General features: G+C 46.0%; 1 protein-coding gene across 1 annotated transcript; it reads left to right on the forward strand.

Annotated features, from left to right (window-relative positions):
- The first annotated feature begins 23,431 nt into the window (after positions 1-23,431).
- Positions 23,432-114,667, forward strand: GDF2 (growth differentiation factor 2). The gene is made up of 2 exons (XM_069242280.1): positions 23,432-23,756; positions 113,649-114,667. Exons 1-2 carry the CDS (start codon positions 23,432-23,434, stop codon positions 114,593-114,595), a joined length of 1,272 nt encoding a protein of 423 aa, XP_069098381.1. The 3' UTR covers positions 114,596-114,667.
- Positions 114,668-144,179: the final 29,512 nt, after the last annotated feature.

Raw genomic sequence — 144,179 nt, forward strand, 5'->3', positions numbered from 1 at the left:
CTGCCGAGATGGAGAGCAGCAGCATGCTGCTGGACGTGGGGCACACTGAGCTAAGGAATAAAAAGCACCTAAATGGCACAAAAGGATAATTAGAAAACAAAGGATACAGACTTAGTGGTGCAGAGGACAATTGGGGCGGGCTGAGAAGGGTAAGAATACAAACAGTGAGGGATCACAAATTGTCTGTTACTAAGTGACAGAAGCGAAGAAAGCCAAAACCATTAGCTGCATTAGCATCATCTTTTCTTTTAATGTATTGTTTTCAAGTATAACAAACTGTGGTTCATCCAGAGCACAACGTACATGTAGTACGAAATGTAACGATATGGATATCAAATGGACAAGTTAACATACCATGCAATATAAATAATTGTGATTGACTTACATTTCTGCGCAACAGTAACCATATTTTTTTATTTAAATGACGTATTGCAATAAATGGTCTTCGTGAACCAATCAAAGAAAAAGGTTCAATTATAATGTACAATCATATGTTAATGTTAAAAATCAAGGAAAAGAGTCTAGCCCAGGTCATGGCATTTTCCCATCCGCTTTTGGTTTTATCTGGGGTAAGATAGTACCCAATTCTGTCAACTCCAAAGGTTTCCTGTAATGAAAATGTAGGATGCGGATCGTGTCATCTTCAGCCTATGCCGACTTGTAGGGTTCTGATCTCCGTTTGTAGATTTCAGGTGCACGAATGGATTTCCAGTTAATGGCTATAGCTCACTTAGCTATCATAAATGTCAAATCAAGAAATTTACATGTCATTTTATTGCGTTTGGGTAGTGCATATGGCCCAAGAGGAAAACCACTGGGTCCAGAAGCAGTCGATAACCTATCCAGGTTGAAAGTGCATCTGTGATGTTAACCCAGTAAGTTGCAATTGCTGTGCATGACCATACCATGTGGGTGTATGTGGCATCGGGGCGTGGGCACCAGGGCCATATATTGGGTATTGCGGGGAATATTTTATGCAACCTGGCAGGGATTGCTACTTGCGATGTATGTAACTGAATTGTAGGAATTTCAAGCCGGAAGCCCTAGAGGCCATCCCCCTACACTTAAGTGAATTTGCCCATTCCCTACAACAGCACATCTTAATGCGCCGTACATCGGGGAACACCGTTTCGGCTCACCAATGGTTCCACGTTGGAAACAAACAAAAAAAAGTGGCATTTCATACCCAAAGTATAAACACGTCCTGGATCAAAGGCTTTGCCCAACTCCCAGCTTCCTCCTTACCAGCCACAACAGACCTTCTACGAAGGTCAGTTATATAAGCAGCACTCTGAAGGCGATTTCCAGGGCAACAGCGGAAGTGATGCAAGAGGCATCCAAAGCAATGGAACCTTCGATTCTAAACAGTGACCTTGCTTGCATTCCCCAGACAACGTAACACCTGCTCAGGGATGCCTGGGGTTATTCCTTCTACAGTGGGAGCAAATAACTTTCGGCAAGTGGATACTCTGTTGTCACCCATAGTTAATATCTGGACTTTCATACCATACCACCCAATAGTCCACCTAATAGGAACACCAAAGGCTCCTGCAAGAAGTCAATGCATTGCTTCTAAAGGGAGCAATCAAACCTGTCCCAGCACACCAGCAGGGTCTTCTTTTGCGGCCGACAGACGGAAAGAAGCGCAAGGCTGCACCTGCCCTGAAAAACAGCCAACACACACCCAGCACCTGTCAGTACAGTGAGTTAAACAATCCCAGGACCGCATCTGTGGAGGCCGCGGGATTTCACGGCAACATGTCTTACCTTGCTTCTTCCTCCTTCGCTACTTCCAGAACTCCATGAGCCACCTTGTCCTGTCGCGAAGAGAGTGACCATGATTTCGCGCTGTTTGTTTTTAAAGCGCATCGCTTACGTACGGTTTCACTCTCCCCGCGTTATGCAGGAAGTGACGTGGCTAAAAAGTGCACGCATTGAAATGAGGACAGCGCGGTGGGGGAAGGAAAGGTGCGCGCGCACCGGCACGCGCACCTTACAGGGAACATTGCTTTTATATAAACTTTGATACCAAGACCACCGGAATCAGATGAGTACTTTTTTAGATATGGAATATTACAATTTTTAAAAGTTGACACAGTGCAATTTTTGGTTGAGGTACTGATATCCTATGGGGGAAAAACATGTACTGCATTTGGATACTTCACAGTGGCTTACGGGACTGTTCTCCAGGATTTAAGATGAGTATGGGGCAGGGTCCAAAGACACACCAACAGGCCACCTCAGGAGGCTGTGGTGCGTCCGGGTGCATAGGTGTGTTACGGTGTTGGGTGTCCCATTCACTTCAATTGGGAAGAGTTTAGTCACAAAGTTGCTGCAGAGATGTACTGAAAGGTCCAGGGGAACCCACAGGGGGGCTCGACCATTGAGGTCCTTGGGCATGTGGGGACACCATTGGTCCTCTTCTCTTCGGGTTGTGATGCTAGGGTACAGTGGTGTCTCTTAGCATCTGGTCCGGTGCTGGAGTTACTTGCGGTTGCAGGGGGTTTGCAGAAACTGTAGGCATGGACTGGGGGTCCAGTCCGTCTAAGACAACAAGTAGGCTCAGGTCTCATGATGCGGGCTCTTCTCCTCGGTCCAGGGCAGACGGGTGCAGAGGTATCCTGAGGCGTTGGGTTTCTGTCTCCTAGTCAGTTGCAGTTTCGTGGGTCTGCAGAAACAGACCCCCTGAAAGTCCACAATGGGTGACTTCAGGGTGCGGTAAGACTCCGGAGGGCTGGGGCCCACTCTCATACTATTGGACCACTTCAGCTTGGGCTAGATGGCCTAGATGCAGTGGTGCTGTCTTGCTTTGGGTTCTAGTTGTCCTGGACCTCACAGTTCTTTCTTGGGTGCCTGTGGATGCAGGGTAGCAGCTCCTCTACTCCAAGGGAGTTCTTCCTGGCGATTGGTGAAGTACTGGCAGCTCTCCCAGGTTCTTGGAGGCTGTAGTGGCAGGACTGGTCAGTTGCTCCTTGAGGGTCAGGTGCAGTAGGCAGGCTGGCGCCAAGTCAGTTGTGCTCCTCGGTTCTCGGGTTCAGCAGGCTTCTTGTCTACTCCTTCTTTTATGTCCAGTGAAGATCTGAGGTCCTGGTAACATGGGTCCCCTAAAATACTCAAGTTAGGGGGTGATAAGGGGAGTCAAGGGTAGTAGTAGTAGTCAATGGGCTACTTAACCTTGCGGTCACTACACCCCCTAGATGACCAGTTCATGTGGGCATCGCCCTATCCAGAGTTCCTAAATTCTGCCACATACAAAATGGCAGAATTTTATAAGTTGCATCCACTTCAGGCTGGACACCAAGGAGTCTTCCTTGTCTGGAAATGTGACACGCCTCCTGCACAGCTAGTTTTCCTGTCTGTCCATGTGGAAAAAACAGGCAAAAAGTGTGTGTGTGGGGGGGGGAGGGTAGTGCATCCGTAACCCAGTTTCCTACATTTAATTTCTGTTTATTATTAGTCAGTACAACTGTAATATTTCCTACAGTACTCTTGCATATATTCCAGACTAGTTTGGCTTCAAATTGAACATTGTATGATATTAATACTAACTAATGGTATAGGATTATTATGCCCATTTGCATAAACAACACTAATGTAAAGCACAAAGCTTTGGACTACATTATCTTATATATCTTATATTCAGCATATGTAATCCATACAAGACACACTAATTTTCTAATTCATGGAGTGCAATATTATTAGTAACATCCTAAAATGATTTTCGAAACCAATTGAATCATCAAATCCACCTTCTGTACTGTAGAATAGGAATTCAGTTACTGATTTTGGAAGTTTGTTTAGAAACGTTACACATTAATAACTAAACAAAGGAGATTGTGGAAATATAATACTAGTTTTTAATAGGTCGGTCTTCACAGTCTACTAAATATGCACACTTATTCAAATAGTTAAATCGACTTTTGCTAGATATCATGGTTACACTGAACTTAAAATGATTCATTTAAGATGAAGATATGATTAACTGCACATTTAGCTAACAGAACTGTCAGATTAAAGCTTAGTGTACAGTATGGATTATAAACTTAAAAACATTACTTTTCTGACATTTGATGACATCAGTAATAAGGTCATGGCTAACAATAGATTGAGTGGACATATTACTACATCGTAAGGCTGGTTCAAGAATTAAATTCTAGCAAGTTTCAATACCATTTTAACTTATAATTGTTGTCATGGTGTTCATTTTCTGTAAAGGACAATTATTTATTTTAAAATATGCATATTGATGGTGATAAGCCTGATCATTTCTGAGTGACAATTGTTGATCAGAAGAAACACTAATACTTATTTGTTCTTTTTGTTTTTGTAAAACTATATTGTAATTAAGTGTTTTTTTCTTGGACATTATATTCAAACAGGAATTTGTAGTTTTTCCCCAGAGGAAGCAAATATGATTTGAAGTCACAAACCACATTTTGACATTTGGTTGTGTTTAGTATTCACTGTAATTTGATGTCTTAATATATTTTGAAAGTTAAAGGAAATGTTCTATGGTATTCAACAGCATTTGATTTGTATTGTTCCTCAACTTAATGAAAATGTTTATGATATTCCTCTGTAAACTGAAACATTTCAATTAGCACAGTAATGCAGTTTGAAGATCTAAATTTTGAAGCAATTAATATAGAATGCAAATTCAGTATTAGCGTTAAATCACTTTGCTTTCCAGCTAATAGTTCTACAGAACTTACTGAGAATAAATGCATTGTGTGAATAAAGGCTTTGCATATCTATTCCATGTTTAATCTGAATGTCAATTCCCATTTAAAAGTGAACTTTAAAAATTGCAGCAACCCATTTGAAGGGTGTAAACACATTGTGTGAGACTCACTGATGGCCATTTCCTCTCATAAATGATGGTATTTGAGCACCCTAGACTCACATAAATACCGAAATACCTTTGAGTGGGTGCCGAAAAAGAGAAGGAAGCCAGTATCTTCTTAAACTCCTTATTTTACGGTTGCAAACGGAATATTCTTCACCTTTTGGACTGGGCGTTGTGGTAAACAAGGAGAAGTACTATTTTAGAAAGAAAGAAATGCTTTGTTTGCACAATGTAGATGTTTAAATCATGCAGAGGTTGCCAAAGGGTAGATGAGGCCACGCCAAATTGTAGTTCTATGGATGTTAGTGGATATTCAGAGGGGCATATTTATACTCCGTTTGCGTCGTTTTTTTCGACGCAAATTCGGCGCAAAACTAACGCCATATTTATACTTTGGCGTTAGACTCGTCTAGCGCCAAAGTATGAGGAATGAGCGTCATTTTTTTGCGTGAACGCCTTCCTTGCGTTAATGAGATGCAAGGTAGGCGTTCCCGTCTAAAAAAATGACTGCGACGCAAATGCGTCGTATTTATACTCCCGGGCAAAAATCACGCCCGGGAGTGGGCGGGGCAAAAAACCCCGCATTTGCGCCTCTTTTTAACGCCTTGGTCAGGGCAGGCGTTAAGGGACCTGTGGGCTCAAAATGAGCCCACAGCTGCCCTCCCATGCCCCCAGGGACCCCCCCTGCCACCCTTGCCCACCCCAGGAGGACACCCAAGGATGGAGGGACCCATCCCAGGGACATTCAGGTAAGTTCAGGTAAGTATAATTTTTATTTTTTTTTAATATTTTTTTTTGGCATAGGGGGGCCTGATTTGTGCCCCCCTACATGCCACAATGCCCAATGACCATGCCCAGGGGACATAAGTCCCCTGGGCATGGCCATTGGGCAAGGGGGCATGACTCCTGTCTTTACTAAGACAGGAGTCATGTAAATGGCGTCTGGGTGTCGTTAAAAATGGCGCAAATCGGGTGGAGGCGATTTATTTGCCTTAACCTGACTTGCCCCATTTTAAGATGCCCTAACGCCATTTTTCCCTACGCCGGCGCTGCCTGGTGTACGTGGTTTTTTTCCACGCACACCAGGCAGCGCCGGTCTGCTAGCGCCGGCTAACGCCATTCAATAAATACGGCGCCCGCATGGCGCTTCAGAATGGCGTTAGCCGGCGCTAATCTTTTTGGCGCAAAACTGCGATAGCGCAGTTTTGCGTCAAAAAGTATAAATATGGCCCAGAATATCTGTGAATGCGCTGTTTATGTGGTGTAGGTTACATGGTGAGGATTTCATGGGCTGTGAAGGAGGCCAGAATTGACTAGGTGCTAGTTCATGCTGCTGAGAATCTTTTCAATAAAACCAACTTCCCCCTCACTTCAATGTCTCTGCCTCTCTGTTCTAAAACAGAGTGATAAGGATGGGATTGATGTGAAGAGTGTTCTCTCTTTCCAGTGTAAATCACCTCGCAGCTCTAAGCTATAATCTGGTGGTATCAGTAGCGCTTCTAGTCAGGATCCATCTGAAAGTCTCGCACAATCTATTCAGCCTTCTACTCCTTTGGCTCAGATCTTTGAACGCTCGTCCCTGAAACTACTGTGATATGCATATTTACAAAAAAACATAGCAGAATTCTACTGAGTTCTGCACCCAATAATTCACATCCAAGCAAGGTCAGTTCAGCCTTCTATCCTTGTGAGGACAGTGTACTGAGCATGGGCGTAGGAAGTGTGGGGGATGCAGGGGTCGTATCCCCCCCAGATTTTGGAGGGTGGGGCACACAGGGGACGAAGGTGGGGGGGACAAGGGTACAAAATAATTTCCCCTTTTACATCTATTATTCAGAGGGCCATTAGCGCACAAAAGCACTACTTATAATAGCCCTGTAGGGACCATCCTCCAATCTGATGGTAACAGAATGAAGGTGAGTCCGGAGGCCCCCTGTGCCCTCTGCCCTTTTATTTGCCCTGTTCACAGCTGTGGGCATTAAGGGTGCTCATAAGAACAAAGGGCACAAGGAGGAGAAGAGTTTTGGATGATTACTGTCTGCATCACCTGCTGACACCTTGAAGAGGAGCGCTGCAGGACGCCTCCAAGAGGAGCTGCAAGACAATGAGGAAGATCTAAAGAGGAAACAGTGTCAGAGTCTCTGTGAGTCACAATATTTCTATTTGCCTAAGATCACACCAGTTGGTGAAACAGTGAAGTCGAGAAGTCGAGATTGAGCCCAGATTTTACCTTTTCACACAACAATTTAGCTATTAGATGGGTATATTTGTCTAACATTTATGTTTAATGTTTTGTTATCTAGGTAATGAAGGGCTTGATTACAGCTTGGCTAACAGGGAGAAGCCATATTTCATTTTGGGCTGTTATGCCTAGCGTTATTATTTATGTTGTTGTTATCGTTACATACTTAAGAATATTGAAGTACATTATCTTTTCTCTATCTTTTCTTCACTCTACTCTGAAACAATCTACCCTATGCCACTGCACCCTACACCACTTTTCTCCACTCTGTGCTACTCAATCTTTGCTGTACCACTCCACTCTACACCACTCTACTCTGCAGCAGTCTAAACTACGCCACTGCAATCTATGGTATTCTACTCTAACCATTGTACACTACACCCCTGCACTCTGCCAGTGCACTCTTCACCACTTTACTCAAAACCATTGCACTCTATGCCATTGCACTCTATGCCAATCTACTCTGCACCACAGCACTCTATTCCACTGCTTTCAATGCCACTCTAGGCGACTGCACTCTATGCCACTCTACAATACACCACTGTACTCTGCGACCCTATAATCTGCAACATTACACTCTGCCACTGAACTCCACGCCACTCTACTCTGCACCACTGCATTCAATGCCACTGTACTCTGTCCCAATGCACTCTTTTCTGCACCACAGCACTCTAATCTACTCTACTCTACACCACTCCACTGTAGGTACTTCACTCTACTTTGAAATCATCTCCTCTATGCCACTGCAATCTACGCAATTCCACTCTTTGCTATGCCAGTCTAATCTACCCTGCACCACTCCAATGTACCCTGCGCCACTCCAATCTGCTCTGCACTGGTCTATGCTACTGCACTCTACATCACTATGCTCCACTCTGCAACAATCTACTCTTCACCACTATACTGTACTCTGCAGCAATCTACTCTATGCCACGGCACTCTATGCAACTCTATTCTACTCTGCACCACTGTACTCTAAGCCACTCTTCTCTACTCTGCATTACTCTATATCACTGCACTCTACACCAATGCATTCTATGCCACTCTACTCTACACCACTGCCCTTTATGACACTCTGCTCTGCAACACTGCACTCTGCCACTGAACTATACTTCTCTCTACTCTGCACCACGGCACTCTACTCTGCACCGCTCAACTATATGCCACTCTACTGCACTCTACACCAATGTACTATATGCCACTACACTCTATGCCACTCTACTCTGCATCACTGCACTCTACACCAGTCTACTCTACCTTGCACCACTCCACTCTACCATGCACTGCATCACTCTATGACACATCACTCTGAACCACTGCAATCTATGCTGTGCCACTCCACTCTGCTCCCTTCTACTCTTCACCACTCTACGCTACTGCACTGTACGCTAAACCAGTGCAGTCTTCGTCAATGCACTCTACACCACTTTACTCAAAACCAACGCACTCTATACCACCACACTCTACACCAATCTACTTTGCACCACTGTACTCTATGCCACTTCACTCTAGACCACCCAACTCCACGCTATGACACTTCACTCTGACATTACACTCCATGATACTAGTCTCTGACACTCTATTCCAATAAACTCTAAAACTTTCTCCACTCTGTAACTCCCTACACAACTCCCTATACGCCACTCCATTTAACTTTCCTCCACTCTATGCCACTCCACACCACTCTATGCCACTTCAATCTAAGATACTCTACTCAACGCCACTGCACAACCCTCTATGCCACTCCATTATACAACAATGTACTATGCTCAACAGCACTCTACCCAACTTTCTCTATGCAAGTTCACGTTACTTTACTTCACTCTACTCCAGTTCACTCATATTTATGCCTTTCCACTCTATGACACTCTGCCACTCCACTCTATGACACTCTATTACACTGTGACACTACTCCACTCTACTACTACTTTATGGCACTGGCGCTTGATTAGAGATTCAGATCTCCATTGATTGCCATGTCACTCATATGAGACGTGAGTCAGATTTATCTTGGCCGTTTTGGTTACAAGCACTCTGTAACCCTTTTAACTCAAGCTTAACGAAGGCTTAGGATGATCCTGATACTTGTCTAGGGGATTGAAATATCGCAGGCCAAAGTACCTTGACTTAAATTTGTGATATTGTACATAAGTTGGCATAAGCATAGTTACTATGAGCTAATGACTTCTTGATTCACTATTTGAGTCATTCATGTAAAAGTGGGTGTATAAAAGCTTGTAAATCATTATTGTGGATGCTTACCTTGTAGGAAAATAGTCTCTTTCTAGCTTGGTTACCCCCACATTTGGCCTGTTTGCTAGTGTGTTTGAGTGTGTCTACTGGGATCCTGCTAATCAGGACCCCAACAGTTATGCTCTCTCACTTAAATTATGGTTGTTGCATACTGGTAACTCAGTATTTCGCCCAAGATTGGCATACTGGTGCTCCCTTATAAGTCCCCATTATATGGTACTTGGGTACCCAGAGCATTGGGGTTCCAGGAGATCCCTATGAGCTGCAGCATTTCTTTTGCCATAGGGTGCCCATGCAAAGGCTTCTGCAGGACTGCTATTGCAGCCTGCGTGAAAAGGTGCATGCACCCTTTCACTGCCAGTTCAACTGCACCAGGTCACTTATAAGTCACCCCTATAGCAGGCCCTCCAGCCCTGACGGCAGGGTGCAGAGTACCTGTGTGTGAGGGCACCCCTGCACTAGCAGAGGTGCCCCCACGACCTCCAGAACCATTTTCCCAGACTTCAGGAGTGCCGGGATGCCATTTTACACGTGTACTTGAAATAGGTCACTCCCTATTCCCAGCTACATAATGGTAACTCCGAACATAGGTATGTTTGGTATCAAACATGTTGGAATCATACCCCCAAGGCTTTTGCAAGCATTGGTTATATGATTTCATGCACTCTGGTGGCTCCTTAGAGGACCCACACTATTGCCATTCCAGCCGTCTGAGGTTTTCCAGACAGCCCCAGCTGCTGCCACCTCTCAGACAGGTTTCTGCCCTCCTGTTGCTTGAGAAGCTCAAGCCCAGAAAGGTAGAACAAAGGATTTCCCTTGGGGGAGACGTGTTACACCCTCTCCCTTTGGAAATAGGTTTGGAAGGGGTAGCTTCCTTCCCCAGGCCACTGGAAATGCTTTGAAGGGCACATTTGGTGCCCTCCTTACATAATCCAGTCTACACCAGTTCAGGTACCCCCAGTCCCTGCTCTGGCATGAAACTGGACAAAGGAAAGGGGAGTAACCACTCCCCTGTCCATCACCACCCCAGGTGTGGTGCTCAGAGCTCTTCCAGAGGGTCCCTGGGTTTTGCCATCTTGGATTCCAAGTTGGCAGCGAACTCTGGGAGCATCTGAGTGGCCAGTGCCAGCAGGTGGTGTCAGATCCGTCCCCTGATAGGTGCTTACCTGTTTAGCTGGCCAATCCCCCTTTCAGGGCTATTTAGGGTCTCTCCTTTGGAAGGATCTTCAAATTCAGATTGCAAGACTCCAGCAGGAATCCTCTGCATCCTTTACTTCACTTCTCACCCAAGAAACTTCATTTGGACCCTCCAGGAACTAAACTGCAACAACGAAGCAAAGACGACTTCTGCAACATTGTAACTTCAGCTCCTGCCAGCAACTGCAGATGTTTCCCGGTCGTGCATCCTCAGAGGACAGCCTGTCTTCAGCCTGCACCAGAAGAATGAACGAATCTCCCTTGGAGTGAAGGAGTCACTCCCCTGCTTGAGCAGGCACCTCTCTGCAATGATGACCACTGCATGGGTCCCCTCTCCTGACGAGTTGCATGGATCCTGCATCACGGGTGGTAGACTGAAGTGGTCCCGATGGTCCTGACGTCCTACTGTCCAACTTTGGTAGAGGTAAGAGCTTGCCTTCTCACGCCAGACAGTACCCCGTGCACCACGTGTTTTTCAGTTGCCAAGGCGTGTGGCATCCTTCTATGAAATTCTTTGTGCACAGTGTAGCTCCGGCCCCCAGCACTCCTTCCTGAGATGCACAGCTTCCTGAGTGGTTCTCTGGCGGCGTGGGATCCTTTATTTTTGTGCTGCGTGGGCCTCCTTTTGCAACTCCTTTGTCCCCGTGCTGGGGGACTCCTGTGTGTGCTTGCTGGTATTCTGTGGGCTCTCTGAGTTGTTGAGAGCCCCCTCTGACTCCTCCTCTTGGGTAGAGTCCACCAGGTCCCTCCTGGTCCTGGGCAGTGCCATTTTCCACTAACCATGAGCTTTGCCTGTGCCAAGGCTTGTTGGTGGAATCCAGTGATGCAAACCAGACTGCAATCATCCATCCGGTGTGGGATATCATCTGCACCAACCCGCATCCATCTTCTTGGATGCAGTACTGACTGTTGTTCTTCACCAGTGGTTCTTCTTTTGCACCTTGATTCGGGTTAGCGGGGGCTCCTGTCCTCCCTGGACTCTTCTGTGCTTCTTGGACTTAGTCCCATTCTTCCACAGGTCTTTAGGTCCAGGAATCCACCCTTTGTGTCTTAAAGTATCTTCTGGTTCTTGCATTATCTTCTTTCTCGTGTTCTTGTGTGTTCTGGGAAAGTTACTGTGATTTACTCCTGCTTTTCTGGGCTCTGAGGTGGGTTCTATTACTAACCTTTGGTATTTTCTAATACTTCCGGCGCCCCTCTACACACCACACTTGCCTAGGTGGGAAACCGACATTCCCATTCCACTTTCTTAGTACATAGTTTGTGTTTCCCCTAGGCCCATTTCTAACCATTGTGATTTTCACTAATTGCACTGTTTTCTGTTTTTATTGCTATTGCTGCATACTAGTGTATATAATTGTTGTACTACTTACCTCCTAAGGGAGTATAGTCTCTATGGTATTTTTGGCATTTGTGTCACTAAAATAAAGTACCTTTATGTTTGTAACACTGAGTATTTTCTTTCAGGTGTGTGAGAACTGTGTGACTACAGTGGTATTGCATGAGCTTTGCATGTCTCCTAGGTAAGCCTTGGCTACAGCCACCCCTAGAGAGCCTGGCGTCTAGGCACTGCCTACATTTCACTAATAAGGGATAATTGGTTGTGGTATAAGGTGTAAGTACCATAGGTACCCACTACAAACCAGGCCAGCCTCCTCCAAACCACTGTACTATATAGGTTACTTTTTTAATTTTTCTTGTAATTGGTGACATTGGGTCATCCAGATAACTTGTGTAATGCCCGAATACCAGTCTTTCTCGATTTCCCCTGTTGATGTTTTCCCACTACATTTGATCTTTTATATTTTGATTGAATAAATGCATAAAACATTCCATTTGCATACTACTTTAATATCATTGTTTATGGGAGTGGTGTTGCATTTTTTTCCATGGACCCCTGTTCCTTCAAAGTTAAGTTTACTGCTCCATTCTAGGACACTCTACTTACTCCATGATACTATGCCACACCAGTCGATGACACATCATTCTCCTTTATGCCATTAACTTTGAGCCATGCTGAATAGTAGTCTCACTAGTGTACAGCATGGCTAAAACACATTGGCAAAGGCAATAGAACTTACATAGGTGAGACCTATTGGCTTTGCCACTGCTTGTTTATAAGGTATGAACTTTAAGGTGACTTGCAATATCCTTATGTACACAGGGGGGTATTTTACCCCATATAATACATGGTCACACCGCCAACATTCCCACAAACCACTTAAAACCTTAGTGCATAGGTTCTGTCATTCCAAGCTATTAAAGTAGAGCAGAAGAAAGAAAAGCAACATTCAATTTTTTGCTGTAAACAGCTTTATTAATGATGCTCCTTGTCCTGATCTGCCTTTTACCTTGGCTGCTAGCTCTGGCAGAAGGCATTGTAATGTCAGAACTCGACTGTAATAACCCTATCATAGTCATTTTCTGATGTCTTTTCTTTATAATCAGTGAATGTCTTTTCTTTACACGCTGTGACTTGGTGCATCACAAACAGCCGTTTCTAAAGAAATTAGTGACTGCAGTTTATGCAGAGATTAGAGAATCCATGTTTATATAGACTGTAACTCCAAGAGTTTCTTCAGTTGAAATGCTTCTAGTTATGACTGATGTGGAGCTGAGCTTCCCAAGATCACACACAGGAGTAGAAGTGTTATTAGAACTATGGTTTCCGAGCACAGTTTACAACTATTGTACCTAATTGCTTTTGATCTCTCCAGTGCGGTTCCGATTGGCATGAGGCGAAGGGCATGATGGGTGTGGGGCGCAAAGGGTATGTTCTTCCTTTTTACCCTCCTACCTTGATTTGCTTGGTGCATGAAGATGCAAGGTTAATCAACATGTTATTTTCACATTTGAGCTAATTACTTTGTGAATATAAATAAAAATAAAAGATACTTTCAGACTGTGTAAACATGCCTTCCTTTCTCCCTATTTCACTTCCAATATATATAATTGTGTATATGTATCGGAGCCTGCAGTTCGTAAACAACGAGCGATTTGTATAGGGTTAATTGAAAGACCCCAAGGCTGTCCCTGTCCCCCCCAGAAATCTATTGTCTACTACGCCCCTGGTACTGAGTGCCATCACCGGATTTCTGTGAGACAGCAGAACTGTGGTATATAAAAAAAGCATTAGCATGATGTTGCAATAGACTTTAATTTTCTGTTTTGGTCTTTTCCTTTGTATCAGCACACAAATTCAAAGAACATTTAAAACGTTAGTGTACACTCAGCTGCTGGTTATTAACGTTTAGTTAGGATTCATTCTGGTGCTGCTAGATATCTGATGTCCTGAAATCATAAAGTGAGGATGCATTGATTCCAGCATTTCCCACACTTTACACATTTTCAAGAGCTAGAAAAATCTAAGTAAGTGTTGTAAAGCCACAAGTTACAAATTGTATTATAAATGATAGCTACTACAAGCTAGAGAGTAGGTATCACATGCAAAATTACATGAACAAATTATTTCACAAAAACTCAGGCTTTATCCAGTATTGTGAATGGGGAAGATTCATATGTCTCTGGAGTTCTTAGTGGGCAAGCTAAAATGTTCCTCTTTTTCTCAGACTGGTGCCTTGCCACTGGTATATTGACGTACTCTGGTAGTCTCAGGCCAACATTAACTATATGTCATCTCATCAAGGTCTTTCCTCGATGAGTACCATACTCTACTAGGATTTTCCTGATGAAGGCTCTGTCCACATTTGAGTGTGAGTGTGTTGAACATAGCATAAACTGTTGTAGAAATTCACCTCAGTTGGCCCAGGCCTTTCTCTGTAAAAGATGGCAGCAGACCACAACCTCAAGCCCTGTTTCTAGGGACCAAGAGCCCTGATTCAGAAAGCTTTTGCAGTGAGTAGGGATGACTTACTCTTGAAGCTAGCGCTCCTGTCTTACTACTGAAACTCAAAAGTAATCCAGCAGTGAGAATAATACTATGTCACATCATTATCTTTGGGGCTTGAACCAAGAATCTTAAGAAGAGCATTACTGCTAGTGTAGTTGTGTTTTTTCACGATAGCATTCTGGAAATAGTAGATTGTTAGAAATTGGGTTTTTGGTTGGCAGTCAGGTTACCCCCTGTCTAAGCAGGAACCCTCACTCTAGTCAGGGTAAGTCACACACAATCCAAATTATTCTGTGCCCACCCTCTGGTAGCTTGGCACTGAGCAGTCAGGCTTAACTTAGAAGGCAATGTGTAAAGTATTTGTGCAATAAATCATACAATAACACAATATAGCACCACAAAAATACACCACGCAGTGTTTAAAAAATATATATAATATTTATCTGGATATTTGCAGGTCAAAACGATAAAAGATGCAATATGAAATTGAAGAGATATCACTGAAAAGTGATATAAAGTGTCTTAATTCTTTAAAAAGCAAACAAAGTCTCTTTCAAGCACAAAGTACCTGGTTTAGAGTGGAAAATCTCCGCAGAGGGCCGCAGAGAAAGAGATGTGTGGAAAAATGGTGTGTGCGTCGGTTTCGCCCCTTCACACACGGACTTGCGTCGTTATTTTTTACTCAGGGAAGAAATGCATCGTTTTCCGGGACTCGGACCATCTCTTTCTGTAGGTCACAGGATTACCAGATGTCCCAGGGTCTGTGCGTGGAATCCTAGGCTTGTTATCTGGCTGCGCGTCGTTCCGGTGGACTGTGCGTGGAATTTTGTTCCTCACGGCAGGCGTCAGTCGATTTCCTCTCTGGAAGTCGGGTGGCTTTGTCCAGGCGGGCTGTGCGTGGAAGTTCCGGTCGTACCGCAGGCGTCGCATCGAGCGGCGTCTTTCCGGATCGGCGTGCGGTGAATTTTTCACCGCGGAGCAAGTTGTGCGTAGAATTTTTCGCCGCACAAGGAGTCCAATTGAAAGAAAGAAGTCTTTTTGGTCCTGAGACTTCAGGGAACAGGAGCCAAGCTCTATCCAAGCCCTTGGAGAGCACTTTTGCAGCAAGACAAGAGTTCAGCAAGGCAGCAGGCCAACAGCAAGGCAGCAGTCCTTTGTAGAAAGCAGTCAGGTGAGTCCTTTGAGCAGCCAGGCCATTCTTCTTGGCAGGATTCAGGTTCTGGTTCAGGTTTCTTCTCCAGCAAGTGTCTGATGTGGTAGGGCAGAGGCCCTGTTTTATACCCAAATGTGCCTTTGAAGTGGGGGAGACTTCAAAGAGCGGCTCAGAAGTGCACCAGGTCCCCTTTCAGCTCAATCCTGTCTGCCAGAGTCCCAGTAGGGGGTGTGGCAGTCCTTTGTGTCAGAGCAGGCCCTCCACCCTCCCAGCCCAGGAAGACCCATTAAAAGTGCAGATGTATGCAAGTGAGGCTGAGTACCCTGTGTTTGGGGTGTGTCTGAGTGAATGCACAAGGAGCTGTCAACCAAACCCAGCCAGACATGGGTTGTAAGGCACAGAAAGATTTAAGTGCAAAGAAATGCTCACTTTCTAAAAGTGGCATTTCTAGAATAGTAATATTAAATCCAACTTCACCAGTCAGCAGGATTTTGTACTACCATTCTGACCATACTAAATATGACCTTCCTGCTCCTTTCTGATCAGCAGCTACCACTTCAATAATGAATGAGGGCAGCCCCAATGTTAGCCTATGAAGGGAGCAGGCCTCACAGTAGTGTAAAAACGAATTTAGGAGTTTTACACTACCAGGACATGTAAACTACACAGGTACATGTCCTGCCTTTTACCCACACAGCACCCTGCTCTAGGGGTTACCTAGGGCACACATTAGAGGTGACTTATGTGTAGAAAAAGGGGAGTTTTAGGCTTGGCAAGTACTTTTAAATGCCAAGTCGAAGTGGCAGTGAAACTGCACACACGGGCCTTGCAATGGCAGGCCTGGGACAAGGTAAAAGGGGCTACTTGAGTGGGTGGCACAACCAGTGATGCAGGCCCACTAGTAGCATTTAATCTACAGGCCCTAGGCACATACAGTGCACATTACTAGGGACTTATAAGTAGATTAAATAGTCCAATTGGGTATGATCCAAAGTTACCATGTTTAAAGGGAGAGAGCATATGCACTTTAGCACTGGTTAGCAGTGGTAAAGTGCGCAGAGTCTAAAAGCCAGCAAAAACAGAGTCCAAAAAGTGGAGGGAGGCAGGCAAAAAGTTAGGGGTGACCACCCCAAGGCATGTCAGGTCTAACATAGATATTATTACAACTAGAACTCTAAGTGAAACTGTTTTAACAAAAGCAAAACTCTAAATGATTTCTGAGGGATTCTGCTATTATCAGTGACAGATCTTTTCAGTGATGCAAGTGTTTAATGAAGCCGAGCTCTGGGTAAGCTGAAATTGGGAGGCATCAACAGTAATGCTGTTGGGGATTTTGTGCATTATGAAAAGCAGATCTCTGAGTGACTCTGTATTATTAAAAAAAGAAGCTCTAAATAGGGTTGTGTTTATCAAGAATAGAGCTGTCTATGGATCTGCACATTTAAATGAACGGAATACACGATGAATGAGCAGTCTTTTTTAGATAATAAGCTCTAAGTGTAGATCGAAGTTATGAGCAGAGCAGTGAGAGTTCTTCAGCATTAAAACCCCTATGAGAGCTGCTCATTATTAAAACACCTGCTCAAGATTATAGAAAAACTGAATAATAGCATATAATACACTCACTGTACAGTCTGACAGTTTATCTTATCCAAAATAGGTAGAAAACAGGCAGAATCTTCTCAAAATAACCCAAACTTAAGAGATATTGTAGATCATATTTGGATGAAGAGATTTATTTTGCCAATGTTTTCATAAAGTTGTATTTTTCAGTTGTATTTACGCCACTCCACTCTACCCTGCACCACTCCACATCACTGCACTATACTTTGCACTGCTCCATTCTACACCACTCTACACTACTCTGAATCACTGAACTCTACTCTGCTCTGTACCACTCCACTCTACAACCTGCACTCTACACCACTTCCTTCCAGGCCTTTCTACTCTAGTTTGCTCCACTCTACTTTATGCCAGTGCACTCTATGCCACTCTACTGTACTCCGCACAACTTCACTCTTCACCACTGCATTCTACACCATTGAAATCTAGGTCACTCTACTCTACTTTACTCTGCACCTTTCAACTCTATGCTACAACATTCTAAGCCACTCTACTCTGCGACACTGCATTCTATGCCACTACATTCTATGCCAATACACTCTATGCCAATGCACTGTACTCCGTACCACTGTCCTCTGTACCAGTCCACAACTGTATGCCACCCTAATCTACTCTGCACCACTGCACTCTAAGCCACTATGATGCTGCATTGGACACTGGTGCATTGGATGCTGCTGCCTTCTATGCAGCTGCACCCTAAGCTACTGCACTTGATTCCTCTGCACTCTATGTCATTCTACCGTGCACCTCTACAGTCTATGATGATGCACGCTACACCAGACCATTCTACTCTATGCCACACCACTCCACTGTACACCGCTCTACACAACTCTTCTTTACACCACTACACAACATGGCAATCAATGACACTCAACACTACTCAATGCCTCGACTTGCAAAGGCAAGAACTATTGGCTTTTCTAATGCTTGTTTAAAAATATTGTGAAGGCTATATCCCACACCATTGAAGAGAAAGGGTTGGTTCATTCTCTATAGTCATTCCAAAACATAAGCATTTTTCAAAGTTCTTATCATTTGCTAGAGTTAGGCCCATATTTATACTTTTTGACACACAACTGCGCCAACGCAGTTGTGCGTCAAAAATTTTACCGACGGCTAACGCCATTCCAATGCGCCATGCGGGCGCCTTATTTATGGAATGATGTTAGCCGGCGCTGCGGACTGGTGTGCGTCAAAAAAAAATGACTCACACCAGGCAGCGCCGGCATATGGGAAAATGGGGGTTGTACGTCAAAAAATGGGGCAAGTCAGGTCTGAGGCAAAATTCAGGCCTCAAACCGGATTTGCGCCATTTTTTTTTTACGCCCAACCTCCATTGACATGTCTCCTGTCATAGCAAAGACAGGAGCCATGCCCCCTTGCCTAATGGCCATGCCCAGGGGAGTTTTGTCCCCTGGGCATGGCTATTGGGCATAGTGGCATGTAGGGGGGCCCAAATCTGGCCCCCCTATGACACTTAAAAAAAACGAAAAAAAATACTTACCCCAACTTACCTCAACTTCCCTGGGATGGGTCCCTCCATCCTTGGGTGTCCTCCTCCTGGGGTGGGCAAGGGTGGCAGGGGGTGTCCCTGGGGCATGGGAGGGCACCTCTGGGCTCCTTCCGAGCCCACAGGTCCCTTAACGCCTGCCCTGACCCAGGCGTTAAAAAAGGGCGCCCATCAGGCTGTGCGCCGTTTTTTAAGGCCTGCCCCCTCCTGTGCGTCAAAATGACGTCAGAGTATAAATAAGGGGCACAGGCCTTAAAGTCATTTTTTGGAAGGGAATGCCTACCTTGCATATAATTAACGCAAGGCTGGTTCCTCCTTCCAAAAAATGACGCACATGGTGGAATTTTGACGCCCGCGGGGTCGGACGTCAAAGTATAAATATGGGGCAAGGTTTGCGCCGATTGTGCGTCAAAAACTTTGACGCACATTCGGCGCAAACAGAGTATAAATATGCCCCTTAGTGTCAATTGACAAGACTGCCAAATTGGTTCAGCCCCACCGAGTTTCATTTTCCTTTCCAGACAGCTAGGTCCGGATTAATATGGTAAACTTAAATTTTGACTTTCATGAATGATACACAACTTTACATCGTAAAATTGATTTTTATTTTTAATGACGTAGACTTTGCTAATTATTTTTTTGCAACTTTTAATTTGCAAGTTTCATGTGATCAAAAGTAATTGAGTGACCAGTTTTAGTAAAAGCTCAGGCCCTCATTATGATTTTGGCGGTCTTGGGTGCATGTCTGTGGTGTGTGCATATATGTGTGCAAATGTGGGTGGCTGAGTGAGTGTATGTGTGTGCAAACATGGGTGTGTGAGTGCGTGTTTGTTAGCGAGTGAGTGGGGGTGCATGTGTGCAAGTGTGCGGATGAGGGGATGGGGTGTGAATGATTGTGGATTGGGGTGTGTATGTAAGTGATTGTAATGTGGATGGAGTGGGGGCGAGTGAGTGTCTGGATGGGGAGGTGGGTGGGTGTTTGTAAGTGCGTGAGCGCTGTGTATGTGTTTGTATAAGTGGACGGGAAGATCAGGTGAGTGTATGTAAGCAGTGCAGGAGGGAGGGGGTGTGAATGTTTGTGGATGGCGGTGCGTTTGTGTGAGTGGGGGTGTGTGTAAGTCAGTGTGAGAGCGGTGTTTTTTTTTTAATGATGTGTACGGTTGTGGAGGTACTTTGAAGTGTGTGGACAGGTGGGGGGTGCATGGAGGTGTGGGGACATGTGTGCATGTGTGTGCCGGAGCGTTGCCGGGTGCGTTTCCGCCAGGATTTTCGTGGCAGGGTGACTGCCACGGAAAGACTGTCAGTCTGCAGCCTTGTAATCCAGCAGGCAGGCTGAGGCCTGCCGCCGAGCTGGCTGTGTTCACCGTCGGCTGCCTTGCTGCGACCGCACCAGCGGGCCAGGCAGCGTTGTGGAGGTTTGGCTTCTGCCAAACTCCACAACTTGTAATGTGGCGGTCTTTACTGCTGGGTCCACGGCGGTAAGACTGCCACAGCGAGGCTGGCAGCCTGATGACCACCAGCCTCGTAATGACGGCCTCAGTGCTATGTGGGACAGAAGGACCTTTTATCAAAATATTTGTTATACAGCGATTTAAGCCCTTAAATAGAATGAAAACAAATCAGGGATCCATATTGATTACTTAGGGGGTCATTCCGACCCCGGCGGTCGCCGCCCGCCGGGCGGAGACCGCCAAAAGACCGTACCGCGGTCAAATGACCGCGGCGGTCATTTTGACTTTCCCGCTGGGCAGGCGGGCGACCGCCTAAAGGCCGCCCTCCCGCCCAGCGGGAAAGCCCCAGCAACGATGAAGCCGGCTCCGAATGGAGCCGGCGGAGTTGCTGGTGTGCGACGGGTGCAGTGGCACCCGTCGCGATTTTCAGTGTCTGCTTTGCAGACACTGAAAATCTTAATGGGGCCCTGTTAGGGGGCCCCTGCAGTGCCCATGCCAGTGGCATGGGCACTGCAGGGGGCCCCAGGGGCCCACGACACCCGTTCCCGCCAGCCTCTTCCTGGCGGTGTAAACCGCCAGGAACAGGCTGGCGGGAAGGGGGTCGGAATCCCCATGGCGGCGCTGCTTGCAGCGCCGCCGTGGAGGATTCCCTGGGGCAGGGGAAAACCGGCGGGAAACCGCCGGTTTCCCTTTTCTGACCGCGGCTTTACCGCCGCGGTCAGAATTGCCCCTGAAGCACCGCCAGCCTGTTGCCGGTGCTTCCTCCGTCCCCGGCCCTGGCGGTCCATGACCGCCAGGGTCGGAATGACCCCCTTAGTGTCCAATCATAGTGTTCCGCCTACTTCTAGATTACATTCAATGCTCACTCAATGTCCAGGCAAATCTCTTCCTCTTGAATGGTAAAATGATAACTCCACTCAGCATAATTGTTCAGTGATGTTGTGGTCTAATACTGCTTAATTCCAATGCTGTTCTACCTCCATGTGTTTTGTATCTTCTAATGGCAATAAAAATGCATCACATGTAGAGAGACCATGTGGTGAATTGGTCCTTGATACCCTTTTTATGCAAAATATGTGTCGTGAAGAAGTCTGGCGACCACGGACATTAGCAAACATTCAAGCCCTCATGTGAATGTGACTTTCCATTGTCATCTCAATTACATTAGAAGGCACCACTGCTAGAAACAGAACATCAGCATGGACTAACCAATCAACCGGAAATGCAGCGTGTCAATCAGTATACCCGTTAGTTCTCAAGCATGTGTGAAATTATGCCTTAACCTCAAAAATAGCTGTGAAAGTGCAGTAAAGATACTACTCAGCATCCTGTATTTAGTGAATTGGACAGCATGTAGCGTTGATGCCAGCTAGTGACTGGACGCTTTTAAAAGACAACATTGATACTGTTGTTCTAACTGCAACCTACTGAGTTGTGTCAGACTTTAAACCAACGAACAGAGAGGAATTAAAAATGGTTTATGACCGTGAAATGGTTTTGCAGAAAAAATGTCACTTCAGCTTGTATGGATCATTTCGCCCATTCCCCTGATGGATTCTGTAAAACAAGAGGAAACTTTTTCTGGGTTGCCTAGTCATAATGATTCGTATTTTTTCTGTATCTTGCATGTGAAATAACCTTTTCAGGTTATGCATATTTTTGTGAGATTAGTATTTTTCACATCGGAGTTTCTTGAGAAGCATGGTTTCCTGCTGTGCACCTTTTCCTCTATATGTCTGAAAGACACCCAGTGTAGATCTATTGCAATGGGTGCAATTGAGAAAAATAATCCTAAATTATGGGTAAGCCATAGAGAGCATTGCTTTAACCCAAAGTGAACTAAAAAGAACTCGTAGTGTGGAGATTCAGCATACCAAATCACAGATTTGATTTGACCTACCGTCTAAGGGTCTGATAAGAAGAGGGCATGTCAATTCTGGTGCCTGTGCACTTCGCTGTAGGTGCATAGATCAGAATCCCAAGTACTGTGGTAAACACCACATCCACCAATTTTCCTCTGATAGATATGTGCAATACATTCTGATATCGGTGGAATAAGGTGCAGAAAGAAGCAACTCTTTTAATAGTTTGCACTTTTTATGAGGAACATTTGGAATAGGTGATATTTACCACACCCAGTAAATGCCACACCCCCATTCGTGGTATTTACTAGATGCAGTAAACAACTCACAGTTTACTAGGCCATTTCGAGTCATTTTACAACAAAACATTATTGCATTATGGGGTATATAATGGTTAAAGAATGTTTGTTGTATAAAAACAAAGTGTGTTTCAGAGCGAACCATTAACATCCAGAAAAGTTCAGTAATTTCCCGAAGTAAATAAGACCCCTAAACATAGGAAATTTCAATTTAATGCTGAGGCCAAACGTCATATCTTTTCTCTATGTTCACATGTATTGTAATAGTTTATTATTGGTGAGTTGTTTAGGACCATTGGAAAACTTTGAACGGATCTGCTTCTGTGGTAAGAAGATTTCATTTGAGTTATATTTTCCTGAATGGATTTCGCCAGGTTCGACTCGCTGACGCAGAGGCTGAAGCAACAGACTACATAAAAGGGTAGAAATCGGGGCTAGCCTTCTAAGGCCCAAATTACAACTATTTGTAGAGCTCCAGCAGACACAGACCAGACATTTCACAGTGTGTTCTACAAATAACAATTCTCAACTGATAAAGGCGGCGGAAGGGACCTCTGCCTTGTGGCTCAGGAAAGGCCGCGGCTCGTGAGGTGATTTGACCGCTTGGATTTTCTGCACGAAAGGCCCGCCCCCTCGCTCGAGGCCTCAGAGTCACTCAAGAAGAAAGTCCATCGGTGTTGTCCTATTGTTCATTAATTTGCTTCTGCAAGTCTGTGGGAAAAAGGGGGAGCCGGGAGACTTTTGATCTCTGAAGCCTTCTAGATCCCACCCATTCCTCGCTGGTGTTGGCGAGGAAACGATAAAGTCACAATTAAGTGCTGACCCCGATTTGAGATGCTAGCATACAGTGTACTCCACACCCGCCATGTGCGAGCTGCGAGTGTTTATAGAATCTTCATTAAGAGAGAGTCTCGCAAGATAACCGACTAAGATGCAAGGCAGCCATGACAGTGATAAGAGGGATCGCACAACAGAGGGGGCTGACAGCTGAGAGAGACCTCGCGGAAGGCAGAGTCCAGGAAGAACTCATGGACGAAGCAGGTCTGGGACGGCCTTTCTCCGCGCCTTTGCTGTTATTACCTTGGACTCCCTGATTTTCTTGCGCATTCACCCTACGGAATCTCGGCCTGCTTTGAAGGACAAAAATGAACACTTTGGGCCTGTTGGCTGCCTTGTCTATTCTTAATATCACCCCAGGTTCTGGGAGAGGCAATCCTGTAGGGGGCCTGAGCAGGACAGAGTCACCTGAGACACCCTCAAATCCAAAAGGTGACCAGGAGATAGATCTCAGCACATTTTTGAAGAACATGAAGGAGGATTTTCTGAAGAGTCTGAATTTGTCTAATGTCCCCTCTCATGAGCGCATTAAACTGGAACCGCCACAATTCATGATTGACCTTTATAACCGCTATGCCATGGACAAGTCCTCCATGCCATCATCCAACATTGTGCGGAGTTTTAACATGGAAGGTAAGTAACTTGTCCAATGGTAGACACAACCTGTAAGGTGGTAAAAAATGTCATATCATTTATGTCTGTGTTAGAGGCCTTTAAAAGATTACACTCTAGCAAGAGCACTTATATATTGCTTTAGGGTCACATGAGAACCCTCTTAGAGAAGACATTTGAACGTATGTCAAAGAAAATAAATATCTTATAGGTACCACTTTAAAAATTGCACACATGTATGTGGTCAGTAATAGACCACATCAACAGAGTGTATATGTACATTTGGTTAGTATGAGAACTCTAACAATATTTATGTACAGGGTCAGCGAGAGATACCACTTACAGACTATGTATGTCTATACTGTTGTTGAGACACTCCTTTCAGTGATTATGCACATTTTTATGGAAAGGGAAAGACCTCTCTTACAGACTGCACATGTGGGAACTCGCCACACTGTGTAGATGTACATGGTCAGTAAAAGGCACACCAATTCTCAGTATATATGCTGTATGGCTTGTGGAGCCATTCTCGTCCGATTATGTGTGTCACTTGAAATTTAAAAGTTGTTTGAAAGTGGGGCAGTTTGGGTGGATTGGAGGGGTTAGTTAGATGGACTTGTATTTTACATTTTTTTGGCATCTCTTTTGAATTATTTCAATTGAAATCATAGGCAAGGGGAGCACACTGTTCTGGAAAGTGCGAATTGCAGATAAGCAGTGTGTAGGAGTGAACATTGTGTAGGGGTGAACATAGTGTAAATTACACTCTAATATGACATTCTGTAAAAAAACAATGTGTATAGGAGATTATAAGAAAAAAGGAAAGCAAAGTATATAGCAAGTATTTGTTTAGGAGAGCGAGCTGTTACACTGTTTTTAGGTTACCTGGACACAACGAATTGAATAGCCTCTTTGTGCAACCACAAACACATTATGCAGAAGATTACACTTAGAAAAGACATAATTGTGCAGAACAGTACACTTTGTAGGAGAGCATGAAGTGTAAAACTACACTTTGTAAAACGTGTGTAGAACGTTACAGTAGACAGACTAGTACACTGCATAGGTGAGTAGGTTACAGTGAAGAGTGAGTTGTCTACAAGTGGATAATGTGTGGGAGAGCACCTTGCACAGAAGACCAACTTATATAGGGGTGTGGCTTCTGCAAGCAAGCACTTTGTGTAGAACATCACTGAGTAGACAAAACATTCATGTAGGAGAGCATGGCGTCTGAATCAGCACGGTGTGTCAAAGAGTATGCTGTGAATAAGAATATGTATAGCAGAGAACATTATGTAGACGCCTGGGAGCAAATGGTGTAGAAGAGTACTGTGTATTGAAGAGCAGACTTTGATAGTAGAAGAAAATGTGCTGGAAAGCACATTGTGTAATAGAGCACATAGTGTAGGACTCTATGTTTTGTAAGATAGCAGAGTGCATAGAACACTGTGTAGAAGAGAATACTGTGAAGTAGTACACATTATGCTGGGAAACAGCACGGTTAAACATTTAGAAGCAGAGGAAATTGCTTAAAAAGCACGATTTGGAGAGAAAATCTTTGAGAAGAATAGCTCTCTGTATAGAGGACGGCGTTGTGTTGAAGAGCACACTGTGGCATTATTGGGTGTTCTCTGATCTGTCTACCAAAGGACCAGTCATTGTCAGGTGTGAACCACAGGCGTTCACATTTGTTAGATAACCATAAGACCGTAACCAGTTCATAGTGCTTTAGGATAATTCACACCAAGCAATGCTAAAGAGCTTATCAACAGTGATCAGTGGAAACTGTGAAAAGTGCATATATTGTACTGTTGCCTGCTGGAATTTGGATGGAGATGCTGCAGTCTTGTTCGTTGCTCAGCAGTTCTGTTAGCATCTGCCTATTAGTCAAACACATGTATTAGCAAAACAATATTTAGTTGTTTCCAAAACAGCGGACGGATTTCTTAAAATCCAGATTCATTGCTGAGTTACTGTAGGATATGTATCACAATGTTTTCTGCAACTTTAGTGCAACTGGGGACTGGCCAGAATCAAGCTTCTTTGTAAGGGTGCATTTTATCTCAAATTTCTACTTTATGAGCAAATCAAAATTAACTAGGCATTAAACTGGGTTTCCCAATGGGGGCAACCACTATCGAAGATGTGCATCATGCCTACTTTCCTGAACATTTGAAACGCACACATTTGAAATGCATAACATTTCCTCCTACTCGACATCACCACCTTCAGCTCCTTCTACCAAAAAGTCATCTGTATTATCCTCTCAACTTGCATAGTTTCACTTGCATCATATTTAATTGTTTTCTTTCCTATAGCTCCATTCACTTCCAGCTTCCTGAGATAAGCGTCTTGAGCGACCAGCACCTGCCGCTGTTCCACCACTATTGTCAATGAGCTTCAGTCTGTATGTGGAACTACTCAGATTTCTGCTACTAAACCAACATTCACTCATATACCAAGGGCACACAACTGTATCTGAAAGTTTTGAATACCCATCATCAATACCCCACTACATTTTCTGCACATGGTTAATAAGTGCATACTTGAAACTACCCAACCAAGACATAATTTTCCTCATCACCAATCAGATCAAACAAGCTAAAATTCAGAAATGGCTCTTCCAATAGTACTTACTCCACAACTAACAACCAAAAACTCACTTTCCTTCCCCAGTAATTGAAACATCCTCCTTAAATCCCATATTTACAAGAAAACATAAATTGAATGGCATTATGGGGGTCATTCTGACCCTGGCGGTAAAATCCGCCAGGGCCAACGACTGCGGTAGCACCGCCAACAGGCTGGCGGTGCTCCCTTGGGCATTCTGACCGCGGCGGTACAGCCGCGGTCAGAAACGGAAAACCGGCGGTGTACCGCCGGTTTTCCGCTGCCCTGGGGAATCCTCCATGGCGGCGCAGCTTGCTGCGCCGCCATGGGGATTCCGACCCCCATACCGCCATCCTGTTCCTGGCGGTTTTGGCCGCCAGGAACAGGATGGCGGTATGGGGTGTCGTGGGGCCCCTGGGGGCCAATGGCATGGGCACTGCAGGGGCCCCCGTAACAGGGCCCCACCATGATTTTCAGTGTCTGCCATGCAGACACTGAAAATTGCGATGGGTGCAACTGCACCCGTCGCACCCCTTCCACTCCGCCGGCTCCATTCGGAGCCGGCATCCTTATGGAAGGGTGTTTCCCGCTGGGCTGGCGGGTGGCCTTCTGGCGGTCGCCCGCCAGCCCAGCGGGAAACCCAGAATACCCGCGGCGGTCTTTTGACCGCGCAGCGGTATTCTTCTGGCGGTTCCAGCCAGGCCGGCGGCTTCCGCCGCCGGCCAGGGTTGGAATGACCCCCTATATCTCGGTGGAATGAACATTTAAGTCTTACCTCACTGGAGCAGACTTCAGGACGACTGTTCAACCAAGAGTCCTCTCTGACCTCTCAGTATTGTGGTAATTATAACCCTGTTGGGTCATATTTGAGTCTGCTCTGACCTCGCTACAGAATGCCATCCATGCCTAAACCTATCTTATTGGGAACCAATTAAAACATTTTCTTTTTAATTTGCTTTTATTTAGTTCAATCATAATCAGACAGCTGCCTTTTATAGTATATACTTATTGCATTTGTTTTTACAGGTTGTATCAACAGGTCCTCACATTTCCATTTTCTTCATGACATGCAATCAACAGCAGCAAATTTCAAACTTGTTCAACTAACCAGTCTCTCCTTTCATGTCTCCAAGTCATCTTCTCAACCCATGAGCCCGAGGGTGATACTTCCTAGGTGATACACATGGATAATATTAATTTGTAGATCAACCTTCATTCCCACTCCGACCCAGTACCAAAAAAACAATACACCATGTTATTTACTAATTGTGAAGTTTGCCTCTGCAGTGGGTATAAAGTTATATTTTATGTTCAAGGGGGCCTAGCATCAGGTGCATCGGTTAATGTTGGAACCATGTTTGCATAAACAATCTAGGGCCTGATTTAGAGTTTGGTGGAGAGATTTACTCTGTCACAAATGTGACGGATATCCTGTCCACCACTTACAAGTCCATTATAGTACATGGAACTTTCTATACTGCAGATGGGATACCCATCACGTTTGTGACAGAGTAACCCCTCTGGCAAACTCTGAATCTTCGACCAATCTCTCTTTTAGTCCCTCCTTTTCGAGTACATTTCATTTGAGGTAGTCCATTCTACCACATCCTTAAGCTATCTTTCAATCGATGGTGGACTGCTGTTCATTCATTCAACAGCTATCCTTCGTTGAGCATAAACAAAGCCTAGTAATATGAATTTCCTATTCAACCTTTTTTTGTCTTTTGGGGGACAACGCCCAACAAGCACTGGTTCATTCTGAGGGAAGTGCTTCTACCAGTAGCCACGCTTAATCTATATGTGACTTCCAACCAGAGGTTGCCTCTTCTCCCAGACATCTAGAAAATGTGGACGTGTGTTTGGGATACATTTTATGTAGTTTTATTCTGGGTCAAATATGTCATGTTGACATAGTTATACTGTATAAATTTGAAACTGGCATTAGTCGAAGATGTTTTAACTCTAAGATGTTTTTTACCTCGTTATGTATTTGTAAGTGGTTCATCCAGTGTATCTTGCCACCTCTCCTGCACATTTAACTGCCCCATGGGTTTATCCGAATGCAAAACTCAATATAAACAATCATTTTCCTACACAAAAAATTAAACCATATTTATCAAGCCCTGAAAGAGCTGCATGGCTTGCTGCAACAAGCATGTGCCATAGTTAAAACACAATGGGGCATATTTATACTCTGTTTGCACCAGAATTGCGTCGTTTCTTTTGACGCAATTCCGACGCAAAACGAACTCCATATTTATACTTGGCGTTAGACGCATCTAGCGCCAAAGTCCATGGAGTTTGCGTAATTTTTTAGCGTGGACACCTACTTTGCGTTAATGAGATGCAAGGTAGGCGTTCCCGTGTAAAAAACTGACTCCGAGGCATGTGCGCCGTATTTACACTCCCGGGCAAAATTCACGCCCGGGAGTGGGCGGGTCAAAATAAATTACGTACGGCCGCCTTTGCGCCGTTTTTTTGCGCCTGGTCAGGGCAGGCGTTAAGGGACCTGTGGGCTCGGAAGGAGCCCAGAGGTGCCCTCCCATGCCCCCAGGGACCCCCCTGTCACCCTTGCCCACCCCAGGAGGACACCTAAGGATGGAGGGACCCATCCCAGGGACATTAAGGTAAGTTCAGGTAAGTGTTTTTTTTTTAAAAAATTGTGGCATAGGGGGGCCTGATTTGTGCCCCCCTACATGCCACTATGCCCAATGACCATGCCCAGGGGACAGAAGTCCCCTGGGCATGGCCATTGGGCAAGGGGGCATGACTCCTGTCTTTGCTAAGACAGGAGTCATTTCTATGGGGGTTGGGAGTCGAAAAAAATGGCACAAATCGGGTTGAGGTGAAAAATTTGCCTCAGCCTGACTTGCCCCATTTTTTGGCACCCAAGCTCCATATCCCCCTACGCCGGCGCTGCCTGGTGTACGTTGTTTTTTTTCACGCACACCAGGCAGCGGCTAACGCCGGCTAACGTCATTGAATAAATACAGCGCCCGCATGGCGCTTCAGAATGGCGTTAGCCGGCGCTAATTTCTTTGACGCAAAACTGCGTTAGCGCAGTTTTGCGTCAAAAAGTATAAATATGGCCCAATGTATCACATGTAACGTAGGGCTAGGTTAAGTTTTAAGTTCACCCAGAAATTCGAGCAAAGTCTTGAAGCTTCACTCTCTCTCTATAAGGTGGGAAACTCTTCCTGTCTTACCCAAACTATGCTTATAACATAATTTGAAATCACACAGGATCCGATTCCATTTTATTGTAACTCCAATCCTTAAATAGAGCAGATTTTCCAGCTGCAGAGAATTGGTCACAGTTGATGTCAGGAGAAGGTGTTTTAAGTTATCATCTAGGGCTGTACACAATCCTGTATGTTAGCTGGGAAACACAGGTAACCAGCAATGCGTGAACCATTTCGTGCCACAGATTGGATGTGCGGAGGTCCTGAGCTGTGGTGACCTTGAGAAGCAATAAGAAATGTACCTCATTGACATACAAGGGCTCTTACCCCTTTTTTTAAATCTTTGCCAGCTTTGGAGTCTGTGGAGATCCCAAAATAAAAAAAACCGATATAAAGTTATAAAATACTCAGGTTTGCAAATTTGTTCACCCTTAATTCACAGCATAAACAAACATTGCTTTGCTCTAACTCGTAGAGGGGCTAAGAACCTCTGCAGAGCATGCAACAAAGGTGTCCTGGACCTCCCCAAGCTAGAATTGAAGAAATGCAAAGAAAAAACCCACAGGCCTGTTTTGTCCAGCCTCGGACCCATAATAATTAACACTTTTGAATACATCAAGTCTGAATCTTTTTCCCAACAATTCTTTGAGGCTGCCTAAATCGAAAGTGAGTCACCCATCATCTGCAAGCATACATTTCGTACAATAAATGTTATTGTTATTCTAAAATGTTGTATGGTGCTGTTCACTGTCTAGGTTTGCCTAATAATAATGATAATAATAACGATAATAACGATAATAATAACAATAGCAACAATAATAATAGTAATAATAATAATAATAATTTATTTTTGTTATTATTATTATTATTACTGCTATTGTCACTGTCACTATTATTATGATTATTATTATTATGCCCATTATTATTATTAGTAATAATAATGTTAATAATAATAATAACAATAATGATAATAATAGTCATATACAGGTGAATGTCCTCATAAATGGCGCTGAATTTCAAATAATTCATTTGTTCGGCTGAGATCCAGGGTAGACGTTCAGTTGCAGCTTCGTGCTATTATACTTGTTGAGGGAGATACTATTTCTGGTGGCTTGAATTCCCACCTTCTGCAGCTTAAGGAGCTTCCAGTTATCTGACATACAGTGTTTATTATTACTTGTTTACAATTTTATATAGGATGCGCAAGATCCAATATAGTGTCTGAGTGGTTTACACTGGAAGAGTTACTTATTACTAGGTACGAGCTGTTTACAAAAGAACAGTTATGTAGATTACAAAGCAGAACAACAATTTGTTGCAGCAGTTTAAACAATGCCTCATTCATCAACATCATCTATGCTACAGCATGTAGATATGGGCAGTGCTTAATTTGTTCCAGGGTTTGCGGTGGCAGCACCTCCACTCATTATTTCAAGCCAGCGAGAGAATGGGGGCAGAAATGGGCGAAACAACGGCAACAATGGGGAAAAGAGGGCTGACAAGGAACATACAAGAATTGTAAAAACAGACACAAATTGTAGGGTGGTGCAAGAACGTGGAATGAGGTGGAATCAAGTCTAGGGAGCCTTGGTATTAAGGAACCCAAGCACTTGGCAGTGAAGTGCTAGGCTGCTAAGAAAAATGTTTGACCACTGCACTTATTATTTACTTTTACAAAATAACCACTGAAGGTCTGACTAGCTATAATCTGCTATCAGCCTGGGAACTGTGGCACCAGAACGTCTTACCCACAGTAAATTCTTAAAGAACTATTATGTCCTAAATTTAATGTACAAAAATATCACCTTTTTTGGTGTTAATAGAGAAAATCTAACTCAATGGGGAAGTATTTTTGTAAATGAGATACACAACACAATATGTTTGCCACACTATATTTTTGCTAACTATATTATGCCACAAAATGTCTGAGGGAATAGTTAGGTACAATATTACCATGAAGATGTTCCCCATTTATTACAGTGTGGGCCTAAAGAGTGAAAGTCATCTCAGATTCACAGTGTCCCCTTAATTTTCAACAGTGATTGCTGGTGCTGCAGTGGCCCCCAGTCTTTGTGCCTTGAGGAAGCTGTGATAATTTGGTGGGTGCCTCAGATGTACAGAAAGGTTGGCACCCATGATGATTTTCCAGCATCTATGTACAACCAAACATTAATTTCCTTTGTAAAGTAGAACTTGTGAAATCCATTCAGGTGTTGATTTAGAGGAGCAGGATGCTATGGTTCACAGTAACAGAAGCTGGAGAGAAGCATTGAAAGGTATGTGCTCAGAGGCTTGTTTATTCAGTGCATCAGGGCCTGTATTACTTGTAGGGTATTATACCAAAAATAATGTTATGGATACAAAACTAGAGAGAATTATGTGGTCCAGTGCATCAGTCTCCCTACATAAACCTATAACTGAAATAAGATGAACTGTTCCAAAATAATGCACTCCATTCCACCAATTAGGGTAGGAGGTCTTTTCAGTCATCACATGCATTAGTCTTACAGGAACAGTAGCCCTTATTCACAATTGGGTGACATGCTTCATCATCGGGCTTGCATTGCAATGCCTGATTAAGGTTTAAGGTGCCCAAGAAATCTGTTTTTAACACAACCTGGCACCCCTGCCAGGCTTAAAAACAAAAAAAGTGGGAAGTATAGAAAACAATGATCTGGTTCCCTACCAACAACCAAATGTCTACTGCTCTAATTAGAGATTTATATATTATGGAACTGTATTTAGATATTCCCTACACTACAGAACTGGTAGTCATGGTCAACATGTTTCTCCCGTAATACAGTCACATGAGTCAGGTGGCGATTCTTCAGGACCTGTTGTTGTGCCTAACCCTCACTAAGAGAGTAAAAAAACACTACTCCTATTGCCTATAAGAATTAACTGAAATCTTACATTGGAATCATAAACTTCTGAATGTGAAGACCAAATCAAACAACATAAAATGTTGCTTTTGACGCTGCCCCAGATTTATAAGAAGGTGTGATCTGTGGCAGTGATAAAAACTAACACCACCCTAGAGGTGGTGTTAGCATGACACAATGAGGAGGAATAATTGTATTTCTTATTTTTGCTTTTTCCATGTGTTCTGCATTCTGCAGCACACATAGAAAGAACAAAAGGCCATGAATTAATGTTTATGCATAATGCAGAACACATATAAGTGCCAAAACGCCATTGGAGATTGTTCATGTGCTCGAAGGGACACCTTCCTGCACATAAACAATAAATCCCCTCCATAAAGACAGCCTTGCACCACGGTGCAACGGTGCGTGCATTGGAGCTGGAAACTAAGTTTAATGCCGATGCGGGTGAAACACAGGGGCGCACCATATTTTAGTAAATACGGGGCATCCCTGCGTTTCTAAAGTGATGCAGCGCAGCGCTTCAAATTTTGGCGCAGCACCGCGCCGCAACACTTTTTAGTAAATCTGGCCCCATGTTTCTTACAAATGATATTTTTGTTATGTTGCCCTCTAAGGGCTGTTTTGATCATTACAGTCCAATGCCAAAAGCTTGTTTCTGATAAAGGTTTATATGATAATTTTATATGTTTTAAAAATCTCTCCTTATTACAGTTATGACCATGATTCAGACCAACTTAACATCCTCATTAAACTATGACTGTTTGAACACTCATAAGATGTTTATGTGACTCTTTATTTCTTCTCTGTAGCAGTCTTGTGTCTTTTGGGGGGATTTTGTTAGCCAGCCAGCAACTCTGCTGGGGTGGTGGTAAAAAGTGGTATTCTGTTGGAATTAGCATGGGAGATTTAAATTAGGATGCTAAATGGCAACATTTTCATTTTTTGCTGTCAATAGAAGAAGAAGGTAAATGGAAGTGCTTTAGTTATAGACAGGGACACTGGATTTATATGGCAGGAAAAGACAAAATAATGAGGCAGTGTTGACTAATTTATGTGGCAAGAAAAGTCCAGTTATGAATTTACAGTACCAATAGCTCTAACTCAAGCAAATGCAAGACCTATTGCACTGCAAATGCTTGTTCCAGTTGATAATAAAAAAGGAGTGGAGTGGAGTCATTCGTTATATTGCTGGGACCAACCAGGAACTTTTTTGTCTGTCTGACAAATGGCAATCACAGAAGACTTTAAGATGCCATAGAAAGATGCCATTGGAAGTTTCTCTATGGTATGATAGCGAAGAAGTGGATTTTATAAGGTTTGGTGTCTCCTAAAGATGGTTGTTTGGTCACTAGGGGCCTGATGCATACATTTTCCATTTACAAAAAGTGGTTGCAATTTGCACACTGACTTTTTGAGAACGGAAAGGAATTTCATGAATCAACCTATGTACTGATAGGTCTGTTATTAAAACTCCCAATCACAGTGAGTCGCAATGCACCTACCTGATTAAGCTGCATAAAGCAGGTCGCAAATTGCGGCCCACCAGGATTGGCTAGAGGCACAGGCATGATGGACTGTTGCTTTTAAATACAGAAATATTTTGCTTTTTTTTTTTAATGCAGTGGGAACATTTGAAAAAAAATGAAAAGTTAAATAAACCCTTTTTAAGAGTAGACAAGGGTCCAATGAATCATTGCCTACTCCTAAGCCTGTTTTTGTGAATATTCTAAAAGCGGACCCTTGGGGACCTATCTCCATTTCCCTACCATAAATTATGAATTGGTTGTCAAATACTAATTTATTGTTGCTGGGTTTCGGTCATGAAACTTTAATACATACCTTAAGGAATCAGTATTTGGAAAAGACGTGCTTAACCCGCCTCTTCAAAACAGCAAATCCTTAATGTTTACCATAAACTTTTCCTAATTATTTATTGTGTTTAGTACATTACAGAAGGCCTAGATTTCGAGTTTGTAACCTTCCCTTTTTCAAGCTTGTGCAAGTTGTTCATTTTACGTTGATTGTTTTCCTTGCTCTTGTCCATTGCATGTTTTCTGTGTGGCACAAATTTAAAAAGATGTACAGGTGGGAGGTGTTTCATGACACTTCCATCCAAGCCTTTCTGTTCTAGTTTCCTTATATGTATTCATTATATGTGCCTGATCATAGCTGATTCAAATTCACAATATTTATTTCCAGCTTTATAATACATTTACAACAAATACAAAGCAAACAATGGCACCTAAAAATAGGAAATAAACTGTAGTGTGAGTTGGATGACAAAGGGGGTCATTCGGACTTTGGCGGGCGGCGGAGGCCGCCCGCCAAAGTCCCGCCGGCAGAATACTGCTGCGCGGTCAAAAGACCGCCGCGGTAATTCTGAGTTTCCCGCTGGGATGGCGGGCGACCGCCAGAAGGCCGCCCGCCAGCCCAGCGGGAAACCCCCTTCCATGAGGATGCCGGCTCTGAATGGAGCCGGCGGAGTGGAAGGGGTGCGACGGGTGCAGTTGCACCCGTCGCGATTTTCAGTGTCTGCATGGCAGACACTGAAAATCTTTGTGGGGCCCTGTTACGGGGGCCCCTGCAGTGCCCATGCCATTGGCATGGGCACTGCAGGGGCCCCCAGGGGCCCCACGACACTCCATACCGCCAGGAACAGGATGGCGGTATGGGGCGCCGCCATGGAGGATTCCCCAGGGCAGCGGAAAACCGGCGGTACACCGCCGGCTTTCCGTTTCTGACCGCGGCTGTACCGCCGCGGTCAGAATGCCCAAGGGAGCACCGCCAGCCTGTTGGCGGTGCTCCCGCGGTCGTTGGCCCTGGCGGATTTTACCGCCAGGGTCAGAATGACCCCCAAAGTGTTTTGTTTATTTTTCTCACAATGATTTTAGGCCATCATGATTAAAAATGCATAAAATATTTTGCCATCCGATAGACACCGCACTCTTGCTTTACATTACTCAATAACATAATCCAAGTATTTTACTGTCTAGTGAAACAAATGCGCACAAGGCTCAATCAGTACAATAATTCAGTCTTTGCAAACCCTCACTGCATTAAACATTGGTTTTTAGTAATAAACTCTGGTGGCCTCATGCACAAACAATGAATTAGGTCGCAATTACACAATGAGTTTTACCTAATGCATTCTTATTTTGTGAAGACATATGTATTAATAAGTCACTTCACTAAGCACAGAATTGTAATGGGTTGCAATTCTACCTACCCCATAAATATTAATGAATTAGGTTCCAAATTGCCACCCACTACGACTGGCTACAATGACAGGCATGGTGGCCTGCTAGGGTGAGCAGACCACCATGTCTGTGATTACTTTAAAAAAAACAATAATTTTTGTGTCTGGTTGGCTAAAGACATCTCTGAGGCATTCAGACAGCTTCTCTGGGAATGCATTCCACCATTTGCATATCATTGGCTTTGTGGTTTGTAACTCACAATTTCTGGGTATTTGCTGGCTTTATTTGTTTTAGGCTGTCCAGTGTGAGTTTGTCCCTTCCAAGAAGCAAAGCCTTTTCACACCATCTCCTCTTGTACTCTTCCACAAGTGCTCCTTTCAATAAATCTGCTTGTAAATCGTATTCTATCTTGTCACATTTGCTGTGCATTCAGAGACTGAGGCCAAATGTCAGGCTCTTTCTTCCAAGGGATCTTGGTGTTTGCTTTTATTTCTCTGACTTCAAAGTGAGAATATTTATGTGAAAATCTAGCTGGATACTGGGGGATAGGAAAGGATTCTTTCTAACACACAATAACATTTAAATAAAATGTGCTAGTATTTCGAAATATATCAGAATTAAGCGTACTTTCTGTTAATTCTGAAGTGTTTTGCAGACAAATACTATAACATGATCAAAACAAATAATCCATGCCACCGCATTCTACTCCACTCTGCACCACTCCTCTCCACACCTCTGTACCCTACGCCACTTCACTATATGCCTCTCTACTCTACTCTGTACCACTCAACTCCATGCCAATGTGGTTTATACGGCTCTACTCTACACCACTGCACTCTTCACAACTCCACTCTATCCACTCCAATCTACTCTGCACAATTCCACGTTGTGCCACTCTACTCTATGCCATTACTCTCTACGTCACCCCACTCTATGCCACTGCACTCCGTCTTGCACTACTCCACTCTACCCAACTCCACTCTATTCTGAAACAATCTACTCCACTCCACTGCACCCTACGCCATTCTACTCCTCTCTCTGCCACTCCACACCACTCTACTCTAAACCATTGCACTCTATACCAATGCATTCTACATAACTGCACTCTATGTCACTGCACTCTACGCTCTGGCATTCTACACTGCATCACTCTATGCCACTCCACACCACTCACTCTACACCACTCTACACTTCTGCATTCTGTGACACTCTACTCTGCAATAGAGTACTGTTTGCCACAGAACTCAATGACTCTACTCTGCAGTACTGCGCTCTAGGCCAATGCACTCTATACCACTCTACTCTGCATTACTGCTCTCTACGCCACTGCACTCTGCATCACTTCTCAACTCTCTGCCACTCTAATCTGCACCCCTGCACTCTACGTTACTGTACTTTTCACCACTGAACTTTATGTCTGCGCTCTACTATGCTACACGCTAATCTATGCCACTGCATTCTGCAACACTGCACTGGACGCCAACAAATTCTATGCTGCTGCACTCTACGTCACAGCATTCTATGCCACTATAGTCTGCCAGTCCACTCTACTCTATGCCAACTCCACTTTATTCCACTCCATTACATGACTCTCTCACTCTACTACACTCTTTACCATTCTATTCTAAGTCACTTAATGCCACTCTCCTCTACAACACTGAGTTTTAGCCATGCTGAACAGCAACCACACTTTACAACATGGCTAAAAGCTATTGGCAAAGCCAATGGCCCTTGCAAAGACGAGCCAATGCTCTGTTTTTTAAGCCTCTTTTCCTATAAGGAAGTTAGGATGGGTTTAAAAAACAGAAATTTAAAATGTTTACAAACTTTTTAAAGATTACTCAGTGGTCGCTAGGATTACTGTCTAATTTAAAAAAAAAAAAATTCACCATTCACAAAGGGGATGTGGTCTCTCAAGAACCCCTTGCCATTTGGTAATGGGTTACCAGCTCCTTCGAAATTATGATAAACTATTATTTTTTTGCAATCTTATATCTGTTGTAAAACATTAATACATACCAAAAGAAATTGTTATTTAGAAGGAACACCCTCAAAACACCTCCTTCAAATAGCGATTCCTTAAGGTTTCCTAAAAGCATTGGCATATTTGCAAAACCTTTTCCGAATCATTAAATGGGTTTAATAAATGTTAAAACAGTGTTTTAGCAGTTGCAAACTCTCACATTCACTGAATCTGTGCCTGCTGTTTTCCCTAATATGATTGTTCCACTGGTTAAATGCACGTTCCGCTAGGAAACAAGTGTTTTCTCTGGACCGCCAAGATGGTATAAAGAACGGCTAGCATACTACTCTTTGGGTTAACCACAACCTTAGTGACATTTGTCATGCCTACCGAGTCAGTTTGTTGTGCTGCTAATCACTCAGTTATCATCAGGGGAGGCTCCCCTGCTAAGGCGGAGGATTGTCGCCCCCTGCCAGCAGCAGCAGCTGCAAACCCTTTAATACAAAATGATAATAAACTATGTTTATTATCATTTTGTATTAAAAGGGGTGGGGCCACAGACTGTGATGAGCATGAGGGGAATGCGCAGAGCACTCCCCTCAGAGCAGCTGCGTGGTTGGACGGCTGATCGGGCCGGCAAAACACGCATGCACAGTGTGCTTTCTCCAGCTCGGCACTGTGTTGCACGGCTGGAGATAGGCACAGGCTCCCAGTCAGCCTGCGAGCACTCTGGCTGGGTGCTTCCAGCCAATTCTTACGCAGCTCTGAGCAGCGTCAGGATTGCCCGCAGGGCAGTCTTGGAGTCTGTGCCTGCACTCGAGGGCAGAGGAGTGGCGCAGCAGAGCAGCGTGGCATTAAGGTAAGTTTAAAAATATATAATTTTATTTTACTTCTCCCCCCACTACGTGCAACTCCACCCCTTTTCCCTCCCACAAGCCGCCACTGGTTATCATACCATTTGTAATCAGTTGTCCTGTAGTCTGTTAAACAGAGGTCTTGCAACGTGGCATGTTGTACCGTCTCCTTTGGGTATGCTTTCATTATGGGTCATTGAGGTGAATGCTCAGCAGCAGTGGAATGATCAAGCAACAGGTCATGATGGGGCCATGCACTTGTATACCTACCATCAGGAAGCAGTGGTACTAGTGAAACAGTAAATAGAGCTAACCAGGAGTGCTAGTAACTGAGCCCCATGTGGAAGTTCTAGGTCATCAAGGGTGTTCAATGGTATTTGTGGTGGTTGGTGTGTGTGTGTGCGTGTGTGTGTGTGTGTGTGTGTGTGTATATATATATCAAGAGCAGAAAATCCTTACTATTTAGTCATAACAAACCAGATAGAGGATTTCATACTCTAGGCCGATGAACCGCATGAAACCTGCTTTAAAGAAAACGTCAATAGAATTACGCTGTAGACAATGTAAATTAAACATATAATGATCAATTAGTACGTAAATAACCACACCAGTTTATTAAGAAGTTAAAGATTTATTTCCCTATATTAACAATGCTAAAGTCACAAAAATCATTCTCAAACTCAAATGATACTTATCTAGAAACAACAATGGCTGATTTAGTTGGCGCATGAATCTAAGTTTAATCAATGCAAATAAACACATTATCTTAATGGTTATTACACAAAACAGTAGCAATAGAATCTGAGCAAGAGAAATTGTATACATTGAAATAACAAAGAAAGAATAATCAATAACCATTCAGGAATGTGAAAATAACACCTCTCTAACTACTAATTAGCATCAATATGTGAGGACTTCATGTAAAAGATTTTAGTAACATAAATTTCGAAATCATCTAGTTAGGGCACTATCAAAAATTGGAGCAGTGTTATGATCTCAGCAGTTGGCACCTGAAAAACAAAAAAAACAAATTACAATTCGCATTTCATACATTTACCCAATCACTAGGTTATTCAGCAACAATGTCTACTTCATCAGGGTGACAGCAACATCAGACATCAGGATCGAAACAGGAACAAAGTGAGGCATATGGTTTAGAATTTGGACTTTAAGATTACTAAACTATCAAAACATGTATTCAGTAATGAACAGACAAAGTAAACTTCAGAAAAATAATAAACACCAGCAATGTAAGTAGACTGACTGGCAAAGTACGTAATGTGAAAGTGACAGTTCATAAGAAAGTAGAATCACTGGAACTCAGGATAGATGTCAGATCATGAACTGAGAATGAATTACCATAATCAATGGTGACTGAACATTAAATTAAACTTGTTAAACACACTGATTGATCCAGAGAAATATGGTGAGAAAATTATGTCCAATCAGAACACTAACAAATATCAAAATTATATAAAATGTTAGCTCGAAGCCTGTTGTATCTGTAGAATCTTTGTTCTATTACTTCAACTACATTGACACCGGATAGTAATTACAAAATATGGAAACATTTCTCCTCATGCCATTCTCTCCTCGAGGAAAAGAACATAGGTTAGAAACATAACTACGATCAAAATATACTAATACAATTAATGAAGTCAATCAGGCCACAGAAATGCAGCTAGGAAACAGAACACACTAGAAACATTTTATACAGATAACAGTTCACAGTGACCTTGCATCTGCTTTAGCCCAACAGAGGCCACTAAATACCCAGTTAATTCTGACATTTATTTTAGCAAAAGAAACACACTATTTTGAAAAGACAGAATAATTTCATCAGCTTAAGTTAGCATGGAAAACAAAATATAGTTCCTACATTTGGTGGTGGCCATTAAGTTGAAAACAATTCTCGAGTTAGCATAAGAATGAATACACAATGATTTATATCATGATAATCAAATCTACCATCACGGTTCCCTGTTTAAACTTGGCACAATCAAATTAAATGTCATGATCTGCAGAAATTCCATCAATATTTTATATAATTCTGTAGAGTGTGATGAGGTAATGTGGACAGCTTTCCACATCTTTGAATATTGTACATATATCTTTTATATGAAATATTGAGACATTGCAGCACATCACAAAGCACACCCAATAAAGAAATATTTTGTTATTTGATATTACATAAAACGGCAGAAGTGTCACTGGATTTATTATAAGTTGAAGGGTAAAACGTGTCTTTTGCTTCCTTTTTTTGAAAATAGTTTCGTTTATTTTGGAAGCGCTTTGAGGAGACTTGTTTTAGGGCAATTAGATAAAATGAGTGGAACCCGCCAAAAACGTTTGGAAGCCACGGAAATGCAGCTAGGAAACTGAACACACTAGAAACATTTTATACAGATAACAGTTCACAGTGACCTTGCATCTGCTTTAGCCCAACAGAGGCCACTAAATACCCAGTTAATTCTGACATTTATTTTAGCAAAAGAAACACACTATTTTGAAAAGACAGAATCATTTCATCAGCTTAAGTTAGCATGGAAAACAAAATATAGGCCTTAGGTTGATGGTGGCCATTAAGTCGATCACAATTCTCGAGTTAGCATAAAAATTAATACATAATGATTAATAAATCGAAATACAAGTATGATTATACGTGTGAAAAATAAAACATAAAATTCATGCTCTTACAAACCCTCCTCTGATGACCATATATGTTATCACACGAAACTCCTAAATAAATGTATTTATTTCAAAATTCAGAATTTAGGGCCAGATGTAGAAAGATTCCAAATTGCGATTTGGAATGCAGAAAGGTGTCTCAGACACCTTCTGCAACTCGCTATGGGGTCGCAAAGACCCACCTCATCAATATTTATGAGGTGGGTCGCAATTTGCGACCCCATAGCGAGTCTAGGCACTCACGGGGATGGTGGCCTGCTGGAGACAGCAGACCACCATCTCCGTGACTGCTTTTAAATAAAGCAGTTTTATTTTTTCTCTTTGCAGCCAGTTTTCCTTAAAGGAAAACGAGCTGGAAATAGAAAAAAATACCGAAACCTTTTGTTTTCCATAGGACCACTGCCTGCTCTGAAAAAATAATTTTGTGAGCATTCACAAAGGGGAAGGGGTCCCGTGGGGACCCCTTCCCCTTTGCGAATGAGTTACCATCCACTTCAAGTGAATGGTAACTGCGAGTTGATTTGCGACCGCTTTCGCGGTCACAAATCAACTTAAATCGCGGTGCGAGTCGCAAATAGGAAGGGAACACCCCTTCCTATTTGCGAGTCGGAAACACATTTTGCGAGTCGCTTCCGACTCGCAAAATGTGTTTCTGCATCGCTTGAGGGCTTTTGCACCTCGCAAACGGCGTTTTTCGCCGTTTGCGAGGTGCAAAAGCCTACCTACATCTGGCCCTTAGTCTCATTCACATTATCAGAAAATGTCTTTCTTCTCAAATTTTCCCCATAAAGTTTTTCCATTTGAACATCTACCCTTCTCTGATTCTTTTCAAATCTTCTTCTTTTAATCATTTGAAACAATTTATATATTCCCCAAATTCCAATTAGATAAAACAGAGAAATTGAAATCCATTTCACAAATTTTAATATAATACCTTCTCCTAGGTTGTCAATCCAATTCCCCACTGAGGCAATTCCTTCGCCAGCCTTTCCCCAAATAGTAGTTTTAGTTAATTCTTTCAACTCAGTTTTATCTCTTGTTAAATTGTTAATTGAACCTCTAACTAACTTAGTAGTGTACGGTATGTATGAACAAGAGTGACGCGGACCAAGTAATTCACAAATTCCGCCCTCTTTTGCTAAGAGAATGTCTAACGCAAGGCGGTTCTTGTAGGAGGCTTGCCTGGTTTGTAGTGGGTACCTAAGGTACTTACACCTTATAACTGGACCAGTTATCCCTTATTAGTGAAATGTAGGCAGTGTCTAGGAGCTTAGGCTGTCTAGGGGTAGCTTAGCGGAGCAGCCAAGGCTGAATTAGGAGACATGCAAAGCTCTTGCAATACCACTATAGTCATACAGTACTTATACACAATAAAAGACAATACTCAGTGTTACCAAAAATAAAGGTATTTTATTTTAGTGACACAAGGCCAAATATATCTTAGAGGCAATACTCCTTCTGGAGGTAAGTATTATTCACAATATATACACTAGTAACCAAATCAGATAAGTAAACAGTCATAGAATAGTGCAAACAGTGAATAACACAATAGATTGCAATGGGCCTAAGGGCAACACAAACCATGTACTAAAATAGTGGAATGCAAAAGTTGGAAGTCTAGAAGTCATGGTAAAGGATTATGCAAGAATCAAGCAAGACTGCAAGAAGCCAGTGATGGATTCCTGGACCTGAAGACCTGTGGAGAGAGGAGACCAAGTCCAGAAGTTGATGAATAGTCCAGGAAGAATAAGAGCCCCTGCCCACCTGGAAGAAGGTGCAAAAGTGGATTCACCTGCTGGAAGAAAAGTACAGAAATGCACCAAAGAAGATAGCTGCGGGTTCCTGCTTGGTGCACGAGATTTCTCATGTTGAGTTGTTGGATGCAGGCTGTTTGCGTCACTGAATTCTGCCATAAAGCCTTGGTTCACGCAAGAAAGCATTTTGGGGGTTATTCTAACTTTGGAGGAGTGTTAATCCGTCCCAAAAGTGACGGTAAAGTGACGGATATACCACCAGCCGTATTACGAGTTCCATAGGATATAATGGACTCGTAATACGGCTGGTGGTAAATCCGTCACTTTTCCGTCACTTTTGGGACGGATTAACACCTCCTCCAAAGTTAGAATAACCCCCTTTGTGTCAAAGAGGAGCTGTCCGGACCCAGGAGGGCCCTGGGGGTCTCAACTCAGACTGAGGAGACAGAGGGGGCTCTCAGCCCTTCAGGGAACCCCCAGAAGACCAGACAGCACCCACAGGAGTCCCAGGAAACAGGGACAAAGGAGTTGCAAAGTGCAGTTGTCGCTGCACTACACAGAGAGATCCCACACCGCCACAGAACAACTCAAGGAGCTGAGCGTCGCAGGATAGAATACTGGGGACCTGGACTACACTGTGCCCAAATAACTTTTGGAAGAAATGCACAGAAACCCAAGGAGCTGCAGAGGATGTGATGCATAGGGGTACTGTCTGGCACGGGGAGGCAAGCCCTTTCCTCCACGAACATTTGACAGCTGGACCTTTGGACAATCAGGATCACTTCTGACCACCACCTGTGTTCCTGGGATCACGCTCGTCAACTGGAGAGGAGTCCCAGAGTACTTGTCGTCATTGCAGAGAGGTGCCTGCAGAAGCAGGGAAGTGACTCCATCACTCCATGGGAGATTCCTTCAGTTCTTCTGGTGCAGGGTGAATATAGGCAGTCCTCAGAGTGAGCACAACCTGGAAACTGTTGTAGTTGTTGGTTGAAACTGACATTGAAGGTCACAGTAGCCTTCCTGGATACTTTGTTGCAGTTACACTGGTTCCTGGAGCAGTCTGCAGCTGATCCGATGGTCAGAAGCTGAAGCAAAGAATGCAGAGGAGTCCTTGTGGAGTCTTGCACACTGAATCTGAGGAAACACCCAGAGGAGAGAGCCTAAATAGCCCTGAGAGGGGTATTGGCTACCTGCCCAGGTATGCACCTATCAGGAGGGGTCTCTGACATCACCTGCTGGCACTGGCCACTCAGATGCTCCCAGAGGGGTCCCCACACCTTGGAATCCAAGATGGCTAATGCCAGGGACACTCTGGAGGAGCTCTGGGCACCACCCCTGGGGTGGTGATGGACAGGGGAGTGGTCACTCCCCTTTCCTTTGTCTTGTTTCGTGCCAGAGCAGGGACTGGGGGTCCCTGGACTCGTGTAGACTGGGTTATGCAAGGAGGACACAGTTTGTGCCCTTCAAAGCATTTCTACAGACTCTGGGAGGATACCCCTCCCATGCCTTAACACCTATTTCCAATGGAGAGAGTGTAACACCCCTCTCCTAAAGGAAATACATTGTTATGCCTTCCTGGGATTGAGCTGCTTAAATCCCCAGGAGGGCAGAAACCTGTCTGTGAGGTGGCAGCAGCTGGTGCTGCAGTGGAAACCTCAAAGAGCTGGGTTGGCAGTACTGGGGGTCCATGGTTGAGCCCCCTGGGTGCATGGAATTGCCCCCCCTATACCAGATTTGGATTGGGGGTTAAATTTCACAATCTTGGACACGTGGCCATATTCAGAGTTACCATTGTGAAGCTAGGTATTGACATATATGTAGTGCACGCTTATAATGTTGTCACCTCACTCACTAAGCCCAGGAATTTGGACCTGGACAATGTGGGGGCACCTTTGCTAGTACAAGGGTACCCTCACATACGTACCTTTGCCCCTAGCCTTCAGTAACTGAGGGTTAGGCATAGAGGTGACTTATAAGTTACCTGCTGAAGTGAAAATCGCTGTGAAATAGTGTGTGCACTATTTCACTCAGGCTGCAGAGGCAGTCTTGGAGGAGTGTTTGTATGAGCTTCTTATGGGTGGCAAAAGAAATACTGCAGCCCATAAGGATCTCCTGGAACCCCAATGCCTTGGGCACCTAGGTACCATATAAGAGGGACTTATAAGGGGGGTCCAGTGTGCCAATCAGAATTGGTATATGGAGTCACTAAACTATAGTGTCTATTTTGGTAAAGAGAGTGAGCATGAGAACTGGAGTTCTGGTTAGCAGAACTCCAGTGACACAGTCAAACATACTGACAACACATACAAGCCACACACTATGAGCACTGGGGTCCTGGCTAACAGGATCCCAGTGATACTGTAAAAACACACTGACAAATAGGCCAAGAAAGGGGGTAACCATGCTACAAAGAGGCTATATTCTCACAGTTCTGAAGCGTCATAGCTCTTGTCGCAGCCATTTCAGTATCCAGGAGTAAAATACCTCCTGAGTCCTCTGTTAACATGTTATCCACAACTGTAGACAACTTCTTTAATTTTATTGAATTCAGAACAACACCCACTGAAGGAATTATTGCTTCAAATATGTCTCCCACAATGCTAGAAGTTCATTCACTCTTGTGTCTTGTTTAAATTTAAGAATATTTGGGAAACTTACTTAAGTCTTCCAGTTGGTACATTTTCAGAAAGACTATTCCTAAATAACATGTGCAATACCATCCGCTAGAAGGCGATAATAAGCATTTTCCCCACAAATATAGTAGCCACCATGCACTGGTGGATCCTGCCAATTCAACATAAAGCTCCATTTACTCCCAAACAAAAACACATTTCTACATTCACTCGTTCCCTCATATACTCTATCTACGTAAGACTGCAGCCTGTATATACAAAGCTTGCCTACATGTAATGTATCTAATGTCAGCTTCCCTTGTTTAGGAATGTCAGTATATGCATGATCAGTTCCAGGACTTCGCAAAACTAATCCCTTATCTATTTTAGCTTTAATTGCTCTTCTCCTATCCTCTGTGTTATCTAGAAATTTCTTCTCTACAGGTGTAAGTAAAGAGGTGAGATTTTGCGGTGCGCGAACGCAGTCCCAAAGGTTAATGTGGGTTCAAGGAAACCCTTTACTATCTCTATGTTGTGATCCCTAGCTATCTTACTAAGATCTTTAATAATAGGCACAAAAGAAAACACAATATCTAAATTTGAATACAAATATTGAATATATTCTTGGTTATAGAACCGTGTTAGTAAAAGACTACATTTTATAGCATAAGAAAGCAGTAAACTATGATATGCAATTCACTCCTCAATAGAGGCTGGAATCTGCGTACAGATATGACAATCTTTTGCATCCATTATATCAACATACTCATGCAATAAGCGATAGAAGACATTAGAAGAAAATTATTTCTCTTCGTGTAAGTATTTCTCATCTATTTTGAACCTATCCATTTCTGAAAGATCAGTAGTTGATTTTGAAGGAGTAACAGTTGTAGGTATAGCTATGGTTTGGTTGGCTCTATTTGAATCAAAGACATTCACACTCTCAAACAATAACAAACATATTATTGCACAAACAATTGCCAAACCAATACCCTTACATTTACAACAACTTTTCATAGTGTGTTGGTTACTAAAGTTTCCCATGGTCTGTAAAGAACCGAAAAGTAAAAGCAAAAACAATTATAACTATGCAGCAAACACAAAAAAAAAATTATAATAATCTTCAACTTGTAATCTTCAGTCTCCAAAATTCAAACCCTCCTAATTGTTGTTCTTTTTTTTTTCAAAAGTCCATTCAAAGTTTCAGGACCCTTTATCAAAGTTCAGTAGAAATTGTCAAATTCAGTTTAGCAGCTTGTCAAGTTAGGTTATCAAAGTTTATTCCAGGTACTATTTCAAAAAAGTTTTTTCACTTTCATTCATCCAAAATTCAATTTTCCCAACAAATGTTCATCAGTTTTTTTCACATACCAAAATATAAACCTGGAATGTCTCTGTCAAACCAGAAATTCAAAAGCTCTTCTTGCCATGCATGCAAGACCATAATATCTCTTATTGGCAACTCTTTTTCATTTCAATCTTCGACCACCATAAGTCTCTCCTTTACTTAGGTCTTCTTCTCCATTCTTCCCGAATTGGTGGTATTGCGTTGATCTTCCCTGCTTCTGAGCTTTTCTCTGGCCAGTTATCACCTTTTAGTGGCTTTTTCGACAATACTCTTTGTCAGAATTTAACTTGAACTTTTCTCTTTTGACGTTCCCACAACTGGTTCATGAGGAATCAAACATTTTTGGCTTAGTTCTGTCTCAACTCCTTCTCCACTGGGGTCAGTCACTTGTTCAGTCTCATTTATCAGACCATCTGCTTCTGAGAACACCCTCCTCTGACTGGTACTCTATCTTGGTCTCCTTGGACCTGATATTTCACTATTTCATTTGAGGATGGTTCACCCTCGTCTTCCAGGATACTTTACACTTCATCTGACACAGAAGTGGGTAATTCGACTGGAGCTATTCCAGGTGCAGCCTCCAGCTCTTCTCTTTCTTTTTCTTGACCTGAAATATGCTTAGGTGCAGGTAATCTTAACAGATCTTCTTCTTGCTCTGTTGGATTGTTCACTTTCCAAGTATAACTTGCATGTATTCAGTTCACAAGTCCTTCACACTTCACAGCTGTAGTGGTGATTATTATCACCTTGTAGGGTCCTTTCCACCTTGGCTCCAAGCACAATTTCTTCACGTGCTTATGAATAACGACCCAATCACCAGATTTCAAATTGTGTACTTGACCTTGAGACGATTGAAGTGTGGTAGCTTCCACCTGATGAGAGAAATATCGCACCACATCAGCTAGACCTTTGCAGTAGTCTAACAACATATCATCTGTTATGTTCACAAGTACATTTGTAGGTACTGCTGGTAATCTCATAGCTCCACCCATGAGGATTTGATGGGGCGACAGTCCTGTTTTCTTGTCAGTAGTGCTTCTCTTAGACATTAGAACCAACGGCAATGCATCTGGCCATTTCAAATTCGTTGATGCACACGTTATCGCCAATCTCAAATTAAAAGTGCCATTCATCTGTTCTACAAGTCCTGATGCTTCTGGGCGAAAACTACAATGGAGTTTCTGCTCAATGTTTAAAGCTTCCCCTATCTGATTCCAAAGAGACTAGGAAACCGAACCATGGCATTAACTCTCTAAGCAATAACTTCGCTACTGTAAGGCTGTAATTTCTCCTTGTAGGATAAGCTTCAATCCAGTGACTGAAAATGCACACAATCACCAACACATACTTCAAACCAGCACATGCAGGCATCTCAAGTAAATCCATTTGCATTCTGCTAAATGGTCCTCCTGCCATGCCAGTGTGTCCAAATTGACCACTGTCCCTTTGCAAAAGTTCATCTGTGGACAAATAGTGCATCTATGGCAAATTGCTTTGGCAACCTGTCTAAATTTTGGATTGAACCAATGCTGCTTGAAAGTGTGAACCATCACATCTCTCCCTGTGTGATCTCAACTGTGGTAGTATCTAACCATTTGTGTCAGTATACTGTTTGGCAGAACTACTTTCCCTTCTCCTGTCAACCAGATATCATCATACCTTTGAACACATTTTAACTTCAGCCATTCTTTGCGTTCCTCTTTAGGGACATTGTCTTGAATAGCTTTTAGCTCTTCCAATGTATCAACAAATTGCATAATAAAATTCGCATAGACGTCATCATTTTCAGGTAACAATTCCCAATTTCCTTTGAAGGAAATACCGTTCAATGCGCAAAACTTTGCTACTTGATCTGCCAATGCATTTCCCAGGGACACATAGGCCCTCCTTATGACATTGGTGGTAAGTCCCACTTACCGCCATGCGACTGCCGCCAACATACCGCCACCACAGCAGTTTACCGCTACCCATATTATGACACACACATAGCAATCCGTCACTATACAGACACACACACAAGTCTGCCAGCCGAAAGGTCAGTGATAAACTGGCGGTAGCAAAACCCACACTGTTACACCAACAGAACTACGCCCACAGCATTATGACCCACGAATCACTGTGGCAGACATTCAGTTACGCTAACCCATTGGTGCTACATACCACCACACTCAAAATACACACACACATACAAAACAACACTACATTGGACAATTCGAATAACAAACACCTGACACACATACACACACCACACCCACACACCTACACCACTATAAAACACACACCCACATTACCCACAACCCCTTACAACTCAAGAAAATTGACGACTGAGGGAGAGACACACCAAGAGCACCCACAGAACCAGAGCCACAGAACACCATCACCCATACACCATCCAGGCACCTCACAGCACACACCCCAACACATCACCCCACACATCCTCACACATACTACTCACACTACACCCATGGCACCACAAAGACACCCCAGGTTCTCAGAGGAGGAGCTAAGGGTCATGGTGGAGGAAATCATCCAAGTAGAGGCACAGCTATTCGGATCACAGGTGCAGTGGAATCCATTGCTAGGAAGATGGAGCTATGGTAGAGGATGGTGGGCAGAGTCAACCCTGTGGGACAGCACCCCAGAACAAGGGATGACATCAGGAAGAGGTGGAACGACCTACGGGGGAAGGTGCGTTCTGTGGTAGCAAGATACCAGATAGCAGTACAGAGGACTGGCGGTGGACCCCCACCTCCTCCACCACAACTAACAACATGGGAGGAGCAAGTCTTGGCAATCATTCATCCTGAGGGCCTGGCAGGAGTAGCAGGAGGACTGGATTCTGGTAAGTCAACTCACTATTACTATCACCCCCTACCTGCATGCCATCACAAACCCCCACCCCTACACTCACCCCCATCACTCCACCACCTCACATACACCCCTCCAACACAACCCACCCCTCCCACTACTAAGCCCTGCATGCAACACCAATGCATTGAGACCCATTGCAGACCTGCATGGACACCCATCACCAAAGCATGCACACTAGAGACAATCACCTATCCAACCAAATCACCACTCACACAAGCCTAAGCTGCCAGGGCAATCACAACCATACAGGGCAACACACCCATGCACAGGATGTCACACGCAGAAACAATAACACTGCATTTACATCCCCACAGGTCCCCCACACAACATCACTGGAGAGGAGGTGCCAGCAACATCCAGTCCCCCCATAGAAGAGGCCCACAGCTATGACAGCAGCTCTGCACGTCTGGATCAGGATGACCAACCTGACCCATCAGGGACTGCCGGACAGTTGGTTACCCAGGCACAGTTCCATAGCACCACAGAGTCTCCCCCTCAAGAAACACCACCACAGCACCCACCCAGCGAGCCCATACTCCTGTCCCCAGGACGCGTAAATCAGCAGTGTGTCCACCACTACAGGGACCCCAGGCAACGCCAAAAACACAGGACGATCAGGGACCTGGGGTCAGCGGCAGTGGGCACACGGCTCAGGGGACTGAGGAACAGGACAACAGGGAATCTGGGAGGACTGCTGTGCAACAGGGGGGTGGACAGGCCCAGGGAACCAACTCTCCACAAGGCACTCACCAACATCCTGGGAGCATACCACCATTCCCAGGAGACGATGGGCCAGATACTGGCCAAGTTGCAGGAGACCCAGTGGCTGCAGGAGGGACAGTACCTTGGGATCAGGGAGGACCTGAGGGACATCCACACCACCCTGGTCACCATTCCAGGGTTGCTGGAAGACATGACCAACAACATGAGGGAGGCAGTGGCCCCTAACACTAGCCAAAACGATGAACAGCCTTCCGCCTCCGCTGCCGCTAGTGGACAGGAGGCACCCCCCACAGGTACAACAGGCCACCAGCACCCCTCCCCCTGCAGAAGAAGAACCACCCCGCAAACGGTCCCTGCGATCCAGGCAAAAGCCAGAGAACATTGCCAAGACCCCCGCCAAGAAATAAGACTTTCCTGAATGTCACCCTTGTGTCCCACTCAGTCACCCTGTCTACCTTGAACTGTCATTACTCCACTTCCAATGCCTCCTTGGACAATGCACCTGCGGTACCAATAGATTGTACTCTACCCTGGACTTTCCTCTGTCATCACCTCAGCCCATTGCACTACCCCCTTTACTTCATAGCACTTAAATAAACAATCTTTGAAAAAAATACAAGTATGGAGTATGTCAAATGACTTAAGTATGTATTCGTTTAACAAGGTTTAAACATTGCAATTCAACTGTACAGTAATGTATACATAGGAAAGACCTGTAGTTGGCTGCAGTGAACACGCCAGGAGCGATAGTGGGGGCACCAACATCTGCAAAAAGAGTTGCCAAAGGGTACAGTGCCAGCGACAATGTCAAACACAAAACTGTTAATGAAATGTGAAGTTACGTCTTACCTGTGTGTCATTGGAAGTATTGATGTATCACAGCAGTTATGTTGTCCTTATCCTCTGCCTTCTCATCTTCACTGTCCACAGGGTCCACTGCTGCCACACGGCCATCTCCAGCCTCCTCCTTCTGCAAAAAAGGCACATGGCGTCTCAATGCAAGGTTGTGCAACATGCAGCATGCCACAATTATCTGGCAGACCTTCTTGGGTGAGAAGCACAGGGATCCACCTGTTGGTTGAAAGCACCAAAACCTGGCTTTCAGGAGGCCGAAGGTTCGTTCTATTATCCTTCTTGTTCACCCATATGCCTCATTGTAACATTCCTCTGCCCTTGTCCTGGCATTCCTCACAGCGGTCAGTAGCCATGAGAGGTTATGGTAACCAGAGTCACCTGCAAATTTCGAGGGACAACTTTTAGCCACACACTATGCCATATGGCCCACACCATACCCATACACCAACATATACTAGGTGGGAACCAGGGCTCACCTATTAGCCATACCCTGTGCCTCTGGAATTGGGCCATCACATGTCGGATGCTGCTATTCCTCAGGATAAAGGCATCATGCACCGAGCCTGGATACTTAGCATTGACATGGGAGATGTACTGATTCGCCAAACAGACCATCTGCACATTCATTGAGTGAAAACATTTACGATTTCTGAAGATCTGTTGATTATGGCGGGGGACAAATGCAGTATGTGTATCAATATCAATCAATATCAATATCACTTGCCCCAATGATGTTGGGGACAGGTCCCATTGCATTGAAGTCAGCCTTAACTGTGGCCAGATCCTCTACTTGGGGGAAGACAATGTAGCTGTACATGTGTTTAATCAGGGCTGACAGCACTCTGGTGAGCACTATTGAGAACATTGGCTGTGACATTCCTGCTGCCAAGCCCACTGTCACTTGGAAAGAACCAGTTGCCAAGAAATGGAGCACAGATAGCACTTGCACAAGAGGGGAGATCTCAGTGGGGTGACGGATAGCAGATATCAGCTCAGGCTCCAGTTGGGCACACAGATCTGTGATTGTGGCCCTGTCAAGTCTGCAGGTGAGTATAATGTGCCTGTCCTCCATTGTTGCCAAGTCCACCAGGGGTCTTTACACAGGGGGGATGTCTCCATCTCCTATTCATCCACAGCGGTTGCAATCTATGGGGCAAAAGAGTGAGGAGCCGGTCATAATCTGTACATTGTAGCCACTACAGTTCAATGCTTGATGTGATTTATCAATGTATTAGTGGCATACATCTGGAATGTACAATTGTGATCTGTGATGCAGTTAAGATCCATGGGCTACCCTCTCCCCTGAAACGGCGTCCGCCTGTCCTATATGGAGGGACAGGTGGAAGTGAGGTAATTCCGCTGACGTTGTGCTCCGTTGCGGGAGGCAGTAGGGAACCGCCCTGCAACTCCTCATTGGTTATAATTGGGCCCTATGGTTTACAGTGGCCAATGGTGACGTACGCCCGCGGTAACGGTATGCACTGCTGCGGACATGACCGCCATTTTCTATCTGTTTACTCACTTGCTACCTGACATTCAACAGGAGAGGACCTACACTGCATGTGCTGCTGTGACCTGTGTCTGGAACATACCATGGCCCATGTGACTGGGGAAAGGGCCCCTACCTTCACCTCAGTGGAGTTGGAGCGACTGGCGGATGGGGTCCTACCCCAGTACGGACTGCTGTATGGGCCTCCAGACCAACAGGTGAGTACACTGTGAGCACGATGCATGAAGTGGTGTGTGTGAAGGCCTCATGTAGGGTGGGTTGGTGGATGGGCCCTGGCAAACATGCAGCATGCATGCTGGGCCATGTCTGTGCGTAAGGGAATGGAAGGGCTATGGTTGGCCATGAGTGTAACAGGCAGGACGGTCTAACTAATACCTTTCCCTGTGTATATTTCCTCTGCAGGTCAGCAACCAAGAACCAGTGGTGTTGTTCCATCTGCCGGCTGAGGTTCCCCCCTTCCCAGTCCCCCTGATGTGCCATCACAAAGGACGTGCGGACCCTGGGGGTCTATGGCAGGCGGAGGACATGAGACGCTGGGAACTGAAGTTGGCGGAGGCCCGGCTGGGGATGGCCTCCCAATGAGGAAGGGGTGCTTGTCAAACCCTGACCCCTCCTGATGGCCCGCATACTGGGAGTGGCCTATCTGAAGCTGGATGGGCGTTTGGGGGCATCACAGCAGCAACAAGGGGGTGAGTTCAGTGCCCACCATTACTACTAACCTCTGGTGGGGAGGTATCCAGGTGGGGGATGTGTGTCTGTGGGTGCCCCTAGGCCAGGGCTGACATTGCAGTGTTGGTCCCAGGTGGGGCCGGGTTCTGAAGTCATATTCCTCCAACCTAGCTGGTAGCCATCCAACACTGGGCTGGGGTGTGTGGGTCCCAGGTATGCTGCAGTGGGTGGTATGTGTCCCTCCCCATGCTCTGGTGACTAGCATTCTTAATGGTAGTGGCATGCATAGTGCGTAGGGCTGTTCCCTGTGTGTGAGGGTGCTGTGTATGCCAACTGTAGTGTTGGTGCAGCTATTGACCAAGTGTATCCTTTGTCTCTCTCCCCACCTTTCTCGTTTTGTCATCATGTCCTAATGTGCATTAGAATCATCTGGCAGAGGAGCAGAGGCACTGGCGACAGAGGGAGCTGTATCCCACAGGGCCCAGGAGGCAGGGTCCACGGACGGTGAGGGCACCAGTGGGACGGAGGGTGAGGGGAGCACCACAGCGGGGACTGAAGGGGACAGTTCGGACACGGATACCTCTTCCGATGGAAGCTCCCAGGTGGTGTTGGACACCTCTGTGCCCACCCCGTCTACAGGTACATCGGCCACCCCCCGTACCAGCACCGCCCTCTCAGCAGGCCCTCAGCGAGTAGCCCGTGCCTGCTCACCCAGGAGAGTGGGCATCTCCTTCGCCCCAGGCACTTCAGGCCCTACCCCAGTTAGCCCTGCTGCCCTGAGTGAGGAGGCTATTGACCTCCTACGATCCATCTCTGTTGGGCAGTCAGCCATTGTGAATGCCATCCAGGGGCTGGCAGCCCAAATGCAAAAGTCCAATGGAGGGCATTCACAGTGGCTTGGCGGCCCAACAGAGATCAATCCAGGCTCTGGCCTCCTCTCTGATGGCAGCCATTGTCCCTGTTTCCACCCTTCCCCCTGCAACTTCCTCTTCCCAATCTCATTCCCCTCAACCCCAACCTATCCCAAGCACACAGGCAGATGAGCATGCACACAGGACAGCACACAAGAGTAGCACAGGCAAACACAAGCACCACACTTCATCCCACAGACACTCACACAAACACCAACCAGATGCAGACATATCAACATCCACCGCCTCCACTGTGTCCCCCTCCCCCTCGTTCTCCACCTCCCTCCCAGTTGCATCTACACTCACACCTGCATGCACTACATCGTCATCCACTACCCCCATCACCACCACACCTATCAGAACACACACCTCACTGGCAGTCACCACCACAACATCCATGCACACATCTCCTGTGTCCTCTCCCACTGTGTCTGTGTCTCCTCCCAAGGTACACAAACGCAAGCACTCAGACACCCAGCAGCTATCCACCTCACAATAGCATCCAGCCCATGCACCTGCACCAAAACCCAGCAGACAGACACCTCGTACAACCACTCGCTCTTTCTCCACTCCCAGACCTTCTCCCTCTTCCCGCCCCTATGTCCCTAAGAAGCTTTTCCTCTCCACCATTGACCTCTTCCCTAACCCCCCGTCCGTCACGTCAGGCCAGGGTGTGCAACCCAGGCAAGTACCTCAGCCACCCAGTCCACGGGCTCTGTAGTGTCCACAGCAACTCATGGTGAGAAGGGATCCCGGGAACCAGGCAGCCACACGGAAAGAGTGTCTGCCCCAAGTGCTGCCAGGAAGGTAAAGGTGCCACCCCTAGCTGCTAATGTGAAGGTAAAGGTGCCACCCCCAGCTGCTACTGTGAAGGTAAAGGTGCCACCCCAGCCGCTACCATGCAGTTAAAGGTGCCACCCTCAGCTGCTGCCAAGAGGAGCAAAGAGACACCCCAGCTGCTGCCAAGAGGAGCAAGGAGCCATCCCCAGTTGCTGCCAAGAGGGACAAGGAGCCATCCCCAGCTGCTGCCAGGAAGGGCAAGGGCCCTGCACCCGCAGGAAGTAAGGACAAGGAGCCTGGTGCTGGGACTCAGTTGGAGCCCCCACCACCAACCATGGTGGTTTAGCCATCAAGGCTGCAGGGGATGGGCAGGAGCTTCCCGCCCCCCACCACCACCAGTTGCACCAGCACCACCACCAGCAGTGGGCAGCCGTCCGAGGCTGCAGGGGATTGGCTGGAGCCCTCTCCCACACCACCAGCAGCAGCACCAGCACCACCACCAGCAGTGGGCAGCCGTCCGAGGCTGAAGGGGTTGGGTAGGAGCTCCCCCCCTTCAGGAGCAGCAGCACCATCACCAGCAGTGGGCAGACGTCCGAGGCTGCAGAAGATGGGCTGGAGCTCCAACCCCACCAGCAGCAGCAGCACCATCACCAGCAGTGGGCAGCCACGAAAGGCTGAAGGAGATGGGCTGGAGCCCCCCCCACCACCAGCACCACCACCAGCAGTGGGCAGCCATCCGAGGCTGCAGGAGATGGCAGGAGCTTCCCCCCCACCAGCAGCAGCAGCACCACCACCAGCAGTGGGCAGCCATCTGAGGCTGCAGGGGATGGGCAGGAGCTCCCCCAGCAGCTGCAGCACCACCACCAGCAGTGGGCAGCCGTCCGAGGCTGCAGGGGATGGGCAGGAGCTTCCCCCTACCACCACCAGCAGCAGCAGCACCACCACCAGCATTGGGCAGACATCCGAGGCTGCAGGGGATGGGCAGGAGCTTCCCCCTCCACCAGCAGCAGCACCACCACCTCCAGCAATCGTCCGAGGCTGCAGGGGATGGGCAGGAGCTTCCACCCCCCACCACCATCAGGAGAACCACCACCAGCAGTGGGCAGCCATCCGAGGCTGCAGAGGATGGGCAGGAGCTTCCCCCTACAACCAGCGGCAACATCACCATCAAAACCACTGAGCAGCCGTCACCGCCGGCAGACAGTGTGTAGTCCTGTGTCCATGGGCTGTTGTGCGGTCTGCCCCTGCAAATCCTCTGGGATTGACACCCATCTGAGAGACTGTGACCTTGCACTCCCCAAGACCTGCATCACAGGGCACGATGCCCCCTCCAGAACCAGTGCAGAAGCCATCCACTCATCCCATCCTCCCCACGATCAGATGCACAGGGCACGAAGGCCCCTCAAAACAAGTGGAGAAGCCATCCACTCACCCCATCCTCCCCAGGATCAGAAGCACAGGGCACAATGCCCCCTCCAGAACCAGTTGAGAAGCCATCCACTCACTCCATCCTCCCCAGGATCAGAAGCACAGGGCATGATGCCCCTCCAGAGCATGTGGGCATGTAACCCACTTGAGAGACTGTGGCCTATCACTCCCCAGGACCAAGCACAGGGCATGTTGCCCCCTCCAGAGCCAGTGGGCAAGTCACCCACTTGAGAGACTGTGGCCTATCACTCCCCAGGACAGAGCACAGAGCATGTTGCCCCCTCCAGACCCAGTGGGCAAGTCACCCACTTGTGAAACTGTGGCCTTGCACTCCCGGGACAGCGCACAGGGCATGTTGCCCCTCCAGGACCAGTGGTGTTGTTCCATTTCCAGGCTGAGGTGCCCCCCGTTCCCTGTCCCCCTGAGGTGCCTGTCTGTTTTCGAACTGATGCCCCTGCAGTGTTCTCTCCGAGTTGCTGCAGGAGACAAGTTGGGCCTTGGACTTTGTGATGTGGCCCTGTGGCCCACGAACATTGAGGACTGTGCATTGTCCGTTGCTTTGTAAATATGTATATAATTTTAGATTGGATGCACGTATTACTACTTTATTTATCTTATTACACTCACTTTTATCTATTCGTGTTGTCCTTGAATTATTCCTGAGGGGTATAGGGTAAATATGTTATGCTAGTGCATCTGCTTTTGTGTATGGTTTTGGGGGTGGGGGTGTTGCGTGTTGTTTGTGTGTGTGTGTCACTCTCTTTTTCCTCCCCCCTCCCCTGTGTGCTAGGCGGCTGTATTCACTGCGTCCGTCTTCTCCGTCATTGGTGTTCGTGGTGGAGCAGAACGTAGAACAGCATTGGGTAGATATGCAGTTCAGGCTCCATGGCGACGTGATTCTTCCCTGAGTCTCCAAAGGGGAGTCGTGTCCCTTCTGTGCAGTGTTTCTGCCAGGCTTTTGATGTCTTTGGTACCACCCCAGAAAAGGTGGCAGTTTCCTGTCTCATAATACAGTGGGCAGAACATTGACTTCCGTCTGGCTGTAGGTGGCTACCGATTCCGCCCTGGCGGTCGGTGTGTTAAAGTGGATGTCTGTCTGAGCTCTTTCTGCCATGGTCAAAGATTTGACGGTATTTACCACCAGCCTGTTGGCCGTATTACTGCCACTTTATCACCGACTGCCAGGGTTGTAATGAGGGCCTTAATTTTTCTAACCATTTTGTTAATTGCTGTGCAGTCAGATTTTGTAATGAAATATTACCAGATTGTACACTCAGTAACTGCTGTTGCATTGGGCTCACACATTGAGGTTTTACATTTTTTAACTCAGGACCATTACCTAATCCAGGTGTTTCAGAATTTATAATTGGAGTTAAATCTAATAATGACCTTGATCTATTTGGAGTCTGTCTTATAGGTGACATTAACCTAATTTCTTCATTCTGATTTTGAACTCTTAGATTCCCTGTACTCATTTTACCCTGACCATTTAAATGCACAAGTGGACCAAATGTAATTGGTACTGAAATTGCATCTGGCTCCTGGTTTCTACATTTTGAGAATTCTCTACTCCTGCATTCTCCATTCGAGGCAGTAACATTGGAGTGGGCTCTCTCTGAATCAATCTCAGCTCCTATAAATTCTGACCTGAAGATAGTACTAAATTAGTAGTAGTGTTCACTGTCGGAACATCTGGATAAATCTCAGGAATATTAGTCTCTGGCAGCTGTCTATTGTCAGTTGACTCATTGAAGCTACTCTGCATTGGTATTTGCTCTAAAGGACTAGTCTGTATTAAACTCTGATTCACATAAGGATTAACCTGTACGGAACTCTCAGTTGTGTTATGGTTACTCTGTACTGGACTCTGTGTCACCGCAACTAGTATTGGTGCAGCGGGATTTGTACCTGTAGTACTCGAACCTTCTTGAACACACGGTAACAGATGATTTAAAAAAATCTGTGTAATAATCTCATTGTCGTCCGATTCCTCATCATTCATCAGAAACCTTTTAGGCTCTTTTGATGTCTGCTCTTTGACTGCTGAAGATGAACTCTTTTTTGATTTCTTTGAAACCTTCTCACTACTTTCAGTCACTGCAGAAAACAATCCAACACCTTGTAAGGTATCAAGTGTCCACTGACTCTGCTCACTGTCCCATCTAGCTTCCGCTAGTGACTTCTCTGCTCTTCTCATTTTTCTCTTGAATTTCAATAATTGTTGCTGTCTAGCTACTAGCTCCCAAATCGCTATGCTTCAAACTGAGCTGGTCTTGGTGGAGGACTTAGACCATACATCACCAGTCTCAAATTTTCCACAATTCTCAAATAAAATGTACCATTTTCAGGAAACGCTTAACAACCTTCCCTCTTTGTAATCTTAACCCAATGTTTTAACCAAAGACATGCCCTGGTACCTTTCTCCTCAATTACAGTATATGCCAGAGTACCTTCTGGTGGACAAATTTCTCCTTGCCTAGCCGGAATATATTCATCTCCTCTAACTGCACTTTTTAAAGCTTTGAAAAACTTAATTTTTACAAATTTATTTCAGAAGAGTCAATAGTCAGGAAGTGACTACATTCCCACAATCCTCTTCGTCTCCCTTCTCGTCCAATTGTGCTTCACGGTTGTCCACCAATCCGTGCGTGACCCTTCTCACTAACCAACCTATCCCAGCACAGCACAAAAATGATGTCACACACACAAAGGGAGTCATTCTGACCGCCAGGGTCGCGAATGACGGAAGCACCGCCAACAGGCTGGCGGTGCTTCCAAGCCCATTCTGACCGCGGCGGTAAAGCCGCGGTCAGAAAACCGGGGCCGGCGGCTTCCTGCCGTTTTACCCCTGGTTGGGCGAATACGCCAGGGCAGCGCTGCAAGCAGCGCTGCCCTGAGGATTCTGACCCCCTTCCCGCCAGCCTGTTTCTGGCGGTTTTCACCGCCAGGAAGAGGCTGGCGGGAACGGGTGTCCTGCCCATGCCACTGGCATGGGCAGTGCAGGGGCCCCCTAACAGGGCCCCATGAAGCTTTTCACTGTCTGCTTAGCAGACAGTGAAAAGCGCGACGGGTGCAACTGCACCCGTCGCACGCCCGCAACACCGCCGGCTCCATTCGGAGCCGCCTTCGGTGTTGCAGGCCTCCTTCCCGCTGGGCCGGCGGGCGCTAACCATGTTAGCGCCCGCCGGCCCAGCGGGAAGGTTGAAATGCCGGCAGCGGTCTTTTGACCGCGTAGTGGGCAAATGGCGGTTCCCGCCTGGCGGGCGGCAACCGCCACCCGCCAGAGTCGGAATGACCGCCAAAGTCTTGCAGCTGGTCCTCCTAGACTGAAAAACACTCGGACCTAATGCAATATTTATCGTGAACACTTCTTCAAAACCAATACTAAAACAAATGTGTCTATTTACTATAGGGAGGGTACTACAATCGCTTCAGGAACCTTACGAATTTCACTGATGGCTTTTCGCTCTTGCAGCTATTTTTCTTTCTCAGTTCCCCAGATTCGCAAGCAAAATTCAACCTCCAAATTGCACTCTCAACTGATCAATGGATACTGTTCTGGTGCACATAGAACTCGCCAAATCTCAGTCGAAAATTCCAAACATTCAATTCAATTTAACTTGAAAACTCGATTTACCGACCAGGCCCGATTGGTCTACAGAATGGACAAATCCTAACAAAAATCAAGTGTCTACATACACATTTAATATACTCTGGAGTCTTAGACCTAGTCTGTGAGGTCTGTCATACCAACAACCACATGGCCAATATTTCCGAGCACCAAGCGCCGCACACATGTGAAGTTCGCTGACTTCCCTACTCTCACACTTTAGAGTACGACAACTCTTTCTCTAACATTATCTTTTTCTTCTGGAGTACGTCAACTCCCTAAAATCTCACAAACAATTCAGTCAACTGCAAATTAGCGAAAGCTTGTGCAAGCGCATATTCTATCTCACTCAGTCTAACAAAAAACGCTGAGAACATTCCCTATCAACCTAGGAAAACTCCAAGAACCGGAGGAAGTCACTTTGGGAATTTAGCAATTCATTTCATCAAAATTGAACAGGATCTTCAAAAGCAATAATCAAAATACATCAATTAAATTTGTCTACTTATGACGCAACGATGATGTCATTTAAAGAAGTACTAACCAAACTCTGCTATAAAACAGCTAAAGCAGAAAATCCAAACTATTTAGTCATAACAGACCAATTAGCGGACTTCACACTCCAGGCCGATGAACCAGACGAAACCTGCTTTAAAGAAAACGTCACTAGAAATACACCATAGACAATGTATATTAAACATATTATAATAAATTAGTACCTCAACAACCACAGCAGTTTATTAAGAAGTTAAAGATTTATTTCCCTTTATTAACAATGCTACAGTCAGGAAAATCACTCTCAACCTCAAATGATACATATATAGAAACAACAATGGCTGATTTAGTCTGCGCATTAATCTAAGTTTAATCAATGCAAATAAATACAATATCTCGATGGTTATTACACAATACCATAGCAATAGAATCTAAGCAAGAGAAATTGTATACATTGAAATAACAAAGAAAGGAAAATCAATAACCATTCAGGAGTATTAAAATAACACCTCCCTAACTACTGATTAGCATCAACATGTTGGACTTCATGTAAAAGATTTTAGTAACATAAACTTAGAAAACATCTAGCTAGGGAACTATCAAAAATAGCAGCAGTGTTATGATTTCAGCAGTTGGTACCTGAAAAACAAAAGACAAATAACAATACGCATTTCATACATTTATGCAATCACTAAGGTTTTCAGCAACAGCGTCTACTTCCTCTGGGGGACAGCAACATCAGACATCAGGATCGAAGCAGGAAAAAAGTGAGGGACATGGTTTAGAATTTGGACTTTAAAATTACTAAACCATCAAAGCATTTATTCAGTAATGAACAGGCAAAGTAAACTTCAGAAAATAATAAAAACCAACATTGTCAGTAGACTAACTGGCAAAGTACATAATGTCAAAGTGACAGATTATAAGAAAGTAGAATCACTGGCACTCAGGATAAACGCCAGATCATGAACCGAGAATTAATTACCATAATTAATGGTTACTGAACATTAAATTAAACCTGTTAAACACACTGATTGGTCCAGGGAAATATGGTGAGAAAATTGTGTCCAATCACAACACTAACAAATACCAAAATTATATAAAATGTTAACTCTAAGCCTTTCTATTTGCTGTTATTCCATTGACGAAACTGAAACTAATACATTTAGAACTTGTCTTATTTCTTCTTCTGTTTCATCTGTAAACTCTTTGTTCTATGATTCCAACTACGTTGACACGGGATAATAATTACAAAATATGGAAACATTTCTCCTCACACCATTCTCTCCTCGAGGCAAAGGACATAGGTTAGAAACATAACTACAAGCAAAATATACGAATAAAGTGAATGAAGTCAGTCAGGCCATGAAAATGCAGCTAGGAAACAGAACACACTAGAAACATTTCATATAGGTAACATTTCACAGCAACCTTGCATCCGCTTCTGCTTTAGCCCAACAAAGGCCACTAAATACCCAGTTAATTCTGACATTTATTTTAGCAAAAGAAACACACTCTTTTGAAAAGACAGAATAATTTCATCAGCTTAAGTTAGGAATGGAAAACAAAATATAGGCCCTACATTTGGTGGTGGCCATTAAGTTGAAAACAATTCTCGAGTTAGCATAAGAATGAATACACAATGATTTATATCATGATAATCAAATCTACCATCATGGTTCCCTGTTTAAACTTGTCACAATCAAATTAAATGTCATGATCTGCAGAAATTCCATCAATATTTTATATAATTCTGTAGAGTGTGATGAGGTAATGTGGACAGCTTTCCACATCTTTGAATATTGTACATATATCTTTTATATGAAATATTGAGACATTGCAGCACATCACAAAGCACACCCAATAAAGAAATATTTTGTTATTTGATATTACATAAAACGGCAGAGGTGTCACTGGACTTATTATAAGTTGAAGGGTAAAACGTGTCTTTTGCTTCCTTTTTTTGAAAATAGTTTAGTTTCTTTTGGAAGCGCTTTGAGGAGACTTGTTTTAGGGCAATTAGATAAAATGAGTGGAACCCGCCAAAAACGTTTGGAAGCTGACAAAAGTCTTTTCAATTAAACAGATGAACCGTCCCTGGGCAATTTGGGAACCTTGACCCAAGGTGATGAAATTGTGATTAGGACAATTAAGCAACAATTGACACTCTATGAGAAATTATCCAAGAAGGAAATCAACAGATGTTGGGAAGTGATGTCATTGGAGAATTACATTGAAGTAGGAAGGGTCCCACGTGGTTTCAGGATACTTATCACTCCTACGTATCAGAACCCTAAGCAGAAACGTGGTTGTAGAAATGGTCCAAATTGATGGCAGATACATTTAAGACAATTATGAGTCTTTTGGTGAAATATGCTTCCTTGGAATTAGATCAGGTCATAGAAGAGATAGCTAAAATCAAGGAGATTTTGGATAAAGATCCTGAACAAAAGGTAATAAATAACTTTTTGAGCCAAATGGAGAAAAGATTGGAGAAATATGAGGAGGAAATAAAACAAAGGAAGAGACGAAAGTTCTTAAGGGACAGACAGGATTATACCTAGGGAAGAATTTTGACATTTGGGCCAAGATTTGATGAGGCTATCAAGCAATATAAACAGGTGGGCTTATTGAGGAAGCAAGAATTTGTAATATCGGAATCAAGTTCTGAGAATTATTCATCAGATTATAAAGATACCCAGATAACAACTTGCAAGGATCCTGTTCCCTTAACATTGTTGGAGGAATATTGTTTTTTACAGAGAAATCAGACTGCACGGGCAGACCACCAAGACAAAGAGGAGGAAACAGCATAGGAGAAAAAGGGTACGAAGATGAAATTGGAACAGCCAAAGATTCAATACCTCGAGGGAGATTTACAAGACAAGCAAAGAGAAAATGAAGGGTGATGGCTCCCTTACAGTGATTAACCTTTCTGAACATCACTTAACTGCAGTGGAACAATCTTTATTGGAACTTGGTTTATCCATTTGTCCCACAGCCGACTTGGATTTTTGTAGAACTAGAATTGATTTATTCCTCTTTGTACTTAAATTAAAATTAAGAAAGTTATTCTTACAACAAGAAAACAAGAAAAGACTTGATGATTCTGTCACTACCTCCAATGTATCTGACTCTACATCTACTGAGTTGTGTTTAAGTGATATAGAGGGGTATTAGCTCTGGCTGAATTGATGGAAGTTGAAACTACTGGTATGAGTGAGCAAGAGTTTCTAGAATCGTTGGATTTAGAACTGAACAGACTAGAAATTACTCCATTTAGACTAAAATCTAATTTCAATCTATCTTTCACCCATGACTCAATTGATTCTTTTCATGAGGTCACTATTTGTGATCTTTTTGAGATTTGGCGTAAGGCCAAAAACAGTGATCATGTGTCCAATCTTAATAATGAATAGAAAAAGGCATTAAAACCCTCATAGAGGACCGGAATATTGTCATCAAACCTTCAGGTAAAGGTGGAAATGTTGTTCTATGAGATGTTAAGAAATATTGCAATGAAGCAGTGTGACAATTGGATAATACAGGAAATTATGAAAAAACATCCATTCAAAATTATAATAGGTCTATATGTCAATATCACACTAAATTGTTTGACTGGGGGGAAAGGGGGTTAGTTACCACAGAGGAATATCAGTTCCTTCTGGTTAAAAAACCTACTGTACCCTGTTTCTATATGTTACCAAAGGTGCATAAAGATGGTGACAATCCACCAGATAGACCTATTATCTCTGCAAATAACAGTCTTTTAGAGCGTACTTCCATGTATCTGGATTTTTTCCTTCTCCTATATGTGTTGGCCTTACCCTCCTATTATAGGGACAGTATGGATTTTATCTCTAAAATTGATGAGATTCCTTGGGAACCGCATTTTTTACTAGTCACCTTAGACTTAGAGTTCCTATATACTTGTATTGAGCTTGGTCTGGGAATCTAGGCTTGCAGATATTTTTTGTGATAGACCACTTAGTAAATACGATCACTTCATGATGGTATTGGAAATGTTGGAATTTTGGGACAGATGTAGGAAGTGTTTTGCATGGCGCAAACTGCGAAATTTGCAGTTTGCACCATGCAAAACGCGCATCGCGATGCACCTTCCCATTTTGCGAGTCGGTACTGACTTGCAAAATGGGAATGCGACTCGCAAATAGGAAGGGGTGTTCACCCATGTGAAGTGGGTGCTAACTCATTCGCAAAAGGGAAGGGGTCCCCATGGGACCCCTTCCCCTTTGTGAATGGCTCTCAAAATATTTTTGCAGAGCAGGCAGTGGTCCTATGGACCACTGCCTTTTCTGAAAAAATAAAACTAAATGTTTTCATTTTCCCGAGTGTATTGCAACTCGTTTTCCTTTAAGGAAAACGGGCTGCAATACAAAATAAAAACTGCTTTATTAAAAAAACAGTCACAGACATGGTGGTCTGATGTCTCCAGCAGGACGCCATCCCTGTGAGTGCAGGGAATCGCAAGGGGGTCGCAACGACCCACCTCATTAATATTAATGAGGTGTGTCTTTGCGACCCCCTTGCGATTCGCAGATGGTGTCAGGGACACCCTCCTGCATATGGGTTTGCGACTTGCAAATTGCGAGTCGCAATCCCAATTCTACCTACATCTGGCCACTTGTTTGAATAACAATTTCTTTATTTTTAAGGATATATGGTACTGTCAGTTGGTCGGGAATGTGATGAGAAGCTGCTTTGCTCCAAGTTATGCTGGGATCTTTATGGGTTGGTGGGAGGCTTCACAGGTGTGGGTGGAGGGAAATGAGGAATGGACCAGACATATTTCAATCTGGATTAGATACATAGATGACCATTTCATGATTTGGGAGGGTATGCAACAAGAATTGGATACATTTTTGGAACATATTTCCTGGAATACTTTAAATTTAAAATTTACCAGAAAGGTACATCCCACGAGAATGGAGTTTCTAGATGTGCTAGTAGAAGTAGAGGAAATGAGATTACAGACAAAGTTATACCGCAAGAGCACAGCGTGAAACAGTATTCTGCATGAAAACAGTCAACATTCTACCAATTTGAAGTGAAGTATCCCTTATGGTGACTTGCTTAGGACTAGGAGGAATTGTAGCCCCCTTAAAGCCTATAAAGAGGAGGAAGGCAGAATGATCAACAGGTTTAGAGCAAGAGGCTATCTGATTAAGGTTCTGTGGGTAGCCAGGGATAAAGTGGGGAAAACTACCAGGGGAATTCTTTTGACAAAAAGAAGCAGAGAAAAGGATGGCATACCGGAGATGAGAGTAATAACAACTTTCAGTCGAGAAAGTATAGCTATTAAGAAACTGGTGATGAAACACTGGCATATAGTTAAGCATGATTGTGTGATTGGGAAGACCCTTGCCCCTTGCCCCCAATTCACATATCATAAATCTAGGTCATTATGTGATATTTTAGTTCACAGCCATTTGGGGGGACAGGTTAAAAAGACTGGGTGGCTCAGTGGACAAAAAGGTTTTTTCAAATGTGGGAAGTGCAAGACATGTAAGAATAGTAAAAATGTGAAAACATATAGGACGGTCCTGGGGGAGAATAGAAGGATAAACAAATCTATCTCTTGTGGTTCAGACCATTGTATCTATGTCTTACAATGTTCGTGTGGATTACAATATGTTGGTAGCACTATTTGCCCTGTGAAAAAGAGAATTTTGGAGCACTATAGAGCGATCAAAAATCATGATGTTTCGTACCCTGTTGCCAGGCATTGGGCAAAAGCACATAATCAGGATGCTGATCATTTGGTATTCTTTGGCATTGATAGAATTGAAAAGACTATACATGGAGGAACTAGAGAAAGGCTTTTTAGAGTGAGGGAATCAGAATACATCAACTTACTTGGGAGTAAGTCGCCCGGAGGCCTGAATGAGGATGAGGAACTGCATGTACATGTTGGTTTGATGTTGCAGAATTGACAGAGCTGTTATTGTTTTCAGATTACAGTAGTTGATGTAGAGGATACAGCTATTTTTTGTCTTTGTTTTATTTTTCAGATGTATTTAGTATAAGTTTGTTATTATGAAAACGTCTCCATTCAGCGCTTCTATTAGACTGGATATTAGAATTGGAAAATTGTGTCTTTTTCTTATTTTTGACATTTATTTTTTACATTGGGTGGGGGTGGATATTTCAATTATGATGGCACTTTATATACACATATTTTATATATATTGTGAATATTAGTTATATTATGGTTTGCAAAAATTATACAAATTATGATTTATTTAATTTATATGGATGAATGTCCACTTGGCCATGAGATATTCACGATGTACATTATAATATACATTTTGATGGAATTTTTGCAGATCATGACATTTAATCTGATTGTGAAAAGTTTATAAAGGAAACTGTGATGGTAGATTTGATTATCCCTATATGTAATTGTAAACAGTCACATTATAATGACTTCATTAATTATTATTTACATTTTCACACCTCTGATAAATTTTGTTTATTGAAATTTATCTGATGACTTTGGGGAGAGCATGAAACAATGTATACATTTTTGTTCTCTTCTTTGTAAGTACTTTTTCAATTGGGCCAGGACGAAGACACTTCGATGTTGAAACACGTGCCAAGTAAGGAATCAAGATTAAGGTGCAGACATGTTGGGTGCGACTTCGTTTTGCAGTCCAAAAGGGGACTTAAAGACTAATCTGATTTAGAAATGGGGGCCACAACTGTTTGGTCAGCACCAGCCTCGTTTGGTGGATGTAGCCAGTTTAAAGTTGAACTGTTGTCATTGCGATATATATATATATATATAAATATATATATATATATATATATATATATATATATATATATATATATATATATATATATGTATATCAAAGTAAATCTTATGTTCAAATATTATATTACCATTACCTTAGAACGCGCAGGTACTAGAGAGTGACAAAAATGACTTTTGGAGGCAGTTAATGAATGGGCCATTACAAGATGATCACAGCAGTTACAGGAAACTTTATGCCCGAGGGTCTAAGAAGTGATCCTGATGCTCTCTTGGCAAATGGAAACAATGAGAAAAGTGAACAAAGAGAGAGCTGTTCCTATTTAATATGGTGGTGTTGAGAACTATTTTGAAGATGCTTCTGGGGGCTGGGTTGTTCAATTTCTGAGGCACAATGAGGCACATCAAAGCCATATACTTGGCAGTTTTGCTTAAGGATGTTGAAACTCTTGTAATTGTCTATATTACAGGAATATTATACAACATTATGCAACTTTATGTGAAATGTGGTTTGCCAGATCCTTTTTTCAACTTTATTTTAATTTTCCCAAGAATAAACATTACATTAACATGTAGATGTTATGTAATACATTTCTTCTGCATAGCTTAAGTGAACTAACACTGTTCTGCGCACATATGATGCTAGTACAGCCTGCGTGGGATACGTGTATGAAATTCACAGATATAGGTACAATTATTCCTGCCTTATGCATTCCAACAGAATTCACTAAGCAATGCTGTGAAATGAAGAAACTTAACATGTATCGAGTAGTACTCTGTTAGAGTCGCAATGACAGTTGCAGATCGCACATTTGTGGGAAGCGGGCACTTCATGACATTTGAAGTGCACAAGCTTAGTGCTATTTACTTATCAGTGCTAGGGCTCCTCATTTACAAGGGAACGATATGCTCAGAATGGGGCCCAAATATCCTCACGGCGGGAGGCTTTGGAAAACAAAGAACCATGGGGCAGATTTAAGGAAAGTGGCGCTGCACCTACCGCCACTATGTGTGTGCCATTTCTAATATACGATGAACCATGGCGCAGGGTAGGGGGCAATAGCGTCAACATTTTTAACGCTATTGATGTACTGTTGAGGGTTAGCGCCAACATTTTGGCGCAAACTCTGAACAGTACATAGCGGCCCATTGTAAACAGTGGTGTGCCTCCTTTTAACGTCTGCACTGTTTGGCTGTTGCTGTTCCCCGGGGACTCGCAGTCCCAGGAGGCCTTTTCTCCAACAAAAGGGGCGGACCTAAGAGCTTGGGCGCTCATAGCGCGCCCTGAGCCCCACACCGAGTTGCTGTTTGCTGTTGCTGTTCCCGGGGGACTCGCGGTCACAGGAGGCCATTTCTCCACCGAAGGGGGCGGACCTAGGAGCGTGGACGCTCATAGCATGCCGCCGAGCCCCGCACTGAGTTGCTATTTGGCTGTTGATGTTACCGGGAGACTCGCGACCCAGGAGGCCTTTTCTCCACTGAAGTGGGCTGACCTAGGAGCGCGGGCGCACATAGCGCACAGCCGAGACTCGCACCGAGTTGCTGTTTGGCTGTTGCTGTTCCCGGGGGACTCACGGTCCCAGGAGGCTATTTTTCCACTGAAGGGGGTGGACCTAGGAGTGTGGGTGCTCATAGCACGCCGCCGAGCCCCGCAGCGTGGGATGCGCGTGGGCAGCGCATGGGCCAAGGGTAGGCCCGTCAGCGCCCGTCAGAGTCTGCCTGAGGCCCGGCTGGGCCAACTCTCTTGGTTTGGAGGTAAGAGAGCCTGAAGGTACCTGCTGCTGTTGAACATTTTCTGGCTTATGTTGCACATCTAATAGTATTCTCAATGGGAAAGCGAAAGGCAAAAGGAAGTCCGGCATCAGACTCTGCCTTATCAAAAATACCCAAACTTCTCCAATCATCTCACCCCTTTCCAATTGTGTAACTACTGAAATAGATTGTTTGTTTGAGGAAGTCGAATCTATGCTGAGTAAAAACTAGAAAAATCCACGAAAGGGGTCGAAAAATGGTTCTCTCTCCACCTACCTGCTTGCTAGACACCCCAGCGAGAGTAGTTTGTTTGCCAATGGAGAGGCCTCGTTGTCATTGCAACCCTAGGCTGGAAAACCCCAGGCTGGAAATAGGGAAGTAAATCCTTCACCATCCATTCTAATGCCTTCCAATATCAAACTTCTCAGACCAGCCAGTGTGACTGTTCATGACATTCCCTGTACCAATCGTTTCTCGCTGCTGGAAATACAGGACCCTGCAAATGACCAAAGAAATTCCCTCTTACCTTTGGAATCTGCCACGTGAAATCCTTCCTCACTTTTGAAAGCTTTGACGCAAGACGAGTTGGTCTCTCTTGTTACTGTCCTAAAAGACGAAGTAAGAGAATTGAAGCTACTATTGGCAGAAATACTAAGGGGCATATTTAAACTCCGTTTGCGCCGAATTTGCGTAGTTTTTTTCGACGCAAATTCGACGCAAAACTAACTCCATATTTATACTTTGGCGTTAGACGCGTCTAGCGCCAAAGTTCATGGAGTTAGCGTAATTTTTTGGTGTGAACACCTTCCTTGCGTTAATGAGATGCAAGGTAGGCGTTCCCGTCTTAAAAAATGACTCCCAGGCATGTGTGTGGTATTTATACTCCCGGGCAAAAATCACGCCCGGGAATGGGCGGGGCAAAAAACCCCGCATTTGCGCCTCTTTTTAACGCCTGGGTCAGGGCAGGCGTTAAGGGACCTGTGGGCTCAGAATGAGCCCAGAGGTGCCCTCCCCTGCCCCCAGGGACACCCCCTGCCACCCTTGCCCACCCCAGGAGGACACCCAAGGATGGAGGGACCCATCCCAGGGAAGAAAAGGTAAGTTGTGGTAAGTATTTTTTTATTTTATTTTTGTGGCATAGGGGGGCCTGATTTGTGCCCCCCTACATGCCACTATGCCCAATGACCATGCCCAGGGGACACAAGTCACCTGGGCATGGCCATTGGGCAAGGGGGCATGACTCCTGTCTTTGCTAAGACAGGAGTCATGTTAATGGCGTCTGGGCGCCCCAAAAAAATGGCGCAAATCGGGTTAAGACGATTTTTTTGCCTCAGCCTGACTTACCCCATTTTGGGATGCCCAAACGCCATTTTTCCCTACGCCGGCGCTGCCTGGTGTACGTCGTTTTTTTTCACGCACACCTGGCAGCGCCGGTCGGCTAACGCCATTCAATAAATACGGCGCCCGCATGGCGTTTCAGAATGGCGTTAGCCGGCGCAAATTTTTTGGGCGCAAAACTGCGTTAGCGCAGTTTTGCGTCAAAAAGTATAAATATGGCCCTAAATACTCTCAGACTCTCCAATGTGAGGAAGGATATTATTCATACCCATGAGGATGAAGTGGCCATTTTTAATGCTCAGACCCCCTCCTCTCTAGGTCCTGAGGCAGCTACATATGTAAGTGGCTTTTGTCATCCTAGGAGTGACGCCTGTGCATCTGGAGCCCCCCCTGCCAAGCCTGTTTATTCATTGCACTGTAGGGGCCACCTTGAAGCACCTCCTGGCCACCGCCCGTCTATGCAGCTGGAATGGGACTCGACCCTTGCACAGGATCCACGCAGATGCCCTGCGAATGGTCACCCAGTTTTCATGTGCAAGGTACCTCCCTTGCCCCCAACACTCATGAAGATAATCTATCTTTGATTAACAAAGTTTTTCATTGGCTGCGCCACACTAGGCAATGTGGCTCTATCATCTATTCGGACTTTATCTCGGCTGAACGTCTCAGTGGCAAGCCAGGCTATTGGGATTTTATAAAGCTAATGTTAGTCAGCCTATCTCTAGTAAAGGGCTTGTTATGTATGGAGGCCAGGAGTTCGATGCAGAATGGCTCAAACATTTGCCTAACTAGCAGCCGGCCCATGTCTAGCCCCCTAGTGAAGACTCCACCATTGATCTTGAATCCCGGGCATTAAAGGGGGGTTCCGGGTCTCTAGCCCTTCTTGGAGCAATACCGTGTGTGACCCACGTGATGGAGCATGATTTTTTAACTGATAGGCTAAATCCACGGAAATTGGATCAAATAGCAGACTCCTCAATCATTGATTGACTGCACCCTCCTGCAATGCCTCAGGGTGTTAAGTCATCTTTTTCCATGGATACACCTCTCCTATCTGATAACTTCGTTTTAGAGCCTACTTTCCCAAGGAGCATGATTCCATTGCCAAATGTTACTAAGGCACATTCTAAATTTGTGGAGAGTTCCACAAAATCAAGTACTCAGGTCACTAATTTCAAGGTGGGCGTTTGTGATTTAGAGCCCTCATTGCTGAATTTCATGTCATGGAATGTGGCCGGAATTATTAACAATCTTGAGGATGTTGAGTGGGGGAGTCAAGTGACAAATTAAAATTTTGCTTGTTTCAGGAAGCTTGGGCCACTGCAAATGTTTACATACAGGGGTATTGCTCATTTTGTAAGGGAGCTATACCGTCTCCAGCTGGAAGAGCAGCGGGGGCCTCATTATCTGGATAAGAATCTCTGAGATGGGAAATGTAAAGGGAATTTATGCGGACTTGCCCGATATATTGGCAACATCGATCCAGTCCAATCAAGTTCTTCCTGTATTGTATATAAATGTTTACAATAGACCAGATTCCCCCAACCATTTATCCAAAACGATCCAGATATTGAATTCCTTGGTGTCGGATCATTTTTTTACATTATCATAGCCGGTGTTCTCTATGTGTCTCTTGAGCCTAATTCAGTCTTCTCTGAGACTACTCAGTACGAAGACTCAGCATGGAATATCCCCCCACACTCAACACAGATGAAACACCCCAAAACCACTAATAGGGCCCTCCAGATAATCAATCTTATGATAACACATGGTCTTCACCCAGGGAATGGGCGTTTTCCATCAGACAAGCCTGCAAAACCTACCTTTTGTAGAGGGTTATATAGTAGCATACTTGATTTTGTTCTTCTTGATGTCAGGATATGCCACCTTATTAATGATGTTAAGGTGAGTGATTTGCATAACAGTGATCATGCTCCCCTTCTGGTAACTTATGACAGGCAGCTCTTCATTAGGATAGATGTTTGCACCAATTATGATGCCTCTGATGTTATTGAGGTGCCCTCCAACAAGCGGGCTGTAGAGAGGCCAAGTACACTCTTAGAAAAGCAATAAGATCAAGAGACAGAGGTAAGATATCTTGTGCAAGGCACAATTATGCATCTGTACTTAAGTTTATCAAACATCAGTGGGAAGAGTCGTCATGGCATGCCTTGGAACTGGCAGCCAAAGATTCATATCCCAGGCGTTTCTGGTCCCTGGTGGCCAGAACAAGTCGCAATGAGAATCCTACGCCCATTTGTCACATCTCGCAGGAAACTTGGTCTACCTACTTTACTAAGCTGTACAGCTTAGAGCCTTTTGCCCTCACCATAAATGATAGCAAACCCCCTCATGCCCTCTTTTCTACAGTTAGCTTGACTCCTTTTACTCTGAAGGAAACCGAGAATGCCATTAGGGCTCAAAAAACAGGGAAAGCGCCAGGGTTGGATGGTATTCCTTCAGATATGTTTAAATCAGATGTGAATTATTGGGGCCCTTACATAAACAGGGTATCAAATGCTGTCCTGATGAGTAGAATTTATCCTTGGTCATGGAAGGGAACAATTATTGATCCTATACATAAAAAGGGGAGAAGGGTGTCCCGGGGAATTATAGACCGATTAACTTTCTGGATAATTTGCAAAAGATTTTCTGCTATCAGGTATTGAGTAGGCTCAAAAACTGGATTGTAGAAAATCAAGCCCTCAGTCATCTGCAGGCAGGTTTCAAGCAAAAAATAAGCACAGTTGATCAGGTTTTCCGCTTCCTCACTATAAAATGGAAGTTGGTGGATGCGGACGCAGGGAAGCTTTTTGTTGCGTTTTAAGATCTTAAATCTGCATTCAATCTTGTTCCACGCTGCAAATTGTGGGAAGTTATGAGCAGAGCTGGTGTACCGGGACCCATATTAAACTTAATCAAAGATCTCTACTCCGAGAGTTATGCTAGAATTCGTTGGGGGTCAAATGGGGAGCTAACGCCTGAGATTCCAATATGTAGAGGAGTGAGACAAGGATGTGTCTTGGCCCCCATCCTTTTCCTTTTGTTCATCAACGGGTGCATCTCCTATCTTCTGGATTGCGAAAATGAGGCACCTAGGATGGGTGGAGTAAAGACCCCTTGTTTGTTATTTGCAGACAATACTCTATTGTTATCTCAAACTGCTCTAGGGCTCTCTAATTTGCTTACAAAGTTCATGGGCTTCTGTAAAGATCATGGATTGGAAATTAATTCAGCCAAAACAAAGTATATGGTTTTTGGGGACACAAAGCACAATATGAGGAAACCTATACTCCTGGAGGGTGTGTTGTTAGAAAGAGTTATTGCTTTTGATTATTTAGGAATCAAATTGGAGGATTCACAAAAATGGCAGGCACATCTTTGGAAGCCACTTATGAGTTTGAAACAAAAGTCAGGGGGTATCTTGAGGCATACTGCTAGGTCTCAGAGGTTTGTTATTACCCCTGCCATGGAGATATATAAGGCTCAAGCTAGAGGGGGAACCTTATACGGTGCTGAGCTATGGGTTTATTGCTACCTGGATGATCATGAAAGAGCTGAACATTATTTTGTAAAATCGCTCCTAAAAGTGCCCAAAAGTACCCCATCGTTGCCGATCCGCATAGATTTAAATCTTCATTCCACTGCACATATTGCGGCCTTAAGACCGTTATTATATTGGATCCGGATCTGGTAAGTGGACACTTATAGCCCGTTTAGGGTTTGGCTGAGCGATCTAAACGTGCATGCTATAAAAAAAGTCAGGTGGCTTAAATATGTTGAAGGATCCTTCACCGAACTTGGGTTGGGAGAGTATTGGTCAGACCCTTCCTCTTTACCAAAAAGCTCTAGCCATATCTGGAAGAATGTGTACTCGCTGAATGTACAAATGGACAAATTGGCTAAAATATCCTCGATCAGCATGACAAATAGTTTTTTATTGTCAAAATGCCATTATGAGTTTGAACATTATATGGATGTGATTTTATCTCCACTAGCACAAGCACTTTACATCAGATTTAGAATAGGGGTTCTCCCATTATGCACTTTTACTTGCAGTTGGCTGAAATCTGATTAGTCTTCTAACTTATGCCCAATGGGATGTGGAACCGCTGAATGCGTGGCGCAAGTTCTTTTTCATAGCCCAGCATATTCCAAGCAGAGGGCACACTGGATTGTACCGCTTTGCAGATCTAGGGGATTTAGGAATCGTTCACTGGCCCTCAGGATCTGCAAAGCGGATCCAACTGTATCTGTAGCTTGCAGCCTAGCAAACTTTTTGGATGCTATCTAGCATATTAGACTAAAATCTAAAACTAACTGTTTTTAATGACTTATATTTCATGCTTGATAAAAAAAATTTTTGGCAGTTAATATACTTTTGAATATTTTATAAAATTAGGGTATTCATGAATAGATAGTTATGATATGCATTTGGACTATGAACCGCATCTATTATGAGTTTTATTGTATTTTATTATTCTTAACCAAAGAACATCGTGATGGCTTTTATTCATCTTTTTATACTTACTTAAGTGTTTGTATAGGTGCTTTTATGGGATACTTGTACCGAAATAAAGCTGAATTGAATTGAAATAAAAAAACAAAGAACAAAGTCCAGTGGTGCACATACACCAATACACATCGTTCATAAAGCCAGTACCATAAGGTTGAAATGTCTGATCTTCAATTCTTTGAGACAGTGACTCTGGGCCACCATAACTTCAGCTTATCAGAAATGTTACAGCCAAAGGCACTGCAAACTTATATAAAACGGTAGAAATTGGACATACTAATTCAAATAACATAATATATTGCCTTAAACTTGTTGGAGGACAGAAGGATATAGGTGTAGTGAGGAATCCTTGGGATTGTAATTGAATGGTTTGGAAATGGGTATATTGTATTTTAATTTTTTGAAGCATTTATAAAGCGCCTACTAAAACAAGAAAATTGTGGAGCACACCATAACTTCTTTGTATGAACATGTGATTATAATCGACAATAAATACCATCAAGTCATATAAATATATAAGGAAATATGATCCAAAATCAGTAGCATGAATGTCTGGGTGTTTGTTACCCTAATTATTGGTAACCACAATCATGATATATATATCATAGTGTATTTATAAATATAAATTTTTATAAATATACAATCCAATACAAATAGAAAACACAAACAATATACAAGACACATAAACAAAAACTATCACATTTCATTCCATGGATGAAATTTTTGGATCTCAGATGTTCCAACTTTGTAAAACCTCAGCCAATGAATATGAACTTCAGCCGACACGTGTTTCGTCCAGTCAAGGACTTTTTCAAGGCTTAATAATAAAGTATATTGTAGTTTTGCAAGCTTGCGAATTTCTCCACAATAATTACAACAGGATGCCCAAAACAAACCAGGTCCGATTTTATATTCTCATAAGGGAGTATTCAAGGTTTGAAGAAGATGTACCCTATACCTGTATGAGTGGCACACATCCGGACAGATGTAAAGAAGCAGTAATAATATATCATTATTTGGGACCTGCAGTGGTAGACTAGATTAAAGTCTTCTGATTGACCAGCAGTATGTGACAGGTTTCTTCAGTTATTCCATGCATGTTCATTTGGGGACGGCTGGTTTATTGTAAGGCACAGGACTGGTGGACAGACCATGAAGCAGATGCTTCTATATAAGTGTAAGAGGGGTAAGCTTTAGTTGGCTGCCGACAGATAAGTGCTATAGTAGTTGTATTATTGCGGGCCAGAAATGTTACATATGAATTGACATGACTATGAAACATCCAAGAAAACCATAGGTCACCTCTTTTAGCTTATCTGCATACAGAACAGAGGGGCATATTTATGAGCCCCTAGAGCCACCGGAACGTCACTTTTCGTGATGCTCCGGTAGTGCTATGCCCTGCACCATATTCTAACACCACCTTGCAAATATGACCCCTTCACACGCAGCCCTTTGTGTAGAAGGGGGCGTGCAATGGGTGTTGCTGTGGGCTTGCCACAGCAACACCCATTGCAATTTGATGCTGCCTCCGATTTACGGGTTAGCAAGGCGCGACGAGGAGGAATACTTTTAATCCTCCTTGTTTTTTGTTTTTCTATATGTGCTGCATTCTTCACCATGCATAGAAAGAGCAAAATGCCAGGCATGATTGTTTATGTGGGGAAAGGGACACCTTCCTGCACATTAACAATCACACCCCTCAACGCAGACATCTTTGCGCGATGGTGTAAGGATGCCTGCATTGATGTTGGCAACTAAATTTAGTGCCAGTGCAAGGGACAGCACAGGGGTGCGCTGTATTAAATTAAATAAAGGGTATCCCTGCATTGTGAAAATGATGGAGCACAGCGCTGCCGAATGTGGCGCAGAGTCGCACTCTGTCATTTTCCTATAAATATGGGCCATAGTTTTCTGTTTGGGGTACTCCCTGTCTGTGGGTTGTAACCTGAAGAATGAAGCTGAAGGTGCGATTCTCTTTCCTGGTCCTGTCTCAGGAATGATGAATGATGTAGTTATTTTGGAAATAGCCATGTTTTCAATATTCTTCAGAAGGGTATATACTCCTGGATGCTTTGAGTGTTGACTGGTATCAAGTTATAGTGCTTGGCAGCAAACGGGCCTCCTATGGATATCTTACAGTAAGGTTATATGATGATAAGTGGTCCACTCCTGTAGCACAGTGTCCTGTACTGCTGGAACCGGACTTGTAGTTATAGTAGGCCTTTTGTCTTGGGAGGCTCCGCGGACACTGCAAACTGTCTTGAATATTGTCCTTGTAGCTAGAGGTAGCCAGGAGAGTGTTTGCAAAGCTGGAGCCACGCATTCTCTTGGATGAAGGAGGAGAAGATGTCTTGCAGCAGCATTTTGTATGAGATGTATTATGCATCTGATTAATCTGGTTGTGCCAGAATATAGGCTGTTAACATATTCAGGGTTTGAAATTATGACTATGAGGATATCGTACAGTTTCTGTTATGGTATGGGAACATGCAGTGTATTGTTTTCATTGTGTAAAAGGCACTATTTGTGATGTTGGAAAGGTCTAAACCCATGGTTACCCGTAGGCTTCTGATTTCCCTTGAAGTTGTTGAAGGAGCCTCAAGTATCCTTGAGCCATATGGTTTGCCATTGTCTGCATGTTATGCTCTCCATCATTCCGGTGTTGAGGTTTAGATGGTTAGTCAACATCCATGTGTTTATGGTGCGAACGCAGTCTTCAAGTTTTGAGTTGTAAAGGTCTTCTAGGCTATCCCTTGTTACAATAATTTGGGTGTCCTCTGCACAGCTATAACAGGTGAGGTTGAACTGTTTAATCAAGTATGGTAAGGTGGTTTGGTAGATGTTGAGTAATAGATGGGATGTAATGGACTCTTGATGAATGCCAGCATTGGCTGTGAAGAGTTGATATGAATGGTGGTAAATTAACTATAATTTGCCTGTCTCTGAGATAAGAAGCACCCTATTTTAGAGCATTTTCAAAAACTCCTAGATAATGGAGTCTTTGTAGTAACATGTGGTAATGGACTGTGTCAATTGGAGCTTATAACTCCAGAAGCAAAAGAACAGCCACTCTGTTCTTGCCATCAGTGAGTTTTGGATCATCCCACATTGATATATTGGCTAACTCCGTGCCTCCGCCTCATCTGAATCCAAACTGTTGGTCTGACACAAAATCATTATCTTCCATAAAATTTGAAGGCTGACTAAGCACTGCTCTTTCAAATATTTTTCCTAAGAATTATCCATTTAATATTGCATTTCAGAAAAGGGGTTTAATGCTGGAAGTTTTCAGTTCGGGTGTGAATGAGCCTAATTCTAGGGACTTTTTGAGTAAGCATCAGCCGCGGCCCGTCCTTTAGGGTGGAGGGCCATGCCCCCCCACCTTTTGCCCCTCATGAAGAGTTCCTGTCAGGCTGAGCAAAGGACAGCCTGAGAGACACTCTTCATGTTCAGCTCAGGCAGCCAGGAGCAAGACATGAGTGATTTGCGCAGACTCCTGGCTGCCTGAGCTGAACTTTTCTGGGCTGAAGAGGTCACAGCTCCTATGGACGTGACCTCCTCGGTTCAGCAAAGGTGCCTCAGGCCCCTCCCCTTGGTGATGAGGGAAAGCGTTACCCATTGACTGCGACCTGGGCGCTTCAGGTTTAAGTCCTGAAGCGCCCAGGGCGAGTGTCAATCAGTGACACCTTGTCACAGAGTGAGGTGGGGTCAGCAGTCTCACTGACCCCATCCCACTCTGTGATGAAGTTGGGACTGCTGCCTTCCCTCATTGATTGACCTAAGGTCAGACCTAAGGTCAGCCAATGAGGGAAAGCAGCAGTCCTGACTCTCCTGGGACCTCCGAGGCTGAAGGTAAGTGTGTGTTTTATTTAATGAATGTTTGGTGCGTGCGTGTATGTTTGAATGTTGATGAGTGTTGTGAATGGATGTGCGTGCGTGTGTGTGTGAATGAATAAGTGTGACTGTGCTTCCCACCCCAACCCCCCTTCTAAAATTACCGTCCGCCACTGGTAAGCATCTACCTAACTCCCCTGCACGGATTGTGTGAAGGATATCTTTAGATAGTTTTGAAGGTGCCAGGTCTTAAAGGGATACTGCTTACGATTTTAATGTGGAGGAAATCTTTTTCTGAGAGGGTACCGAAATTATGTAGTGATGGAAGATTGATTTTGTCTCTTACTGTTTGGGTTATCCGAAGTGCTGGCGTGTTTTTGTCTGAATTCTCCTTAAGGTGAATTTCCATATTTTTATTTTTTTAGACTAATCATGTGAAGCTTTTGTCACAGAAGTCTTGCGATTGTGATGCTTCTGTGTTTTTTTGCAGTCTAGATTGTGCATTTCAGCTAGAACCATTTCCAGTTCCTTAGAAGGTCAGGCAGCTTCAGTTAAACATGCTTTCTTTTTTGTGGTTCTGATGGCCCTTCTGCAGGCTCTGTTTTATTGGCGTAGTGTGCTTTTGTCTTGTTCATTTCTGGATGTTCTCAAATTGTAGTATGTTGTGTTGTGTTTCCATTCTTTTGATGTCATTAATCCATGCAATTTTCTTTTTGTGGTCATCCCTGGATGTGGCATTTATTGTTATCTGTTTGCCCAGTACAGTGGAGACCTAGCTGTAGATGATTATGTCTTTTGGTTGCATTTTTATTGGGGTTCAAGTAGTGTGCTGAGGTTGTGGATGTCCATTTTTATGATTGCATGTATAAGCATTTGTTGTTGATTTTTAGTGCCTTAGATGTGTGTTGATCTTCAATGGGATGATGTTTTGGTCATTCCAGCTTACAGGGGAGCTCTCTGCAACTGGGGCACATTCTAAGGGTGTGAATATGACATCTAGAATGTGTAGAGCGGAGTGAGGCTGAAAACAATTTGTTGAAAGCTGAAGGCTTCAAATTGGTTGTAATAGCTCTGGTTGTAGTTAGATTGTTCTTGTCAAACCATATGTTGAGCTCTTCTAGAATGAATTGTTTTGAGTGGTTCAGGTGAGTCTTAGTCACTGCATCTAGTAAGACATCTTTAAAGTTTTGATTGCTTGGTGGCAGTAAGTGAAGCTGGAGTCGGATGACATCTTTTCATCCATGGTTCACAGCTGTCCATGGTGTGGTTTTCAATTCATATTTTTTTTTAGATATTATGGATGATGGCATGACCGCCTTACTTTGTTGCCAGTATGATTTTAATTGATTATGCAAAAATCTGGTGGGAAGCATTTGTGCCATTTGGGTGCAAAGTCTTAGCTGAGCCATGTTTCTGTAATGAAGTTGAGGTCTGGTGTTGTTTCTGATAGTTGTCACAATTGCTAGTTGTCACATTCAAGAGCAAATCAACCTCGAATCATCTAGAGTGGTCCCCCTGGCTATAGGGCAAAGATGTCTTAATAATCTGGGAAGGTGGGGGCAGAGCTTGCTCGCCCTGAAGATGACTGGCAACTAGGCAAGCTCATTCGGTCATATAACTATCCTTCGCAATCCCGGTGTTTCAAGTTACTGTGTGGCTGTCGCTGCTACCTGCCTGCTGCCCGTGACTGATGATGGAACCGCTGGGGCTGAAATCGCACTACTAAAACACTGTGGGCGGACCCCAGAGGACTGATCAACTATGGCGAGAGGCCCGGACAGTTTTCTGGCTGTGCAGCCTACGTGTAATGGGACACGTGCCTTACTGTTGTCTGTACATCAAGGGCCCTTGTGGACAGAGGGGCCCCAATCGACTCTCGTCTGAGCACACAAGGTAAGCCAAGGACCGGGGCTGCAAACTTGTGAGGGCAGGCCAGCTGACTCAGGTGATGGCATAAGTGCCTGCCTGTGCAGTTGGAGTGATCCTGAGCTCCGCGTGGGGCTCTTGTGCCAACCCATCAGGCCCTGCAGGTGGAGTGGGGGCCCCGAACCTACTGGGGCAGCTGCAGTGTGCTGGGTGTTGGCCCGGGTCCCCCTGAGGAGAGGCAGCACTGGTTGAAGCAGCAGGTGGTGATTAATCCCAGTGTGAGTTGTTTGGGGGGTGTCTGCACTGCCTACCACAGCAGATTCTGGCGGAGGCTGTGGTCCCATATCGACAACCGTGACTGATGCCATCTCTTCACCTGTGCCAGGCCAGTGGGTAAGAAGGGCCCTGAGACAGGGCTGGGCTGGTGCCCAGCATTTGACAGTGTATATTGACATTGGGGTCCCGTTAGTGTCAGTGATGCTGTGGTGGCGGAGCAGGGTGCTACGGAGACATAATCTGGACCAACCTGAGTAACTCTGCATGGGTGGTGTAAGCGGCTGTGTTGGGGCTCTGGTAGATGTAGGGACCCTGAATTACATGGAGAGGGGAAACAATTTCCCAGTAGGTGTTCCGTCCTGCCACAGTCTCAATTTGTCCCCTGCACCAGGGGTGCTGAAGGATCATTGATTGCAGGGGGTTGCTTGGCCCAGAGGGAGTGGCTGCATCACAAAATGGCCTGCCCCCTGTAGAACCTGAATGACTTGGGGTGTTCACTAGAGTGGCCCAGTGGGGAGGCTCTACATCATGGGCAAAGCGGACAAGATGCAGCCTAGGTTACAGTTCGATCTGTGGGAAACCCCCAAGGATCACAACGATGGCTCAGCCATGTTGGAGACTGCGCAGGAGACCACCGGGCAAGAATGGTCAGCATTTTGAGGCAGATACTGACCGCAAGGCAACAGAGCCTCACAAAACTTGAATTCAAAATTGACGTGCTGTTATTCTGGATGGACAAACATACAGAGCGACTCAACTTGGTGGAGAGATGCATGTCTGAGGTCAAGGGTGAGCAGGTCAGTGTCTCAGCAAGCCAAAATATGATGGGGAAAGCGATCATCACATTGCAGCTTAAAGCAGAAGATCCTGCTGCCAGATCACAACACAACAACCTCAAGAAAGTAGGATTAGCAGAGTCCACAAACATTGGCACAATGGAGAGGTATGAGGAACAAGTGCTTATAGATCTACTAGGGCTCAAGATTTTTTCAGACATCTTTGTAAATGAGCACACCCATATCTCCCTTGCACCGCGGCCAGTGCCGGGAACAAATTCAATGTCCATTTAGAGCAAAACTCCTAAACTACAGGGCCCGAAATGCAACTCAAGGTGCTTCACCATGAGGGTGAGCAGCTGTCACTTTTCCTGGACCGTACTCAGTTAGTACAGGAGGCACGGAGGCAGTTCATGTTGGCCAAGAGTAAACTTCAGGATTCGCACGTGGAGTACAGCGTGCTCTACCCCACCCACCTGTGATTGATGGTGGGTAGGAAGGTGAAATTGTTTAGCGACCCTAAACAACTGCAACAGTTCCTTAAACAGTGTGTGGCTGCGGGAATGCTGCTGTGCTTGCTGTGGTCTGAGAAAGAGGAGTCTGCAGCACCCCAGGACTTGGAAGACAGGATTAGCAGCCCCTAGATCTTATGGTGTGACTAACTACCTTTAGACTGTGTCTCTGTGCCTCTTTGCTGGGTAGCAACTGTCTCTTGGTCAACGCAGTGAGGGGGGCCTTGTTGCTGACATGTTAAATCATAGCTGCTCTGGGTGCCGGGGATGATGTCCCTGTGGATTGGGGGCAGATGGCCCAGGGGGTGAACAAGCACTGGGACAGATGAAGGACATATGGTGCCTCAGTGGGAAGGCTTGACACCCCCGTGTTGCTATGAGTGGCCCTGGCTTTGGATTGGTGCTGTTTGAGAGGATCAGTAGTGGGGACCGGGCACCCATTCATAGACTGCTGTTGTTTATATGTTCAAGCACACCCTGCGACTTTGTACAGCGGGGAGACACACAGGGTAACATCTGCCTCCATGTGTGCTCCACCATGTTTCGTTTGGGGTTATGTTAGATGGGCAAAGGGTGGGATTGAGAAGGGAAGTGTGTTGCTGTGTTTGTTGCTGTGGTGCACAGTGTGGTGGGGGTATTTTTGTTTAGTACTTTGATTAAATATGCAGAGGAGAAGGCTGCAAGCTGAGTAGGCTCTGCTAGGTGGTTTGACTTAGCTAATTGTGCTGCACGATGGTGCGTGGGGTGACATGATGGGTGTTGCAAGTCCATCATTGTTGAAGTTACTTACCATGAATGTCAGGGGTATGAGTGATTGCAGGAGGGTTTGCATGGTGGTATCATATTTACATCGGCATTACATTGATGTTGCTATATTACAGGAAACATACCTTGCAGATGGGAGCGCCAAACGTGGGGTGCCTTCTGTGCAGCAGGCTTCACTACACAAGATAGGGGCATGCTGATACTGGGTTTGGCAGTGCTCAAGTATCAAAATACAGGAAGTATGTGTGGTTCCGGGCACAAGTATGTGATGGTGCACTGTTACAATGACAATCTGGTGGCTCTGTTGGTGGGGGTGTATGGTCCTAATTATGATACCTGCATTTTTTTCATACTTTGTGCACTTGTCTTATTTAGTATGGGAATTAGCCTCAGTTTTGGGGCAGAGATTTCATCTGTGTTCTGTGCCTGGACCAGGATCAGTCCCGGGGTCTGCTTAGGCGGTCCTGGGCTGTGCCGGTGCCCTCAATGAGATTGCAGAGTAGTGTGGCTTGCTTGATGACTGGTATGCGCAATGTTCAGCACCTTGCGGTCCCTTTTAGTTCATTTAGCCTGGGCTGAGAAACAGCCACACATGAGCTGGGACACATTAACTCTTCCCTATGATATGAGTGGGTTGAATGCCCCAGATCTGGAGGCCTACTACAGAGCTGCGCAGTGCATGTTTGTCCATTACTGATTGCACGATCCGAGTGATTTGCCGCACCTGTGGCTCGAACATGACCCTCTTTCATTGCTAAATACGCTGTTCACAAAGCCAGTAAGGCACCCAATGTCTTTGATTTGCTAAGCACGACTGAATATTCCTGAAAGAGGCTTATAGAGCTGCACGCTGGGCCATAGCTTTACTCGTCGTGAATACAGCTGAACTAGTGCATGTGGTTTTTCCTGGGACAGGAGAGAGGAGCGACCTGTGCACTGAAAGGACTCGGACTGAGAAATATGGGTGGTTTCTTCCAGGACAGGGTGTTGCATAGCTGGGAGCAGATGAGCGCGCAGGACGTCATGAATAATGCCATGGCTCAGTTTCAATACAATAGGGCATACCACACGATGTTCGAACTGCTGAGGAAGGGTTTGCTGGAGCCCCCTGAATTACTGGCATTGATGTACCTGTTGCAAACTGCAAGGCCTCAATACTTTATAGCAAAAATATATGCGTGCACACAAGAGGCATCGTGGCCGGGAATCATGAAGGTTAGGCTGGACCGGCAGGGGGACCTGAACATAACCAACAGCGATAAACAGTGTACCAGTTGTTGCTCAGCTGTTAAGTCTGTCTCCCTGAATGGCTGGCACTGGTTAATGCATTATAATTACATAAACAGGATGTCTTATATACCGGGTCGACTGTTCTGGTACAGCTTAGGAGATAGTTCTTGCTGCTTCTGATACAGAGAGGGGGAGGCGGGGTTTGCATATGTGGCATGGTATTGTCCGGGGATGCAGCAATTCTTGGAGGCAGTAGTGAGGTGCTGCATGACTAAACAGGGGAGCGCATTGAGACGTCCCCCCTTTTGGCGCTGCTGGGATATGACAGGAATGTCCCAAAATCCTCCAGGCATGTGGTTGTCTTTGGACTGTTGCTGGTGAGGCGTAGAATCGCCATGCACCTGGCTAGGGAGCAGTGCTTAATTTGTGCTTGTTGATTCCGGTGCTGAGCACCGGCACTTATTTGTGAGGGCCGGGGCTTATTCTTATGCCTAAAACATTTGCTGCGAGCAAAAGACACATATGTGAAAGACTGAAAGTTGCAGGATGAGCTGAAGGGGCAGGGGTGGCCATAATGGATTGAAGAGGCCCGAGGTGGCTTCAGGATTACGCTGCCCCAGTATTCAGTGCTGCTAGATATAATTACAGCAGCTTTGTGTTTAAGAGAAGGGCTTTGAGCACCAGCACCTCTTAATTTACAAATTAAGCACTGCTAGGGGGCCACTTCCACCGTTAAAGGAATAGCATGTGGACATGACATATTGTAACATGCAGTCTGACGCCTATCACGAACTGATGCCGGTCCAAAGCCATCCGAAGGATATATGCGTCTATTTTCTTACGATAATGGCATTACTCCTAGTCCTACTCCCTCACCTTCCTTTAAACCAATGAGGCTTCCTGCCTCCCACTAGACCCTCCCTTCCCCTTTTAAACCCCCCCACCCCTACCCCCTCCTGTACAAAAACCAAGCCCAAGTAGCAACTCAGACAGTCCGTACCGGGAGGGCGGGAGGGAACGGAAAGGAAGGCGAGGGAGTAGGACTAGGAGTAATGCCATTATCGTAAGAAAATGGACGCATTACCTCCCGTCCCTCCCTTGCCTTCCTTTAAACCAATGAGACATAGCAAGAAACACACAGGAGACGGACACTGAGTTGCAAGAAGTTTATTACCATGCAAAAAGGCCACCAATACCCCAACCCTATTACCTCATAGAGGATAAGACTCGGTGACCCAATACCGACTCCAAACCACCCAAGTCCGACAGCCTATATTGCCGAACAAACATCGAAGGAGAGGCCCAAGTGGCTGCCCTGCAAATTTCCACCACTGAAGTGCCCTGAAGCTCAGCCACCGTAGCCGCCATACCCCTGGTAGAACGACCCTGAATCCCCTGTGGAGGAACCACCCCTTTCAAGGAATAAGCCAACAGAATCAATGATCTCACCCACCGACTCAAGGAAGCCGTGGAAGGCTTCTCCCCTTTACGGGCCGGACCGAAATTCACAAAAAGCAAATCACCCTTACGGAAAGGAGCCACCACAAGCAGATACTCCAACAAAGCCCTGCGCACATCCAACGAATGTAAACGAACCTCCTCCACCGAGGAGGGATTCGGACAAAAGGAAGGAAGGATGACCTCCTGGTGAGCATGAAAAGAAGAATTAACTTTTGGGATAAAAGAAGGTACCGGAACAAGAACCACCCAATCCTGAAAAACTTTACAAAAAGAAAAAGAACAGGCCAAGGCCCCCAATTCCTCTAAACGGCGGGCCGAAGTAATGGCCACCAAAAAGAACGTCTTCAAGGAAAGATGGCGTAAATCACAGTCCCCCAGTGGTTCAAAAGGGGCGGCAGCTAAAGCATCCAAAACCAAAGAAAGATCCCATGAAGGAAAAGAACGTACAGGGCGAGGAAACAAATTAAGAAGCCCCTGAAAATATCTAGGCATCAAACGACCCTCATCCGGAAGATTACGCTACGGGCCTCTAAATGCTTGAATAGCCGCCCACTGCACCCGCAGAGGCGCCACTGACAACCCCAATTGTGCACCATCCTGCAAGAACTGCATCACATCAAAGATTGACGCGCAGGTAGGATCCAATTCATGCCTTAAGCACCAAGAAGAAAAAACCTTCCACTGCCTACCATATGAAAGCAAAGTGGAACGCTGCCTGGAAGCCAGTAAAGTAGAACTCAAAGCCACTGGTACCCCCAGACCCATCAAACCCCGGCGTTCAACTTCCAGGCCGTCAAGTGTAACCTCCTCAAGGACCCCATTGAGAGGCAGGGAAACTCCAGGGGCGACGGACAAAGAGGAAGAGGCCACATCCGACCGGATGCCATCAGCTGCAGCAATGGGAACCAATTCGCCCTCGGCCAATGGGGCGCAATCAGGATAACCCTTGCCCCCAGAAGCCTCACCCTCAACAGAAAAGACCTGATCAGCTGAAACGGCGGGAAAGCATACAAAAGGCCCCTCGGCCAAGGACACGACATCCCGTCCACCTCCCAAGCCTGAGGACACCGAAACCGGGAGCAGAAGCGACCGAGCTTCGCGTTTTCCGTGGACGCAAACACATCCAGCACTGGAAGACCCCAGAGACGAACCAGATGAAGAAACAGTGACCTCCGGAGGGAGAAAAGTTGAGAGGAAGGAATTACCCGGCTCAGCAGATCCGCCCGAACATTGACCACCCCCCAAATGTACGTAGCCCTGAGAGAAGGAACCCACTCCTGAGCCCACACAAAAATCCTCCTGGCCAGACTGAACAAAGCCATTGACCTGGTCCCCCCCGTCGGTTCACATAAGCCTTGGCTACTAAGTTGTCCATCCGAACAAGAACTGCAGCTCCCTTCACGGACACCTGGAAATGTGTCAGAGCCAACAATACAGCCCTCAACTCGCACCAATTCGACAACCGATTGGCCTCCATCAGGGACCAGAACCCCTGAATCTGTGCAGGCCCCATCCAAGCACCCCATCCGGAGAGGCTGGCATCCGTAGTCACCACCACCGGGCTCAGAGGAGACAAAGACACCCCTACCCGAAGATGATCGGAATCCAACCACCATCTTAACTCCCTGCGAATCAACCCTGACCCCGGAATCCTGGTCATCAGAGAACCGGACCCTGGCGTCCACCTTCTCAGGCACCAAGTCATCAAGCAAAGCAGATGGAAACACGCCCAAGGGACCAGAAATATCACAGACGCCAAATGACCTTGCAGACGCAACCATAGAAGAGCACGGGGGCAGTCCGTAACACAACCTCCCTCACCATGGACTGGAGCACACCTAACCTCTTTTCTGACACCGTCAGCAAACCTAGAAGAGTCCGAAACCGAGCCCCTAGAAAAACCAGATCCTGGGATGGGACTAAATCTGATTTTCCCCAGTTGATTAAAAACCCGTGGTTTTGCAGGACCACCAGAACTTGGGCCACATGCCTCTGCAACAGGGCCCGCGAGGGTGCATGGATCAGGATGTCGTCCAGATATGGATGAATAAACACCCCTTCTGAATGCAGCAAAGCCACCAGGGGGGCCAGCTCCTTTGTAAAAATCCGAGGAGAAGACTTGAGGCCAAAAGGCAGTACACAAAACTGATAGTGCTCCTGATCCACAGCAAACCTCAGGAACCTCTGAGAAGTCTTTGCCACAGGCACATGCAGGTAAGCATCCTGCAGATCCAGTGACACCAGAAAGTCCCCTTGACTGACCATTGAAAAAATAGTCTGAATAGACAGCATGCTGAAATGCACCGTCCTGATCCAAGCATTTACTTCCTTCAGATTGAGCACAGGCTGAAACCCCCCTGATACTTTCTGAACTAGAAACAAGACAGAATAAGTACCCTGACCCCTTTCTTCCAGGGGAATGCGGGAAATGGCCCACTTGAACAGTAAGTCTCGGACTCCGTCCAACAATGCCTTTCTCCGTGCCCCTCCTGTGGGCAGAGGAGTGGGACGTACCCCCGAATCTGGAGGCACCACAACAAAATCAATGACGTAACCATTGGCCACAATGTCCAGCACCCAATGATCGCTGACACTCTCCTTCCAAGTTGAAAGAAAGTGTCTCAGCCTTCCCCCAACCGGCCCTATGCCAGGCCCACAGTGATTGTCAGGACCCCTTCTTGAAACCACCCCGGTTCGAAGGAGCAGATTTCTTAGGGGAAAAACGAAGCTGAAAACGACGTTTCCTAAAAGAAAAAGATTTGGCATCCATCTTGGGAGAAGAACGGGAATGTTTCTTCCACCCTTTTCCTGAAGCAGACCCCCCTTTATAAGGCAAGGCATGCTTCCTTTCCTTAAACGCCTTGGTAAGCATGGAAGGCAATTGATCCCCAAACAAGCTACGACCCTCAAAAGGCAGTCGCAGTAAGGCAGACTTCTCCCCCGGGTCGGCCTTCCAGGATCTCAACCAGAGGGACCTACGGGCCCCAATGAAAGCACCAGACGCCAGAGCCGAAGTACGGACCACATCTGACGACACATCTGCCAACAACCTGGCCTGCTGTTCCATACCAGCCAGGAGCTCTGAACACTCCGCCCCTTCCTGAACAGCTACCGCAAGCTTATCAAACTCCTGCACCAATGACTGGGCCGCATAAGCAGACTATGGCCCTCATTCTGACCCTGGCGGTCGGTGATAAAGCGGCGGCCAAGCCGCCAACAGGCCGGCGGTCTAAAATATGCAATTCTGACCCTGGCGGGAACCGCCAACACAGCCCGCCAACTTAACACTCCGGCCGCCACAGCGGTACAAACAAACAGCGCGGCGGTTCCCGCCAACAGCCAGGCGGCAGACAATGTACCGCCCACCCTATTACGACCCACCAATCTGCCACCTTTTCCGGGGCGGGAGCACCGCCGATAAGAACACGGCGGAAACAGACTACGAACGGGAAAACGCTCACCTCTACGCACTCCACGCGAGATTTCGGCAGCATGGAACCAGAGTTGCAGGTCATCCCCGCACTCCTATTCCTGCTCATATACCAGGAGCACGCCCGGCGGCGCGGAAGACATCGGTGAGTACTGCACCTACGACACAGGGGAGGGAAAAGATTACCGGCACACACCCACCCACCCACACCCACTACAACACACACATCAATGCATTCCCACAGATCACTGTCACAACCCACAAACCACCCCCCTCCGAAATAATGCAAAGACCAAAAGAAGAGATCATAAACGGGCAGATATATTGAAATATGGACACCAGTAATCCCAATAAATAAATAAACTATATACAAAATATATACAGCTACTAAATGTAGTCCAACCACTGTCCGTGGATCACAGGGTTCCTGTGCAAAGGGGCAAGGCCCAGTCCCACGACAAGAACTCCACGGAGAGAACACTGCAGGGGCATCAGAAAGAAAATCGGACAGGCACCTCAGGGGGAAGGGAAGGGGGGGCACCTCAGCCACTTGAGTACACGACGCCAGATCCACGAGGGGACTCCATGACCACTGGCCCATCCTGGGGAGAGCAAAGCCACAGTCCATACAGTCCATACAGTGGGTGGCCTGCCCACTGGGCCATCCTGGGGAGAGCAAAGCCACAGTCCAAACAGTCCATACAGTGGGTGGCCTGCCCACTGGGCCATCCTGGGGAGAGCAAAGCCACAGTCCATACAGTGGGTGGCCTGCCCACTGGGCCATCCTGGGGAGAGCAAAGCCACAGTCCAAACAGTCCATACATTGGGTGGCCTGCCCACTGGGCCATCCTGGGGAGAGCAAACCAACAGTCCAAACAGTCCATACAGTGGGTGGCCTGCCCACTGGGCCATCCTGGGGAGAGCAAAGCCACAGTCCAAACAGTCCATACAGTGGGTGGCCTGCCCACTGGGCCATCCTGGGGAGAGCAAACCAACAGTCCAAACAGTCCATACAGTGGGTGGCCTGCCCACTGGGCCATCCTGGGGAGAGCAAAGCCACAGTCCATACAGTCCATAACAGACCCCACTGCCACTGGAGGAGGCAAGTTGGCCAGAGGACATCCTGCAGCCCTGCCCGAGATAGATCCTGCCCTGCCACGTCTGCCAAAGGGCCAGCGGTTCTTGCCTTGAAGGGCCCAGTTCAGCGGTTCTTGAGACGGCGGGGCCCAGTTCAGCGGTTCTTGAGACGGCGGGGCCCAGGTCAGCGCTACTTGCCTTGAAGGGCCCAGTTCAGCGGTTCTTGAGACGGCGGGGCCCAGTTCAGCGGTTCTTGAGACGGCGGGGCCCAGTTCAGCGGTTCTTGAGACGGCGGGGCCCAGTTCAGCGCTACTTGCCTTGAAGGGCCCAGTTCAGCGGTTCTTGAGACGGCGGGGCCCAGTTCAGCGGTTCTTGAGACGGCGGGGCCCAGGTCAGCGCTACTTGCCTTGAAGGGCCCAGTTCAGCGGTTCTTGAGACGGCGGGGCCCAGTTCAGCGGTCCTTGCCCTGAAGGGCCCAGTTCAGCGGTTCTTGAGACGGCGGGGCCCAGCGGAGCGGTGCGTGAGACGGCGGGGCCCAGCGGAGCGGTTCTTGAGACGGCGGGGCCCAGCGGAGCGGTGCTTGAGACGGCGGGGCCCAGTTCAGCGGTTCTTGAGACGGCGGGCCCAGTTCAGCGGTCCTTGCCTTGAAGGGCCCAGTTCAGCGGTTCTTGAGACGGCGGCCGGTCTATGGCCAACTGCTAATTGCCTGGTGGTGCCCTCCTGGGCAGCGGGGATGGTGCTCCTTCACTGCCCACCTGGGCTGTGGGTGGTGGGGCCCTCCTGGCCAGCTGGGCTGGGTCCTCCCTGGGCAGCGGCTATGGGGGTGGTGGGCTCTCCCGGGGCAGCTGTGCCGGTTCCTCCCGGGGCAGCGGCTATGGGGGTTGTGGGCTCCTCCTGGGCAGCAGGCCTGCTGCCTGACCTCTCCGACTTGCTGCCCTTGCCCTCCTTAGTCATGGGCCTGTGTCCCTTTCCTCCCTTTGGAGCTGTGGCTGGTGACTGTCTCTGGGTGGTGTCCGGGGGGGATGTAGAAGGCGGGCTCCTGCGGCGCCCCTTCCGCCTTCTGCTCCTCTTCCCAGGGGGTGGGCTGGCTGTCCCCTTGCTGCTGGGCGAAGATCCAGACATGCGGGCTGGCGGGCTCCAATACCCCTGCACCCTTGTCAAGGGGGCTGCAGGGCTGGTGGTGGCTGAGGTGCTCTTCTTACCCCGACGAGAAGGAGGGGGGGGCTCAGGGTCAGGAAAGAAGTTAGTAGTGGCGAGGAAGAGCTTCTTGGGACAATGGAGAGTGGTAGGTACAGTGGGAATGGGAGTGGAGGGAGAGGATGTGGTTGTAGGTGAGTCACGTTTGCTGTCTTTGGGTGCAGGTGCAGGAGGGATAGGCTGTCGTGAGGTGGATGGCTGTTGGGTGGGTGGGTGGCTGCGTTTGTGTGGTGTGGAAGAGGGGGTGACAGACACAGTGGGAGAGGACACAGGGGACGTGTAAATGGCAGTGGGGGTGGTGACTGCACGTGTGCGGACTGGAGTGGAGGGTGTGCTGGTGATGGAAACACTGGCTGATGGTGAGGTGAATGGAGGTGTGAGTGTAGACGTCACAGGGAGGGAGGAGGGAGACGAGGAGGTGGGGGTCACAGAGGTGGTAGTGACTGTTGGCATGTCTGCATCGGAATGTTGCGTGTGTGAATGTCTGCGTGATCTGTGGTGCTTATGTTTGGATGAGCTTCTCTTGGGTGTTGAGGTGTGTGCAGGCTGGTCTGATGGTGTGGGTGGGACAGGCAGAGGAACAGGAGACTGGGAGGAGGGAGTTAGTAGAGGCAGGCAGGAGACAGGGACAATGGCTGCCGTCAGTGCTGAGGCCAGAGCCTGGAACGATCGCTGATGGGCAGCCTGACCCGAATGAATGCCCTCCAGGTACGCATTGCTGCGATGAACCTCCCTCTCCACCCCCTGGATGGCATTCAAAAGGGTAGTCTGCCCAACAATGAGCGTTCGGAGGAGGTCAATGACCTCCTCACTGAGGGCAGCGGGGGTAACAGGGGCAGGGCCTGAGGTGCCTGGGGCGAAGGAGATGCCCGGCTTCCTGGCAGAGCGGGCACGGGGCGAACGCTGAGGGGCTGCTGGGAGGGCGGAGATGGTGCGCTGGGTGGCGGCTGTACCTGTAATGGCGGGGGGCACGGATGGTGTCACCCCCGCAAGGGAGCCCCCTTCCGAGGACGTGTCCGTGTCGCTGCAGGCTCCAGTCGTCCCCGTCATGGAGCTCCCCTCGCCCTCCGTCTCACTGGTCCAGTCTGACTCTGTGGCATGGCCCTCCTGGGCCATGTGAGATGCAGCTCCCTCCTGCCCCGATGCCACTTCTCCTCCGCCTGATGATGCTGATGCACACAAGCACAGAAAGACAAACAAAAAGGGGGGGGGAGAGAGAAATAAAGGGATATTGAGTACATGGATCTCCGGTACAGTTAGCGGACATGACAGACACAGATGCCCCCTGCACTAAGTTGCGCACTTGGGGTCCGCTACGCATTCCGTGGAACATGCCCTACACGCCTAGAGTTGACAACTGCACCCATGGATGACACGGCCCAGGGATGGCTGTACTGACACACTACTGAGGGTGGTGGCTGGGGACACAGGGGCTTACGGGGGTGCCCAGCCTACAGATATCGCCCTGGCCTAGGGGGACCCCCAGCCATCCTCCCCCAACCAGACACCTCCACTGCGCGACAACAGAGTAGATAATGCTTGTACTCACCCCCTTGTGTCTGCTGTGCTGCCCTCACGCGCCCATCCAATTCAGGGTAGGCCACCGCCAGGATCCGGAACATCAGGGGGCTCAGTTGACGGCAGGCACCCCGCCTACGTTGGGAGGCCATCCCCAGCAGAGACTCGGCGGTCTTCTTGGTCCCGCGGCGGATGTCCTCCCACCTCTTGCGGCAGTGGGTGCCCCGTCGATGGTGGACCCCCAGGGTCCGGACTTCCTTGGCGATGGCACGCCAAATCCCGATCTTCTCATGGGCGCGGACCTATGTGACACGTACAGGGAGGGAGAAATACCACGTTCAAGTTTGTCAGCATTTTCCTTTCCAGTGGCCCAACGCCCCCCATCCCCGCCAGGCCCCCCGCCAGGCCCAACATGCCCCCCATCCCCGCCATGCCCCCCGCCAGGCCCCCCGCCAGGCCCAACATGCCCCCCATCCCCGCCATGCCCCCCGCCAGGCCCAACATGCCCCCCATCCCCGCCATGCCCCCCGCCATGCCCCCGCCAGGCCCAACATACCCCCCATCCCCGCCATGCCCCCCGCCAGGCCCCCCGCCAGGCCCAACATGCCCCCCATCCCCGCCATGCCCCCCGCCAGGCCCAACATGCCCCCCATCCCCGCCAGGCCCCCCGCCAGGCCCAACATGCCCCCCATCCCCGCCATGCCCCCCGCCAGGCCCCCCGCCAGGCCCAACATGCCCCCCATCCCCGCCATGCCCCCCGCCAGGCCCAACATGCCCCCCATCCCCGCCATGCCCCCCGCCAGGCCCAACATGCCCCCCATCCCCGCCAGGCCCCCCGCCAGGCCCCCAAGCCAGCCAGTATCCCCAAATCCAGATTGAATTAAACTCACTTGTTGGTCTGGAGGACCGTAGAGTAGCGCATACTGGGGGAGGACCCCATCCACGAGTTTCTCCAACTCCTCTCCAGTGAAGGCAGGGGCCCTTTCCCCAGGTGCAGCAGCCATTGTCCCTTCCAGACCAAGGTCACAGCAACACTTGCAGTATAGGTCCTCTCCTGTGAAAGTTCAAGTCGCAAGTGGATAATTAGATAGAAAATGGCGGTCACGTCCGCGGCGGTGCGTACCGCGGCGGTGCGTCCCGCCACCGCCGGCGCCCTTCGCCATTGGCTCCTGAAACCCATAGGCTTCAATGTTAACCAATGCGGCTTTGCGCCGCGGTCTTCGCCCGCCGCCCGCCGCGGTGTGCCACGCCAGCGCATTGACCTCACATCCCATTGTCACACTTCACAGGTCAGGCAGCCGCCATTTCCAGGGCCCACATGGCTCAAATTCAACTGCGTCACACAGGCCTAGGCCTTGCATAGCCACTCAGACACACCATTCACTGCATAGAGAATCGTATACTGTGCTAGCTGTGAGTACGTACCTGTGGGTTGCTTGACTGTGTGCTCCATGTTGTCCTTCCTAGGCACCGTCCGCTGGGTTGGGCGAGGAGACGGATGAATCCTCCCGTGTACCGACCGCTGGTGGACCTGTCGACAATGGAAGAACGCCACATTATCCTGACCTACCGTCTTAACCGTGCCACTATCCATGAACTGTGTGCCCAGCTGGAGCCCGACCTGATGTCCCCCATCCGCCAACCCACAGGGATTCCCCCTCTGGTGCAGGTCATGTCAGTACTCCATTTCTTGGCAAGTGGGTCATTTCAGACAACCGTGGGAATTGCTTCTGGGATGTCTCAGCCCATGTTTTCGAAGGTGTTATCCAGAGTGTTGTCTGCCCTGATGAAATCCGTGAGGAGCTACATCATTTTCCCTGAGGTGGGCGAATTGGCTACAGTGAAGGGTGATTTCTACGCCCTTGGACATATTCCCAACGTAATTGGTGCCATTGATGGGACCCATGTGGCTTTGGTTCCCCCAAGAGACAGGGAGCAGGTGTACAGGAACAGAAAAAGTTACCATTCAATGAACATCCAGGTGGTGTGTTTGGCTGACCAGTACATCTCGCATGTAAATGCCAAATTCCCAGGGTCAGTGCATGACGCCTACATCCTAAGGAATAGCAGCATCCCTTACGTGATGGAACAGCTACAGAGACACCGTGTATGGCTAGTGGGGGACTCTGGGTACCCCAACATGTCGTGGCTACTGACCCCAGTAAGGAATCCCCGGACCAGGGCAGAGGAACGGTACAATGAGGCCCATGGGCGTACTAGGAGGGTGATCGAACGCACCTTTGGCCTCCTAAAGGCCAGGTTTAGGTGCCTGCATATGACAGGTGGATCCCTAATGTACTCACCTAAGAAGGTGTGTCACATCATCGTGGCCTGCTGCATGCTTCACAACCTGGCTTTGCGCCGCCAGGTGCCTTTCCTGCAGGAGGATGGTCGAGACGGTGGTGTTGTGGCAGCGGTGGAACCTGAGGAGAGTGACGAGGAGGAAGACGACGGGGCTGAAACAGACAACAGGGACAGAATCATTGAACAGTACTTCCAATAGGACACAGGTAACATTTCAAAGATAATTTAGTAAATGTTAACTACTATCCAGCATCTCTGCTGCCTGTCTATTTGCCCCAGTGTATGATGACTGAGTTTTGGCTTTTCCCTCCCTATTTCAGATCTGGGGTCCCCACTACGAGTCCTGTGCTTCGTTTCCCCATGGACTACAGCTTTGTGGCAGCTGTTTGTTGACTTCACCATGTACAAGGACATATTTGCACTGTCATGTCAATTACAATCTATTGAAATCACAGCCAGACTCCAGATATTTTGGTGCAAAATAGGTGTTTATTGAAGTGCTCAAAATGGGATGGGTGGTTTCAAGTGGGTGGGGGCTATGGTGAAGGAATGTCCATGGCAGAGTCCAGAGTAACAGTCACACAGGGGCATTGTCCAGAGGCCTGTGGAGAGATGGAGCATGGGCAGTTCAAGGACGGACAGGGTGACAATGTGGGACAGTGGGATGACATCAGGTGGTATCCATTGCTGGCGGGGGTCTTGACATCCTACTCTGTCTTCTTGCGAGATCTCAGGGCCTTCTTGCGGGGTGGTTCTTCTCCTGCAGGAGGTGGGGGTCTGGTGGGCTGCTGCTGTGCGGGGGCCTCCTGTCCACTAGCGCCGGCGGAGGTGGTTGGCTGTTCTTGGTCCAGGCTAGTGGCAGGGGCCCTTGGGTGTTGTTCAGTGTCCGCCCTGGTGTTTACGAGGTCCTGCAGCAGCCCTACCATGGTAACCAGGGTGGTGTTGATGGCTCTGATGTCCTCCCTGTACCCCCGATAGTGTTCCTCCTGCAGTGCCTGGATCTCCTGGAACCGGGCCAGTACCGTCGCCATCGTCTCCTGGGAGCGGTTGTATGCTCCCATGATGGTGGTGAGGACCTCGTGGAGAGTGGGTTCCCTGGGCCTCTCCTCCCCCCCCTGTCGCACAGCTGCCCTCCGAGTTCCCCTGTTTCCCTGGGCCTCTGCCCCCTGGCCGGTGTGCCCACTACCACTGCCCCCAGGTCCCTGTTGTTGTTGGGGTGGTGGGTTATCTTGGGTGCCCTGTAGTGGTAGACACACCGCAGATTGACGCGCCCTGGAGACAGAGGCATGGGCCCGCTGGGTGGGAGCTGTGCTGGTGTTCCCAGAGGGGTTAGGGTCTGTAGTGGCCTGTGCCTGTGTGAGGGGAACCGACTGTCCAGAGGTCCCCGATGGTCCGAGCTGGTCATCGGTGTCCAGATCGACAGAGCTGCTGTCATCGCTGACGGCCTCTTGGGTGGGGGGTGTGGATAATTCTGGCCCCTCCGCCGCGGTGTGTTGACGGTCGGGTCCTGCAGGAGTATAGAGGTATGGTTATAGTTTCAATGTGTGGCATATGGGTGTATCTGTGGGTTCTCGTGTCCCCAAGTGCTGGCATTCGTGTGTGGGGGCTTTGGTGAGGGTGGCTTGTGGGGGGGGTGTGTATATGCATTGGGCATGCTTTGGTGATGGGTGTCCATGCTTAGTGGACGCATGCAGGCCTAGGTTTTGGGATGTGTGGGTTGTGATGGTGAGACATTGGCGGGGAATAGGTGTGCTGGGGGTGGGGGTGAGGATGGTGGTGGGGGTGAGGATGGTGGTGGGGGTGAGGATGGTGGTGGGGGTGAGGGTGGGGGTGAGGATGGGGGTGGGGGGTGAGGGTGGGGTTCGAGGATGGGGGTGAGGGTTGGGGTCTGATTTGGCATGCAGGTGGGGGGGAAGCAGTATTGAAGCTTCAACTTACCAGTATCCATTCCTCCGCCGACTCCTGCGAGGCCGTCAGGATGCAGGATGTTCAAGACTTCCTCCTCCCATGATGTGAATTGTGGGGGTTGAGGTGGGGGTCCTCCGCCAGTCTTCTGCACGGCGATGTTGTGCCTGGATACCAAGGAACGCACCTTCCCCCGTAGGTCGTTCCATCGCTTCCTGATGTCTTCCCGATTTCTGGGGTGCTGTCCCACTGCATTCACCCTGTCGACAATCCTCTGCCATAGCTCCGTCCTCCGGGCAATGCTAGTGTATTGTTTCTGTGTGCCGAACAGCTGGGGCTCTACCCGAACGATTTCCTCCACCATGACCCTGAGTTCTTCGTCTGTGAAGCGGGGTTGTCTTTGGGGTGCCATGGGGTGGTGTGTATGATGTGTGGGGTGGAGTATGTGTATTTAAGTGAGTTGAGTGTGGTGGTGTGTGTTGTTTTGTGTGTGGATAGTGTGTGGGTGATGGTGTTGAGTGGCTGTGGCTGTTATTTTTTGGATGCTGGTGTCTCGCTCTTGCCTTCTTTACGAATTTTTTAGCGTAGGGGTTTGTGGGTGATGTGGGTGTGTGTTTTATATTGTATTGTGTGTGTGGGAGTGGTGTGTGTATGTGTATCAGGTGTGTGGGATTCAAATCGTCCAATGTGGCTGGGTTTTGTTCGTTTGTGTGTATTCTGACCGCGGCGGTGTGTCCCGCCAATGGAATACCGTGTTTGAATGACCGCCGCGTGGATTCGTGGGTCGTAATGGCATGGGCGTATTTCTGTTGGCGTGACGGTGGAGGTTTTGTCACCTCCACCTTTCCGCCGACCGCTGGTCTGGCGGTCTGTTGTGGCGGTCGGATTTTCGGAGGTTTGCCTTCTGCGGGTCAGAATGACCGTGGCGGGTTTCCGCGACCGCGGCGGGATTATGGAGGATTTCTGACCGGCGGTAGGCGCCTTTTACCGCCGAGGTCAGAATGACCACCTATATACCTGCCCTCAGTGCCAGATTCTCAGCTGCAAAAACCCTCTTGAGCCCTGAATCCACCTTACGGTCCGTGACATCAGTAGGCACATAATCCTCCTGATTGACTGCCGTTTTGCCAATCAGGGTATCCAAAATTGAATCCAGGCGGACCAAGGGAGGTAATACCTCCTCACCCTCAAATAAATAAAGTTTCTGAAGGAATCGTGGAACCTGAGCCTTATCCACATCCTTCCATTCACGAAACACCATATCCTTCACAGGTCCCTGAAAAGGCATGGCAAATTTAGAAGGCGTCTGATATTGCGGAAATAAGTGAGAGTCCGAGTTCGTAGGTTGAAACACTGGAAACCCCAAATTGTCCCGTACATGTGCCATCACATCCCACATCTCTTCCCTGGAGACATATTTACCCCCAGAGGACGTAGATGGAGCATCCCCTTCCTCACTCTCTTAGGAGGACTTCCCTGCAGACGCAGGTGTATGGGTAGCCTTAGACCGACTAGGCCTGGCCATCCCCGCTTGAAGAGCTCTGGAAACAGCCACTTCGATCATCTCTTGCACCTCCTCCCGGGACATGAGAGGCGCAGCACCACCACCCGGAATCTGGGGGCCCCCAGGGTTCGAAATGCCAGCAGCACCCTCCTCCTCTGAGGAGGAAGAAGAAACAATCCTCTGTCTCTTAGTCGGCACCTTAGGCATGGTAGAATCAAAAACACACTACCACCAACCCTAAAGCACCCCCAAATATACAGGGCCCAGGACCTCCCACAACACAACCATTAACCAATCCTCATAGAGGTCAAAATAAAAAAAATCAGTCAAAATGCGGGCAGAAAGCCCGTCCTACCCATTCAGGAACTCAAAAAACGCTCCACGGCACCTCTACGCAGCTCCGCGGCGGAGAAAACCGGAACTTGACGCCCCAGCCTCAAAGAGCCGGCTGACCCCGTCAGCCGACTCCCAGGACGCGTCTTACGAGCAGCCCCGCCTGCTCCTCAAAGACGCGCCCGGCCGAAGCACACCTCGCCGAGCTCCGCGCCCGAGGAGTGCAGAAAACGATGTCCCCCAGGCCCGCCATGGAAGCAAGAGAAAAGGTAAGTCTAGCGTGGGCTAGACAAAAAGAACAGGAGGGGGTAGGGGTGGGGGGGGATTTTAAAAGGGGAAGGGAGGGTCTAGTGGGAGGCAGGAAGCCTCATTGGTTTAAAGGAAGGCGAGGGAGGGACGGGAGGTAATGGGCCTTGTCAGGCTTTCCTGGCTCAGACAGGGGGTGTGGAGACAGATGGCCTGGGGGAGGGAGACTCAACAACCGCAGTGGCGGGTTTACAGCAGGCAGAGATTACGTGAGCTGCCTTTTGTGTGTACCGCTCACTGCGATTTGTGTTGTGGGAGACTGACAGGTGCAATCGGCTACACCCTCTGCCCCATAGAGATTGTGGAAGGAAAGTGTATTCAGCTCCCTCAGCGGGGAGGAAGGGGTCATGCGGGAGATGTTTTCAGGAATTTTGTCTGGTTCTGCAATGAGTTGCTCCTTGCATGCATAATTGTTACCCTGACTGTATGCTTTAACATCAGTTGACTTGTGCTACCTGTAACCGGTCAATCTGTGCCTTTCCAGTGATTTACATGCTATTATCTTCTGTAAGGATGCTTTCAAATTAAAAGAAAGTTTAAAAAAAGAGAAAACATCTCGACAAGGGCACGAGAAACAGAGGATGATTTTCTTATTTGAGTGAACCACCAAAATCAGCAACTAAAATTCATCCATTCTATCTCCCCATAGAGCATCGTTTTCCTAGACCACAATATCACTGAAGGGCAGGAAGGGCTGTGGACTGTTACGCACTTTAAACCCACGCCCCAAAACAACCTACTGTAATGCAAAATGGAAACATATCTAGTGACACTAAAGTGGGACCAAAATGGGACATCTGACCCAGTGCGACCTACAGTGACATCAGATGATATCAGTGTCGCCATTATGGTATCCTACCTATTTATAAGTGCTAGATCATTCACCTTTCAATTTTATTTAATTATTTTGCCTGGGTACATGATTAAAGCCAAGGCATACGCACTTCACAGTAATTAGTGCTTCTTAATGTAATTTGACAAAGAACTTAATTTGCACTTACTCTTCTCGCCTTTCACATCCAATTCATATTATTTAACCGGTTCTGTGCCTTGGACGAGATGATCTCGTCCAAGGCTACAGTTCCCCTGTGCCTTGGACGAGATCATCTCGTCCATGGCACAGGGGAACTTGGGGGCGCGCTAGCGCGCCCCCGTGCACCCCCCTTCCCCCCCCCAAGTCGGGATGGAAGGGGAAGACCTTCCCCTTCCACCCCCGACCCCCCCCTGTGACGTCAGCGCGCCAGCGCGCGCTGATTTGTCACAGGGGCCTCCCTAGTCGCGCTGGAAGCTCTGCTTCCAGCGCGATTGAAAAAGAAATGCAAAAGCATTTCTTTTTCAATCACTTGGGAGGCTCGGAGGGGCTTCAAAGGGAAGGAAAAGTATTTCCTTCCCTTTGAAGTCCCTCCGAGGGTTTCAAAAGCCGGATTGCTTGCAATCCGGCTTTGGAAACCCCACTAGACACCAGGGATTTTTTTATTTTTTATTGAAACTGACAAAAGGGAGCGACCCCTTGGGCAAGCGTCGCTCCCAGGGGGGGCATTTTTTTGAGAAGGCCTTTTCTGCCCCCAGGGGGGGCAGAAACCTCTAGGCACCAGGGAGCATTTTTTTTATTTTTATTTTTTATGTTTCATTTCTTTTTTTTTTGGTGGGGAGCGACCCCTTAGGCAAGGGTCGCTCCCCTTGGGGGAAAATTATATTTTGGCCATTTCTGCCCCCCTTGGGGGCAGATTGGCCTATTTTGATGAGGCCAATCTGCCCCCAAGGGGGGTAGAAACCATTAGACACCAGGGATTATTTTGTTTTTTTATTGTTATTGACAAAAGGGAGCGACCCCTTGGGCAAGGGTCGCTCCCAGGGGGGGCATATTTTCGGGAAGGCCTTTTCTGCCCCCCCCTGGGGGCAGAAACCTCTAGGCACCAGGGACCATTTTTTTTTTTTTTTTTTTTTTATGTTTCATTTTTTTTTTTTTTGGTGGGGAGCGACCCCTTAGGCAAGGGTCGCTCCCCTTGGGGGAAAATTATATTTTGGCCATTTCTGCCCCCCTTGGGGGCAGATTGGCCTATTTTGATGAGGCCAATCTGCCCCCAAGGGGGGTAGAAACCACTAGACACCAGGGAGTTTTTTCTTTGCGTGAATTTCACGCAAAGGGAGTGACCCCTTAGGCAAGGGTCGCTCCCTGGGGGGGAGGGCAATTTATTTTAGGCCATTTCTGCCCCCCCTGTGGGCAGTTCGGCCTATTATTAGGCCGAACTGCCCCCAGGGGGGGGGGCAGAACCCTCTAGGCGCCAGGGCAATATTTTTTTTTTGTGTTTTTTTTTTTTTGTTGTTTCTTTTTTTAGAGATGGGGAGCGACCCATCAGGCAAGGGTCGCTCCCCTGGGGGGCAAATTGTATTTAGACCATTTCTGCCCCCCTGGGGGCAGATTGGCCGATTTTAGGTCAATCTGCCCCCAAGGGGGCAGAAACCACTAGACACCTGGGATTTGTTTTTTGGCGCCAATGTCACGCAGGGGGAGCGACCCCGTAGGCAAGGGTCGCTCCCGGGGGCGGGGGTGACGGTGGGGGTGGCAAATTTATTTTAGGCCATTTCTGCCCACCCTGGGGGCGGTTCGGCCTATTATTAGGCCGAACTGCCCCCAGGGGGGGGCAGAACCCTCAGGGCACCAGGGCAAATTTTTTTGTTGTGTTTTTTTTTTTGTTTGTTTGTTTTTTTCGAGATGGGGAGCGACCCATCAGGCAAGGGTCGCTCCCCTGGGGGGCAAATTGTATTTAGGCCATTTCTGCCCCCCTTGGGGCAGATTGGCCGATTTTAGGTCAATCTGCCCCCAAGGGGGCAGAAACCACTAGACACCTGGGATTTGTTTTTTGGCGCCAATGTCACGCAGGGGGAGCGACCCCGTAGGCAAGGGTCGCTCCCGGGGGCGGGGGTGGGGGCTGGGGGGGGCAAATTTATTTTAGGCCATTTCTGCCCCCCCTGGGGACAGTTCGGCCTATTATTAGGCCGAACTTCCCCCAGGGGAGGGGGCAGAACCCTCAGGGCACCAGGGCAAATTTTTTTGTTGTGTTTTTTTTTTTGTTTTTTTGTTTTTTTCGAGATGGGGAGCGACCCATCAGGCAAGGGTCGCCCCCCTGGGGGGCAAATTGTATTTACGCCATTTCTGCCCCCCTGGGGGCAGATTGGCCGATTTTGGGTCAATCTGCCCCCAAGGGGGCAGAAACCACTAGGCGCCTGGGATTTGTTTTTTGGCGCCAATGTCACGCAGGGGGAGCGACCCCGTAGGCAAGGGTCGCTCCCGGGGGCGGGGGTGGGGGCTGGGGGGGGGCAAATTTATTTTAGGCCATTTCTGCCCCCCCTAGGGACAGTTCGGCCTATTATTAGGCCGAACTGCCCCCAGGGGGGGGGGGCAGAACCCTCAGGGCACCAGGGCAAATTTTTTTGTTGTGTTTTTTTTTTTGTTTGTTTGTTTTTTTCGAGATGGGGAGCGACCCATCAGGCAAGGGTCGCTCCCCTGGGGGGCAAATTGTATTTAGGCCATTTCTGCCCCCCTGGGGGCAGATTGGCCGATTTTAGGTCAATCTGCCCCCAAGGGGGCAGAAACCACTAGGCTCCTGGGATTTGTTTTTTGGCGCCAATGTCACGCAGGGGAAGCGACCCCGTAGGCAAGGGTCGCTCCCAGGGGGGGGGGCCTGGGGGGGGCAAATTTATTTTAGGCCATTTCTGCCCCCCCTAGGGACAGTTCGGCCTATTATTAGGCCGATCTGCCCCCAGGGGGGGCAGAAACCTCTAGGCGCCAGGGCCAATTTTTTTTTTGTGGTTTTTTTTTTGTTTGTTTGTTTTTTTCGAGATGGGGAGCGACCCATCAGGCAAGGGTCGCTCCCTTGGGGGCAAATTGTATTTAGGCATTTCTGCCCCCCTGGGGGCAGATTGGACGATTTTAGGTCAATCTGCCCCCAAGGGGGCAGAAACCACTAGGCACCGGGGATTTGTTTTTTGGCGCCAATGTCACGCAGGGGGAGCGACCCCGTAGGCAAGGGTCGCTCCGGGGGGGGGGGTTGGGTTGGGGGGGCAAATTTTTTTTGGCCATTTCTGCCCCCCCGGGGGCAGCAGAAACCTCTAGGCGCCAGGGCCAATTTTATTTTTTTTTGTTTGTTTTTTAGAGATGGGGAGTGACCCATCAGGCAAGAGTCGCTCCCCTTGGGGGGCAAATTGTATTTAGGCCATTTCTGACCCCCCCGGGGGCAGATTGGCCGATTTTAGGTCAATCTGCCCCCAAGGGGGCAGAAACCACTAGGCACCGCGGATTTGTTTTTTGGCGCCAATGTCACGCAGGGGGAGCGACCCCGTAGGCAAGGGTCGTGGCGGGGGTGGGGGCTGGGGGGGGGCAAATTTATTTTAGGCCATTTCTGCCCCCGGGGGGGGGGCAGAACCCTCAGGGCACCAGGGCAAATTTTTTTGTTATTTTTTTTTTTTGTTTGTTTGTTTTTTTCGAGATGGGGAGCGACCCATCAGGCAAGGGTCGCTCCCCTGGGGGGCAAATTGTATTTAGGCAATTTCTGCCCCCCTTGGGGCAGATTGGCCGATTTTAGGTCAATCTGCCCCCAAGGGGGCAGAAACCACTAGGCACCTGGGATTTGTTTTTTGGCGCCAATGTCACGCAGGGGGAGCGACCCCGTAGGCAAGGGTTGCTCCCGGGGGCGGGGGTGGGGGTTGGGGGGGCTAATTTATTTTAGGCCATTTCTGCCCCCCCTGGGGGCAGTTCGGCCTATTATTAGGTCGAACTGCCCCCAGGGGGGGGGGGGGGGCAGAACCCTCAGGGCACCAGGGCAAATTTTTTTGTTGTGTTTTTTTTTGGGTTTGTTTGTTTTTTTCCAGATGGGGAGCGACCCATCAGGCAAGGGTCGCTCCCCTGGGGGGCAAATTGTATTTAGGCCATTTCTGCCCCCCTTGGGGGCAGATTGGCCGATTTTAGGTCAATCTGCCCCCAAGGGGGCAGAAACCACTAGGCACCTGGGATTTGTTTTTTGGCGCCAATGTCATGCAGGGGGAGCGACCCCGTAGGCAGGGGTTGTTCCCGGGCAGGGGCAGGGGGGGCTTGGGGGGTCAAATTTATTTTAGGGCATGTCTGCCCCCCCACCCCTCCCGGGGCCGGCTGAGCTAGAGGCCAAACTCCACAAGTAGGCACTTTGCAAAAAACACCTGTTTTCTGTGAAAAAATATGTTCTGTCCACGTTGTGTTTTGGGCCATTTCCTATCGTGGGCGCTAGGCCTACCCACAGAAGTGAGGTACCATTTGTATCGAGAGACTTAGGGGAATGCTGGGTGGAAGGAAATTTGTGGCTCCTCTCAGATTCCAGAACTTTCTGCCACAGAAATGTGAGGAACATGTGTTTTTTTAGCCAAATTTTGAGGTTTGCAAAGGATTCTGGGTAACAGAACCTGGTCCGAGCCCCGCAAGTCACCCCTCCTTGGATTCCCCTAGGTCTCTAGTTTTCAGAAATGCACAGGTTTGGTTGGTTTCCCTAAGTGCCGGCTGAGCTAGAGGCCAAAATCTACAGGTAGGCACTTCGCAAAAAACACCTCTGTTTTCTTCCCAAATTTTGGATGTGTCCACGTTGCGCTTTGGGGTGTTTCCTGTCGCGGGCGCTAGGCCTACCCACACAAGTTAGGTATCATTTTTATCGGGAGACTTGGGGGAACGCTGGGTGGCAGGAAATTCGTAGCTCCTCCCAGATTCCAGAACTTTCTGCCACAGAAATGTGAGGAACATGTGTTTTTTTAGCCAAATTTTGAGGTTTGCAAAGGATTCTGGGTAACAGAACCTGGTCCGAGCCCCGCAAGTCACCCTATCTTGGATTCCCCTAGGTCTCTAGTTTTCAGAAATGCACAGGTTTGGTAGGTTTCCCTAGGTGCCGGCTGAGCTAGAGGCCAAAATCTACAGGTAGGCACTTCGCAAAAAACACCTCTGTTTTCTTCCAAAATTTTGGATGTGTCCACGTTGCGCTTTGGGGTGTTTCCTGTCGCGGGCGCTAGGCCTACCCACGCAAGTGAGGTATCATTTTTATCGGGAGACTTGGGGGAACGCTGAGTGGAAGGAAATTTGTGGCTCCTCTCAGATTCCAGAACTTTCTGCCACAGAAATGTGAGGAACATGTGTTTTTTTAGCCAAATTTTGAGGTTTGCAAAGGATTCTGGGTAACAGAACCTGGTCCGAGCCCCGCAAGTCACCCCTCCTTGGATTCCCCTAGGTCTCTAGTTTTCAGAAATGCACAGGTTTGGTAGGTTTCCCTAGGTGCCGGCTGAGCTAGAGGCCAAAATCTACAGGTAGGCACTTCGCAAAAAACACCTCTGTTTTCTTCCAAAAAATGTAATGTGTCCACGTTGCGCTTTGGGGTGTTTCCTGTCGCGGGCGCTAGGCCTACCCACACAAGTGAGGTATCATTTTTATCGGGAGACTTGGGGGAACGCTGGGTGGAAGGAAATTTGTGGCTCCTCTCAGATTCCAGAACTTTCTGCCACAGAAATGTGAGGAACATGTGTTTTTTTAGCCACATTTTGAGGTTTGCAAAGGATTCTTGGTAACAGAACCTGGTCCGAGCCCCGCAAGTCACCCCTCCTTGGATTCCCCTAGGTCTCTAGTTTTCAGAAATGCATAGGTTTGGTAGGTTTCCCTAGGTGCCGGCTGAGCTAGAGGCCAAAATCTATAGGTAGGCACTTCGCAAAAAACACCTCTGTTTTCTTCCAAAATTTTGGGTGTGTCCACGTTGCGCTTTGGGGTGTTTCCTGTCGCGGGCGCTAGGCCTACCCACACAAGTGAGGTATCATTTTTATCGGGAGACTTGGGGGAACGCTGGGTGGAAGGAAATTTGTGGCTCCTCTCAGATTCCAGAACTTTCTGCCACAGAAATGTGAGGAACATGTGTTTTTTTTAGCCAAATTTTGAGGTTTGCAAAGGATTCTGGGTAACAGAACCTGGTCCGAGCCCCGCAAGTCACCCCTCCTTGGATTCCCCTAGGTCTCTAGTTTTCAGAAATGCACAGGTTTGGTAGGTTTCCCTAGGTGCCGGCTGAGCTAGAGGCCAAAATCTACAGGTAGGCACTTCGCAAAAAACACCTCTGTTTTCTTCCAAAATTTTGGGTGTGTCCACGTTGCGCTTTGGGGTGTTTCCTGTCGCGGGCGCTAGGCCTACCCACACAAGTGAGGTATCATTTTTATCGGGAGACTTGGGGGAACGCTGGGTGGAAGGAAATTTGTGGCTCCTCTCAGATTCCAGAACTTTCTGCCACAGAAATGTGAGGAACATGTGTTTTTTTTAGCCAAATTTTGAGGTTTGCAAAGGATTCTGGGTAACAGAACCTGGTCCGAGCCCCGCAAGTCACCCCTCCTTGGATTCCCCTAGGTCTCTAGTTTTCAGAAATGCACAGGTTTGGTAGGTTTCCCTAGGTGCCGGCTGAGCTAGAGGCCAAAATCTACAGGTAGGCACTTCGCAAAAAACACCTCTGTTTTCTTCCAAAATTTTGGATGTGTCCACGTTGCGCTTTGGGGTGTTTCCTGTCGCGGGCGCTAGGCCTTCCCACGCAAGTGAGGTATCATTTTTATCGGGAGACTTGGGGGAACACTGAGTGGGAGGAAATTCGTAGCTCCTCCCAGATTCCAGAACTTTCTGCCACAGAAATGTGAGGAACATGTGTTTTTTTAGCCAAATTTTGAGGTTTGCAAAGGATTCTGGGTAACAGAACCTGGTCCGAGCCCCGCAAGTCACCCCATCTTGGATTCCCCTAGGTCTTGGTAGGTTTCCCTAGGTGCCGGCTGAGCTGGAGGCCAAAATCTACAGGTAGGCACTTCGCAAAAAACACCTCTGTTTTCTTCCAAAATTTTTGATGTGTCCACGTTGCGCTTTGGGGTGTTTCCTGTCGCGGGCGCTAGGCCTACCCACACAAGTGAGGTATCATTTTTATCGGGAGACTTGGGGGAACGCTGGGTGGAAGGAAATTTGTGGCTCCTCTCAGATTCCAGAACTTTCTGCCACAGAAATGTGAGGAACATGTGTTTTTTTAGCCACATTTTGAGGTTTGCAAAGGATTCTGGGTAACAGAACCTGGTCTGAGCCCCGCAAGTCTCCCCTCCTTGGATTCCCCTAGGTCTCTAGTTTTCAGAAATGCACAGGTTTGGTAGGTTTCCCTAGGTGCCGGCTGAGCTAGAGGCCAAAATCTACAGGTAGGCACTTCGCAAAAAACACCTCTGTTTTCTTCCAAAACTTTTGATGTGTCCACGTTGCGCTTTGGGGTGTTTCCTGTCGCGGGCGCTAGGCCTACCCACGCAAGTGAGGTATCATTTTTATCGGGAGACTTGGGGGAACGCTGGGTGGAAGGAAATTTGTGGCTCCTCTCAGATTCCAGAACTTTCTGCCACAGAAATGTGAGGAACATGTGTTTCTTTAGCCAAATTTTGAGGTTTGCAAAGGATTCTGGGTAACAGAACCTGGTCCGAGCCCCGCAAGTCACCCCATCTTGGATTCCCCTAGGTCTCTAGTTTTCAGAAATGCACAGGTTTGGTAGGTTTCCCTAGGTGCCGGCTGAGCTAGAGGCCAAAATCTACAGGTAGGCACTTCGCAAAAAACACCTCTGTTTTCTTCCAAAATTTTGGATGTGTCCACGTTGCGCTTTGGGGTGTTTCCTGTCGCGGGCGCTAGGCCTACCCACGCAAGTGAGGTATCATTTTTATCGGGAGACTTGGGGGAACGCTGAGTGGAAGGAAATTTGTGGCTCCTCTAAGATTCCAGAACTTTCTGCCACAGAAATGTGAGGAACATGTGTTTTTTTAGCCAAATTTTGAGGTTTGCAAAGGATTCTGGGTAACAGATCCTGGTCCGAGCCCCACAAGTCACACCATCTTGGATTCCCCTAGGTGTCTAGTTTTCAGAAATGCACAGGTTTGTTAGGTTTCCCTAGGTGCCGGCTGAGCTAGAGGCCAAAATCTACAGGTAGGCACTTCGCAAAAAACACCTCTGTTTTCTTCCAAACTTTTTGATGTGTCCACGTTGCGCTTTGGGGTGTTTCCTGTCGCGGGCGCTAGGCCTTCCCACACAAGTGAGGTATCATTTTTATCGGGAGACTTGGGGGAACGCTGGGTGGAATGAAATTTGTGGCTCCTCTCAGATTCCAGAACTTTCTGCCACAGAAATATGAGGAACATGTGTTTTTTTAGCCAAATTTTGAGGTTTGCAAAGGATTCTGGGTAACAGAACCTGGTCCGAGCCCCGCAAGTCACCCCTCCTTGGATTCCCCTAGGTCTCTAGTTTTCAGAAATGCACAGGTTTGGTAGGTTTCCCTAGGTGCCGGCTGAGCTAGAGGCCAAAATCTACAGGTAGGCACTTAGCAAAAAACACCTCTGTTTTCTTCCAAAATTTTGGATGTGTCCACGTTGCGCTTTGGGATGTTTCCTGTCGCGGGCGCTAGGCCTACCCACGCAAGTGAGGTATCATTTTTATCGGGAGACTTGGGGGAACGCTGGGTGGCAGGAAATTCGTAGCTCCTCCCAGATTCCAGAACTTTCTGCCACAGAAATATGAGGAACATGTGTTTTTTTAGCCAAATTTTGAGGTTTGCAAAGGATTCTGGGTAACAGAACCTGGTCCGAGCCCCGCAAGTCACCCCATCTTGGATTCCCCTAGGTCTCTAGTTTTCAGAAATGCACAGGTTTGGTAGGTTTCCCTAGGTGCCGGCTGAGCTAGAGGCCAAAATCTACAGGTAGGCACTTCGCAAAAAACACCTCTGTTTTCTTCCAAAATTTTTGATGTGTCCACGTTGCGCTTTGGGGTGTTTCCTGTCGCGGGCGCCAGGCCTACTCACACAAGTGAGGTATCATTTTTATCGGGAGACTTGGGGGAACGCTGGGTGGAAGGAAATTTGTGGCTCCTCTCAGATTCCAGAACTTTCTGCCACAGAAATGTGAGGAACATGTGTTTTTTTAGCCAAATTTTGAGGTTTGCAAAGGATTCTGGGTAACAGAACCTGGTCCGAGCCCCGCAAGTCTCCCCTCCTTGGATTCCCCTAGGTCTCTAGTTTTCAGAAATGCACAGGTTTGGTAGGTTTCCCTAGGTGCCGCCTGAGCTAGAGGCCAAAATCTACAGGTAGGCACTTCGCAAAAAACACCTCTGTTTTCTTCCAAAACTTTTGATGTGTCCACGTTGCGCTTTGGGGTGTTTCCTGTCGTGGGCTCTAGGCCTACCCACGCAAGTGAGGTATCATTTTTATCGGGAGACTTGGGGGAACGCTGGGTGGAAGGAAATTTGTGGCTCCTCTCAGATTCCAGAACTTTCTGCCACAGAAATGTGAGGAACATGTGTTTTTTTAGCCAACTTTTGAAGTTTGCAAAGGATTCTGGGTAACAGAACCTGGTCCGAGCCCCGCAAGTCTCCCCTCCTTGGATTCCCCTAGGTCTCTAGTTTTCAGAAATGCACAGGTTTGGTAGGTTTCCCTAGGTGCCGCCTGAGCTAGAGGCCAAAATCTACAGGTAGGCACTTCGCAAAAAACACCTCTGTTTTCTTCCAAAATTTTGGATGTGTCCACGTTGCGCTTTGTGGTGTTTCCTGTCGCGGGCGCTAGGCCTACCCACGCAAGTGAGGTATCATTTTTATCGGGAGACTTGGGGGAACGCTGAGTGGAAGGAAATTTGTGGCTCCTCTCAGATTCCAGAACTTTCTGCCACATAAATGTGAGGAACATGTGTTTTTTTAGCCAAATTTTGAGGTTTGCAAAGGATTCTGGGTAACAGAACCTGGTCCGAGCCCCGCAAGTCACCCCTCCTTGGATTCCCCTAGGTCTCTAGTTTTCAGAAATGCACAGGTTTGGTAGGTTTCCCTAGGTGCCGGCTGAGCTAGAGGCCAAAATCTACAGGTAGGCACTTCGCAAAAAACACCTCTGTTTTCTTCCAAAATTTTTGATGTGTCCACGTTGTGCTTTGGGGTGTTTCCTGTCGCCGGCGCTAGGCCTACCCACACAAGTGAGGTATCATTTTTATCGGGAGACTTGCGGGAACGCTGGGTGGAAGGAAATTTGTGGCTCCTCTCAGATTCCAGAACTTTCTGCCACAGAAATGTGAGGAACATGTGTTTTTTTAGCCAAATTTTGAGGTTTGCAAAGGATTCTGGGTAACAGAACCTGGTCCGAGCCCCGCAAGTCACCCCTCCTTGGATTCCCCTAGGTCTCTAGTTTCCAGAAATGCACAGGTTTGGTAGGTTTCCTTAGGTGCCGGCTGAGCTAGAGGCCAAAATCTACAGGTAGGGACTTCGCAAAAAACACCTCTGTTTTCTTCCAAAATTTTTGATGTGTCCACGTTGTGCTTTGGGGTGTTTCCTGTCGCCGGCGCTAGGCCTACCCACACAAGTGAGGTATCATTTTTATCGGGAGACTTGGGGGAACGCTAGGTGGCAGGAAATTTGTGGCTCCTCTCAGATTCCAGAACTTTCTGCCACAGAAATGTGAGGAACATGTGTTTTTTTAGCCAAATTTTGAGGTTTGCAAAGGATTCTGGGTAACAGAACCTGGTCCGAGCCCCGCAAGTCACCCCTCCTTGGATTCCCCTAGGTCTCTAGTTTTCAGAAATGCACAGGTTTGGTAGGTTTCCCTAGGTGCCGGCTCAGCTATAGGCCAAAATCTACAGGTAGACACTTCGCAAAAAACACCTCTGTTTTCTTTCAAAAAAATGGGATGTGTCCACGTTGCGTTTTGGGGCGTTTCCTGTCGCGGGCGCTAGGCCTACCCACACAAGTGAGGTATCATTTTTATCGGGAGAAGTGGGGGAACATAGATTAGCAAAACAAGTGCTATTGCCCCTTGTCTTTCTCTACATTTTTTCCTTCCAAATATAGGAGAGTGTGTAAAAAAGACATCTATTTGAGAAATTCCCTATAATTCACATGCTAGTATGGTCACCCCGGAATTCAGAGATGTGCAAATAACCACTGCTCCTCAGCACCTTATCTTGTGCCCTTTTTGGAAATGCAAAGGTTTTCTTGATAGCAATTTTTTACTCTTTATATTTCAGCAAATGAATTGCTGTATACCCGGTATAGAATGAAAACGCACTGCAGGGTGCAGCTCATTTATTGGCTCTGGGTTCCTCGGGTTCTTGATGAACCTACAAGCCCTATATATCCCCGCAACCAGAGGAGTCCAGCAGACGTAACAGTATATCGCTTTCCATAATCTGACATTGCAGGGAAAAGTTACAGAGTAAAACGTAGAGAAAAATTGATGTTTTTTTACCTCAATTTCAATATTTTTCTTTTTCAGCTGTTATTTTCTGTAGGAAACCCTTGTAGGATCTACACAAATGACCCCTTGCTGAATTCAGAATTTTGTCTACTTTTCAGAAATGGTTAGGTGTCTGGGATCCAGCATTGGTTTCATGCCCATTCCTGTCACTGACTGGAAGGAGGCTGAAAGCACAAAAAATTGCAAAAATGGGGTATGCCCCAGTAAAATACCAAAATTGTGTTGAAAAATTGGGTTTTATGATTCAAGTCTGCCTGTTCCTGAAAGCTAGGAAGCTGCTGAGTTTAGCACTGCAAACCCTTTGTTGATGCCATTTTCAGGGGGAAATCCACAAGCCTTCTTCTGCAGCCACTTTTTCCAATTTTTTTGAAAAAAACGAAATTTTCACTGTATTTTGGCCAATTTCTTGGCCTCCTTCAAGGGAACCCACAAAGTCTGGGTACCTCTAGAATCCCTAGGATGTTGGAAAAAAAGGACGCAAATTTGGCTTGGTTAGCTTATGTGGACAAAAAGTTATGAGGGCCTAAGCGCGAACTGCCCCAAATAGGCAAAAAAAGGCCTGGCACAGGAGGGGGAAAAGGCCTGGCAGCGAAGGGGTTAAAGCATGAGTAGATGAAAATGATAACCTTAACGTTTGGTTTTGGTCTTAATGGAAGAGAAGACACACTTATGTGTCTACTGGCCATTCGTATTTCTAGCGAGCCAAACTTTTATATAGTATAGAAGGCAATGAGTGCAAATCTGGACCTCCAAACCCATTCAATCTGCAAATTTCAAGCACTCCTTCTGAACTCCATGTATAGTTTACCAAAAGGGGACCTCATTTCAAGTGCTCATTGCACACTCCAAAAGTCAACAATATCAGGGGGATCGATGATTCCAGGGTTGCATAATTAATGGGAACTCCATGTTGAACCATTAGAATTCCCTGAGAAATTGGGAATCTTCAATTAAATGTCTCACTCGTCTGGTAATTGCTGAGTCTCCCCACAGTTTCTTCCAGAGATTTAGACAACTTTCTGCAGATGCAATATGTGGGGGAAACATAACAGGTATGTAGAATCTTTATGGAGCTCATAATTCCTGATGGGTCTGGTAACAAGGACCCTGGTCTCCAGGGGCAGTGCCTCCATTAGGACCGAGGAGCATCGCCACCCCACAGCAGCTGCAAACCTTTTACCAAAAACAATAATAAACTATGTTTATTATAGCTTTTTTTAGTAAAAGGGGTGGGGCCATGGGCTGTGACGAGCACTGAAGGGGAGTGCTAAGCACTCCCCCTCAGTGTGCATGTATGTTTGGCCGGTCGTCTTGGGCTGGCCAAACACACATGAGCAGTAGGCTCTCTCAAGCCCAGCAACACAGTTTCTGGGCTGGAAAGAACATGCACAGGCTCCCAGACTGCCTGGAAGTGCCCTGGCTGGGAGCCTGTGCCTGCAACAGAGAAGCGGATGGAGCGGTGTGGTGGCGGCAATGGAGGTAAGTGTTTATTTTAATTTCTCACCTCCAAGCCCCCGTGTGCTGCCCAGCCCTTTCTGCCCGCTGCTGGTCTCATGAGGAATTATGGGCCTCTTATAAAGAGCACCATATTCATCTGGTTTGGATTCTGCTTCGCCACAGTCCACTTATGAAGCTTGCCCATTCCACTCCCCAGACAGGATTACTGAGAGCAATAAGGTTAACCCTGACCATCCCTTCAGAAGTGTCGAATAACCAACAGAATCGCTAAAAATCAACACTATTCCGGAAACTAATCCCCATTTCTACTTTGAGTTTCACTAAGAGTCCCTGTGTGAAAAACAAGTGGCTGTATCAGAATTGCCACAGACCTTGTGAAAAGACCCTTATTCTGTAAATTCATTGTAGTCATTCTCACTCTCATGTTCCAAGATATCTCATTCAGCTTGCTCAACGGGTCTGTCAATCTCAATAACGCATTCTTATTGGCACCAATACTGTTCTAGACCACAAAACAAGAACTATGAGAGCTAACGCTTCCTTTCTTTTTTATATAGATGCTGCCTCTGTGGCCACTCCTGAAGATCCCATGGAGAAACATGTGCTGCTATTTAATGTTTCAGTGCCAAGATATGAGGAGGTTACACGAGCCGAGCTCAGGCTCCATATCTCTTCTCACCATGATACAGAGAAGCTTCTAAACTGGAAGTGTAGCGTGTCCATTTATGATGTCATAGACGCAGATTTGCTGGAGAGCTCCCAGGCTCCAAAATCTTTCCTGGAACTCAAAGAAATCCAAAAGACTGGATGGGAGACGTTTGAAGTGACAGCTGCAGTTAAGAGATGGGTGAGAACTGACAAACCAAAGAACAGGCTGGAAGTGGTGCTGGAGAGCAATGCAGACACTGGGCATGGCGGTCATGGACAAAGTGTAATACAACTAAGCACTGACTCTAGGAATGTGCCAATCCTAATTGTATTTTCTGATGACCAAAGCAATGGAGTCAAAGAGATGAAACTAGAGCTCCGAGAGATGATCAGCCATGAGCAAGAGCGTGTCATACAAAAGCTTGCAACAAATAGCACAGGGGAAGAGGAAAACTTTGAGGAGGAGACAGATGAGATATCCTTTCCATTGGTCGACGGCCACACCTTTTCATCCCGAAGCAAGCGAAGTGTTGGAAGCAACACTTGTAGGAAGACGTCCCTGCGTGTGAGCTTCAAAGATATAGGGTGGGACTCCTGGATCATTGCCCCAAAGGATTACGATGCGTTTGAATGTAAGGGAACGTGCTACTTCCCACTGACAGATGATGTCACTCCAACTAAACATGCAATTGTGCAGACACTCATGCACCTCAAGAACCCAAAGAAAGCGGCCAAGGCCTGCTGTGTCCCTACCAAGCTGGACTCAATCTCCATCTTGTACAAAGACGATGCTGGGGTTCCAACCCTAAAATATCATTATGATGGCATGAAGGTGGCAGAGTGTGGATGCCGGTAGTATAATGGAACATCTCAAGGATAGCCCTTTATCCATCTAAAGCTCGTCTCTGCCATAGTGTACACAGAGTGACATGCATGTAAAATAATTTGCACAGAGTAGAATCCAGGAGAGTAGCAATAATAAAATGTGTAGAAAGATACTTTAGTGAAAAGAGTCAGAGGTCTGTGCTTCAGAAAGTGCGATAACGAAGTATTCTTAACACTAAGGCTGAATAAACAAGATGTTTATAGGACATCTCCACCATGTATTTATATGTATCTATTTGTTCACCTGCTTATCACACCTCAAAAATATTTACCTCGACCAGTCTAGTGTGAGGTTCCCTGATATTGAATGTCAGTGGCATGATGGTGCGATGGAAAGAGAGACTGACGGGATGATCCTGAATTGTGGCACTATCAGTGTGGCATCGTCCTCCACAGGTTTACTGCTCGTGTATTTAAGGAGCAGGAAAGTGCTGTCACCAAAGCCAGTGTCCACCTAAATTCTTCTCCGTTGAATTTGTGAACTTTCTCATGAACCTTTGTAGCTGTGGCAATTCGAGGGGCACAACACACCAACTTATCCTTCATCTGCCTCTGCCTTTAGCTGGTGATTTTATACTGGGTCTAAATAAGGCCCTTGATCTTTCGTCTGGCCAAGTAAAATAAGGAGTATGGCACATATCCCAACGGCAGTCCAGCGAATTAACAATGCAGTAACAAATAAAGTTCCACCTGCAACCAAGCCGATCACTAGAACTAAACACAGAGGTACCACCTACAGTACACTATGCCAGCCAAACTGTAGTACAGGAGACACCACCAATTGTCTAGTCAGACAGCAACAGAATAAATGTAGGGGAATGCTTGTTGTCTGATTAGCCAAATGCACCTGATTCAAAGGGCGCCTCTGATTAGCCAAGTACACCTGATTCAAAGGGTGCCACAGTTAAGCTACAGTTCAGCCAGTCATGCACACAAACTCTGGGGCACTATCCTCATCTAGCTACATTCAATATGAATCAACCCCGTGAACTAATCGGCCAGTCAGCTCTGTAGTGGAGCAGTTCTGCAAGGCCCATCCTTAGATGAAGTAAAAAGAGCTGCTTCTTGCAAACCATCACTCAGCTAAACACTTTCTATTGAGACTCCCTGGCAAAGAAGTTATCCAACATAAGTAAGAACTGATCTATCCCTCAGCTCTGTATGTATCACTGGGAAACATGCCAGTTCTACTGATATTTGGTGTACTCCATTTCATAGGGATTACCCCACCACATTCCCTTTACATCTGCATCTTAGCGTAACTTCCAGCAAAGCTATACTTTGGCTAGCTGATAATCAGTGCACTAATGAGCTCTTCTACAATAAAGAGACATCCCATAGACTGATCTGTAGGCAGCTTCATCCACAAGGTCAGTGTTGGGGGGCTCTGTCAAGGACTGGTGGTAGGAAAGACAGAGTAAGCTGAATACTGGGTACAGAGCTGCCCAAGCTCACACAGAGAGTCAGAGAAAAAGGGTGCTCAAACGAGGGAGCTCTGTACAAGGGACTAAGAGAGTTAAGGTTCAGAAAGGACAGACATTCAAGGGACAATGTGACATTCAGAATAACTAACACCCAAGGTGGATGTGAAAGACACATACAACAAAATTAACAATATAGGGAATGTGGGGTAAAGCACTCAGGAGCTCCATGTGGTAGGACTGAAGCTCAATAAGTTCCTCACCCACAATTGTCGTTACATATACTGACTGCTAATACCTATATATTGGATTTACATGCAAAGGCAGGATCTGTAGAGCTCATACCTATGGTGGTGTTATTAATATAACTCAAGGACAATACTCACAGTGGGCAAGAAACACCACCTATGTAGTAAGCTGAGCCCACAAATCCTGGCGATCAAGCAGGAATATGCATGGGAGTAACAGCAAGGGTGTAGGACTAAATACACAACCACAATAGACAAGGAGCTAGCAAGGATGAGTGCTTTAGCAGGAAAGAAGAGGAAACCGGGACACACTTGTCAGAAACCAAGTAAAACACATACAAGGAAACTAGGAGCAAGATAGCAGGAATAGGAAGACAGCAAACAAGAAACTTGAACAAAAATAATGGGGAAAAGACTGGGACTGGGAAAAGGAAAATACAGAAGGAGAGACTTCAAGGGAGCACTAGAATAGTGCTGATTCAGGAATAAAGGAAACAAGGAATATCTAAGGCACAGGAACAAGGAATAACTATAGCTCAGGAACACAGGAAAAATAAGAGTAGCAAGCTCAGGAAACAAGAGTCAGTCTCACTGGAACACAGCTACAATGACCAACACTGGACTGAAGGGAGCTGAGGCTTAAAAGAGCTCACAGTCATCGCATACATCAGGTGGGGGCAGGCTAACAGCTGCCAGCCACAGGTGTGCTGAATTCCTCCAGCCATCCTGGGCCTACAGGGGTGGAGATGAAGCATTGAGCATAGGATTATATGGAATGGAGTTCCAAGCATGAGCAGAATGGCTTCCACAAACCCTGGCATGGATTAGGAATAGATGTCCATTTCCAAACCGCATCCAAATGGCTGGAAGTCAGGGCATGCATGCAGGGGAAGGTTCGGAAGCGTATAAGAGCACTAAAAACTCTCACAATTCGACCCCCTGGTGGTGGGCACAAGAGCGCAGGGAGCAAATCATGACAGTCAGTGGACCTCACACTCTTTCTTTACCTGCCTTTGTATTACTAGAGAAGCCAACAAGCAACTTATCCTCCAGCTTCTTTTTACAACAGGTCATGGCCACTGGCCATATTATCGCTGAAGAATACCTCCACCACCATCTCTGAGCACTCTAAGCCTTAATGGAATTTGGCAATACAACATTCCCCCAGCCAACTCAATATGTACTATGTAAGGCTATAGTTTTGTAAGCATGCCCAATAATTACATATTCAGTTACTCTTCATCATAACAGATACTGCAAACTTACTTCTTCATCAGTCACTGCAACATAGCAAGTTCTCTTCGTCATTCTACCCCTTGTATCATCTTTAACTTAACCTACAAGTGCCTTTCAAATTGTTATCTGACAGAGAGAAGGTCCAACTCGTACATGTATTTAGTTATTTCATTTTTTTAATGCAATTTTATGTAGTGTGGACTAGACCCAGATGGGTGTCAGGGTGCAGAGAAAAGATGGAATAAATACACAGAGTCCCACTAAAACAAAAGCAAATAAATGTTAAGTGACCCCATAGAAATATATACTAATTTAGCACTGTAATATTGCAGAAAATGTAGGATCACAAAGGTATGAAAGTAGAAGAGTTGGCATGATGAGTACCAATTCTTTGGTATTACCCTTAACAATTCCTTGGTTGCACAATGCAAGGAGTGAGGTAGTCAACATTGGGAGGGTGCACAATTCAAATAATTTGCATTTGTGTAATTGTGTGAAATTTCAATAAAACTACTCTATGACAAAAGAACAGTCACTTTAGGGAACCATAAATAAATGCTTTACAATCAGCTTTAGCATTATTTTTGTTTCCCCTTGAGTTATTTCTGGATTACCCCCACAATTCCTAAACCCACTTGAACAGACCACAATTGAGTAGCCTTGAAGGGATGGGATTCCAAGAGAGGCTGCAAAGTTCCCCGTTCTAGGGACCAATGTCTGTGTTAATCTTGTCATAGGTGGCAGGGCTTGGAACCCACGGCGGCTCTGGCAGGAGACTTAACTCTCTGTTCAGATGGATTGACAAAGTAAAGAGGTTGACCACACTTTGAACGTGGTACTTATAGTCTGTCATGCATGTGGAGAGTGGTGACTGCCAATCAGAAAACAGTTGCTGGCAGGAAACAGAGGCACTTAATTAATCAGCAGTCATTTTACAAACAGAAACAAAATACCAGACACTCTGCCAGGAAAGAAAGGAAGCAGGAATGGAGGTCTTTAATTGCTCAGCAATGTATAATTAGTCAACAGCTGTTGGACAAACAAAACAAAATACCATACACTAGGGCAGGAAAAGAGGGTAGCAGAAAACAGAGGTGTTTAGTTGCTTAGCGGCGTATAATTAGTCAGCAGTCATTACACAATTAAGAAAATGCCAGACATTCCAGCAGGAAACAAGGACAGCAGGAAATGAATGCCTTTAATTGATTGCTCAGCAGTGTATGCAAAATAAAGTACATTGCAAAGTGCACGGCACCTGCCTAATTGGAAAATAATGATGATAACAAGAAGCATACTGCACAGACAGACTTGAGCATTACATAATTGACTGCAGAGACCTCGCAGGACCCACAAAATGTTGAGGTTGTGTTGAGGTTGTCAACCACAAATTTTGGAGATTGTTTCCAACCATGAGGTTGTTGCAACATTTGGAACAGTTCACAAAATGAGTCCTCATACTACACTAATCTGTAACACAAAACAGGAGGACCACTTCACAATATTTTAATCTTGAGCACACCAGTGATATTGAGTAATCAACTATGCAAATATCAAAGCATGAAGAGTTTCTTGATGTGCACTCTACCTCCAGCAGGGCAAATGGTAACCAAAGATGCACACAATACAAAAGCATGAAGTGTCCTAAACTTAGACACACTAGTGCTATTATAACTAACCAGAAACTGGAGGAATGGGTGTTGCTCTTCGAACAGCAAGATACACTAAGTATAAGTAATGCATGAAGCAAATGCCTAGGTAATCCACAGAGTCATAACACAAGCGACACCACTGACTTGCACCCCCGCTAACCGCCAGAAAAAACACATAGGGCATCACCTAAGGTACAGCTACCCAACAAAAATGTAACACAAGGGGGGGGCTCAGTAGTCGGGTTAGCCATCAACAAAATAAGTTGCTTAAGGGCCACTATAGTGCAGAAGGAGCCACAGTTTCTGCAGATCAGTCAGTTATCAGCACATATGCAATGAAGAAGAATATGAAAAAAAACAAGTATTGGCAAAGCCAGTAGGTCTATCCATGGCAGGCTATGCAATGATCATTTTTTAATTTATGATTAATGTATTATTTATTACAAGCATAATGGTAGACACAAAAGGAAAAATTAGAACATGAGCACTCAAATGTAGCTGCTATGTTCCTACATTCACATTGTTAAGTTTAAATATATTTCCCTAATGTGTCACTGTACCATGTTTTTTTTAAATACCAAGCTGTTCTATTGTAGCGCATGTTTTTTATTAATTGCAAAGGATACAACATAAAAAATAATATAAAAAATAACATTAAAAAGCACAATTTAAAGCAGCTTAAAGTAAAGAAGGTTAAGGACTAATTGTAGGTGTATGTGAACAATTTGGGCAGATTTTGGACAGTTATTTAAAAGTGAAGGGAGACAGTGAGTAAAGTGCACTTTACTCACTGGCCCCATGCTGCATTATTTCATGGGCAGAAGCAAAATGTGAATGGCAATTTCAAAAACCATTGGAAACACCCTCTTTGTATGTATATTATGTGTACATTTTTTTAACAAAAATAGCTAAAGCTGTCTTAAAGGCCAGACCTAAAAAGCATTGTCTAAAATTCCATCACTGACATTTGAGTTAGCATATGATCTGTCCTGCTAGTGAGATGCATGTTTACACAATAAACTGCTAAATGCGGACATCAGCAGACATGTGGTTTCTCTTCAACTTACACTTTCTGAATTCAAGTGCCAAGATGACTCTTTTCAAACTAGTGCCATTAAAATTGTGCATGGATTAGTGTCTTCACTAAAGGTGTCGTGAAAGCTATGAAAATGTTTTTCGGAAGGATATAAGGGGGCATGGTCCAAGGAATGACACAAGGGTTGAACAGGTGATGTTTTGAGAACCTGCGAGCGACAAAACATTCACTGTTTGCCGACAGTAAGAAGCCAATGGCTTTAGGTAAGACAATGAGTTCTGCTGACAAGCACTACTTTTGTGTGCCTTCGAAAATGTAAGCTTAAACCTGTATCCAAATTGTTATTGAACATTGGACGGTATTATTCATTCTGTCATATAGTTCATGCTGCTCCCGTGGATAAAAAAAAAAAAAGAATTGGAGCACAATCTAAAATGCACATTGAAGCAGGGTGCTGGGGTTTGAAAGACTGAACTGCACACAATCAATACTCACTCTTAGTAACATGTCTTCACGGAGCGTCCGATGGGGGTGTGCCTGTGTCCATCAGAGAGCAGGAGAAAGCTGAAGGAGATGACCAACGAGAGGTAGGCTCTCTGCTGGGTCACAGCTTCTGTGCCACACCCTGCCATGGTCACCAGGCCGGGACACGGGTGACCGGGCACAGCTGCTGAAAGTCTAGAGGCAGTCTGCAAGGCGCTGACAAAATGGAAAGACAAGAAGGGATATGCGCATTGCGGTGCCCATGTTCTGGTGTTTTAAGTGATAGTCGAACAGGATGAGCGATGCATTCTGTGGGACAGTACACACATGGGGCACACTTATCGTGCCAGGAGCGGCTGGTTTCACTCCAGATCACAGTACTGCGATGGAGCGGAAATGCTTAGTGTGAGCACGAAAAAGAAATATGGGTCCAATGTTTGACTTTTATCTTTAGCAAACACTTGAACCATTTGACCAACTCATTAAGAAAGAGTGGCAGGTCAGCCCTGGCACTCCTTTTCATGCACTCACAGTGTCAGACAGCCTCTGTATGAAGGAATTTGACCCATTACCGCAGGGAATACCATATACTGCCCACAGCCACTACCACCAAAGAACAGAGAATTCAAATACAACTAAAATGGCAAACAGCGCCACACAAGACATTTCCAAAGTATTGCCTCGTAACGCCGCAACCAACACTAGCCTTACACTAAACGGTTCCACTTCCACACACTGTCTAATCAATCTCCAGCATCATAACATTGGCGACGTCGCCTCCATCAATAATTCGCCATGTGCCCTTGAAATCATACCTGCCGGAACTTTTACAGCTTCAGCTACAACCTATTATATAGGTCTCCAGTGACACCATATATTTCAGCAATAATGCTCAGGAATTCGCCTGTTTTTGCTCGATGGTTTTTCATGCGAAATCTGTCAGCATCTCCATTTACTTCTACACAGACGAGTTCTCACCCTCACTCTCAACTCTGGCATGTGCGAGCAAAAAACCGCAAAACTTGCCTACTCATGTATGCTCCCAAAAGGGCCAGACGACCAGGCGGGGTGTAACACTGGTCCCTGAGGCGGGAGGTAGCGGGTGGTGGTGGGGGAGTTAGGGGAAAGGGGGAAACGCTCCAGGGTGCCCGACCGTTCAGTGCGCCCCATCTTCAGCCCATAGCCGTTGAATATCTGTGAGTTATGGGGTACTCGGTGGGCCCTCGTCCAGGGGCATAGCTTCAGGGGTGTGTTGGGGTTGTTACACCCCCCTAATAAATGTATCTGGTGACAAATAGTTGAGGGAAGGTGTTCAATCATGTGTCGTGTGTTGTATGACGCATTTCACCAGACATTTGTACTCACACAGACAAAAGCGCAAACACACTGTCTCCCTCTATATGTTTGAAAAGGCTTAAAAAATGTTGGTTATTTCACTATATAATGCGCTTTCTCTCACTTAGTGCACCTACCAATGTACACTCCTCTCCCATTCCACTGGCTCTTAAGCACCTCTCGTGCGCCATGCTTGTTGTGTAATGTATTTTAACATCAAGTGCCAGCCTGGTTGTCGGGAAATCTGAAGCTAACACCCCTTAATCATACTGACCAAGCTACGTCCCTGCCCTTGTCACAATCTGGGACAGTGGGGCTGTTAGGGAATCATTTGGCGTTACGCCGCTATTCGGAAGGGCAGGTGAACACCTTCCCCTTGCATCCCAGTGGATACTATTTTTACCTCCCAGAAACACATACTTGAAAGACAAAAGAGCAGGCTATCCTCAGAGAAAGCACTTCCTGTGACTAACTCCAGCCCTATCAGTTGCAGATTAGAACCGTCTGCAGGGCTGCTTTGGTATTTCCATCCGAAAATACGCAGTATGCCCGAGCAGAACACAGACGTTTTTCATGGCGGGCTGAGCTCAATATACGCTTCTCCATTCTGTGCCTCTAAAGTACTACTGTACATGGAGGGGAACTCGTGTTATGGAGGGCGCTGTACTGATATGCAAAATGTAAACTGTAGATAACGTTATCGTTCGTTAAATGTCTCTTGCTGCAAATCGTATATAAATAAATAATAAATAACTTTGTGTTTCCTGTATAAAAGCTTTTTTGATGTTTTTACTCTCTCTCAAAAGTGTGGTCGTTTTGTGAATGTGCTTTATTTGTATTTAATATATTAAAGGGGTGATGTGATGATACAGGTTATAGATAATTTACTTGTCTGGTCTTACTTAAAGCGCTTAGAACAAACAAAGGTTACTTACTTCTCTCAATACATCAACTAAAGATGACCTTGCTTATTCGTTTCCACTCTTTATCAAAATGAAATTATGACTGCATTATTACAAAAAATATGATAATTTGCATCAGAACGGCTTAGAACAGATTTGACCATTATACAATACGTACACTGGGTATTTAGTTAATTCATAATATGTAGATCACGAAATGTATTTTAAACAAAGTGGAGTAAACCACAGCGACAATGCAGCTTTCACTGAGCAGACTCTCCAACCCGTGGCTGGTATATCACGCCCTAGATGGGATACCATTCAACCCCAGCATAACTGTCAGTGTTCCTGAACTTGGATTTCATGGATGCAGCAGTAACAGGCTTGATTTTAACATCAATAAAAATTCAGCCGCTAAAATCGTCTGCAAATTGCAGTCACCCATATGGTGTTTCCTCGCTAAGTTTTCTATTATACTCTACAGTTTTGCCATGTCCTCGGTTTTCATACTTGGACTTTCTGTCACAAGAATTTCTTCACTTACCTTAGGGTTCCTCTCCAAGGACCGTAAACTTTTTCCTGGTGGTTGACCATTTGGTCGTGTCTATTTCTTATGAGGTTCAGTTAAGAACAAATTATTAAGTATGGATGTATGTATATGTTTTTCTGCAGCCTTGAAAAAGTCACCATTGTGACGAAACACATGTTGGCTGTGTTTGGAGTGAGGTTCTCCTTTACTGAATGTAACTGCGCTTACGAATAAAGAGACTTTCAAGAAAGATGTGAATACCGAAGTCCTGTCTTCCTCTTCTGTTCATACGGAACTTCATGCATTACGGATCTTAATATTTATATCATACTATTGGTCATACTGCATGCTGTGGTCTGTTCTATTCATCATTATTTGTGTATCGTTTTACACATTGTCTGTGCCTATGGGTAGTAGGGCACTTTGACCACCTGCACCATATTCATTTATTAGATTCCACTACTGTGGTTACTCCCCTAGGAGTGCGGCTATTTTCACCCTTACTACCCCATCAATACAATTAAATGAAAATAAATGTAAATAAATGAAAATAAGTGGGAGAGACAAGTTCATGGTACTGACCGCAACAACTGGTAGAAACACACTTGTAGTTCCATTTATAATGGGATCAAGTGGAGACACTAATTTGGACCCCAGATGCTAAGTGATTCTTCATCATCTGTTCCCTGTAGCCGGAACTGCTCCAGCAACGTGTCCCACACCATTGAAATGGGTTGTTTCTGTAACCTTCTATATTCCTCTCTATGCAGTGCTGAGCTTTCTGCCTGTCTCCATCTTCACACTTCATCCCGCCAGGTGGACACCAATGGAGGAACTGACGACTTCCAACATCTTGTTATTTGCTGTTTTGCAATAAGTAATGCCAAGTCTATAAAATGGGATGTTGTTTGGGGGCCTTTGGGTCTTGGGAACAGCCAAAGTATACAGTGCTCCAATGTGTCCCAGTATGGGAATACTGTGACTACTCTCAGTGTTTCGCAGACAGCCTTCCAGTAGGACGCCAGACTGTGGCAATTCCACAGCATGTGGAGTAGGTCTGCATCCTCTGCATGATATCGAGGACACGCCGGCAAGGCAGTGGAGAATAGTGTGTGAACCTTTAAGGGGTTAGATATGCTCTGTGAAAAACTGTATATTGAATTAATTTAAATCGGGTATTGCGGGGAATAAGACTGGCGTATTCTGGTAGGAATTGACATTTTTTGTCATGTAGTGGGTGAGCCAGGTTTATTTCCTATTTATCCTGTAAAGGTGTCAATGACATCTGAACATAGGAACGTAATGCCCTATATAACCACCTCACCAGACGTCTGCCTGAAACCATCTCATACATTGCTCCCACTAGGCCATACATTTGTGGTTCTTCTCCTGTTGGTGCCCAGTGTTGACGTATGTACTGTAATGGAATAACATGCATGAGAAAGAGGGTTCCAGGCAGTGCATGCAAATATTTAAGTTTTTGGTGCAATATCAATATCCCTTCTTCAAAAAGATCCCCTACAGTGGATACCCCCTACTCCTCCCAATGCACCGTTTTAATCATGGCGTTGGTAAACTACATAGGGGAATGATAGGGGCATATAGAAGTGTAGTATGGGTTAGTTGGAGTGCTGTGCACCAATACAGCAACACATTTTGTGATAGTGAAAGTAGTGTGTGAGGAGTGCGATGGTGTTCCAATAACAGCAATGCATGTAGTTCCCCCCTACCTAATTGTGCTTTCGTATATCTGATTACCTGGACGTGGATCCCCGCTAACCAGTGAGACAACCATTGCAGGCAGTAAGCACAGAAATCTGGTGCTCCCAAACCTCCTTCATCCGTTGGTTATTGTAGCACCCACACATCCTTAGCATCCATCTTCTCATGTCCGCAAATATGGCTGACCTTTTCTCATTATTATGACTTTTGACTGGATGCCACTGAAGCCAAGAAATTCAGAATCTTCATTACATCAGCTGAAACAGGATCTTTACACTGTTCCACACACCAGCCACTCCATGCTCCTCAGGCTGTTCTGTAAGTGTTAAGTGTGCCTTTGGCCTAGCAAGCCTTAATGTGTCCTGAAGCCTCCATTGCAAGTCCTGGTACATCTGGAAAAGCCCTGAGAGATTTCAAGCCACTAGTGTCAATCTGCTATGACTGACCAGGCTAGGGATCTGCTCATAAGAACTCATGAAAATCTGTGGGAATGTCTGGAGCGGAATTTGACAGCTTCAGGAAAACTGTGAACTAATGCTGACTCCTCCACAATGATGTAACCACACTCACAGCTGTCTGCAAATGTTGGCATTCTAAACAGAGGAAAAGCATAATGAGTTCAGCCGTACAATCCTTGAGACGCTGTAGTTAGGGCATCCGGATCTGGCCTCCTACTGAAAAATCAGTCAAACTGAGTTGTTAAACTGGATGCAAAAAAATCTATACTAACGGGACCACAAACTCTGTATACATGTCTGAAAACCTGTGCATCCATGTACCACTCACTGCTGTGATAAAGATGCATGAGCACCAATCTCCCACCATGTTGTCCTGACCTGGAAAGCACTCTGCCTTCTGTGAAATTCCCTGCTGAAAACAAATTCCCACAGAGCTTTGGCTATCTCAGCCAATGGTCTTGACCTTGTGCTCCCTAACTTGTTAATATATCAGACTGCTGTCAGATTATCCATATGAATGAGCATTGCACACTTTACTTTGCTTTTTGCCAAACTCTGAATTGCAAATGACCCTTCAAAAAGCTCTAAGGTATTTATATGTATTATTGACTCCTTCTCTGAACATTTTCCCCAGTCCAAAAGGTGCCACATCTTGTCCCCCAGCCCCAGAGACGGGCATTTGACTCTATGACTAGATCTGGGCCCATAGGGAAGATAACTCAATCATCCCCAGCTTCTACATGACCAAGCTACTATTCTACTTCTTCCTTTGTCCAAGAGAAGTATCTGAGATTAAAACAGCCTGCATAGGAGATGCTCCATTTTTAATTGATTTAATGGACTGTAATGAGGTGGCCCTGGGAATACCTTCTGGGCTCAGGAGGATAGGAGACCTACTACTAGGTGCCTGAGGGAGATGAGAGGAAGTGCCAAGGTGTCCCTTTACTCCTCCAGATAGCCTTCAACGTTTACTGAGGAAGCATTTATATCCCTTTTTATGAGTCCACTAAGAAACCAAAAAAAACATCTTTTTTGATGGAACCAGGCTCATTTCTTCATATTTATAATGGAACTCAATCTTTGGGTGAGTTCTACTGCCTCTGGAACCTGGGTCACTAGAACCTTTCTCTCCTGACCTAAAAAGATTACAGCATCCAGATACAATAATGTCATCAGACCTCTGGAACTTATAAATGCTGCTACTGACTTTAATATGTTATGAAACACCAAGGAGCTGAGGAAAGACTAAAGGGCAGGGCCCTGAACCAGAACACCTCTTCCAGCCACAGGATATGAAGAAACGTCCTGTGACCCTGAAATATGGGAACACTCAGACAAGCATCCTTCATTTACACCTCATCATTCAAGTTTATGGAAGCAGAATATTCCTTAGGCAAAACCCAGTTTCCGTCTTGAAGTTCCGGTACAACATAAACAGATTGAGGTCCCTTAGATTTATCACAGGTCTGAACTTTTTGTTCTTCTTTTGAATCAGGAATATGTTGCTGGCAGAACCACATGGTTATCTGTGACACCTCTCTATGGCCATATTTCAGAGAACATTCTTGATCTCTGTTGAAATTAGTTCTACTTTCCCTTGGGAGCAATCCAGTGGAAATAGGACACTTTCCTGAAAAGGAGGAGCAAGAAATCTAGGTGAAACACCAATACAGTTTGCAACAACCATGGGTCCTGTTAATTAAAATGCCACATGTATATATAAAAAAGCCCAACGTTTGCAAGGGGTAGGGTAAGGAATCTTACCTTTGGTTCCTCCTCCTCTTGCTTGTCCTCCATATGAGCCAAATGCCCTCCCTTTCTCTGTGAGAAGAGCAAAAGTCTGGAGAATGTGAACTGGCTGCTGTAGAAGGGTCTGTAGAAATGTGCACGGCTGGTGTAATGACCACTACATCCTCCAACCCTCCAATTATGTATATATCTTGTTGATAGAAGAAAAAGCCTGCACATATTTGCCAATTTATTTTATAGAATTATTTCCAAACAGAGACGCCTGCATAGGACACCCATCTTCTTTTTTCGTCATATTTCCCAACTTGGGTGCTCTGCTTAACAACAGACCCATCCTCCATGCAATGGAAACCCCAGTTTTGGCATTTCCCAGGACATCGAAAACCTTGACCTGGAATGAAGATCATACCATATCCACCCCCTTTTCTCGGGACCTTGCATCCTCTACTCAGAAAAGTAATAATCTTTAGGTCCAAAACTGGTGTTAACATTGAATTTTTTGACATTGTTTCCTAGGGCATTTAACCTCATCCTTGTCCTGGTAGTCCTATCTATAGGTGCTCTTTTCCTGGCCTTTATGTATTCATCAGTGAAAGATAGGAGAAACCAGTCCTACAGTTTGGGCTGTTGAATTAACCCAGGACCAATCATAAGAATGAATTCTGCATTCAGTATGTCTTCCTGTGCTATATCCAGTTTTGCCCTTTTGATTAAATTTACCATATCATTGTCACTATCCTAGTACATGTCGTATCCAGCATCATCCATATATGCATCTTGCAGTCAGCCTCAGAAGGGCTCTTAAGCTGATGTCTACCAGAGCTCTGAAAGAGATCAAATTTTATTAATATATTAATGGCATAGAAGTTAGCATATGGTGATTTTTTAATCTACGTTTGAAGGCCTAACATAAAATAACATGAGTTGTAAAATGTGAACATTTGAAATATGGTGGACCATGTGGCCACCATTCGTATTGTGCACCATGTTTTAACTGGAGAGTATTGTATTTGCATTAAATGAGGTATTAAAATAAGTTAACATTAAAGAATATTTTATTAAAATGTAGACTAAGAATTGAAGTATTAAATTGAAAGTGAATTCAGCATACATATATTGAATTAAATGGATTTTATTAACCTGAATGACATGTGTGCAAAAAAATAATTGCACATTTAAAAATTGTTCTAACATGACATAAATAATGTTTTCAATAAAATAATGTATTTTACTCATGTGATTTAATTTGTAAGGTGCGCAATAGGTGTATTATTGTATTAATTGTATAAGTGTGCATTTATGCATTTATCTTTTTTAACATCTTTCTGGAGTAATTTTTTCAATGTCTTATTCTGATATCGTTTTCAATGTCTTTTTTATATTCTTTTTTAATATCTTTTTTCAGTATTTTGTCAATTTCTTTTTTCCATAGAATTGAACCGCAACTTGTGTGTTAATATGTTAATAAACTCCAATCAAGGATATACATTTTATTTTGCACAGCGAAATCAATAAATCATAAAGTTAGCAGGTGTAAAACACATTAATACTCTCTTCCTACCGGTGGACAAAATTAGGCACCAGGCCTAGCAGAAAAGATCAACTTTAAAATAAATCAATCGCTAAAGCATATATGTCAAAGTCATTCTTTTCCCACTAGAGTGTACTGCTCTTATCGAAATCTGCCAAAGGCTGTTTTTGCAGGGAAAGCGTTATATCTTCTCGTACAAGTTTCACAGTCAGAAAATACATCGAAGAAGAAAGACCAACAAACAAACTCAGCGGGAGCATACGTGTCCCATCATAAAACAAATAAACAAACAAGATTCCGTAGGACGCATTCACAGCCTAACTTGCGCCATGAAAAGCATACAGTTCAACTTGCAACAAGCTATTGGTACAATGTATCCCCCAAATAAATAAACAATGGACTTTGTGCCCCCAATGGAGCCGAGCTTTCTGTAATAAATCAGTGCAGTATAACACTTTCAAGCTTAAGAAATAAATACTCCGCCCAGCAGCATGACCACATAAAACACTGATCTCAGCAGTAAGTAAAGAGGTGGAGACTTTGTTCTCTGGCCCTTATTTACTGGACACTTAAATAATTCTTAATTGTCACTTCCTGTTGGAGAATTATATTATAGTTCTTTGAAGTGCTCTGCAAAGACAGAAAGTATATAGATTGCATAATAAGGCCTCTGTTTTGTATACAATTAGGCCGTAAACAGGCCCCCATGCAACACTCCCCTACAGAACAGAGGCAACACAGAATACTCTCCCATTCCTGGCACAGCCCCTCCTGCCCTCTGACCATCTTCATGCACCACTCTGTACCAGTCCACTGCTGCCATTTGCCATCTGCTTGGAGCAGGTGAACACCGAGAAAGGATTTGGAATCTGAGGTTTACAACTTATCCCTCATTCCAGGAGCAAAAGCACAAGACATCCGGGTGTATCTATGGGGATACCATTGGGAAACATTATTTCCAGCCACTTTGCATTCTTGTACATAAATCTGACTACCTAGTAATGAGGGCCCATTTCTCCTGTTTGTCACTGTCACAAGTAAACCTTTCACTTTCCGTCAAAGATTTGTATTCTCACAACAGTCCTTTAGTACTCTCTCAACCTAAGCGATGTGCTTACTTGATTGCTGGTCCCGGACACCATTTCCCAAAAAGTATCACATAACAATCGGGAGCAGTGTACATACATTTCCAACTTGATTGATTGCATGTACATTTGTTTTGTGTGGATGTCTACAAATCCTGGCAAGGATCAGCCTCCCACCCTTTGGCCTGCTTTGGCCACCCCATTTCTAATTCTTATTCTTATATACCTCTAATACTCTTGTGGGAGGTCTCTCTTATTCGAAGAGTCCATCACTCTCAAGACGAGACACTCACCTTGATCAGCATCTCTCATAGTCTCAGTCATTTTTGTCTACTTCCGAAAAGCCCCTTCTTTTGGATTAACTCTGGCTCCTCTTTAGGTTAACTTAAGAAAGGAAACTTATCATCTTCAAACTGTATCCTACAGAAAGTATTCAGTACCTAACATTATGAATGGTTAGACTTCATCCGTTTCTTACTGTTGTGACTGCTGGGTGCTTATTGGTAGGGAGAAAGTTTTAACTTTCTTGGGTAGCTTGGTTTGGCAGTCAAGGCCTATATAACGGTTTGCGGAGTGAAGACTGAGACTAGGAACAGTATAACATAATTATTACACACATGTACACACACACACATGCATGTGCACACACACAGACACATTAAAGTCAATGTTCAGTCACAAGGTATTAGTTAACAGCTTAGAGTAGAAGAACTGATCAAATTAAAAAGAGTAGTTAACATTTGTCTTATCCTAACCGTTCAATTGATGTCCAAGCAAAGAGTCCTATATATAACAGGTTCCTGGTTATAAGTTTATAAAGATTTCCTCAAATCCAATATTATTAGAATAGAACAAGACAGTTTTATCTTGTGCAATTTCAGTACCATTGATAGCTGTGAGTATAATATGCTGATTACCATTCGTCTTCTGGAGTCCAACTCAGATAGATAACAAAGCTGATAACAAATTATGCACCACACTTAATTTTCCAATTTCTGGTTCACAGAGCCATCTTTGAGCAAATGAAGCAAAGGCACATTTTAAATTGTATCTTAAACCACAATACTACTCAAACCATGGACAGAACTCAGCACACCCTAGACTCTGCAACTAGTGGTTGTGAGGATTGTGGTGCATTATATTGTGTGGTTTTGCGACATTCAGTGCATAATACACTCACCAAAACTGTCTTGGATCTAGTCAGGCTTGTTTGTAAAACCCCTTGCTCGACCCTAAGTAACCGTGGCTTTGAGCAGCTTAGAGAAAGGAACAAGTGAAAAGCACTTGGATGTACCAAACAACAGAATAAATAGTCATATAATACAAAAGTAATCCAACACCAATTTATAAAAACAGATTATACTTTTATGAATTTTTAAACACCAAAATGAACAAAATCCACCAAAGGGCTCCGGAGATATAGACTTTTAAGTAAAACGAAAGTCTCAGCTTTTTAGTCCAAAGTGCAATAACCATAAAGTTTGAAACGTTGAAAAGTTGAAAAAGGCTGTGTTTGACTACTCCAGTGAGAAGGAGTATTTAGACAGTGACCTGGTCACGAAATCCATCTCAAGTCCAGGAATACATTTTATGCAAGGATTGCCATAGTCTTCAGTGGAGTGGCCCTGATGCTGAGGATACAGGATGCTTATGATATGGAAAAGTTACTCTAGGTGCTGTGTATTCAACTGGTGCCTTGCTGGTCATCTTCCTCAGCTGCACGGGTCAAAGTCACTCGACATCTTCTTTGGGCCAGTAAAAGCCTGATAACAGTGGTACTACTGGTCTCTGTCACTGCAGGCCCAGCAGTATCCCTTTGTGAGGGGTAGTGTCCCTTGTTGGCAACCAACCTGTACACAGATAACTCTCCCATGTCCACAGACCTGGATGACATTTTTGAGAGTTGAGTAGTGGTCTTTTTGGATGTTTTATCGAAGCAGCTACTGACCAGCCCTTAAGGGCAACTTCAGCATTTGTGTGTGTGGAGCTGGAACAGGAGATCAACCACCTGACTCTTAATTTCATTTTTCAGGGCTGCTATTGCTCTTTTGCCAACTTTAGGTACTTCAACTTGTGTACTTTAATTATCTTTTGATCAGCATTGCAGATTCTGTGTTTCCGCCACCAGACTAGGTGGCAAGACCACATTTGTCACAACTGCTATTGCCACATTTATTTTAATTATCTTCCATAGCTTCAATCTATCCTTTTTGGTCAGTGAGAGCGAACAAAGCATTCAGACTGAGTTGTTTCTGATGATGATGGACAGTAAAAAAAAGCCATCTGATCATCAGTTCTAAATAGGACAGATGGTTAAATGGCTTAACTCCAGCATCCTATACCCCTGTGGGCCTTTGGAAGAAATCTTACTTTGTCAGCTTAAACCTGGAGACACATCTTATAGACGTCTGTTGTGGCTTGAAGCTCCTTGTTTTCTGTCAGTTCCTTTTACAATACTAATAGTGAATTATATTAAATTATTCACTATTTGTGTAATAAAACATAAAGTACAAACAGCTGGTGTTGGACCTGGTCCTTTTTCCAGGGTTATCCCCAAATGTTTTGCCTTCTTCCTCCTATTTTTTCTGACCTGTTTTTATTGACTTTAGGACTCTTGGCACTTTACCACAGCTAACTAGTGCTAAAGTGCATATGCACTCTGTTTAAAATGTATTGGTGACTGGTTTTTCCATGACTGGCATATTTGATTTATGAGTAAGTCCCTGGTATAGTGTACCTTGTGTGCCCAGGGCCTGTAAATCAAATGCTACTATTTGGCTGCAGCACTGATTGTGCCTCCTACATGAGTAGCCCTGTAAACATGTCTCTGGCCTGTCACTGCAGTGCCTGTGTGTGCAGTTTTAATCTGCCATTTCAACCTGGCAAGTGCACCCACTTAGCAGGTCCAAACCCTCCTTTTTACTACATATAAGACACCCCTAAAGTAGGCAAAAGACAGTGTAATGGGGAAGGTGCAGTGTATATAAAAGGTAGGACACATACTAGTGTGTTTTACATGACCTGATAGTGAAATAGTTTTTCACTATTGCAAGGAGTATCTCTCCCATAGAGTAACATGGGGATTGCCTTGAAATATCTTTTAAGTGTAATTTCCCATTGGGAGCAGATAGAGATGTGAAGTTTGGATCTCTGAACTCACAATTTAAAAATACATATTTTGTTGAAGTTTGTTTTTAAATTGCTAGTTTGAAAATGACACTTTTAGAAAGGCTGCCTGTGGAATACATGTCTGGGTCAGGATGACAGTTGGGTTCTGTGTGCGAATTCACTATAGACAGTCACACAAAGGGAGCTGGGGTGTACCTTGCATATCCTGATGGGTCTTCCTGAGCTAGAGTGGTGGAAAGAGCTGACACTTGCCTCTGAAAAGAGCTGTGCCTCTTCTCACACAAAGCAGTCTCCAACCCACTGCAGTGTGACTGAGGCCAGGGCAGGGAAAGCAAGGTTCTTGTGCACTACACCAACTTCCCTTTGATGTTTGCATACTTCTAAGACAGAAATGGGTATAAGTACTGGACCTCTTACACCACAGAGTTAGAATCCTTCTAGACTGAGGAAATTCTGCCAGAAGGAGAGCTGGGTGCTGTAAGAGGGCCTGTCATTCTGCCTGTTGCTTCGATGTGCTGGCCTGCTGCTTGCTGCTTCTGTCCTGGGAGTGAAAGGACTAGACTTGGCTTTCTACATCGTGCTTCCAAAGGTTTTCCAAGGGCTTTGACTGAGCTTGCTTCCTGTTAAGAGGTCTCAGAGACATCAAAGACTTCACCTACCAGTGTCTGGGCTCTCCTGACTTGCCAAGTGGTGCCAAAGACAGTTCCTGGGCCATTGGGAGTGAGTTCTGGTGTAACAAGGATGAAACTAGTGCATTGATGTCGACCTCCAGAACAACTTCAGGATCGTCTGCACTTTCTGAGTCCATGTCACTGCCTGCACCAGAGCCATGTTCCTCGCTGAGTGCAACAACTGCAACCTTCTTATGCAGGCCCAACGTTACCACAGCACCTCCGAAGTCTCGCCACAGGGTGAGTCCAGAGTGCCAAGACACTGACGACCATGGCACCCATCAAAATACTGTCAGACACGCAGTGGCAGTCTGACCGCTGCGGCTATGGCAGTCCAACTGCATGCAACATCATGGGCAGTGCAGGGCCCCCCTGCCCAGCACCCTTAAAATGTGCACTGTCTGCTGTGTACGCAGTGCGCATTTCAAGGGTGCTGGTACACCCTTCCTGCAGCAGCATTGCCACAGGCTGAATTGTGAGCCAGGAACAATGCTGCCACACCTTTCCTACTGGTCTGACCGTCAAACCAGTAGGAAAGTTGTAATGGGGCTGATAGGGAGACGGCCAGCACTGCAGTGGTCTCCTCGTGAGTAGTTTGGCAGAGGGATGTTTCAGTCTGCCAAACTACTAATGACCCCCTTAATCTTTAAAAATATGCATCTTTACTTGTGTATGTTGGCTTTTTGTCATTTTGGTGTTGTTTTACTCAGATAAATATTGACTATTTTTCTAAACTGGCGTAGAGTGTCTTTTGTGGTGCTTTCACTGTGTTGCTGTGTGTGTGTGTGTACAAATACTTTACACATTGCCTCTGAGATAGGCCTGACTGCTCATGCCAAGCTATCTTAGCTGGGTGTCTCACTTACCCTGACTAGAGTGAGGATCCCTATTTGGATAAGGTGCAACAAACTGACAAGATACCCCCTTTCTCAAAGCTGCTATATGTCCTTTCCTGGCACCTGAGGTAAGTAAAAAATAGTTGCTTTTTTAATGTATGTTGTGTGCGTGCTTGAAGGATATTGTGTGTTAATGTAAGTTGAATGTTGTGTGTGCTTGCAGGTTTGAGTGTGTTTATGTAAGAGAGAGTATTCAGGCCAGGGCGGTAACCAGCGAAAGCTGCTGTTTCAGGTATTTTGTGCAGTAGTGTGTGCATAGAAAATAAACCTGAGGACTTACTTGGGTCCTTGTTCCCAGGGGGTCCTCGTTGCCAGTGGCCTGGCTGGCTCTTTGCCTCCCTGGATCATTCGGAGTTGCTGGGCTGCCGGTGAGCAGCTCCACACCACTGACTTCGGGTGAGCGCGCACTGCAGTTCAGTTATGGGCCACACAGCACAAACGCACACTGTCTGAGGTTTCAATGTGTGGCACCTTAATGCACATATAGTCAGCTACGCTACGCTGGCAGGGCTGACAGAGATTTTGAACTCTGCACCCCAAGCAGAGTGTGGAGTGCCGAAAACACAGCCCGTCCATATAATAACTATGCTCAATAAAACAAAACATCCTCTTCGGTACCCAATATTAACTTATAAGCTATTTGGGGAAGTTCACGCTTAAGCCCTCATAACGTTTTGTCCACATAAGCAACCCAATGAATCAGAAAACCCAATTTTTCAACACAATTGTGGCATTTTACTGGGACATACCCCATTTTTACTATTTTTGTGCTTTCAGCCTCCTTTGAGTTAGTGACAGAAATGGGTATTAAACCAACGCTGGATCCCGGAAAACGAACCATTTCTGATAAGTAGACAAAATTCTGAATTCAGCAAGGGGTAAATTGTGTAGATCCTACAAGGGTTTCCTACAGAAAATAACAGCTGAAATGAAAAAATATTGAAATTGAGGTGAAAAAACTGCCATTTCTCTCCACGTTTTACACCGTAACTTTTTCCTGCGATGTCAGATTTTTTAAAGCAATATACCGTTACACCTGCTGGGCTCTTCTGGTTGTGGAGACTTATAGGGCTTGTAGGTTCATCAAGAACCCTGGGCACCCAAAGTGAATAAATGAGCTGCACCTTGCAATTCGTTTTCAATCTATACCGGGTATAGAGCAATTCATTTGCTGAAATATAAAGATTGAAAAATAGGTATGGAGATAACCTTTGTATTTCCAAAATGGGCATAAGATAAGGTGTTGAGAAGCAGAGGTTATTTGCACATCTCTGAATTCTGGGGTGCCCATATTAGCATGTGAAGTACAGGACATTTCTCAAATAGACGTCTTTTTTACACACTGTCTTACATTTGGAAGGAAAAAATGTAGAGAAAGACAAGGGCCAGTAACACTTGTTTTGTTACTCTGTGTTCCCCCGAGTCTCCTGATAAAAATTATACCTCACTTGCATGGGTAGACCTAATGCTATGACAGGAAACACAACATGGACACATCACATTTTTACAGTGAAATCCGACGTCATTTTTGCAAAGGGCCTAGCTGTAGATTTTGGCCTCTAGCTCAGCCGGCACCCAGGGAAACCTACCAAACCTGTGCATTTTTTAACACTAGACACCTAGAGGAATCCACAATGGGGTGATTTGTGGGGCTCTCACCAGGTTCTGTTACCTAGAATCCTTTGCAAACCTCAAAATTTGGCCAAAAAAACACTTTTTCCTCACATTTCGGTGATAGAAAGTTCTTGAATCTGAGAGGAGCCACTAATTTCCTTCCACCCAGTGTTCCCCCAAGTCTCCTGAAACAAATGGTACCTAACTTGTGTGGTAGGCCTAGCACCCGTGACAGGAAATGCCCCAAAATACAACGTGGACACATCACATTTTCCCACATAAAACAGAGATGTTTTTTGCAAAGTGCCTAGCTGTGGATTTTGGCCTCTACCTCAGCCGGCACCTAGGGAAACCTAGCAAACTTGTGCATTTCTGAAAACTAGACACCTAGGGGAATTCAAGATGGGGTGACCTGTGGGGCTCTCACCAGGTTCTGTTACCCAGAATCCTTTTCAAACTTCATAATTTGGCCACAAAAACATTTTTCCCCACATTTCGGTGACAGAAAGTTCTGGAATCTGAGAGGAGTCACAAATTTCCTTCCACCCAGCGTTCCCTCAAGTCTCCCGATAAAAACGGTACATCACTTGTGTGAGTAGGCCTAGCGCTCACAACAGGAAATGCCCCAAAACACAACATGGACACATCACATTTTCCCAAAGAAAAGAGACCTGTTTTTTGCAAAATGCCTAGCTGTGGATTTTGGCCTCAATCTCAGCTGGCACCTAAGGAAACCTAGCAAACCTGTGCATTTCTGAAAACTAGACACCTAGGTGAATCCAAGATGGGGTGGCTTGTGGGGCTCTCACCAGGTTCTGTTACCCAGAATCCTTTGAAACCTCAAAATTGGGCCCAAAAAGTACTTTTACCTCACATTTCGCTGGCAGAAAGTTCTGGAATCTGAGAGGAGTCACAAATTTCCTTCCACCCAGCATTCCCCCAAGTCTCCCGATAATAATGGTACCTCACTTGTGTGGGTAGGCCTAGTGCCAGCGACAGGAAATGCCCCAAAACACAACATGGACACATCACATATTCCGAAAGAAAACAGACCTGATTTTTGCAAAGTGCCTAGCTGTGGATTTTGGTCTCTAGCTCAGCCGGCACCTAGGGAAACCTATCAAACCCGCACATTTTTGAAAACTAGACACCTAGTGGAATCTAAGATGGGGTGACTTGTGGGGCTCTCACCAGGCTCTGTTACCCAGAATCCTTTGCAAACTTCAAAATGTGGCCAAAAAAACACCTTTTCCTCACATTTCGGTGACAGAAAGTTCTAGAATCTGAGAGGAGCCACAAATTGCCTTCCACCCAGTGTTCCCGAAGTCTCCCAATAAAAATGGTACCTCACTTGTATGGCTAGGCCTAGTGCTCGCGACAGGAAATGCCCCACTACATCAAAATTATCAAATACAAAACTACATGCTTTTACGGGGGTTGGCACCTGCGTTTTTGGTCCTGCGCTCAGCAGCCATCTAGGGAAACCTACCAAACCCAGACATTTCTTATAACTAGACACCTAAAGGAGTCCAGGGAGGTGTGACTTGCGTGGATCCCCCAATGTTTTCTTACCCAGAATCTTCAGCAAACTCAAATTTAGCAAAAAAAAATCTTATTTTCCCACATTTCTGTGTGGGATCACTGCACCAGGACAAATTTCCTATCACCCAACGTTCCCTTCAGTCTCCCGGTAAAAATGATAGCTCACTAGTGTAGGTGGGCCAAGGCCCTGTGACAGGGAAGAGCCAAAAACATGTTGAAATTGAGGGGGAACCAAAGCGGGTCCAAAAGGGGAGTTTCTAAAAATACATTTTTAGGCTGACAAGTGGAGCAGAATTTTTAACGGTACAGATGAGACAATGTTGGGTGGTAGGAATTTTGTGGGTTCCTGCAGATTCCGGAAGGTTCCATCACGAAAATGTGGGAAAAATGTGTGATTTCCTGCAAAGTTGGAGGGTTGCAGGGCATTGTGGGTAAGAAGATGGTATGGGGTGCATGCGAAGCACACCACCCTGGAATCAACCAGATGTTTAGTTTTCAAATGTGTCTAGGTCTTGTGAATTTTTCTACATGGCAGTGTCCCAAAGTCCAAAAAGTGCAGCCCTCACCATTCCAGGTGGGACAATTTTGAGAGTTACCAAGCTCTCATGGCCCAAATCTAAAACCAAAACTCAAAATAATGTCCTCTTGCTTGCCATGGGATAAGATGTTTTAGTGTGCGGGGAAAAGCTGAAAGACTGTTACCCCCTTCAGTTGGGGGTGAGGGTATAACCAGGCCCATACTGGTTGGTAGCCTCCACCCCACTATTTCTTTTTTAATTCCCTGGCATCTAGTAGACTTTCTGCCACCCGGGGTGTGGATTAGGGGTAATTGCCCAATCTGCCCACTGGTGAGCAGAACAACTTTGGCCCTATTTATTTGGGGTGGGGGTATGGCCATACCCCCACCCTCTTATTTTGAAAAAAAAATCTTCCCTGGTCTCTGGTGGGCCTTCCAAAAATAAATGTGCCCCCATGGGGAGCGACCCTTGCCCAAGGGACTGCCCCCCCAAACAAAACACACACACCTATCCCTGGTGTCTAGTGGTTTCTGCACCCCCTTGGCGGCAGATTGGCCTAACAAAAATAGGCTGATCTGCCCCCAAGGGGGGCAGAAATGGCCTAAATACAATTTGCCTCACAGGGGAGCAACCCTTGTCTAAGGGGTCGCTCCCCATACATAAAAACATAAAGTAAATACAAATATATATATATATCCCTGGTGTCTTGAGGTTTCTGCCCCCCCTGTGGGCAGATCAGTCTAATTATATTAGGCCGATCTGCCCCCATGGGGGCCAGAAATGGCCTAAAAATATTTTGCGCCGTTGGGGGAGCTGCTCCCCTTATGCGTAAGTATAAAAACAATAACAATTCCCTGGTGTCTGGTGGTTTCTGCCGCCCCCCCCCCGGGGTAAAAAGGGCCTAAAAATAATTTGGCCCCCCAGGAAGCGACCCTTGTCACTCCCCACATATAAAAAAACAAAATAAACAAAACAAATTAACCCTTGTGTCTGAAATGGCCTAAAAATAATTTGGCTCCTTGGGGAGTGGCCCTTGCCCAAGGGGCCGCTCCCCTTATGCGTACGTATAAAAACAATAACTATTCCCTGGAGTCTAGTAGTTTCTGCCCCCGGGGGGCAGAAATGGCCTAAAAATAATTTGGCCCCCCGGGAGCGAGCCTTGCCTAATGGGTCGCTCTTCACAAATAAAAGAAAATCAATAAACAAAAAGAAAAATAATCCCTGGTGTCTAGGGGTTTTCTGCCTTCCCCCGGGGGGCAGATCGGCTTAATTATATTAGGCCGATCTGCCCCCACGGGGGGCAGAAATAGCCTAAAATTAATATGGCCCCCTAGATAGCGACCCTTGCCCAAAGGGCCGCTCCCTTTATTGAAAATACCTAAAAAAAAAAAAATCCTGTTGTCTAGTGGGCATTTCTGCTGCCCCATCACATCGCGATCGGGCAGCAGAAATTCTTCGAGAGACATGAAAGGAAAGGAAAGGTCTTTCCTTTCCTTTCATGTCCCTCCCGCACCACCTCCCGGTCTGAAGAGAAATGCTTTTGCATTTTTCTTCCTGGACCGCCATGGAAGCATGCTTCCAGCACGATCCGAGGTGACCTCTGATGTGGTCAGAGCGTGATTTGCGTGCCGACGTCATCATATGTCACTAGTGGGGAGGGGGGACAGGGGTGGAAGAGGAAGCGATTCCCTTTCCATCCCCGACTAGGGGGTGTTGGAGGGAGGCCCAAGGGGGAGCACCAGCGCTCCCCCCCATGAGCCGTGTACAGGACAAGCTGGTCTCGACCCAGGCACACGGCAACCGTGTGCCTGGACGAGACCAGCTCGCCCTGGGCATGGGAGGGGTTAAATGATATTTATTTATACTTTTAACTATTTTAAATAATTTAATTTAATTTAACATTATTACTTAAGATTTTTTTATTTTAATAATTTACCACCGTTCTTTTTTATGAGTAGGTTTTGCAATAGAATTGGTTGGCCACGACTGTTGCTGGACTTACAACTGTTTTTAATTTCTAATCAATAATTAATGATGGAGTACAAGACTAGGGGGTCGCAGTGTTTTCCACTTTCTACCTGCACACCCCCACACACACCATTTGAACCTACTACTTCACTGTCCTCACAGAACCCCTGCACAAAGGACCCCATTTTTGTGCCCTGGGCTACTTCAGTAGAGGAAATTCATCCCTACAGGGGACTAAGTTTAGATATAGTTATCACCAGTCAAGCCACTTGCTCTGAGCTGGACCTGTCATCCCTGTTTCCTAGAAGAATATTTTACCCAATCAAAATATATAATCTTAGAAACTATTTTGCTTTATTCTCTGAAGAGAATGCACATGTTCCAGAATCTTTAATATGTTTGAGTTTTGATGCTACTTTAAAAAAGATCTGTAAGTTTTAATCGTGAATTTGTTTTATCAGCTGGTGAAGATGCCACTAACTTTCCATGGGAGTAATGCAGAAATCAGGCCTTACAAAAGACACATCTGTATGCACTGATTTGTGACTCAGATCTTGCTTTCTCAAATATCTTTTGTGTGAATAGTGAAATCCAAAAAAACCCAGATAGTTCTAGAGTTTTGTTGAGAATCAGTATAGGTGCATGATGTTTGTTTGAAAAAAAGGGGAAAATGGTGTGCCATTAAATATTTTGAGTCGGGTCTCAATTCCCAAATCTCCAAATAGACCCTAGGATTTACGATTTCCACTTCTTTCACAGTACCAAAGTCTCTCAAATTTTTGTGCCACAAAAAATTCTTTAAATTCTCCAGATTTCTTTACATGTCTATTAACTTCCTTTCATGACTGACCACCACTTTATTCGGGGTCAGTGGAATTTTTAAATCTTCCAGCATAATTGGAGGACTTTAGTACTCTTGTAATGCAGAATTACTAATAAACTTTACCTCTCCTCTAGTGGAATTATTCAGCAAGTATGCCTTTTTCTAAACAATCAGATTGCCCCAGCACCCGAGGCAGCAATACCGGCTCACAGCAGCCAACCACTACATGTCAGTGATAGATGAGCCACCCAGCCTGCTTGTTGTCTTCAGACTAGTTCCAGCAGCATGAAGGCGGAAACATGAGGCGACGTTTCCCCTCTTTGGCATTCATGTCAAAATGAGGTCTGGCAGCAGAAGTTCCCCGACTTTCCTAGTCGTACATCCACCCAGAAGGACTGGATAATGTGTCTATGAGGTAGGCTGCTTCTGCCCTGCTGGCAACATCCTCGTGAAGCGGGTAGGCCAGTGCAGTGCCCATTTGTAAAGATGAAATGCTTTCCCCGCTACCTGCCGTATATCCTCAAGCCTCCCAGTGTCATCCTGTCCTCCAGCTGCCACACAGACAGTACAAGTCTGAGAGCGCATCCATGGGAGAGGGAGTTCATAGAGCAAGTGGTGGCAGCAGTATACTTCCTGAAAAACTTTGCTGACACTGTTATTGGCAGCAGTTAGATGGACAGCCATTGCTGGCCGTTTGCCTGTGTGTATGGAATTGCAGTTTGTTTAATGAGAATTGTATTGGTCCTAAGGGCAGATGTGAAAGCCGTCTAGCCAGTCAGCTGCCTTTAATTAACCAAGACGATTAATCACACAATTCCCATATCTGGTACCAGAATTGGCACCCTGTTGTCGTGCACATTACTTTGATGTTGAATTCACACTAGTTCATGATTATTGCAAATTGAAAGTCACACATGAGGCTGAAGTGAAAATTACCTGAGTGATGTGATCTGTCGCTCTTGAATTTATGTAGGAGAAGGTTTCTTAGCCCTGAAGTTTCCAATACTACATCCTGTGTGTTTTCATGCAGAGGCTGTGTTATCCCTTACGTAGCACTCAACACCATCTGCAAGTTGACTTTATCATCTGCAGGTGAGCAGGGCTCCAAATGGAACATGGGCAGTGTTTCCAAGTTCAAATTCTAAATTGCTTTCCATTTCACCAGGGTCCATGAACATTTTCATAAATTAATGCTGGTTGCTTTGATTTGCCAATTACATTTTTTATTGTACAACAAGACAAGCACCATGGAACATCATGTTATTTTTTCAATTGTTCCATATTATGTAATGTATTTTTCACTGTTGTATGTCATAATCTTCATTAGTTTCCCTGCTTGGCGTGATCCATGGACCAACAGGCTGTGGGGCATATATGGGACATTGCATCACGACTAAAGCCTCTACCCTTTGGAAGAGGGGTGGGGATCTGCACCACTTCACACTGAGGTGCTTATTATGAGTTTGGCAGTATTTCCCGAAGACCCCGTCTAAGCAGGCACCGAAAGACCGCCATTATGAGTCACCAACAGAACACCGTACAAAAACAGCCATAAATCTGCAATCATCGGCCTGACCGACGGCGGGAGAGATGTGCTTCCACTGCCAGCAAAGCCACACCGACAACATCCCGCCCTCCATATTATGACCCACTAATCAGCACTGCAGTCTTTGCACGATGGTAATCCATTGGCGGTCCGAATCACCTCGGTCACAAACACACCTCCACCAGAACACACCACATTGGATAATATGAATATCGCACACCTGCTACACATACATACACCACACACACACCTGATCACTGCACTTCAAAACCCCCCCACACATACCCACAATCCTTTGCATAAAGAAACGTTTGACAAAGAGAGGGCAGACAGCACCAACAGAAGACACTGCACCAGGATTTCATAGGCACCATCACATTGAACACACATCACACAATACACAACTGCATCAGCAACACAACACAATACACACCTCACCACTGCACACAAACACCTCAAACCACACGCACACCCTAGCACTCAACCTCACCCCAACAAACAGCACACCTAGCATCCCTGCACATCACACACCCCACCAGCCACAACACAACCACCATGGCACCACAAAATAAAACCACGATTCACAGACGAGTAATTGAGGGTCATGGTCAACAAAATCGTCAAAGTGGAGCGACAATTGTGTGGAGCACATGCCCAGCAGACATCCATTGCCCGGAAAATGGAGTTATGGCAGAGGATTGTTGACAAGGGGAACGCAGTCGGAAACCATCCATGCACAAGGGAGGACATCTGGAAGAGGTGGAATGACCTACAGGGAAGGTGGTTTCATGGCATCCAGACACCAGATTGCCATCAACAAGACTGGCGGTGGGCCCCCACCTCCTCCCCCTGAGTTAACATCATGGGAGGAGAAGTTCTTGGCCATCCTACACCCAGAGGATCTGATGGGAATACCAGGAGGACTGGACACTGGTGAGTAAACAGCACTCCCCTGGCACTGTGTACACCTGCACAGCATGTACCCCTACCACCCTGTCGCCACCTCACACTATCCTAAGTGTATCAATTCACCCTGAACCCAACACCCTCCTGTGTATTCCACACCTCACCACTAACTCCATTCACACACAGCCCGACCTAGTGCAGGAATTTCTCACACTGCAGCAAGTACTAAAACTACCCCAATACAACACTCTCAACCATTATAGAACTGCCAGTACCACTCCACATTTGGACACCTGCATGTATAACCATGTAATCCCATTTGACCATAACGAAAATCTGAATGTACATAAGTACATGCCAATGACAGCAGTCAATACCACCGTCAACCATACAGCAAAATAAAACACTAGCAACTTCCAAAAAAGCCAAAAAGTTGCTGTTGTCAAGACTCTGTCAATGCCGTTACTGGTCAGCAGTTGCAAGCAATGATAGCAAACAACCATGTATACCACAACTATTACACCATCATTTAACACACTTCCTCTCACTCCACAGTTA

This window comes from Pleurodeles waltl, chromosome 6 (genome assembly GCF_031143425.1).
Source record: "Pleurodeles waltl isolate 20211129_DDA chromosome 6, aPleWal1.hap1.20221129, whole genome shotgun sequence".
NCBI lineage: Eukaryota > Metazoa > Chordata > Amphibia > Caudata > Salamandridae > Pleurodeles > Pleurodeles waltl.

Bases quoted from the DNA above. Each gene is read 5' to 3' on its own strand.
- GDF2 (XM_069242280.1), top strand. From the start codon at position 23,432: ATGAACACTTTGGGCCTGTTGGCTGCCTTGTCTATTCTTAATATCACC. The intron at 23,757-113,648 runs GTAAGTAACTTG...TTTTTTATATAG, and splicing joins GCGGAGTTTTAACATGGAAG to ATGCTGCCTCTGTGGCCACT.